The sequence below is a fragment of the Alligator mississippiensis genome, chromosome 1 (genome assembly GCF_030867095.1).
Source record: "Alligator mississippiensis isolate rAllMis1 chromosome 1, rAllMis1, whole genome shotgun sequence".
In the NCBI taxonomy this organism is placed as follows: Eukaryota; Metazoa; Chordata; order Crocodylia; family Alligatoridae; genus Alligator; species Alligator mississippiensis.
Window position 1 is genome coordinate 482,730,976 of NC_081824.1, and position 139,941 is coordinate 482,870,916.

General features: G+C 50.6%; 10 protein-coding genes and 3 pseudogenes across 11 annotated transcripts in view; 7 read left to right on the top strand and 6 right to left on the bottom strand.

The window, feature by feature from the left end:
• The window catches only part of LOC102558475 (olfactory receptor 51Q1), a 954-nt gene extending 712 nt beyond the window's left edge, over positions 1-242 (bottom strand). The window contains exon 1 of the mRNA XM_006262994.2: positions 1-242. This exon is cut by the window's left edge and continues 712 nt beyond it. Within this exon, the coding sequence (XP_006263056.2) occupies positions 1-242 (242 nt within the window).
• A 9,488-nt stretch (positions 243-9,730) lies between these two features.
• LOC102558700 (olfactory receptor 52D1-like) lies at positions 9,731-11,518 on the top strand (the record flags this gene model as incomplete). Its single annotated transcript, XM_006262995.2, has 2 exons — positions 9,731-10,647; positions 11,506-11,518. Coding segments are annotated over exons 1-2 (930 nt in total), but the record flags the coding sequence as incomplete, so codon positions are not given.
• Positions 11,519-16,794: 5,276 nt separating this feature from the next.
• LOC102577368 (folate receptor alpha) lies at positions 16,795-20,245 on the top strand. The gene is made up of 4 exons (XM_059725117.1): positions 16,795-16,932; positions 18,175-18,363; positions 19,124-19,259; positions 19,935-20,245. The coding sequence occupies exons 1-4, from the start codon at positions 16,795-16,797 to the stop codon at positions 20,243-20,245; spliced, it is 774 nt and encodes a 257-aa protein (XP_059581100.1).
• A 5,120-nt stretch (positions 20,246-25,365) lies between these two features.
• LOC132250348 (olfactory receptor 51Q1-like) lies at positions 25,366-26,310 on the top strand. Its single transcript, XM_059727038.1, has one exon. The coding sequence runs from the start codon at positions 25,366-25,368 to the stop codon at positions 26,308-26,310; it is 945 nt and encodes a 314-aa protein (XP_059583021.1).
• A 4,869-nt stretch (positions 26,311-31,179) lies between these two features.
• LOC132249608 (olfactory receptor 51Q1-like) lies at positions 31,180-32,394 on the bottom strand. The gene is made up of 2 exons (XM_059725119.1): positions 32,378-32,394; positions 31,180-32,152 (listed from the first exon to the last, which is right to left on the bottom strand). The coding sequence occupies exons 1-2, from the start codon at positions 32,392-32,394 to the stop codon at positions 31,180-31,182; spliced, it is 990 nt and encodes a 329-aa protein (XP_059581102.1).
• Positions 32,395-34,207: 1,813 nt separating this feature from the next.
• LOC102557786 (folate receptor alpha-like) lies at positions 34,208-40,022 on the top strand. 2 transcript variants are annotated; one of them, XM_006262991.3, is made up of 5 exons: positions 34,241-34,321; positions 36,038-36,179; positions 36,704-36,892; positions 37,616-37,751; positions 38,905-40,022. In XM_006262991.3, exons 2-5 carry the CDS (start codon positions 36,042-36,044, stop codon positions 39,213-39,215), a joined length of 774 nt encoding a protein of 257 aa, XP_006263053.1. In that variant the 5' UTR covers positions 34,241-34,321; positions 36,038-36,041; the 3' UTR covers positions 39,216-40,022. The 2 variants fall into 2 exon arrangements, with proteins under 2 accessions (XP_059579464.1, XP_006263053.1); XM_059723481.1 differs by lacking the exon at positions 36,038-36,179 and having other exon boundaries at positions 34,208-34,321.
• A 3,768-nt stretch (positions 40,023-43,790) lies between these two features.
• On the top strand, positions 43,791-44,795 carry LOC109283735 (olfactory receptor 51Q1-like; annotated as a pseudogene).
• A 7,685-nt stretch (positions 44,796-52,480) lies between these two features.
• On the top strand, positions 52,481-54,330 carry LOC132249101 (olfactory receptor 51Q1-like). The gene has a single exon (XM_059723483.1). It carries the CDS (start codon positions 52,491-52,493, stop codon positions 53,475-53,477), a length of 987 nt encoding a protein of 328 aa, XP_059579466.1. The 5' UTR covers positions 52,481-52,490; the 3' UTR covers positions 53,478-54,330.
• A 10,363-nt stretch (positions 54,331-64,693) lies between these two features.
• On the bottom strand, positions 64,694-77,288 carry LOC109281125 (zinc finger protein 11). The gene is made up of 7 exons (XM_059723482.1): positions 77,206-77,288; positions 76,064-76,681; positions 75,755-75,965; positions 74,730-74,902; positions 73,558-73,684; positions 72,291-72,410; positions 64,694-67,534 (listed from the first exon to the last, which is right to left on the bottom strand). Exons 2-7 carry the CDS (start codon positions 76,415-76,417, stop codon positions 64,797-64,799), a joined length of 3,723 nt encoding a protein of 1,240 aa, XP_059579465.1. The 5' UTR covers positions 76,418-76,681; positions 77,206-77,288; the 3' UTR covers positions 64,694-64,796.
• A 22,056-nt stretch (positions 77,289-99,344) lies between these two features.
• On the top strand, positions 99,345-100,264 carry LOC132249610 (olfactory receptor 51I1-like; annotated as a pseudogene).
• A 5,548-nt stretch (positions 100,265-105,812) lies between these two features.
• Positions 105,813-109,953, bottom strand: LOC102558929 (olfactory receptor 51G2). Its single transcript, XM_059727044.1, has 3 exons — positions 109,385-109,953; positions 108,594-108,617; positions 105,813-106,213 (listed from the first exon to the last, which is right to left on the bottom strand). Exons 1-3 carry the CDS (start codon positions 109,951-109,953, stop codon positions 105,862-105,864), a joined length of 945 nt encoding a protein of 314 aa, XP_059583027.1. The 3' UTR covers positions 105,813-105,861.
• A 6,120-nt stretch (positions 109,954-116,073) lies between these two features.
• On the bottom strand, positions 116,074-135,927 carry LOC102562241 (folate receptor alpha-like; annotated as a pseudogene).
• On the bottom strand, positions 126,387-127,331 carry LOC132243285 (olfactory receptor 51Q1-like). Its single transcript, XM_059727049.1, has one exon. The coding sequence runs from the start codon at positions 127,329-127,331 to the stop codon at positions 126,387-126,389; it is 945 nt and encodes a 314-aa protein (XP_059583032.1).
• Positions 135,928-139,941: the final 4,014 nt, after the last annotated feature.

Genomic DNA, 139,941 nt, shown 5'->3' on the forward strand with positions numbered 1-139,941 from the left:
GGCATTGTAGAGAGCGACAAGCCCATATCAGTGAGAGCCAGCATAGAGAGGAAATAGTACATGGGCTCATGGAGGCTGGGATCGGTCTTGATGATCAACAGGATCGTGCAGTTCCCTACCAGTGCGACAAGGTAAATGGAAGAGAAGGGGATGGAGAGCCAGATGTGTGCTGCTTCCAGCCCGGGGATGCCCGTTAAAATGAACATAATCTCTGTGGTATTGGAGCTGCAGAGAGATGACATGGTGTCCTGGGGACAGTCTGCATTAAAAGCCAGAAACAAAATCACAGCTTTAAATAGTGCCTAGTAAAGTACATACTTAAGCTGTCAGTGAGGCAAAGTCATGCATGACCCTCAACCAACTAAATAGATCTACTGGCATGGCCAACCTTACCCCCAAAATATTGCAATGCATGCCCTGCTCTGGGTGAAGTCAGAGTATGAAGATACATGGAGCATGCCACAAAAGATGCTTGCAATTCACGTTAAGCGAGCACTGATTTATACTGTTTCATACCCTAGATATGGTGAGTGCTTATCTCAATGTCTAACATTATCCTTGTCTTTTCTTCATAAGCGCCTGGAGCAAACCATCAAAACCATTAACTGTACCGGCCAAAAAAGGGGAAATGAGTGAAAACTTGGGGCGGGATGCAATGATTGTTCTGGGGGGATTTTTCCTATTCACGGGTCAGCACAGAGAGGCTTTCATAGGGAAGAATGAGATTCTTCTGTGCAAGGAAGACATGCCTTATCACAGGAGGGGAAAGAAATTGAGTCTGTTTGTTTGACTCAGGGGAGATTTAATAATTACCTACTGGGAGCTATACGTGGGGAAGAGCTATCTGATAATAGATGGCTCCTCATCATCACAGAGAAAGCATAACCAACTCCACTGAAGCTGGCAGGTGAAGCAAGGTGAATCCAGACTAAAAGACACACCAACTCAGCTTCCTCTTGGACCGCCATATAGCCAACACACATTGTTGACCAACAGAATCATACAGGCCGGATGCAATTTCCAGTCCTAATGTCAATGAAATTGCATCAGGATTAAGTTAAGAAAGTGCCTTACAAGGAGAAATTAATTCCAATTAATTCGCCCCTCCAACCCATCACCCTGATTTCCAGAAGCTCACCGCAAAGCTGCCAAAATGTGCAGCTTTTTCTCCTAGTTCAGAGCAGACAGCACAACCCAGTTGCTCTTTCCCAGGCTACCTGCATAAAGCTGCTTATATGGGCTGTGTGAAACCCTCAAGGGCAGCTAAAGATTGGTGTCACCTCCCTGGGGAGCAAAATGACCTATGTTGACCCTCAAATGTGTCCTGGGAACCACAGATGTTTCCAGAGTCTGCCCCATGAAAAAACAAATGCTCAAGAGAATGCATTTAAATCAACATGAATAGCAATTTTAATAGTAAAATGCAAAAGGGATATGGATGGCAAGATAATATAGGCAAAGTATATTAAACCAACTAATCAAATGTCTATTAATAACAGATTATGGTTAATAACAGCTAATGGCCTGAGGTCTCAAGGGAGGTAGACCAAACACTACAAGGACACCTTGAAGGCAGACGTCAAAAAAACAGATGCCAACATCAAGAGCTGGGAGGAAATGGCTGTGAATTGACGCCATAACCTCAACCAAGTGGCTGCCCATTTCAAGGTAAAATATATCACCCTTGAAACAGAGAAGAGAAAACATGAAAAGGAAAAGGAGATAAATGCTGGCCTTCAGCTACTTTCCTCTGTGGAAAAACCTGCGACCTCTGCAGATGTGTCTGTGACTCAAGGATTGGAGTCTTAAATCATTGCAAGACCCATCCATGAACCGTTGTCAAGATCATCCTTGAATCAAGGGATGGACGATGAATAAGAAAAAAATTAATATTTGAAATAGAGACTAATCTTAAAGTAACTAAGTCTGAAAATCTTAAAAGGCTCTACCAGGTGCCCAGTCTCTCAGGGAAGAGGATTTCTTGCTGAGGTTTAAAAAAAACAAAAAAAACAAGTTTCAAAGAACGGCTTATTTTGGTCCATTTGCAGATAGCTCATTAGGCAAGAACTGGCATTCGAGGCTGCTGTAGAGTAAAGGTGAAGGTGAACCTGGGCGTTTGAAGGTGAACCTGCGCATTTATACCCAACTGCTTACCGCAACTTCAAAAGCTCGTTAAACCTGGGTGGACAATATAAAACTGGGCTGAATAGGTTATTTCACCATAATAGTAACATGAACACTGTGCAACACGGCTATTGAGCATCACCTTGTTTGCTGTCAAGCAAAAAGGCCTGTTTTTTAAACTCAAATATGAGCTATGTTCACCCTGAACCAGCTCAAATGGGTATAAAAGCACTAGGTGACTTGACATGAGTCTGAACCAGCTTCTCTTTCCCTGTTTTTCCCTTCTCTTCTGAACTCTTTGCTCACCTGCTCATTCCCTGTGCCTTTTCTTCCCTTACTGAAACTCTGGTCCAGGAGATGCTATAAGATTACACCATGAAGCAGCTTTGGGCCTCAAGCAGTGTACACCCACGTGCACAGGCACAGACAGCTCAGGGTTAAATCTGCTCTCAGTTGCAGCCATGCAATAGCATTGCCCAGAGCCCCCGGTCACGGACTGAGCCCCTTTGTGCCTCCAGCTCCGCAAACACCGAACAATGATGGTCTCTGGCTGAGCGCGAGCAGAAGGAAGAGCCAGGTATGAAACAACAGCACCCTATCAGGTCCTGTTTGCATGGGAACATGGCATCCATCACATGCACATAGCAGCCCAAATCAGCTACATGTCTACACCAGGTTACACCCAGACTCTGCCTCTGAGACAGAAGCTGGGGCAGATCCAGGGGTTCTCCCCTTTGATTTCCCCAAATTTAAACCAACTGCCTGGCAGTCGCAGCAGCATTTCTATCCAGGCAGTGGCGAGGGAGTCACTTGACGTCATGGCTTATTGTCATCTACCCAATTCCTGCTGAACCCTTCCTTCCCCACGTGTCATGACCCTTTCCTTTTTTAATGGTCTTGATGCTCTTTAATTAAACTATTCTTTCGTCTGCAATCTGCTGTCTGCCTGTTGCTCTTTTAAATGTAGTTCCTATTTCACAGCCCTGCCGCCTGCTTTTAACTTTAGCTAAAAACGTGAACTGAGATGTACATCAATGCAAGTGTGGAAATAACTTTCAGAGAAGCACTGGATGCACTGTCCAGATGCTCAAGAACGCGGGATTTTGTTTTTATGAATCTGAAAAAGATGTGCCTTTAATTTTAATGACTAAAAAACCAGAATTCTTTATTATTTTTTGCCTAAGTGTGGTTTTAATACATATGATACAGCAAATTGATGCACATTCCAGTATAGTAGTAGCTGGTTTTGCTTCCATCTTGAACTAAATCATCTAGCCCGAGGCCCCTAACCTAGTAGCAAAGCTTTCAGTTTCTCTCACCTACTGTGTTGTGCTTTTATACATAATTTATGATCTAGCAAATGAATGCACATTCCTATCAAGTTGTGCCTGTTTCTGCTTCCATCTTGAACTGGATCATCTAGCCCGAGGCCCCTAGCATAGTAGTAAAGCTTCTAGTTTCTTCTAGGTCCAGAAAGTCCAGCTCACAGCAATCCCTTAACCCACCCACTGCTGCTGCAAGCTTCCCAGGGCTCAGAGAAGCTGCTCTAACTGCACGACATTTCCCCCAAAGTAGAAGCTGCAAGTGAAAGTCAGCACCAGAGGCAGAGCCGGTCTGGTCTCTCTCTCTGCTTTTGTCTCCCATCCTGTGCATTTGTCCTGCTTTCCCTTAAAGAAAATAGGATTGGAGTCTATGAGCACCAAGGCCCCCAGCCCCACAACCTCCCCTCCCAGCTTTTCTCATAAAGGACAATGGTGACATGGGAGGGGGTGACAGACAGAGTGCAGGTCACAGGAAAGTGAATGCTGCAGGAAGGAAAGCTTTGCTGGGCAGATGCTTTGACAGGTTCCTCTGTGGTTGTATATACCCAATAAAAAGGTTTTACAGGGATGAGGTGGTGATTACGTGCCAGGGGTACATGCCCCTACTTGATGCTGTGTAGTCAATAAGGACATTTGGGGTGCACCTACTAAAGTGCACATTAATGCACTTTAGTTAATGCACATTAAATCCAGTACCTCCAGTCACCTATACGTGAGCACAGAGGCTGCTCCGATACGCTGGAATTCCAGTGCATAGGCGCAGACTCAATTAATTAACTCAATTAATTGAGTCCCATGAAGCATGGCAATTGCCATGCTCCAGCAGCCTTCTGTATCTTGCACATCAGCGTTCCCACACTTAAAAATAGCAGAAGAAGCATTGAACTAAGGCTCATTCAGCAAACTTTAGTTCACGTGCCTTCACCATCATTTTTAAGTGTGGGGGTGCTGATACACAAGACTCAGCAGCACTTTAATTAGAGCTGCTCTGCCCCTGCCACACCTTGAAGCATGTGTAAAAGCTCCCTTGCAGTCCTGAGCAGGTTAGACAGAGCACCGCACTTGGGCAGCACTTGGGAAAGAAGCTAAAGCCACTAGAGACACCCAATGTTTGCAAGACAGGTAAGTAGCGCAGTTGAGAAGGTGCCCCTTTGCAGGATGCCAGGCACTCCAGTGCCCCGGAGCTGAGCACAATGTGAGCAGAGAGACAAGCAGGGACAGTTGGCAGGACTGAGAGGGTTAATTTGCTTTGCTCTTTAGACAAGTCTCAGGGGGCCAAATCTGTTTAGCTCTCACACCCAGGAGATTTCCAGGGATAGATAGATATATATCACGTCCCCATAAGCCCAGATCCAGAGAGCTGTGAAGAGCAGCTGTTTCCTTTAGCACCGTGCTGTTGCCCTCATTGAAAGACAGGAAGCCATTACTGGTGAGTCCTTAAAGTTATCAATGGTGTCAGGGTTTTTTTTCCCCCCTGTTTCCTGAGAGGCACCAGGTGTTGGTTGCAGCCAAGGCTGGGGACTTGGATTTAGGGGTAGGTGCGGGGTGCCAATGCCCTTGCTGAGATTAAAACACAGAGACTCCAGGTTGGAGGGTCTTCCTTCTCAGCTCAGTGCCACACTGATTGCTACATTTGGGACCAGAAAAGATTTTGACCCCACGGTCAGATTGGCAGGGACTGGGAGGGATTTTGCCTTTCTCTGGAGTCCTTTTCCATGGATCTCTTGAGTGCAGTTTAACAAACCCCTTCCTGTCCTTGCACCGGCAGGACATTGGCAGTGCCCTCATCATCCTGCTTTAACCAAAGCAAAGTTAAAGGGTTGTTTTTCTGAAGCAGGAAGTGTTAATGTTTCAGACATCCCCAGGTTTTTAAAATCAAGTGAGATAAACATTTCTCTGAAGTGGTTTAGACAAGCATGATCCAGCCTTGAGCAGGAGGTAGGACTAGATGGAAACTCCTGTGGTCCCTTCTATCCCTACTTTTCTATAATACTTTAATTCTACAAAGTAGGGGGTTCTCACATCAGAGACTTAGGAGAATAATGCAGTAGTGTTTGCTAAAATGTTTGAAGATCCTTTGGAAGGAAGATGATGTTTACACCCACCCACACATTCAAGGAAAAATCAAAATAGAAAAGAATGAAGGAAGGAGATGGATGCTATATGTGAAATGCTCTAGACTTTATAGACAAATAAAGCAGAACAAGATGAGGGTTTTTTATCCTTTTTTAGGGTCTCCTGATCCTACCCCAAGCCTCTTCTGACCGTGATGCAGGTGAGCAACTCTACAGACTTATCAGTGAACCCATGGAGATGGCTCACATATAATAAGCAGCTCAGATTGGGGACTGGTAGGATTGGGGCCTTAATTTTGATGTGCCTCAGGAAATAGAGCTATTAACCCAGAGTGAGGTATATATTCATTAATGCAAGAAGTATAGGGAAGAAACAGTGGGGGCGGGAGGTGTTTGTTCTTAACCGAACCTAGGATTTAACTGGCATAGAAGAAATTTGGTGGGGCAATTCACTGGGCTGGAATTGATGTAGAAGGACATGGCTCATTCAGGAAGCAGCAGGAGGATACCAAGACAGGGAGTGCTGTCTCGTATATGAAAGATGTATACCTTTGCTCTACGGTCTAAGACACCAGGATAGAGTCCTATTGAAAGTGCATGGGTAATTATAAAAGGAGAAAAACTGAATAAAAACATCAGCCCAAGGGTAGAGGGGTCTTTAATGATTTCATCATCTGTCAGCAAAGTAACACAGAGCCGACCAAAAAAGTTTTGGAACATGTCATGGGTTACTCTTTGATACAGAAGACTGAAAAAGCAAACAGATGTGAGGTGCTTCTAGATTGTGGTTTTGAATGGGGAGGAACTGTTTGGGAAGGTGTGATGGTGTCAGAGCTCACGATCATTCAGAAGGGTCCGAGGAGCACAAGGACAGCACACTTCAGCACACATCAGACTCCCGTAAACTCAGAGAACTGGCTACTGGGAACCCAGGGCCAGCAAATCTAAGCGGAAAAGGAATAGAAGAGAGCTGCTACTTTCTTCAAGAAGCAATACCAAAACCATAAGCACAAATTATCCCCATATAGAGGGAAGATAGGAAGCACGATAAAGAAATACCTGGGCTAAATCAGGAGCTCTTCAATGACCTGAAAGTCATGAAAGATCCATATATCAAGGTCAGATTACTAAGGCTGATTTTAAAGATGAAGCAGGAACAACTACAACATGAGAAGCAGCTATCAAGGAACATAACAGGTAATAAGAAAACGCTCTGTAAGTGCGATAGTGTTAAGAGGAAGCCTGCAGAAAGGCTATTACCATTCAACAGGGAGGATTAGCTAAGAAATGATGAAGCTAAAAAAGCCAAGGATTTTTCCGTAGCTTCTTTTTTTTATTCATTTTTTTTTAATTCAATCTACCCTGAAAGCTAAATTGCAATCAGCTGACTAACCACCACAGCACCAAAAACTAGAGGCAAGGATAGACAAAGGCAAGATTAGAGCCTACTGGGATAAGGCAGATATTTTCATGCCAAAGGGGCGTTTTCTGCAGAACTATAGACTAACTTGGCTAATGTGGGCAGCCAATCAAGTGGAGTGCCCCAGGGGCTAGTCCTTGGGCAGTTGTGTTCAGTATCTACAAAGATATTGGTTGGTGGGACTGGTTGGGTCCCACCAACCAATGCTCTGAATTTATGGAAGATGGGTTGAGTGCACCCTCAGCACGTTTGCGGATGACACCAAGCTGGGGGGAGTAGTAGATTCATAGATGATACGGCCAGGAGGGACCTTGGAAGATCATTGGGTCCAGCCCCCTGCACCAAGCAGGACAGATAACTGGGGGCCAGGTGACCCCAGCAAGGTAACTGCTAGTCTCCTCTTCAAGATTTCCAGGGAAGCTGATTGCTCCACCTCTGGAGTGAGCTTATCCCACAGTCTGCACACCCTGACTCTGAAGAAGTTTGTCCTAATGTTGACCCTGAATCGATCTTCCAGGAATTTGTGGCCATTACTCCTGGTTTTCCCCTTGTGTGCCCTAATGGACAGTTGCTCACCGAGCCTTTGATGTATCCCCTAGTGTAGTGGTAAGCTGCTACCACGTCCCCTCTCAGCCTCCTTTTCTTCAGGCTGAAGAGACCCAGGTCCCTCAGCCTTTCCTCGGATGGCTTGCCGTGCAAGTCTCTGATCATAGGGGTGGCTCTTCTCTGGACTCTCTCAAGCTTGTCCACATCCTTGTTGAAGTGCGGTGCCCAGAACTGGATGCGGTACTCCAGCTGTGGTCTCACCAGTGCTGAGTACAGCAGAAGAATCCCCTCCTTGGTTTTGCTGGAGATGCATCGATTGATGCATGCCAGAGTAGTATTTGCCCTGCTAGCTACAGCATCGCACTGCTGACTCATATTCATACTGTGGTCTATTATTACTCCCAAATTCCTTTCATTCATGGTACTGGTCGGTTTGGTGCTGCCAACCTATAGGTGTGTTGTGGGTTGCTCATCCCAAGGTGGAGCACTTTACATTTCTCATCTTTGAACTTCATCAGGTTTTGATCCACGCAGCTTGCCAGCCTGTCTAGGTCCGCCTGTATCTGTAGCCTGCCTTCAAGCATGACCACTCTTCCCCATAACTTGGTGTTGTCCACGAACTTGGCCAGTGAGCTCTTCACCCCCACATCCAAATTGTTAATAAAGATGTTGAGAAGTACTGGACTGAGCACCAACCCCCACAGGACACTGCTGCGCACTTCTTGCCAGGGTGACACCAATCCGTTCACTATGGCTCTCTGGATCCTATCCTGCAGCCAGTTTCTCACTGACCTGAAAGTCTCAGAGTTAAATGCACAATCCTTTAATTTTCTTATGAGAGCATTGTGAGATACTAGATCAAAGGCATTTTGGAAGTCAAGGTATACAATGTCAACCTGCTTTCTCAGGTCCAAGTGGCATGTTACTTGTTCTTAAAAGGAAATGAGGTCAGGGGTTGTTCAGCTGGGCACTGGCACCTGGTTCCAACACAGCAGGTTCCCTTATCTTTGTTATGTATCTTCAGGGAACACTGCAAATGTCCCAGCCTATTTGGCCATTGTCCTTAGACACAAGGGTCAGCCTTGGAGGATGTGAAACTTTGCCACAAACAGGCTTTTAGGAACCAATTAACCCTTGCCATTCCCCTGGACCATTGTCCTAATGCAATACCTATTCTACCTACAGGCTAAATCCTGAAAGCAAACCTCTAAATATCATTTTTAGCCATCAACATTGTGGTACAACCAGAGAGGACAACACCGTAATCTAGAGCAATCTCACTGTACAAAATATTCTTGGGCATACAGTCTCTTCCCAGTCTCTTAATATGGCAAATCCAACACAACCTCCATTTCTTGATAGTGGGTTCTCAGTGAGTCGCTCCTACATGCTCCAGCACCTCTGTGTTTGGTATTCTGTCTCCCAACTTTATTTCCTGGATCTTATGAAGACATCTTATGTGGAAACTATTCAGTCTCTTACTGTATCTAACAGAGTAATTAGCAGCAGCAATAAAAAGTAACAGGGAAGATTTAGGTTAAATATTAGGGGGAAAAAATCTAAATATACAGATACTTAAGAACTGGGATAAATTTAATAGGCAAGTCAGGAGAGATTCTCTCATTAGAGATTTTCAAGAAAGAAGCTGAGCAGAATTGTAAGGAAGGACTTAGGCAGGCAAGGTTCCTAGGGTAGATGTGATATATTTTATTAGACCAACTAAACAGTAGGCAAACTTGTTCTTTGTATGCCTGAAGGAGGGTGTTTGTGCCCAAAAGCTGACAGAGTCTGCTGGTGAATAGAAGTCAAAATGGAAAATGAAGAAGGGTGCTTATGCCCGAAAGCTTGCAAAAAACAAGCTTTGCAATGATTTAGCTGGCCTAATAAAAGATATCACATTTACCCAAAGAACCTTGTCTGCCTGTGTCCTTAGAGCAACACAACAGCCCTAGACGAAAGACTTACGCACAGGTAATCCTATCCAGGGCAGGGAGATGTGCTAGATGACCTCCTAGATGTGTTAGATGACCCACCCAACATGACCTGCTTCCTAGAGTGAGTTGTGTGGGTGACTCCACGAATATAAGAGATGACAAGCCAGCATGGAGAGAAGAGAGGCAGCTTAAAGGATGTGTTACAAGATGAGTCTCTGCTCCCAATTGTTCAACCTGACATTTCCGATCCCCTTGTTCTTCCAGGCAAGCAAGAGCACCAGCAGCTGTGCATGACACACAGCTTAAGTCATGGCAGCTGCCAACATCACAAGCTCAGAAGCATTTTTCCTGATGGGCATCCCGGGGCTGGAGGATGTCCATGTCTGGATCTCCATCCCCTTCTGCTGCACATATGCCATTGTGCTGTTGGGGAACTCTGCCATGCTGTTCGTGATCCTGTCAGAGAAAAGCCTGCATGAGCCCATGTACATTTTCCTTTCCCTACTGGCCATCTCAGACCTCATCCTCAGCTCCACAACCGCCCCTAAGATGTTGCTTATACTATGGTTCAATGCTGGGAAGATCACATTCGAGGCCTGTCTCACCCAAATGTTCTTTGTCCATTCGGTGTTTTCTTTTGAGTCTGGGGTCCTGCTGGCCATGGCATTCGATCGCTATGTCGCTATATGCACCCCCCTGAGATACACCACCATCCTCACCAACCAAGTCATCGGGAAAATAGGGGCGGCGGATCTCATGAGAAGTGTGTGCATTGTTCTCCCATTCATCTTCCTCCTGAAGAGGCTGCCATACTGTGGCCACACCGTCCTCCCGCACACATACTGCGAGCACATGGGCATTGCCCGGCTGGCTTGTGCCGACATCACCGTCAATGTTGTATATGGCCTCACTGTGGCTCTTCTTGCCATGGGCTTAGATATTATTCTTATTGCTGCATCCTACGCCCTGATCCTCCAAGCCATCTTCCGGCTCCCATCCAAGGATGCCCGTCTCAAGGCTCTCAGTACCTGTGGCTCCCACCTCTGTGTCATTGTGATATTTTACCTCCCTGCTTTCTTCTCTTTCCTCACTCACCGGTTTGGGCACAACATCCCCCGCCACATTCACATTATCCTGGCAAACCTCTATGTGCTGGTGCCTCCCATGCTGAACCCCATCATTTATGGGGTGAAAACCAAGCAGATCTGGGAGAAGGTGCTGAAGATATTCACCCCTCCAAAGAGCTACCCCTTGACAAATCTTCCTAAATGAACACCTGGTTAATACCAGCTACATTGATGTATCTAAGCCCTGAAATGTAGTCTATACAGGGTGGATAGCAGTGGTCCACAATCCTGTAAAATCACAGTTTCAGCTGTGAGTGTTAAGGTGCCTTGGAGAATACTAAATTTAAAGCCAGAAGGGACAATTAGAAGATCTAGTCTGAACTCCTTTATCACCCAAGCCACTGAGGTCATGTCTATCTACTCTTTTAGCTCTAAATATGCTGGTATGTCTATGCATCACAGCAGCATGCATCCCAGAGTAACTAACATGGGTCCCAGAAGCAGTATGGCATGGTATCATAAGCCCAAGGAGAGTACCATGAAAACACAGCTACGCTGCTTCCAGTTTGGCCCTCACACCATCAAGTCAGAGCCAGCCCTGCAGTGAGCTCTGTAGACACATCCTACCTTTCACCCCGGTGCTGTCCTGTATTCACCCCTAGACAGACACCCCTGTGTTGAACCAAGTGACTTCAGCTTGGCTATTCACATCTTCTATATCGGATCCAGGGTGGAATACAGTTTCCCAGGGTCCTTTGTGACCATGTTACCATGGCTAACCCTCCTCAAACCCAGTCACGTGTGTCTTCCAGTATGGCTTTAGGAAAATCATACAATCATAGAAAACAAGGTTTGGAAGGGACCTCAGGATGTCACATCTAGTCTAAACCCCTGCTCAAAGCAGGACCAGTCCCAACTGCATCATCCCAGCCAAGGCTTTGTCTAGCGGGTCTTAAACTCCTTCAAGGATGGAGACCCCACCACCTCTCTGGGGAGCCTGTTGCAGTGCTTCACCACCCTCCTTGTGAGAAAGTTTGTCCTAATATCCAACCTCGACTTTCCTTGCTGCAGCCTGAACCCATTGCTCCTTGTTGTGACATCTGCCCCCACTGAGAACAGCCCAGCTCCATCCTCTTTGCAACCCCCCTGCAGGGAGTTGAAGGCTGCTATTAGGAAGCTGGCAGCCAGGCTCACCCAGGTAACCTGGGCCAGGTGGAACTAGTTATCCTGCCTATTGTCCTGCCACCCAACAGTAGCTGCCTCATGTCCCATAACCACAAGGACTCTCCCATTCCCAAGTCTCACTCAGGCTCCTGAGATAGATCCCTCCTCATGGCCAGCAGGCAGTTTGCTACTTCCTCCCAGGGGTGGAGGTGCCCGGGGGCACAAGACCTCTCTGCATCACCCTAGATGCCATCTAGGACACAACCAGAGGTCTCTTGCTCCTCCAGGCCGGTTGCTTCGGGCTGTTGTGGCCTCCCTGGAGCTAAACTGAGCCCACAGCATCCTTTCTGCAGCAGTGGAAGGAAAGTCTATGGGTTCGCCTTTGCCTTGGGCATTGCTGTGCTTGCAGGATGGCACAGACCTAACCCCTCACACTGAAACTGGGCTAGGCCAGACAGCAACAGCAATACAGTCGTTGCATCCTGGGGCTCAGTTCTGGCCACAAACCCTGCTTGAGGGGCTGCACCAACTCTGAGGCATCCCCTCCCTGGTGAAGCGGTGTCCAGACCTGAGCAGGCCCATGCTCCGCAGAGGGGAAAGCAGCCCCCAGTGCAGGATAAAGCTGGGTGAAAGCAATCTGAGCAAGGGCAAAGAAGCCTTAGAGTGGCCACCATCTCAGCAGCTGTATGTGCCCCAAAGGGCCCTGTGCCAATGCACCCGCTGCCTGCAGCTCCCTGCCTTGCATCTCAACCTCTGAAGCTCCTACCGGGGACTTCACCATCCTCAAAGCTCCCATGTGGGGGCCAGTCCCCAGCATCTCTGCTTCTCTGACCCGGCAGCACAGGCCACCAGCTGCCTGGAGTGGGCAGGGGTGCGAGCCAGCTGGCTGCAGGGAGGACATGGAGCTTCTGGCTGCGGCCGGCTCTTCCTCCCACGCTGACCCTTGGCTTGGCTCTGCTGATCTGCAGTGACTCAAGTGAGTCTAGCCCCGTACATTTATGATCAAGCCCTGTAAGACAGACCATCAGTCCATCAAGCCTAAAATCCTGAGTCAACGTGGCAATTCTGACGGTCTTCTGTTCTTGATTTCAGTCAGGTGCTGCGATTCCCCCTCAAGAAAGCATAACACGACGCACTCTTTATTCCGCTCTTCTAGGCAAAACCTTTATTACTTCATACAAAACCACTCCCTCTCTTTCCCTCTGCTTATGTTCAGATGTGTAGAATATCCAATATTTAAACCATTCATTACTTAATATCTGTGTCTACCATGCTACAAGGTCAGCACGTCGCGCATGTATATAGCATCTTCCTTCCAAGCCTCTGCAGACACTATAGCACGTGCCAGCACGTCATCCTCCTATGCCTGTGGTGAGCTCCAGGTCTGAGCATGGTCTTAGGCAGGATAATTGTCAGGACTCACCAGCAGGTCACTGCTTCCCATCGCCCCATTATCAGAGTGCAGCAGCGTGTAAAGGGAGCCCAGGTGCCACTTGCACTCCAAAGGCTTCAATCCTACAGGGTGTTCGTATATTGTCCGGGCAAAGCTCGTGGGTGCCAGATCCATGTTGGCAGTCCGTCCCTCTGGATCTTGCCAACAGAGCAAGAACAACACAAAGGAACTCTCTTGGTCCTGCCACCGGTCCCATGCACCTGGCACACGTGCAAACATACACATGAACATGTTGATACGTGCAAGCACATGTATGCAAATGGGGCCGACAAGTGGACATGTGTGCATGCACCCCCCCACCACACACACACATACGTGTGTACACAGTGTGCATATGTAACCCTCCTGCTTAGCAATACCAAGCTCCAGGTTCAAATTCAGGGGGGTTACACAAATGTGCTGCCTTGGGTCAAGTCCCCACCCAGACACCTGGGAAAACAACTTCCCACCGGGTGTTGCAAAGTGAACACACGTGCCCACACACAAGCCATAGTGAGCTCTGGCCAGGTTTATTCAAGGGGAAGAAAGGACACACACACAGCCTTTGGGGAAACCTAACATGTATTAAATAGCTCGCTCTAACTCCACCCCAGGCCGTGCTATCAGAGGTCTCTCCCAGTTCCAGCCAAGGGGGGAGCAGCTAGGCAGGCTGCTGTAGCAGCTAACCCCAACCTCTTCCCTGCTCTCTTGGTGCAACAAACCCATGAGAGGTCTTGGCACAAGGGTCTCCATCTTGTAGACATCCTCCACTACAAACCAGCAAGGCCAGAGTCCAGGGTCTTGCTGTTTGACTGTACCCCCAAACCAAGTGGAGCCATTACCATAAGGACTAGCATGCGTTGTCCAGAGCCCAAACCTAGCTGCTAACCTCAGAGCCCATCCCAATCAAACAGCAGTAAAGTATTTAGCATTAATTTTTCACTTAGCTGAAGGAGGAAGGTCTTCATGATCACCCCTTCATTAACATAACTCCAAATGGGCTGTGCATAGATGTATTAATCATTGTACCTATAGCAGTGGTCACCAACCAGTGGATCTCGATCCACCGGTAGATCACAGAGACTCCTGGAGTCAATCGGAGGCTGGGGTGGGGGGCTGAGTGCCCGTGTTCATGCATGCGTGTGCCCCAGCCCAGCAGGTCAGTCCGTAAGGGGGGGGGCAGGGGTAAGTTGAGCAGAGCCCTGGCCGGGTGGGACTTACCCGCTGGAGAGGCATGCCCCCAAATAATGTTTTCTCCCTTGGATTTGATCTGCCCCCCGCCCACCACCGCAACTTCCCTCCCCACAGACCTACCTGCTGGGGGGCGGGGGTAGGAGTGGTGTCAGCACATGGGAGATCTTGGGTTGCTTTTCAATGCCAAAGGCTTCCTCAAGGGTTTCTTCTGAAGCTGCCCCCTCCCCGGGCAGCCCGGAGAGGGAGATGAGGGGGCAGGAGGAAGAGCGCAAGGCAGGGGCCATGTGGCTCCATGAGTTGGCTGCAGGTTCAACCCTGGACCCTTGCTCCCTGTGGGAGGGGGAAGCCTTTGCACAGCCCTGCACCCATTTTAGCCTGCGAACATCAAGCCCGAGGGCAGCGGCTCTAACAGTAGGTGGGTGCAGAGTGACCTGACGCTCTTCTTCCCTTGGGTGGACTCAGAGCAGACTGAATGGGGGGTGGAGGTCCCCTTTGGTAGGGCACCCTCCACCCAGGGCACCCTGTCTGCAAGTGGGCATGCAGGGGAGTCGGACTCGAGGTGAGTAGGTCAGCTATCTGCTGGGCCCTGGGGCGCCTGGGACGTCTCCTATGCTGAAGCATATGGGTGGGGGATGCTGAAGTAGACCGAGGGACAGCCTTGTAGTCCCTAACACCCTTGGGAATTTGGCCCCTGGAGTCCAGCTGCCTCCAGAGTTAGGAAGGAGCTGGGGGAGAGGCTTTTTGGATCATGGTTTTGGACGGAGGCATCATTTTAATTTAAAACTTGTGAAAGATGCTGAAATCCTTTGCTGGTCCCGCCACCTGTAGAGCAGTTCATCTGGCTGGTGGTAGCATTTAGATGCATCTTGGTGTAAGTTTGTCACTGGTTTGTGTGTGTGTGTGTGTGAGGTGTGAATGTGCAATGTACACCATGCCATTTCTATGGATTTGTAGAGAGGCTTCTTCATGGTTGGACGGGGATCTTCTATACCTGAGAAAGCAACACCTTGGGGAGTGAGGACCTGGCTTCCCCCGGGAAAAGAGGCAGCTGCTAACAGCAGCTGCATTAAAGGGGGTAGAAAAATAGGGGAAAGGAGGGGGAGGCTAAAACAGCGCTGCTGCCCCTTGCTGTTTTCCAAGTACAAAGTGTACAGTGCCTGCAGCTGACTCCCTGGGGCTCCAGGCCCAGAGATGCCTAGAAATGACTCTCACCTTTTTTTTCTTTCCTTTTTGGCCTGAAATGAGTTGTCCTAGGCATCCAAGGTCCTGCTCTTGGACACCCCTGCTAAGGTGTGGGGGCCTTCTCTGAAATAAGGACAAGAAGAAGCAGGCAGGGCTGTCTGGAAGGAGGTGATCAGGCTGCCCAGCACCTCTGTGGGAATACCTTGGAGGCTGGTGGTGGCCCTGTGGCCTGCTCCTCCGTGTGAACACAGCACTCAGTGGACCAGGCAGTTCTCTCCTCTTTGCAACAAGGGGAAGGTGCAGTGACTTCATTGCTGGCTCCCAGGGGCACCAGCAGCTCCCTCCCAGCTCGGGCAGCAAAGGCTGGTTTGCATGGTGGTGATGAAGGGCCTGCACTTGGACAGGCTTCTAGGACTCCTTGCTCTAGCTGGATCCCTCCCTGGGTGGTGGGAGCTGAGGCTGGGGGTGGTCATCTCTGCACGGTGCTGCTGGGAGCTCTGTTAGACTTGGTGATGTCTGAGCCATTGGCTTCCTGGCCAAGCCCAGCTCACCCTGGCTCCTCAGGCTAGAGTCTGCAGCAATAGACAGTTTTGTGTCCCTGGATAAGCCAGTGGGAGTGGTTGGGTGATGGTGGTGGAGGGATGGAGAGGAGCTCAGTGTGTGCTGGAGACAAGCCCATCCAGAGGGTGTGGGGAGCTACCGATGCATCCCAGAGAAGCAGGGCTGCAAGGGACCTCAGGAGGTGGCATCTAGTCCAACTCCTGAGACAAGATCAGCCCTGTCCAAACCATCCCAGACAAATTAATTGTCTGACCTTTTAGCAAAACTATACAATCAACCTCCAGACATAGCACCTGAATCTGTCTTAGGTGAAGTAGGAGGACTACTACAGCCCATGCCCTGCTGCTATACAAGGTTGTTAATAAATGCTCAAGAGATCCCAGGCAGAGGCCATGCCCCTGCTGAAGAAAGCAACCTGCCCAGTCCATACCAGTTTGACTGGGGTGGGACCCTTCCTAACCCCAATGCAGTGTCAATCTAAGCCTAAGAAGAGGGACAGGACCCTCTGGGTTCAAGTCCCAGCAACAGCATTGGCACAGCTTAGTCCCTATCCCCAGCCTATGTCCAATGCCCCTGAAGAGAGCAGGAAGCTCATATAGGGGGGTGTAAAGCACTGAGGGGTACTTTACAGTGCTGACATCCCCTGTGGGGTCCCCTCACCTGCTGAGAGCCCCTGGCATAACTGCACCCATCTGAATGCAGGTGGACCAGCCCCTTCTCTGAAGTTGCTCTTCTCTCTCCTATTTCTGCCTTTGTCCTGTTTTTGCAGAGAGATGGCAGCACAGTGGGTCCTGCTAGGCCTGTGGATTGCCTGCATTGCCAGCCTTGCTGGGGCATCATTGCTGAACGTCTGCATGGATGCCAAGTACCACAAAGCCAAGCTGGGCCCGGAGGGGGAGCTTCATGGCCAGGTGAGGGGGCTGTGGGCTCTGATGCTCGTTAGCCCAGCTCTCCCCTGGTATCGGCAGGGGAGGAACCACAAAGTCGCCCAGACCTGCAACACATGGCCTTGATGCTAGAGCCTGGTGCTTGGCAGGGATGTGGTCATGACAAAATTTAGCTTTTTGAAAGGGGGTGCAGATATTATATGTGGTGATGCACTGCACCCCAACACTTTCCTCCAGTTAAAGAGCATTTAGATGACTTACCAATATGCCAGGGGCACAGGGCTATATTATTCAGTTTAAGATCAAAGTAAAAACAAGTAACTTTGTCACCTACCAAATCAGTCCACATTCTAGTAGACAGAGATGCATAACAAATTGGGCAATGTAGTAAAAAGATTTGTTTTTATTAGTCCTATAGTTGTACTTAATTCAGATTTGTGACACAAACCTTGGCTGCCTTGAGCATATTGATAGTGCATCCAGCCTTTTGCTGTCAGCTACGGCCTCACTGGATTTGCTGTTTACTTGAGTTGAGGCTTGTAGCTAAAGCAAAAACCATCTTCGAAAAAAAGATGACCAGGGCTGCCTATTCGCCATTCAAAGTGGAGAAGAAAGGGTAACTAGATTAATGGAACTGCAAGACCCTTAAAAAGGGGAATCAAACCTGTGGAGTGAAGAGATTAGCAGTAGCCGAGGACATGAAAATGAGCCATGAAGTCAAATGACTCTTAGTACTGTCTCGATAGAAGGGCTGTGGCCTCTCCCAGGCACCTGGTTTTAAGGTCTGGGTAGCTCAGGGACATGGGGAAGGGGGGGGGGGTGATGGCACCACACCCTGCCCTTCCCGGATCCACCCCTGCCTGCAGATGCATGAGCAGGAAGGGGCTGACAGCACTAGTGAACCAGGTCTGCATTCAAGCAGTCCTAGCAGAGCAAAGTCCAAGGACTGCAGCTGCCACCACATCCCCTTCTGCCAAGGGTGGGTGGGTGGGCATCCTCCTTCCCAGACCCTGGCTGCCTTGGGCTCAGGGCAAGATGGCTCCTGTGACTCGATCTTACCCCAGTGCCCCTTTAGCCCTGGAAAGATTCCTGCCAGTGCATCCCTCCCTCACCCATTCATGGATCCTCCAGTCCCCGTGTCCAGCTCCCGGAGATCCTGAAACCACCCCTGCTGCGGAGTTGGGGGCTGTGTGGGAGACTGCCACAGCCCCCAGCAATAGCTGGTGTTGTCACTGTGATGATCTCCTGTCCTTGGCTTGGTTGTAGTGCACCCCCTGGAAGGTCAATGCCTGCTACACAGGCAACACCAGTACAGAGGCTCACCGGGACCAGTCCTACCTGTACCGCTTCAACTGGAACCACTGCAGGGTGATGCCGCACAAGTGCAAGCACCACTTCATCCAGGACACCTGCCTCTACAAGTGCCCCCCCAACCTGGGGCCCTGGATCGTCAAGGTGGGTGCAGCTCCCATGAGCATGGGATAATGCACATGTGGTAACACAACCCTGGTGTGTGTGTGTGCATGTGTGGAGCTCCACCTAGTAGCAGCCCCGTCAGTGACTCCCCCTGGTCTCAGCTGGAGGGGAGGCTTTTTGTCCTGAATAGGAGGGGCTTGTCACCAGTGCCAAAGGTGCTGGGTTTGATTCCTGCCACTTCCCACTTGATGCTGATGTCTGTTTATCCAGGGCGGGGTCTATTTGTGTCGGTGCCTTCCAGTGCACCTGGTTGCTGGAGCTTGCAGCAGAGATGGTCTCTTTCCCTCCCATTGCTCTTGGCTCATCCAGATCTTCTCTGGGTGGGAGGACTTCCACTCTCGCAACCACCATCTACGGCTCCCCAGATGCTCAGTCCTGCTGTCGACGCGTTCACTGGTCCAGCCTGGCTAGATCACTAGCCTGAATGGGGGCTGCTGAGCTGCCTCTGCCCTACTTTGCTGTATGCTGCAATCCCTGTGGGTCATGAAGTGTTTGCTGGTCATGCCAGCCAGCCACCTTGTGAGGCACGAATGCCCCCTGCCCCTGGCAGAGGAGTCTCTTGGACCTGGGAGACTGATCTCCCCTGCCCAAAGGGTCTGTCCAGCCAGTTGGTCACAGGCATTGCCTGGGGTGCAGCATGTTGGAGGTAGGAGAAAAGGGGGTGCCCCTGCTCCCCAGGGTGCAGCTTGCATCCAGGGATGCTTGGAGGTGGCTGGATCCCTTCTCTCTGCCCATGCAGACAGACAGTAGCTGGCGGCAGGAGAGGATCCTCCATGTGCCGCTGTGCAAGGAGGACTGCGAGGAGTGGGGGGAGGACTGCAAAGACTATGTCACCTGCAAAGAGAACTGGCACAAGGGCTGGAACTGGGCCACAGGTCGGTGAACCCCTGAAAAGGTGCCACAGCCTTGCCTCCCCATGCTCTTTTGTAATGGGCCTTGATGTCCGATGGCGGCTACTTTACTACTTTTCTTTTTTTTTTTTTCCTTACTGGCCTCTGTCATACCTTGGAGGTCTCCCAACCCCTCCCCTGGTCTGTGCTTCAGTCGCCGTGCCTAGCTTCCTATAACCAGGGCCCCAAGGAGGAATGCCTTGCATTCATGAACTTGTCTAACTTCATCCCAGCTTATGCAGTTGGTCCAATGCCCTAAGATACTCTTGACGTTGCTGGCCTTGCCTATGGGGTTGTGTGGGGTTTGGAAGCGGCTCTATTCCACAGAGTTGCTCATGACAATGTATGTGCAGTTGCCCGAGGTAGAGACGCGGGTAGCTGCGTGGTGAAGCCAGCACCAGGCCCTGGGTGCCCTCATTCCTACTGGTGCTGAGCTCTCCATCTCTTCTCATCCATAAGCCCCTCCATCCAGGCCCAGCCTTGCATCCCTTCTGCAGACCCAACCAGGGCATCCACCAGCCTTCGCACTGAGTCTCACTTTGACCAGGCCATGTGCACTTCAGTCGCTGGCCTGGGATGTTTGGGTCTCCGCTGACCAAGACAGCCGGTCCCTGCCAGCTGCTGCTTTCTCACTGCTGTCTTCTCCTCTGTCATCTCCAGGAATGAACCACTGTCCCTGGGGTACCGTGTGCCGGCCGTTCAAGCAGGTCTTCCTCCGTGCAGCTGACCTGCGCAAGAAGATCTGGTCAGACTCCTACAAGTACACCACAGCACCACGGGGCAGCGGGCGCTGCATGCAGATGTGGTTCGACCCTGCCCAGGGGAACCCCAACGTGGCCGTGGCCAAGTACTATTCCTGGGATGGGAGAGCTGCTGCAGATATGGCTAGGAAACCTGTTGTGGGAGCCTCCTCTTCTCTGCCAGCCTCTCTCCCCATCCTGCTGCCCCCTGCTCTGCTGGCCTTGATGTGAGGATATGGGTGCTGGTGCCCCTTGCTTGAGTAATGATGGCTAGGGGCCCTTGCTGAGGTCCTCCTTGCTGGACTCAGACTCTGTGCAAGCTTCCCTGGGTGCCCGGCTGCTCTGGATGCTGCAGCCTGTTCCCTTCTCAGGGCTGTGATCTGGGAAGTAAAAGGCTGCTTGGGAGATGAACAGGACCAGGAGAGCCAGACCAGTTCCCCTCCGTGAACCTGTTATCTGGATGCTCCCCCTCCCACCTTCCTGGCCTGTAGCAGACCCTCCAGTTCTGCAAATCTTTAATACGTAACCTAATAACTGAGGTGGACCAAGTGTCTAGGAGCACCAGGACAAGCATGAACCAGCCCTGCTTGAGGAAATGCATTTCCCAAGAAGACCCAAAGCGCATGGGAACCACCTCCTTTTGCCCCCGATCTCCATGCACTTGGAGAATAGATGTGATGGGGTGAGGGAATGGGTGTTGCACTGGAGGAAAGGGTGTTTTTAACTGTCCAGGCAAATGGAATAGAGACCCTGCAAGAAGAGCAAGGCTCTTGGCCCTCTCCCTCCAGTCTTACTCAGTTTCCAAGTGCACCCATTCTCCATGTTGCATTCAGGTCTCTAGGGACACTTGTTCTTCGAAACAGGGGTGTTGCCGGGCCTGGAGCCTATGCTTTAGCTATTGGGCTCTTTGCTTTGCTTTGGTGTGAAGGTGATGCCACGTGGATACCAGAAACTCACTCTTGTTGTGATTTGAGCCAAATCAGGGTGGGGGGGAGGGATCCTTGATTAACTTAATGGCACAGAGTAAATGGCACTACCCTTGGAGTGATCTTGCTGTTTCTTGTTTCATTCTCTTCTTTCCTTTCACAGAGACTTTGTCTGCTTTTTTGCTTTGGCTGGAATAAAGCTCCTGAAGTTATGGATGGTACAGATGCTAGTCTAACTCTCATTAAATACTGTAGCGAACTTGGACCGCACAAAGATGTAGTTGGGGTGGTTATCCATATCTGTAATGAAGAACCAAGTATTTAGTATCCCAGAATTGCATTATTTCGACTTCAGTTAGAAACTGAAGAGAATGTGATCAACTTCTGTTGTTTGTAGATGGGGGGGGAGGGATTCCCTGCATCTTGCCTAGCATGCTGTTTGTGGAAAGCATCATGGCCCATCTCTTCTACCCTTGTGTCATTAATTCCTAGAAAAAGGGTTAGGGTTAGAGGGGACCTCAAAGAGGCACTTTGCATTTTCTTAGCAGAAGAATACTGACAACTAAAAACAGTGCAACAGGCTACCCAGAGAGGTTGTAGAGTCTCCATCATTGGAGATTTCAGAGTCCTGGATAGACAGTCTTGGCAGGCATGACCTAGTTAGAGATGGCCCTGCTTTGAGCAAGGGGCTTGGACTAAGACCCACAAACTAAAAAGACAGAATTTTACTTTTTCCCTGGTCCTTTTATCACATACTTTTATACAGTGCCAAACATAGAGGCAGCTGATTGTCCTAGCCTGGGCTCTGTGTGTGCAGCACAGGACAGACCTGGCTCTCTCTTCCTGGGGTGGGTTTTGTGCAGCTCATGGCACTATGGGGCCTGGCCTGTGACTGCTGCACGACTGTGAGACCCAAGTCATGCTGAAGGTTGCAGGGTACTTGGGTGTCATGTAGGGCAGCTTTGACCCCTAGTTGCCTGCAGGGTCTGAGCTCTCTGCATGCACCTGCATCCCTTTGTCCCCGGGGAGCTAACACTGCTGCCGAGCTGCCTGGGGCGTGTTCACGGGGACGGTACAAGAAGGTATGGGCAGGCAGCCTGGGAGGAGAGCGACTGGCCCCGGCCCTCTGTTTCCAGGTGGAAGCTGCCCTCGGACAGGGTGGGTGAGTCTGGCATGTGGGAGGGGACCATGAGAGTGGGGATGAACTCCTTTCAGTGCAGCATCTTTTTCAGGGCTTGTTCCTCCTGGCAAGCATTTTGCCAGCCCAGTGATGTGGGGGTAGCCAATAAAGCAGAGTGGATATGCAATGTCTTTAGTTCAGTTTTCACTGCCTTAGTGTCTTCCCCACGACCTGCTTTGGCTGTAGACTTAAACTTTGAATTATAGGAACAAAGAAGCCGTGTGATGATCTCCTCCTGTAGCCTGGAGAAAGTCACTGAGGATTCCCGGTGTGCAGCTCAAACACCCTGGCAGGGACCAAAGAGAGTTGGCCGTCGAGGATCTGCCAGGTCCTTTGGTCAGTGCTGCTGGGGGTTGATTCCCCTCCCAGACAAAACCCTGGGACCTTATTTCTTCTCTGTGTTTGCTGAGGTTACCTAAAAATCTCCCAAACATCACTGAGGGGACTTCAAGATACCAGTTGCCAGACAACTACTGGAGCCTGCTGGAGTTTTCCTCCCTTGGCCAAGGCACTATTGAAATGTCTAAGGGATCATTTAGGACACCCAGCATAGACTTTGTTAGCACAGCCCCAACAGCTCAGCTGTTGAGCAGGAGTGTCTGTGTGTAAGAAAAATTAAGTTTCCCACCAAACCACCTGGGCTGACGGTGCTAGGTACTGTTGGATCCAAACCCTGCTCATACGGTGGGTCTTCCCAAACTGACTGAGTGCTTTTCTAGGAAAATGGTGATTTAGGAAAAAATGTCTCTTGCCTTCTCAACCTTTGAGTACTAGGTTATATTTGTTCCTTGGAGGTCCTTATTAGCAGTACGGTGTTTGTTGAGATGCTCCAAAAAATGTATGAGAAACTAGACTTGGTTGGTACCATTTTTCACTGGACCAATTAAATATTTGGGAAGCAAGCTAGACAAGCTTTTGGACACCAAATTTTCTTCCCAAAGTTTGGGAAAGAAGCACGTACAACCTGAGAGAAGCTCTTGCTTGGCAAATACCAGTTTCTCAAATTGTCACCTTATCATGGATGTTCTTCTACCCATTACCTGCTGCTTCCTACCATGAGTGCCCCTCTCCTCGCCTGCATGTCATTTATATCTCTCTGTTAATTACAGTCTAATACGGTTAGTCAGAACCATGGTAACAAGATTCAGTACCTTCATACAGAAACTGCATCATTCACAGAACAACATTAAAATGCCTAGTTTTAACCTGGCATATGCATGGGAGTGTGTGTAGTGTAGGTCAAATAGATATTTCTATGCTAGAAATCTCTTCCCATGCACGTATTGGGAGACATAATTATTCAGGAGAAAACGACAGTAAAGTTAACCAGTTCCGTCCCTTGCTCAGTTAAACCTCTTTTCCACAGCCAAAAGCAAAGGATCCCTCCTCCTTTGTGCTATTTCTGTAAGACTCACATCCTGGTCCCCATGCAATCTGGGTAGAGACACGCATTGACTGCTCTGAGCTTGAGGTCAGGCCTGAAATAACTTAGAGAATTTAAGGAACCAGCCCTGTTTCTCACAGATGCCCTAATTTCTCTTGAATGGAAAATGCCTGACTGAATCACCTAAGAAATGCATGGCAACAGGTTGGCACCTGCCTTCTTCCTATTTGAACACCATGAAGCAGTGCAATTCATGGCATGCACTGCCAAGGGAAGTGGTGGGCTGTCCTTGGAGGGGTTCAAGAAGAGGTTGCACAGCCACTGGTTGGGATGATGAAGGTGTAGTTATGTCTATGCTCTACCATGGGTATTTCCTAGGCTTCTGGGCTTTGCTGGTTACCACATCAGGTTGGGAGGGACTCATTTTTCCCTGGATAAACTCAATAGAATGAATCACTGTGAGCCCTGTACTCCATGGGTAAAAGCAAAATCTATCCATGAGACCCCATTGCAAGAATTTGCTTTAAGTAAAGCCCTGATTGTTAGAGAAGCATGTCTCATATTCCAGTCCACACCTGAAATGAAATCTCCATCACCTCTACAAGGAGATCAGGACATGTGGTAACTTGTACTAGCTTTCCCCTGCAAAGCCCTAGTCTAGACCTATCGTTCTCCAGGTTCTAGCCAAAAACCTTTCTTCCCCCCCCACCAGCACTTGCACCCATGGGGAATCAAATTGTAGAAATCATAAAAATTAAGGGCTGGAAAGGACTTCAAAGGATCCTCAAATCCAACCCCCTGCTCTGGGCAGGAACAGTGCTGAGATCAAATGATCCCAGCAACGTGTCCGTCCAGTCTCCTCTTGAAGACCTCCGAAGTTGGGGACTGCAGCACCTCCTTGGGAAGTCTACTTATTGTAAACAGGTTCTTTCTTAATTCCAACCTGAAACCATCCTCTAACAGTTTATGGCTATTGCTCCTTGTCTTCCCTGGGGTGCCCTAGTGAACAGTTTATCTCCCAGCTCCCAATAGTCACACATTACATACTGATAGATGGCCACCACATCCCCACTCAAACTTTTCTTCCTCCAGCTGAATAGTCCCAGATCATTTGCCTCATAAAGTTTGATGAAGAAAACTCTTGGATAAAATACTATGTATTATGGAGGGCATCGGTAGAATAAACTTGAGAACAATCTTAAAAAAATCCATTGTTTAAGTATGCTCCACTCTTTGCAAAGACCACAGTCAATCGGTTTTCCTACTTAGCCCAGAAATGATCCAGGGTTCCCTCCTCCTTTCTATTTACTGTATTTCATGTGGATGGGCCATGGTTGCACCATTGCCTGACTTAGATACGAGGAACGCAGCTATTTTGGATCTGAAACCTGTTCTCTTATTCTGTTTGGTGTACATCTGTGTACTAATTCAGGAGCAATATGGTAATACCACTAACATCTTGATAATACCATTTATTGGACAAGCTCTATAATAGGTGGAGGTGTTACATGCATTTTCAGGCACAAGATGTCATTCCTCCAGCATGGGAAAACAGCTGATCTATCCTTTAGTAAATACCAGATGTAGCTGCTGCTTTACCGGTGCCTGAGAAAATTATTTTATTGCCAAAGGGCTCATCTAAGCTGCATCCCAAATATTGAGTGACTCAAAGAAAAGGCATAACAAAGAAACGTATGCCTTACTGACTTGCTGGATCGTTAGGGCCAAAACAAGCCTTCCAGACGGCCTTAGGTCACAAGATGCTGAAAATTATCCATTATTGCTTCAATATATCTGTTTTCCTCTCCTCTATAGGTGCCTCCACCTTTTAACTTTCAGGGGAGGTCTTCTCCAGTGCATCATGTCATCTCTCAGCGGCACCAACTCCACCCTGTTCACGTTCATCCTGACGGGCATCCCCGGGCTAGAAGCAGAACACGCCTGGCTCTCCATCCCCTTCTCTTCCATTTACCTTGTCGCACTGGTAGGGAACTGCACGATCCTGTTTGTCATCAAGACGCACCCCAGCCTGCATGAGCCCATGTACTATTTCCTCTCTATGTTGGCCCTCACCGATCTGGGCTTGTCGCTCTCTACGATGCCAACGGTGCTCAAAATATTCTGGTTGAACTCCAGAGAAATTGGCTTTGAAGCCTGCTTTGCTCAGTTGTGTTTTGTTCACATATTCTCCTTCATAGAGTCCTCCGTGCTCCTGGCCATGGCCTTTGACCGCTACGTGGCCATCTGCAAGCCTCTGAGATATGCCTCCATCCTCACCAATGCCAGAATCGCCATGATAGGCCTGGCAATTCTGGGACGGAGCACACTTGTGCCACTGCCGCTAGCGCTCGTGCTGAGAAGGTTGCCGTTTTGTAAGTCCCGTGTGCTGTCCCATCCGTACTGTCTGCACCAGGATCTGATGCGGCTGGCGTGTGCAGACACCACATTCAACAGATTGTATGGGTTAGTTCTAGTTTCCCTTATAATGATATTAGACCCTTTGCTCATTGTGGTGTCCTATGCTTTGATTTTTAAGACAATCCTGGGCATTGCATCCTTGAAGGAACGTCTGAAGGCCCTCAACAACTGTCTGTCCCACATCTTTGCTGTGCTAGCACTCTACATCCCCATGATTGGCTTATCTCTGGTGTACCGGTTTGGCCACCACGCTTCTCCACTGGTTCACATCCTCATGGCAAACATCTACCTGCTTGTCCCCCCTGTGCTAAACCCCATCATATATAGTATTAAAACGAAGCAGATCCGCAAGGGGATTGCCAGAGTCTTTGTGCTAAGGAAGATGTGACTGAGAGATGTTCTCTGCTAAGGGACATCTCCCTGTGATATAATGACGATGAGGACACCCTTGCATGTCTTTGCTGCACTCTGGGAGGAGATATTCAAAATTCCTCTTCAGCTGGAAAACATGAATACTGCCAGGTTTGACTCTCCCCAAATCCACAAGCTATAAGTGGACTCATGGTGGTGAGTTGTGTGGTCCAGTCTCTTTAATGACAAGCTCTTCAACTGAGTTGAAGTCAGGCCCTGGTGAACCACTTCCATGGGTTCATGGATAGGACAGAAGGCAGCATGGGAAGCACCTGGGCTTAACTCCTATGTATCAGCACCCGTTCAAGTTCAGCACATCACTGGTGAATGAAGCCCAGCGCAGCACGTTGTGAGACCCCGCTTGATGTTCTTGGCTTCGTTTTTCAGTTCCTGCCTAATTAAGGAGTTCATCAAAGTGCAGGAGTGGAGGGTGTTTAGAAAAATGGAAAACAAATCATCATTCCCACTATTCTCACACTCCTCCTTTTTTCTGGTTGGTTTCCATTATAAATACATGCTTGCTCATTTGTGGTATTTATAGTGTGGGTATATCCCCTATATTACATATTCATTACTGTTGGTGTGATGAAAGCACTGACAATCCCCTGGGAAATATTATTCAGTTTCATACTCGTACTCCTCTCTCTCTCTCTCTCTCTCTCTCAGGTCCTTAGATTGTAAGCTCTCTGGGGCAGGAACCACATTTCTGTTCTGGCGTCCTCCCATGGCTACTACAATGGGTCTTGTGTTCTGCAATAACACACATGATAACGATCATAGTTTCTGCTGTCTAACTGGATATCTTAAATGCTCTTACAAGATGATAATACATTACACTGTGAACTTTCCTGACCATTTTAATCCATTCTGAACTTCCTCCATGCTTTTGCTTTTTTTTTTTTTTTTGTTATTTTATTTATGTATTTATTTGTTACACATAAGGGACCTAAAAGTACTGGATAAGATTTACTGATGTCTTTAAAATGACATCAGCACTTTCTCTTGCAAAACACACTAAAATGACTTGAGATGATAACCGTCATTGTGAAGCAGTCCGTGACCAGAGCAATTCAGTGTGCTGAAAGGAGCAGGGCAGTAAACAAAAGCAGGAGGTACATAGAGAACAGATAGGAAATCATTTTAAGAAAGCTGTAATGCAATTGCATCTATCACTGAGCTGTGCTTCCATGAATGATTGTGGTCAACCCAGGGAAAGAGGAGAGATTAAAACCAGGGAGAGGCAAGGTTTGCCGTCAGGAGTTCAGATGACTAGAGGTGTTTATGGGGATGAGCTGGAAGTATGAAGCCCATGAAAGAGAGAGAGGAAATTGAAAAGCTGTAAGATTGCTGAATGCGTTATGAATAGCCCTGGACGGTGTCAGCTGTATGTCATAAGAACATGGGGCTGGAAGGGTCTCCATGGTCATCAGATCCAGTCCTCTGCTGTTGCATTGGATAGTATGAACACAGGCTGATTGAAACTCTATCAAAAACCCGGTGAGGTGCTTTTCCTCCTACTGCTCCTATCCACAGGCTGTTTTATGACTTCCCTGCTCGCATGGTTGGAAGCCTCCCTTTAACTTCAATTTCCTTGAGATCAGTTTGGTCCTATTTTCTCTATTGCTAACACTGTCCTTTAGCTTCCCAGGCTTTATTCCCCCTTTTATGCTTCTACCCTTACTCCCCTGAGGTAGTTACAGGCATCAGACACACATCCTTGCTCCTGGAAGTCTCCTGGGTCGGATCCAGTTCTGGTTTAAGTGGCTACACAACCAAATGAGGTAGAAGTCAGGGGGTAACAGTCTAAAAAGTGATCCAGACTGCCTCTGCCCCAGCTGCTGTGAGATGTGCAGCTCAAGTTTGGTTGGGAGGGAGTATCACATGGGGTTCCCCAGGGATCTGACATAGGTTTGACACTATTTGACATCTTCATGGATGATGTGGGTGCTGGCATTGAGTGCACACTTAGCAGATCTTTAGATGACACCCAGGTGGGTGGAGTTGGAGGCACCATGGGGGGCAGGGCTAGGATCTAGAATGAGCTGAATAACCTGGAGAAATGGTTCAAAATCAACCAGAAGGAATTCTACAGGGAGAAATGCAAAGTCCCATCCTTGGGATGGGATAATGACATGCACACATACAGACTGGAGAGGAGCTGGCTAGGCTGCAGACAGGGACCTGGGAATATGAGTCAACAGTGTGCTCATGTTGCAAAAAATAAAAAATATTGGACTTTATCAGTACAAGGGATATTTGCAAGTCAGGAGATGTGATTCTTCTACTCTCTTTGGCAGCACTGAGGTCTTCCCTGGAGTCCTTTGTCCAGTTTTGGATAATGCACTTCAAGAAGGATATGGACATAAAAGTCCAGTGGAGAGCAACAAAAATGATTAGAGCCCTGGGAAAAGAAAAAAACTTATGAGGAAAATCTGAATGACCTAAGCTTATTTAGCTTTGATAAGAGAGGAGAGAGAAATGATGTGATACTTGTCTTTCCCAAAACCCGAAGGGTGCTTTATACACAGGATGAAGATGCGCTTTTATCTGTGATCATAGGGAACTGTTTCACTGCATTCCAGTCTACATAGCTGGGAAATGAATAACAACCCCTAAATCTTGATTTTTACATTAGTGACATGATACATTTTATTTCCGAAAGGGTAGATTGGCCCCTTATAGACCAGCTGGATCAGGAACACATGAAACCATCCATGCATGCAACTTTCAGGGCACCATTGCATACAGGTACCAATGTGTGCAATTCCCTCAACGGGCCAAAGAAATCCAAGTTCTGTATTTATTCAGCTTTAAATCTTTGGGGGAAAAGTAAAATCCATTATTTTTTTTCAGTGTGTGGGTCTTAGTTGTCCAGTCTAGCAGCAGAAGCTCTTTGAAGAATTAGAATAATAGATTCATGGACAATGTGGGTTGAAGGGACCTCATGAGGTCACATTTAGTCCAACCCCTGGTCAAAGCCGGAGCAGCCCCAACTACATCATCCCAGCCAAGGCTTTGTCTACCCAGGTCTTCAAAAACTCCAAGGATGGAGATGCCATGTCCCTAGCATGAATATATTCCATTGCAACTGCCAGAAAGCCCTCATGAAGTGAGAGGCCCCATCTGGGTGTTGCACTCTGCAGAAAAGGAAACAAAGGACACAGACCCGTGGCTCTCTGAGCACCTGCATGATAGGTTTCTGGCCATGGAGCTGGTGTTGGGGGCATAGATGGACAGACTGTAATTCTGTTACCCCTGCAGTTGAACACCAGAGTGCACACACGTAGACTGAGAACCCCCAGTAGGCTTCACCTGGCCAGGCCATGCACAGATATGCACGAGCGCACAAACCTAGGAGACCCCTGCCATGTTTAAGCCCCAGTATCTAAGTGAAGCAGGAGAGCTTGGTTCCTGGGACCTACATGGATATGGACTCAGAAGATGAATCCCTCCAACTTCTCCATTGCCAGGTCTTTAACCCCCCACCCCACTAGGTATTGGCAAGGCCACTTTCCAGCCCTCATGTTGAAGCTGATCCCCTGCCCTCTGTGTTTAATGGCTATTGGTCCAAGAGCATTACAAACAGGACACTGGGCAAGTCTCTGCTCCCTTCAGGGACAAGGTCCAGGCTAGAACCAAAACCTCTTTTGAAGTCAGGACAACAGCTATTTCACCAAGCCCACATTCTCCATCTTGGATCATTTCTTCCACTCCACATGTTTCCCTACTCTGGGCTGCCCTGTGGATGAGCTTCAAAAGGAGCACAGCAGAGTGGGGCTAGGGTAGGGTTGCAGCCTGGGGATTAAAGCACCAAACCTGGAAGCCAGACAGATTCAGATACAAGCCCCCTTTGTGTATGGGGGCAAGGAGAGTCCAGATCTCCTCCTTTCAGGGTGAGTGCCCTCGACAGTCAGCTATGGCACCAGATGTGAACACGGCCATCTCAGCAGGCGATGCATAACACAACAGAATCATTCTTAATAAGCAACATCAGCATTTTCGAGCAAAACCAGTTGGAAGGCAGGTTGGGAGTGAAAGATGAGACAAAATTCTGATTATGTTTCTTTCCTTTACTTTGATTTATTTCTCACTGGAAACCTCTCTCAACAGTTCCCTGTGCCCCCAGAATAAAGAGGTTGGTGAAAGGGTTGGGTGAATACTGAAATGTCAATACATGCAGTAACTGCAGCAATTTGCCAGCTCGGGGAACAAAAACCAGTGGGGATGTTCTTAGATGTAATGAGAAGCAAATCCCGAGCTTGTGTTGTCACCAGGCTTAAATGTAGAATTAACTGAATCAAATGTCATGGCCTGTGAAATGCAGGTGATATTAGATGATCTCAAGAGCTCTTCTGCACTCACTCTCCATGATTATTGAAGGGCAGTTCATGGAGCAAGGTCTCAGCTTATGGGTAAGTACTATTTATAAACAATATTGGTCAAAGCATTCACTGTATTTAAAGGGAGGGGCTATGTGGCAAATATGCAAATAGTGCTAATGAGCATAACCTTCATTGAAGCACTCAAAGCAAATCACATGGCGTGTCTACACATTCACTCTATTATGCATTAGCCTATTTTAATGCACCTTAAAGCATCACGAAAACGTGCTCTTTAGCTAACATGCATTAAAATATGTTAATGTACCTCTTTCTAGTACCTCACAAAGGAGGTACTAGATTTAATGCGCATTACCTAAAGCACATTAATGAACATGTAGATGCACCCACTGAGCATGAACTGTACCCACTAATCTAGTCATAACCACGATGTAAAACAGCAGGAACTCAGGAGCACATTCACATAGATGAACTGGTCTGGACTTGGTGTCCTGTGGACCCTTCTTTTATCTATGAGGTGTGACCAAACTTCTTTTAGGCCATGTACCATAGGTCCTCTGCAGAGAGAAAAGTCTGAGGATGCCTTGGCGGATCTGCTTTGTTTTGATGCTGTAAATGATAGGATTCAGCACCGGTGGGACAAGCAGGTAGACATTTGCCATCAGAACATGAACCACAGGGGATGTGTGTTGGCCAAACCTGTGAACAATAGATACACCAGCCATCGGGATATATAATATTAAGACTGCAATGATGTGGGACAAGCAGTTGTTCAGAGCTTTGAGACATTCTTCACGGGAGGCGATGCTCAGGATGGTCTTGAAGATCAAGATATAGGAGGCAAAAATTAGCAGTGAGTCTAACATGAAAATGAGGATGGCTAACGATAATCCATACACTATATTGAACATGATGTCTGCACACACCAGCTTCATCAGATCCTGGTGCAGACAGTGAGAAAGGGAGAGTGCATGGGACCTACAAAATGGTAACTTTCTGAGCACAAAGACACCAGGCATCACAACGAAGATGCATCTGCCCAGAATGGCCAAGCCTATCTTGGCTATTCTGCTGCTGGTCAGGATGGAGGCATATCGCAGAGGGTGGCAGATGGCCATGTAGCGGTCAAAGGCCATGGCCAGCAGCACCGAGGACTCCAAGAAGGAAAATGTATGAATAAAATAAAACTGAGTGAAGCAGGCACCAGCACTGATTTCTCTGGAGTTCAGCCAGAGGATGCTCAGCACCGTTGGCATCGTACATAGGGACAAGCCCAGGTCGGCGAGGGCCAGCATGGAGAGGAAGTAGTACATGGGCTCATGCAAGCCGGGGTCCATCTTGATGATGAAGAGAATTGTGCAGTTCCCTACAAGGGCCATGAGGTAAATGGAAGAGAAGGGCATGATCTGCCAGAGGTGCCCAGCGTCCAGCCCTGGGACGCCTGCCAGGATGAAGGTCAAACATGTGAAGTTGGTGTTGCTGTTTTGACATCCAAGGGTTATGCAGCCAGTCAACTGACCAGTCAAATATTGTCAAGAGAGCAAGAACAACACAAAGGAACTCTCTCGGTCCTGCCAGCGGTCCCGTGCACCTGGCACACATGCAAACATACATATGAACATGTTTATACATGCAAACACATGTATGCAAACAGGGCCGACTAGTGGACATGCATGCATGCACCCCCCCACCACACACACACACGTGTATACAGTGTGCATATGTAACCCTCCTGCTTAGCAATACCAAGCTCCAGGTTCAAATTCAGGGGGGTTGCACAAATGTGCTGCTTTGGGTCAAGTCCCCACGCAGACACCTGGGAAAACAACTTCCCACCGGGTGTTGCAAAGTGAACACACGTTCCCACACACAAGCCATAGTGAGCTCTGGCCAGGTTTATTCAAGGGGAAGACAGGACACACACACAGCCTTTGGGGAAACCTAACATGTATTAAATAGCTCGCTCTAACTCCACCCCAGGCCGTGCTATCAGAGGTCTCTCCCAGTTCCAGCCAAGGGGGGAGCAGCTAGGCAGGCTGCTGTAGCAGCTAACCCCAACCTCTTCCCTGCTCTCTTGGTGCAACAAGCCCATGAGAGGTCTTGGCACAAGGGTCTCCATCTTGTAGACATCCTCCACTACAAACCTTGTAGAGAGACAGGCCAGCAAGGCCAGAGTTCAGGGTCTTGCTGTTTGACTGCACCCCCAAACCAAGTGGAGCCATTGCTATAAGGAGTAGCATGCGTTGTCCAGAGCCCAAACCTAGCTGCTAACCTCAGAGCCCATCCCAAACAAACAGAAGTAAAGTATTTAGCATTAATTCTTCACTTAGCTGAAGGAGGAAGGTCTTCATGATCACCCCTTCATTAACATAACTCCAAATGGGTTGTGCATAGATGTATTAATCATTGTACCTATAGCAGTGGTCACCAACCAGTGGATCTCGATCCACCGGTAGATCACAGAGACTCCTGGAGTCAATCGGAGGCTGGGGTGGGCGGCTGAGTGCCCGTGTTCATGCATGTGTGTGCCCCAGGCCAGCAGATCAGTCCGTAAGGGAGGGGAGGGGCAGGGGCTAGATCGAGGCCCCCATGGCGAGGGACAGAGAGGAGGAGCAGGGGTAAGTTGAGTGGGGCCCTGGCTGGGTGGGACTTACCCGCTGGAGAGGCATGCCCCCAAATATTTTTTTTTCCCTTGCATTCGATCTGCCCCCCGCCCACCCCCGCAACTTCCCTCCCCACAGACCTATGTACTGGGGGTCGGGGGGAGGAGTGTTGTCAGCACATGGGAGATCTTGGGTTGCTTCTCAATGCCAAAGGCTTCCTCAAGGGTTTCTTCTGAAGCTGCCCCCTCCCTGGGCAGCCCGGAGAGGGAGATGAGGGGGCAGGAGGAAGAGCACAAGGCAGGAGCCATGTGGCTCCATGAGTTGGCTGCAGGTTCAACCCTGGACCCTTGCTGCCTGTGGGAGGGGGAAGCCTTTGCACAGCCCTGCACCCATTTTAGCCTGCGAACATCAAGCCCGAGGGCAGCGGCTCTAACAGTAGGTGGGTGCAGAGCGCCCTGACGCTCTTCTTCCCTTGGGTGGACTCAGAGCAGACTGAATGGGGGGGTCCGCCCAGGGCACCCCATCTGCAAATGGGCATGCAGGGGAGTGGGACTTGAGATGAGTAGGTCAGCTGTCTGCTGGGCCCTGCAGCACCTGGGATTTCTCCTGTGCTGAAGCATCTTGGTGGGGAATGCTGAAGTAGACCAAGGGACAGTCTCGTTGTCCCTAACACCCTTGGGAATCTGGCCTCTGGAGTCCAGCCACCTCCAGAGTTAGGAAGGAGCTGGGGAAGGGGCTTTTGGGATCATGGTTTTGGGCAGAGAGGTTTCAATTCAATCTAAAACCTATGGAAGATGCCCAAGTCCTTTGCTGGTCCTACCACCCCTAGAGCAGTTCCTCTGTCCCTGACACTGTCTCTTTAAGAGAAGAAAAGGCTGATTGCAATTAAGTCTCATTAATTTAATGAGCAACTGCCCCCAGTTGCTTAAAAGTGGTGACACCTGGGATGAGAGAGGCTGTCTCAGTAGAGCTGAGTTGGGCTTGCTGTGTGGGGTTGTCTCTTCTCTTGAAGCTTTCTCAACTTTGCAGGAAGCCTCTGGCCCAGGTAAATGCACCTTTCTGTGATCTGGGTTGGCCGGTGGTAGTGTTTAGATCATCTTGGTGTGAGTTTGTCACTGGTTTTTGTTCTGCATGGGGTGTGAATGTGCAATGTAAGCCATGCCATTTCCATGGATTTGTAGGGAGGCCTCTTCATGGGTAGGACCAGGAGTGTTGGGCTTTTCTGTACCTGAGAAAGCAGCACCTTGCGGTGTGAGGGCCTGGCTTCCCCCAGGAAAAGGGGCAGCTGCTAACAGCACCTGTTTTAAAGGGGGTAGAAAAATAGGGGGAAGGAAGGGGAGGTTAAAACAGCGCTGCTGCTCCTTGCTGTTTTCCAAGTACAAAGTGCGCAGGAACTGCAGCCCTGAGTGCCTGGGGGTCCAAGCCCAGAGATGTCTGGGACTCTTTTCCTCTCTTCCATCTTGGCCTGAAATGAATTGTCCTGGGTACCCAAGGTCCTGCTCTGGGACAACCTGGCAAAGGCATAGGGGCTTTCTCTGAAAAAAGGATGAGAATAAGCAGGTAAAGCTGGCTGGAAGGGGGTGATGGGGCTGCCCTGCACCTCTGCTGGGGCAGCCTGGAGGCTGTGGTGGGAGGATGCTGCTTGAGAGACCCTGCAGCCTGCTCCTCTGCACTGGGGGAGAAAGGCAGTTCTTCTCCTGCAAGAAGGGGAAGGTGCAGTGACTTCATTGCTGGCTCCCAGGGGCACTTGCAGCTCCCTCCCAGCTTGGGCAGCGAAGGCTGGTTTGCATGGTGGTGATGAAGGGCCTGGGCTTGGACAGGCTTCTAGGACTCCTTGCTCTAGCTGGATCCCTCCCTGGGTGGTGGGAGCTGAGGCTGGGGGTGGTCATCTCTGCACGGTGCTGCTGGAAGCTCTGTTAGACTTGGTGATGTCTGAGCCATTGGCTTCCTGGCCAAGCCCAGCTCAACCTGGCTCCTCAGGCTGGGTCTGAGGGTGCCCTGCAGCAATATTCAGCTTTGTGTCCCTGGCTAAGCCGGTGGGAGTAGTTGGGTGATGCTGGGGGGGGTAGAGAGGAGCTCAGTGTGTGCTGGAGACCAGCTCATCCAGAGGGTGTGTGGAGCTACCAATGCATCCTAAAGCAGGGCTGGAAGGGGCATCTAGTCCAACCCCTGCATGATGCAGGATCCAAACCGCCCCAGACAAACCCATTGTCCGACCTCCTTGGCAACTATACAATCAACCCCAATACAACCACAAGAAGCAACGCCCAATTCTGCCTCGGGTAAAGCAAGGGAACCAGCACAAATAATGTCCTGCTGCCATGCAAGGTTAACAGACACTCAAGAGATTGTAGGAAGAGGCTGTGACCTCTGGTCCCTACTAATCTGACCCAAGAGAAATACTCCTTCCTGACTCCAATGCAGCATCAGTCTGACCCTGAGTAATGGGGCAAGACCCTCTAGCCAGAATCCTGCAGACTTAAGTCCCAGCAGAAGCATTGGCATAGCCCAGTCCCCATCCCCAGCCTATGCCCAATGCCCCTGAAGTGAGCAGGAAACTTATGTTGTGGAGTTTAAAGCACTGAGGTGCCTTATGGATCTCTAAAGGACCAGACACATCAGCACTGATGTCCCCTATGGGGTCCCCCATGTGCTGGGAGCCCTTGGCATGACTGCACCCATCCAAATGCAGGCAGACCAGCCCCTTCTCTGCAGCTGCTCTCCTGTCCTCTCTCCCATCCCCACCTTGTCCTGTTTGCAGAGAGATGGCAGCGCAGTGGGTCCTGCTGGGGCTCTGGGCAGCCTGCGTCGCCAGCCCTGGTGAGGCATCATTGCTGAACATCTGCATGGATGCCAAGCACCACAAGGCCAAGCCGGGCCCGGAAGGGGAGCTACATGGTCAGGTAAGGGGGCAACCGTGACCTTGACCCTGACCCACTAGCCTGACTCTCCCATGGCAGCAGCAGGGGAAGAACCACAAAATCACCCAGACTTGAATGGGCTTGGCCCTGATGCTGGAGTCTGGTGCTTTGCACGGACGTGAATGTGGACAGACTTAGCACTTTGAAAGGGGGGTGCAGATCTCATATGTGGTGATGCAATGCACAGCAATATTTTTCTCTGGTTAAAGAGAATCTAGAAGCTTTACTAATATTCCAGGGGCCCCAGACCATATTTTTCAGTTCAAGATAAAAGCAAACACAAGTAACTTTTTATTGCACCCCTGTTCCCTGGGCAGCGTGCCTTGCCCCCAATCCATGGAGCCCCTGGTGCATGAGTCTAGCTCCTGGACATAATGAAACCACCACTGCTATGGAGTCCCACCACTGCTGTGTGGGAGACTGCCACAGCCCCAGCAATAGTGGGTGGTGAAGTCACTGGTGATCTTGCAGCTGCTTGAGGTCACCCATCCTTGGCTTGGTTGTAGTGCACCCCTTGGAAGGCCAATGCCTGCTGCACTGGCAACACCAGTACAGAGGCTCACCAGGACCAGTCCTACCTGTACCGCTTCAACTGGAACCACTGCGGGGTGATGCCGCGCAAGTGCAAGCGCCACTTCATCCAGGACACCTGCCTCTACGAGTGCTCCCCCAATCTGGGGCCCTGGATCGTCAAGGTGGGTGCTACTCCCTTGATCATGAGAGAGAACCCTGATGCTTGTGCTTGGGGCTTCCCCTAGTGACAGCCCTGTGACTGATTCCCTTGGTCCCAGCTACATGGGTGGCTTCTTGTCCTTGATAGGAGGAGCTAATGTTGCCAGTGCCAAAGGTGTTGGGTTCAATTCCTGCCTTTTCCCATCTGATGCCAATATCTGTTTTATCTAGGGAGGTCTGTGTGTGCCTTCCAGTCCTCCTGGCTGTTTGCAACTTGCAGCAGACGTGGTCTCTTTCCCTCCCATTGCTCTCTGCTCATCCAGCTGTTCCTTGTGGGGAGGAGTTCCACTCCCAGCCACTGTCCAGGGCTCCCCAGATGTTGAGCCCTGCTGTTGAGGCATTCGCTTGCCTGGCCTGGCTGGATCGCTAGCCTGAACGGAGGCTGCTGAGCTGCCTCTGCCCTACCATGCATGAGTGTGGTGTTTGTATTGGCCAGACCAGCCAGCTGCCTGCAGAGCATAAACAGCCACCCTGGCAGAAGATGCTCTTAGCTTCGGAGACTAATCTCCCCTGCACAAAGGGTCCAGCTAGTCGCTGCACCCCAGGGCAATGCCCATGACAATGGTAGAGCTAGGGGAAAAAGGGGGTGCCCATGCTCCACAAGGAGCAGCCTCCATGTAAGGGGTGCTGGGTGGTGGCTGAATCCATGGGTGCCCCCTGAGGTGCTGAGCTGTGTGCCCATGCAGACGGACAGTAGCTGGCGGCGGGAGAGGATCCTCCATGTGCCACTGTGCAAGGAGGACTGCGAAGAGTGGTGGGAGGACTGCAAGGACTATGTCACCTGCAAAGAGAACTGGCACAAGGGCTGGAACTGGGCCACAGGTCAGTGAACCCCTGAAAAGGTGTCACAGCCTTGCCCTGTTTGCTAGCCCGGCTGGGGGGAGGTGGTACCAGCCCAACATGGGCTCAGGGTGGGTTGGAGGCCCAGAGCAAGGATGCCTCTGGGCTGGAGGAGGGAATTACTCTTCATCCTTGTCTCTAAATGAAAGCAGCCCTCTTGCTGGCTATGGCCAGGGCTCGGGGATAGCGGGGGAAACTCTAGGATCTGTGCAGTCCCTACCATGGATGAGAGTGGGATGGATAGTGGGGACCTGGCTGGAGCACAACACCTGACCTGATTCTCATGACTAAATATCATAGTACCATTTATTATATAGTATAATCTTTAAATATATCATAAATTGTAACACTACGGTTACCCTATAATATTAATCATATTTGCATGTACATGGAAAGTCATTATTTCCATTATTATAAACATAATAACATACTCCATATTTTCTCTGTACATTATAATTATTATGAGCTATGACTTCTGAACTCTTTCTACATGAGGGAAGTGAAACTGTCCCCTGCCCCACTCCCCCATTGAAGCCTATTTATATTAAAAAAAAGTGTGTGGTGGGGGGGGACAATGTCCCAGGAATCTGCTTCTTTTCTTTACTAACCTGTTGTCTGCCATACCTTGGGTCTCCCAGCCCCTCCCCTGGGCTGTGCTTCACTTGCTGTGCTGGCTTCCTATAACAAGAGCCCCAAGGAGGAATGCCTCACACTTGAAAACTTGTCCAACTTCATCCCAATTGCATAGTTGTTCCAATAGCAGAGATTACCCTACAATACCCTGGATTTTGACTGGTGCCTGTGGAGGGAGGTGTTGGAGGCAGCTCTATTGCACAGAGTTGCTCATGATGTACATGCAGGTGCTTAAGGTAAAGGTGGGGTGGCTGCATGGGAGAGCCAGGCCCTGGGTGCCCTTATTCCTACTGGTGCCGAGCTCTCCATCTCTTCTCATCCATAAGCCCCTTCATCCAGGTCCAGCCTTGCAGCCTCTTTTCAGACCCAACCAGGGCATCCACTAGCCTTCGCATTGGGTCCTATTTTGGCCAGACCTTCTGCACTTTGGTACCCAGACAGCCTGTCCCTGTCAGCTTCTGCTTGCTCACTGCTGTCTTTTCTCCTTGTCCACTGTCTCCAGGAACAAACCACTGTCCCTGGGGCACCGTGTGCCGGCCGTTCAAGCAGGTCTTCCCCCGCGCGGCGGACCTGTGCGAGAAGATCTGGTCAGATTCCTACAAGTACACCACAGCACCGCGGGGCAGTGGGCGCTGCATCCAGATGTGGTTCAACCCTGCCCAGGGGAACCCCAACGTGGCCGTGGCCAAGTACTATTCCTGGGGTGGGAGAGCTGCTGCAGATATGGCTAAGAAACCTGTTGTGGGAGCCTCCTCTTCCCTGCCAGCCACTCTTCTCATCCTGCTGCCCCCTGCTCTGCTGGCCTTGATATGATGAAAGGGCACCAGCACCCATATCCTCAAGTGGTGATGGGTAGAGGCCCTTGCTGAGGTCCTCCTTGCTGGACTCAGACTCTGTGCAAGCTTCCCTGGGTGCCCAGCTGCTCTGGATGCTGCAGTCTTTTTCCCATCTCTGGGCAGTAAGAGTATACTTTTGAGATGAACAGGACCAGGAGAGCCAGACCAGTCCCTCTTCCTAAACCTATTGCCTGGGTGCTCCCCTCCCACCCCCCTGGGCTGTGTGCAGAACTGGCCTTGGGAAGAGAAGGGGTATCAAGCTCTGCAATAGCTATAACCTAATAGCTGAAGAAATGTATCTCCCACAAAGGCCTGAGTAGGGCTGGGCCATGCTTGTCCTGGTGCCCCCAGCCACTTGTGGCCAGCTCCAAAGGAAATGGGAACCTGCCTTTTTGTCCCTGATCAATGCACTAAGTGTGTGGAGATGAAATGGGTGTTGCATTGTGGGAAAGGGTATTTTTAATTGTCTAGGCAAATGGAATTGAGCCCCTGCAAGAGCAAGGCTCTTGGAGACCAAGCAAGGCTGGAGAAAATGGTCCAAGCAAACCCAGTCTCTGCCTTGCCTTCAGGTCTCTATGGACCCTTGTTCTTGGAAGCATGGGTGTTGCCTGGCCCAGAGCCTTTGCTTTAGCTATTGGGCTCTTTGCTTTAGTGACTCTGGCATGAATGTGATGACAAGTGGATGCCAAAAGCTCACTCTAGTTATTGTGGTGGGCCAGGTGGCTGGGAGGAAGGGATCCTTGATTTATCTTGACAGCACAGAATAAATGGTGTTACCCTGGGAGTGATCTTGTTGTCTCTGCTTTCACTTTCTTCTTCCATTTCAGGGACTTGTCCTCTTGCTTTGGCTGGAATAAAGCTACAGGAATTATAAATGGTGCATATGTCAGTCAAACTCATTAAATACTGTAGACAACTTGTCCAGTAAGTGCTTAGTAGACCTGTGAGGGGAGGGGTATCTAATAATGCAAAACCAGTTATCTGGTATCAAAGAAATGCATTATTTGGTCTTCCTTCTGGAACTTGGAAGATAATGTGATCAGTCTGTGCTTCTCTGGATATATGAGGATCCACTATATCATATTTTCCCTCATTTCTTCTCTCTTTCCCCCTCTCTCTCACAAAAAGTGTGTGTGTGTGTGGGGGGGGGGGGGGTTATCTCTTGTATTGTTGGATTGTGGAAGGGACCTTGAGTGGTCCCCTAGTCCAACCTCCTGCTCAAAGCAGGAGCATCCTTCATTTGGATCATCCCAGTCAAGGCTTCATCTAGCAGGGTCTCCAAAACCTCTAAGGATGGAGACTCCTCCACAACCTCTCTGGGGAGCCTGTTCCAGTGCAAACTACTCAAGGACTCTGGCTCCATAATGACTCAAGAAAATGCATGGGAGTAGAGTTTCCAGGTAAGCTTTCCCCCACTTCTCTGCCTTACTACCTGTGATATCAAACACTAAGCAAAGAAGGGGCTCAGGCTTCAGGCTGCCTGTTTTGCAGCCCCTACACAGATTGCAGCAAGTGACAAAGCTGGTGCTGAGTGCTTGATCCAGGCTGGGGCTTTTGGATCAACATGACAAGGTCTCAATCCATTCCTGCCAATTCTGGAGAACTGACCACATCCCATAGCTGGTGTCTAGTTAACCTGACAGTGAAACCTTGGCACCTTCTTATTTCTTGTGCCTAGTTATCCAGGATTTGCTCTTCACCCACTGAAAATCAGTGTGCCATGTCCCTTTTAAGCTCCTCCCTATACTGTAATTCCCTTCCTAAAGCAGGGGCTTGAAACTGTGTTGTTTTTCCTGGAGGAACTAAATCAACAGGGCTGGGTTAACCTCTTGCTTCAAGGCATAGGTGAAAGCTGACCCTCTCTCCCTCTTCAGTTGCATCTGTAAGTCTCTGATCTAAAAGTCCTTGCCTTGGAGTTAAAGACCCATATTGACTCCCCTGAGCTTTCAATCAAGACCCACCATACCTTAGAGTTAAGGTGCTGATCTGCTGCCTCTGTCACTCAGTTTAACAAGGTATAGTTAATGATTTTTGCCATGTTGAGGCAATGAGGGCAGTACTAAGACCCAGCAGTGCTTCTCCAGGTCCCCAGCTCACATCTGCGATTAAATATTTGCTACGTATTTAAAGTCATCAGGCATTGCTCAGTATGAAACGTTGCCCTAATCTTTATGCATGGATTTTTTCCTTCAATTGTCAAAGACATGCTATCTGTTCCTGTCTCAGAATTCAATATACATCAACAGATGTGTTGGAGGCAAGGCATAAGAGGCACTATCACCTCCCTACTGGGCACTGCTTAAACCTCACCTGGAGTACAATATGCAGTGCTGGGCTCCACATTTTAAAAAGTAGAGAAGTTAGAGAGGGTCTAAAGTCAGCAACAAAGATGATCAAAGGGCTTGGAAAGAAGCTGAAGAAGGAGCTGGGTAGCCTCACCTTGCCAAAGAGGCACCTAAGAGGGTACACGATAACAGTCTGCAAGTACTACCAAGAGGGAGAACACCTTTTCTTTCTCCTTGCTGAGAAAAGGACATGCACCAATGGCTTGAAGCTTCAGGAAAGCAGGTTTAGATTGGATCGCAGAGATCACTTCCTTGTTAGAGAGAGGAGCTAGTGCACCAGATGCCCCAGGGATGTTGTGGGCTCTGCATCTATGGAGGGGCTCAAGTAGAAGAGGTTGGCCAGCCACTGGTCAGAGATAGTCTAGGTGCAGTGATGCTTGCTTTTTCCCCCCCCCCCCAGCTATGGGAATTTCCCAGACTTATGCGCTCTGCTGCTTTTCCCCCACACACTTTTCCTGATCCATATATTGGGGGTTTTAAGCCTCCCTGGAGGCACTGTGTGCTGGCTGCACCCCAAGCTAGGGATGGGGAGTGGGCTGTGCCAATGCTCCTGCTGGGATTTAAAGCTGGAGAGTCTTTCCTCTCTGCTCAGACCAATGTTGTATTTGGGGCCAGGAAGGAATTTCCCCCCCTCATTAAATTGATACCAGCTGGAGGATGGGAGTTTGCCTTCTGCCATAGCAGGGGCTTGGCCTCTACCTGGGATCTCTTGAGCATCTCTTAGCAACATTTTATAGATGTCAGACATTGGCTGCTATGGTCCTCCTGCTTTACCTGTGGCAGTTCAGGGTCCTGTAGACAAGGCTGATCCTGCCTCAGGCAGGGGGTGAAGTACATGTGACCTATGGAGCTCCTTTCCATCCCTACATTTTTTTTATATTTTTATGACTGTGAGCTGCTAGCTGAGCAAAAAGCTTATCTAAAAAGGATAGAGGTGTCTTTAGTAGTCTTCAACTCCAAGGACTCCTAGATCACATAATTGCTTCTTTGTGGGGCAAAATGTACTTTTATTGACACCTGAGGATTTTGAAAATTAGAAGAAGAAAAAGCAGGGAACGGGGATCAGCCGTGGGCTACAAACTAGATGGCAGTGCCATAGATCAGTACTTCATACTCCTGTTTGGGACTCGCTGTCTGGCAAGGTAGAGTAAGATATAGGAGGTCTTGGGTCTGAATCTCATCATCTTGGTGCTAAGCTGCCTCTCTTCACCTGGGGGCTGTTTTCATGGAGCATGAACTGGTGATGATGAAGCAAGTGTTTTCACACTCGTATGTGGGAAGCATGAGAGGCAGAAAGCCTGGGGATGGGTAGACCGGTCAATGTCAATAAGACCCTGGTTGCCCAAAGGAGGGTTGTAAGGGCATTCTGATAAATCAAGGACCAATGGGCTCAAACTGCAGCAAGGGAAGTTGAGGTTAGATATAAGGAAAAACTTTCTCATGAGGAGGGTAGTGGAGTCCTGGAACAAGCTAACCTGAGAAGTTGGGGAATCTCCATCCTTGGAGGTTTTGGAGACCTGGCTACACAAAACCTTGGCTGGGATGATGTAGCTGGGGCTGGTCCTGCTTGGAGCAGGGGTTGGACTAGGTGTGACCTCCTGAGGTCCCTCCCAACCCTCATGTTTTATAATTTTCTGAGTTTGAGCACTACAGCTGCAGCCAGCATTGTTGGAGCGGCCCCGAGAGTGCATGCTTGCCTTAAACCAACCAATGCCCGTTGTGAATTGGTTAAGACCAGTCCAGGCCCTGTGGAGAACCTACCAGCCCAAGAGAAAGAAGCTGGTGTTAGGGATGAAGTGCTTTAGCCGGGGTTCTTGTGTAGCACACTGCTTGCTCCACTGATGGCAGACCCACACTGTGGGTGACAGGCTGTCTGCAGAGTCAATGACTTTATTGGCCTGAGTAGAGAATGAGTTCAAGACTTCAGGCGATAGTTGGTTTTCTGGCTTGCGATGACTAGGCTGAAGTGCAAGGAGTGGTCCAAGTCTTGGGACAGGGGTAGCAGCTTGTCTCCAGATGTCAGGGTGGGATGCCTGAGAGGACTGGTAGGCAGTCAGCTAGGGTTGGCCTTGGTAGTTTGTGGCAACTTTCTCGTGGTGCCCTATCAGTACCTCTTTGGGGGAAGCTATGCCGCACTTCTGTCACTGCCCCCACATTCAGAGCATGAACTATTCATACACGAGGGATCCATGCTCTTCTATTTGGTACTTCTACCTGCTCTGTTTCTTTTAGTGCAGATTGGCCCCGATGCATCTGTGATGTCTCTCAGCACTAGCAACTCCACAGGTGTAACCTTCATCCTGACGGGCATCCTGGGGCTGGCAGCTGGGCACCTCTGGTAAACCATCCTTTTCTCTTCCATTTATCTCATGGCCCTTATAGGGAATGCATGATTCTCTTCATCATAAGGACGGACCCCAGCTTGCATGACCCATGTACTACTTCCTCTGCATGCTGGCCCTCACCAACCTGGGCTTGTCCTTGTCCGCCATGCCCGTGGTGCTGAGCATCCTCTGGTTGAACTACAGAGAAATTGGTGCTGGCGCCTGCTTTGCTTAGTTTTATTTTATTCATATATTTTCCTTTTTGGAGTCCTCGGTGCTGCTGGCCATGGCCTTTGACCACTACATGGCCATCTGCCACCCTCTGTGATACGTCTCCATCCTGACCAGTGCCAGAATCGCCAAGATAGGCTTGGCCGTTCTAGGCAGATGCATCTTCCTAGCGTGGCCAGGCATCTTTGTGCGAAAGAGGTTGCCCTTCTTCAGGTCCCATCTGCTCTCCCATTTCTACTATCCACATCAGCATATGATCAAGCTGGTCTGCACAGACATATGGTTTAACATTTTTTATGGCTTGGTGTTAGCCAGTCTCATTCTGATGCTGGACCCCCTCATTGTCTTGTCGTATATTATGATCTTCAAAACCATCCTCAACATTACTTCCCAGCATGAATGTTTCAAGGCTTTAAACAACTGCTTATCCCAAATCTTTGCCATCCTGATATTATATATCCCCATGGCTGGTCTATCTATCGTTCACCAGTTTGGCAAACGCGCATCCCCTGTGGTTCACCTTGTCATGGCAAACATCAACCTGCTCACCCCCCCCCCCCCCCAATGCTGAACCCCATCATTTACAGCATCAAAACGAAGCAGGTTCACAGAGGGATCTTCAGGTTCTTCTCGCCAAGAAAGACCCTCTTGGCATGAGCATATAGCCTAAGACACATTCGGTCACAGCTCTTGGGTTAAGGAGTGTGGTCTAGAGGCCAGCTCAGTTTTTGGAACATGCATTTGCATTTCATAATATGCTTCATCTTCACTGTGCATATACCCATGCTGATAGTTCAGGCTCAGTACATTCCTCCTATCCAGTGCTGTAATGAGGTTGATGTTGTGTAACGTCTTGGAGAGGCTGCTATGATATCCCAGCCTTGAGACAGCCTCCAGGCTATGAATAACACTGCTCAAATTCTTCTCTTTTGCACCAGTATTCATCTCTGAGCTGCAACTTTGCTCCATAAAAAGCTCTCAAACAGTCAGACTGAGGGACTCTTAATTAATCGGTTCTTACCCCATGCACACCACAGACATTTGATTTCACATGGTTAATCCAACATTAATCCCAGAACATGTATAAAAAGAAGCTGGTTTTGAGAGCGGGATGTGAGTAGCCCATTTCCTTTGTTTCTCAGGATATTATTGCAGGGGCTGTCAAATAAAGAAAATAGATAGATGACAAATCTTTCATTACATGTGCAAGTACAGTTGATGGAAGAGGTTTGGGCAGGAAGAAGCTTCCAATAAAGCAATCGATGATCAATCAACAAATTAAAAAAGGGTGAAGATTTCTTTTCTCTTGCTGTTCTACTTTCCTACTGATATAAGCCAGGTTTGCCTTTTTGATCATTAGGTGATATTGTGATGGGTCACTTGCTGATGTGACTTTGCTGCTATTTCATTGAGGTTGAAAAAGTGTAGAGATGACCAATAATGTCTCGCTGTTCACTCTTATTCCACTGTCAGGGTTGAATCCTCTTCTGTGCATGTATGCTTTTCAGAGCAAGGCGAATCATCTGTTCTCTTGTCTGTACAGTGCCTAACATGAAAGTGCTTGACAGTGAATTGCTGTTTACGGCAATGATGCAACAGGCAAGGATTTCTCCGGGGGGAGGGTGGGGGTGTCCTTTATTGGATTAACTATTTAGTTGGGGGACAGTTAAACAGGCTTTCAAATGTAAATCTTTCTTCCTCAGGTCTCTGGTTATAGGAAGGCAGGTGCAGTAAGTGAAACACAGCATGGAGATGGAGCTGAGAGAAGTTCTCAGGTGCTTCACTTGCTGTGCCTAGCTTCCTATAAAGAAACACAAGGAAGAAAGTAGTACACTTGAAAGCCTGACTCGTTTTCTCCTAGTTAGAGTTGGTCCAATAAGTGATGTCACCCTAAAAGCACCCTCTGAGCGTCTCAAAGTTTTATGCCACTTCAGGCCAGGGTTAACTCTGGCCTGTGCTCCTTCACTCATGTATGTTAGGGTACCTTCACTCTGCTCCATACAGATGAAACAAGCAATTGGCAGTCCTCCAGCATCCCAGGATGCAGTACTTCCTGCCACCTGCCTGTACCCAGAACAGAGATGGAGCCCAGCTTCCCTGACTCCTAGCCATGCCCCTGCTTACCAGCTCTCCAGTGGCAAAGCAGAGCTGTGAAGGCTAGAAATGGTGTTAACAGCATGTCCTAACTACAACACCACTTTTCATTGCACAGATGTAGTGTGGTCTAAGTGTAATATGTAACAGTGAAGGAAAGGCACTATGTACCATGCATACACAGGGAGTTGGTCTGGATGTGACCTCTGGTGATCCCTTTTCATCTGACTCTATCATTTTCCAATACAAGAACCCTGGCAGATCTGGGTTGGATGTTACTGGACCCCAGGACCACAAAAAGGCTTTTGGCTTCTTTCTGTCCCTTTTGCTATTGATATTGCTGGTAGTCAGAGTGCATAGCTCTTCTTTCTCCCTGCTGGGTGTGAACCCTAATGCAGTTGGAGACAGCATCCTGTCCTTTCACAGCCCACATTTTATTTGCTCAGAAAGCCAAGCTCTCAGAGCCCCTCTTTGTACAACAGGCTCATCAGTCTGTCCCTCTGTGCAGCCCTCTTTGCACCCAATCACTTGAATGCCTTTTCCTGAACACAGGTGCATCTGTCCCCAGTAATCCAGGACCTGGCAAATGGGCAGTAACATTTCTCAATCCTTGCTGGAAACGCCCTTCCTGAGGCATCGAAGAATCACAGTTATTTCTTTCTGGCAGAAATTCAGCAAAATATTCCCCAAAGGCAAAATCCCACTGTACCGCTAAGACATGTACAGTCACTTTTCCTTGCCTATGAGGTCAGAATGTGCACATCTGAATGCACTTTCACCCTGGGTGATGAGGTGTGTGCTTACTATGTATGTTTAAGAGCAGTTAAATACCACCCTAGTCCCCTGCTCTATTTACACTCTCTTGCAATTCATCTTTGCTCATGGATGCACAGAAATGTTGAGCAAATACCTGGATTTATAGGCAATGAAAATCCAACAAAGTACCAGCTGCTGGGTGTATTCCAGCTCATCCTGCAGTGCACTAATCCAGACCATGAGAGATGCAGGCTCCTGAGGTCTTTACTCAGCACCCACAAGGTTACTAAACCCTGGTCTCCCACACCACAGGGCAGTAACTTAACATACAAGCCAAGGTTCAAGTAGATTTTTGTAACTTCCTGGGTGCGTCTACATGTGCCCCAATTGCTATGCAATAACTTAGGGTACTGTGCAGTAACCAAAAAGTACTGCACAATTCAGGCACACTGCTACACATGTCTGCCTATACTGTGCAGTAACGAGGGCAACTTACACCAACTCGGGAGTAAATCTACTGCCTGCATGATGCAGGTAGCAAATTTACTCCTGAGTAGTTACTGTGCCCTCAGGCACATGTGGACACCTTACTGAGCAGTAGCCCTTTTTGTGGACTGATTTTGGAGTAATTTTACTCCCAAGTTGATGCGCACACAGTGTTGCTGCACTGTAATGCCTACACATATAGACACCAGCCTAAAAACCTCACTGCATAGTAATTTACTGTTCAGTAAATACATCTGTAGACATGGCCCCTGTTTGGTTTGGGCCACAGCACAGTGAAGAGAAGTATCATGGGGGCACAAAAAGAAGGAGCAAGTAGGAGTCTGACTCTGTGACTTACAGAGCTGGGTATTGCCCTGGTAAACCTGTCTTTATGATTGTTTGTGCTTTTTACATGGCAGAGTCACTGGGAAAACTGCACAACAAGTTCAAGGAGGTCAGAGAGCAGGCTTCCCCCACTTGGTCTTCCAATTGCTGAATAGCCACATCCCCCCCTCCCCCTCCTTAAAGGGCTGTAAGAAATTCCCAGATGACTCTATTTGGAAAGGCTTTGAGTGGCAGTCCCCTACAGTCCTACTTCATGCTGGAAAGGCCTCTTGGAAAACAGGACCTCAGATCCTTAAGAGGAATAAGTGTGCCTGTGTGGAGAGGTAGTTGCAGTCCTTAAGGTCACGGAGTTTCCATTTAGAGCGTGCAAGCCTGGATGTGTACAGGCTCAGCCTGCTCCAGCCCTATGACACTTGGCCAACCCACCTGACAGCGCACCAGCTGACTCCCTCTGCTACACTACCTTGCATGTGTCTGCCTTGACCTTCATTCTGTTGTCTGTCTCAGCTTTCTAACCCATCTGGATGCTTTTGACTCCTCCTTCCATCCTCCAAAGTGTTTACTATCCTTCCCCATTTTATATCATCTGCAAACTTGAACAGAAAGCTGATTATGCTGGCATCCAACCCCCTAGTACATTCATTAAACACCAGATCCAGTGCAAATCCCTATAGAACTCCACTGAAAACCTCCTGTCATTATTTGTAGCGATCACCCAGTTGCATAAAGACAGTCAAGCATGAATGAGAAGAATTAAGGAACCATTTTTATTATGGAGCAGTAAGCAAGCCTCTGCAGGCCCTTTGTCTTTCTCTGGGGCAAAAATTACTACTCCTTAACTGAGGAATCATCTCCCAGTTCCCAACTCTTCTACATTAGGTAGCCTCTCTCAGTTTAAACTTTTATCACTGCAACACTAATCCATTTCTAAGCACCTGGTATTGCAGTTATTGACCCAATTATCTATCCACATTAGGGCATTTTTTCCTTGTCCGTGTGCCTACCATTTACTTATAAAAATTTCATGCAGGACTTTGGCAAAATAACTCCTTGGGTAGATGAAGGGGATGAAGGTGACACGGTGTATTTCATCTTCAGTGAGGCTTTTGTTAGAGTAGGATAATGGGTTTGGCAAGATTTATCCTTAGCAAGTCCATGCCAGTTGCTGGTGATGATCAGCCTTTCCCCTCTCCAGATGCCTGCAGAAAAGCTTCTTAATAATTATCTCCAATAACCTTCTGGGTACAGCAGTTGGGCTAAGCAGGCTGTAATCCCCTGGATCCTTCTCCAGTCCCCTGGAACCTCACTCGTCTCTCATGACTTTGCAAACGTTATTGCTAAGGGCTCTGAGATGCCTTGTGCTTGTTCCTTCAGGTGTCTGGGGATGAAGATCAGGTTCACCTGCCACCCTTCTTTGAAAGGCCAGCAAGCAACTCATGAAGCAACACACCCACTGGGATTGCTCCCTTTCTCCTGACCCTACATAACTCCCTCTCATAGCGCCACAGGGGAATGGCTCCAAAAGGAGCTCTGGAGAATGGATCGGGGAATGGTTTGCCTATGTGATGGTGGTAGGAGCACTATATGAGGAAGTCAGAAAGATCCTGTTTCTAATGCCCTCTGGGTGTTGGGGGAGCTAGAACTCAGAGCTTTAAGCTTTTTCAATGAGAGCCTTATCTGCACAGCCTGTGGCATGCAGAGCTACAAAGCCAAGGACACAATTCCTCTGTGTGTGTGTGTGGTGGGGGGGTACATTTAAATGACCATGTAGAGGACCAGGAAGCAAAAGAGTCCCACCCCTCCTGGGTGCAATGCCATTTAGCCCTAAAAAAATCCAACTGTTCTCTGTGGGTGCATTTACACATCCATTAAAGTGCTTTAATTACTGTACATTTAGTTTACTACTTCCTTAATGAAGTACTAACTGAACTAGAGTTACTGTGCAGTAGCACCGGCACACGGTTATTTAATGACACTTACTGAGCATTAGCCTAATGACACTGTGCAGTAGGCTATTGGCACGGTTTTTGCCCACCGCACTACTTCTCAGTGTTATTAGACTAATGCGCAGTAAGCGTCTCATGTAGACGAGCCCTGTAGAACTGAAATACAGATGGTCACATTGCTGCTGGAGGGAACCATTTCAGTTTTTAAAAAACACATGTCCCATTTCCATCCAAAATGATTGAGTTGCCCCTTCTATATTGCCAGGGCAGTGTCCAGGGCAGGAGGTCAGGCTGGATGGTCATAATCACTTCCCATGGCTATGATGTCTCAGGACAGGGGGATTCAGCGCTAGAGCCCTGGGGCAGCAGGCTCCATCACGGCTGGTACATTTTGAGCCACAGATTCCCTGTTCCTATGCATGAAGCCACCCACCAGGACCCAACGAGCACTTCTCATAGACCCTGGTCTGCTCTGCTGCAGGGGTACAACTCAGGCCTTGTTTGGCCAGGTGGGTTTGTGCAGCTCCTGGCACCATGGGGCCTGGACAGTTGACCAGAGGAGGATCCAGGGGTGGTGGTGCACCTCTCTTTGATTCCTGCTGCATCCAAAGTTTAAAACCAACTGCCTGGGAGCCACTTCATGGTTCATTACAATCTACCTGATGCCTCCTAAACTCTTAATTCCAGGCGTGTTAACGAACCTCTCTGCTTTTTAATGGCCTGTATGTTCCACCCATTAAGCGAGCTCCAGTGCTACAATCCTGCTGTCTATTTGCTGTTCTGGGCAACAAAGCTGCTGTTTCGCAGCCGTGCAGATTGCTTTTAACTCATTCCAATCAAGTCCTGTATCTTTATGATCCCATCTTAAACTGAATAATCCCGCCTGAAGCCCCTAGCGTATTAGTAAAGCTTCTAGTTTATTTTTACCTGGAGAAAAATGTGTTGTGTTGTATGCGACGATGCACCACCCTCTCTGCACCCCCCTTTGCAAAATCCTTGATAACCCCCATGCATGTCACTGCTGCCACTGGGCATGACCATCAGACCCGGGCACTGCTGTGTGCAGCTGTCTCCAAGGGCTGTTCCGTGTTACAGCTGTCGGTGTCTGTGCACCTGTGTCCCTTCCTCCCCCAGTGACGTAACGCTGGGCTAAGCTGCCCATGGGGGTTCACTGATGGGGTATAAGTAGTACTGCATAGGAAGCCACCGGGAGTGAGCAACCAGACCAGGCAGTCTCCTCTCAGGTGCACGTGAGTTTTTCTTGCGGGATCTGGTGTGTTTCTGGAGTTCACAGAGTGGAGGGAGGACAGGGAATAGGACAGGGTGATTTCCTCTTAGATTACTGTGCAGTTGAAAGCCTTTGCATCCAGATCAGGCCCAGGCAGTACTCTTCTAAGGCAAGATTTGAGAGAAGAGATCCCATGGGAAGTTTTACTTGGTTTTACGTAAGTGCCGCTCCACTGCCTCTACTTGAATCCATGACACATGCAGAGAAGAGCAGTTTCCAGGCAGAAGAGATGAGGGCATCTCAGGCAACCAGCAATGCTTCTTCAAATCCCCACCCCACATCCAGAGTGAAATCTCTGCCACCTATTGAAGAATGCCATAGGGTTGAGTATTTGAACAGTCTAATAAAGATCAGTCTATTGGTCAAATTTAAAAAAAAATGCAGTCAAATAATACACAGAAAAGGCACAATATTTCCATTAAGAAATATGTCAAAAACCAATAAAAATTAATATTTCTGTCAAGAAAACTGCAAATATATATATATATGTGTGTATATATATATATGTGTGTATATATATATATATATATATATATTCACTCCCCATAAAATTGCTTTCATCTTTGACGGGCCAAAAAATAAGCAGACAATTGACCTGTCAATTGAGAATGTTTGACTGTTCAATTGACTGGCTACACAACCCTTGGATGTCAAAACATTTACTAGACCATAAAGAGGACCCATAGTCCTTATGGGCAGATGCCCCATCATTGTAGAACACCTTACACTACACTTCCCTGTCTCTGAAAGGCCTCGGGTGCTGTTAATGGACATAAAACCGGAAATGAGCAGAAGTGGTGTTTAGTGCTGTTTTCAAACCATTACTGTGTATATATATGGCACATAACTGATTATTTGTGGCATGCTGACAGCTTTTACCAAGAGGTGAGAAGTGATCATTTTGTCGGGGGGGGTTGCCTCCCCCAGAGGTGCTGGGTGCTTTTGTAGTCCAGGGTGGGGATGGGGACTGGGCTGTGCCGATGCTCCCACTAGGACTGACCCTGGAGGGTCCTGGCAAGAGGGTCTTGCCCCTGCGCTCAGGGTCAGACTGACACTGCATTGGGGGCAGGAAGGGATTTCCCCCCTATGTCAGATTGGTACAGATTTGGGGGGATTGCCTTCCTCTGCGGTGGGGGCCAAGCAGGATGTTGGCTGTTGTAGTCCCCCTGCTTTACCTGTGACAGGTTCAGGTGTGATGCCTGGTGCTATGTCAGGGGTGACTGTAGTTTTGCTCAGAAGTTGGACAATGGATGTGTCTGGGCTGGTTTGCATAGGGCTGATCCTGCCTCAGGCAGAGGCTTGGACTGGATGTAACCTCTCGAGGTCCTTTCCAGCCCCAGTGCTCTAGAAGAAAAAGCAAGAAACCAGGCTGTTCCCTTTTCTTAGCTACTTGGACCTGTTTTGTTTCCTTTCATGCAGATTGGGCCCAAAACCTTCATGGCAGCTGTCAGCAACACCAACTTCACGTGTTTGACCTTCATCCTGGCAGGTGTCCCAGGGCTGGACGCTGGGCACCTGTGGCAGACCATCCCCTTCTCTTCCATTTACCTCGTGGCCCTTGTAGGGAACTGCACAATTCTCTTCATCATCAAGATGGACCCCAGCTTGCATGAGCCCATGTACTACTTCCTCTCCATGCTGGCCCTCGCCGACCTGGGCTTGTCCCTATGTACGATGCCAACGGTGCTGAGCATCCTCTGGCTGAACTCCAGAGAAATCAGTGCTGGTGCCTGCTTCACTCAGTTTTATTTTATTCATACATTTTCCTTCTTGGAGTCCTCGGTGCTGCTGGCCATGGCCTTTGACCGCTACGTGGCCATCTGCCACCCTCTGCGATATGCCTCCATCCTGACCAGCAGCAGAATAGCCAAGATAGGCTTGGCCATTCTGGGCAGATGCGTCTTCATTGTGATGCCTGGTGTCTTTGTGCTCAGAAAGTTACCATTTTGTAGGTCCCATGCACTCTCCCATTCTTACTGTCTGCACCAGGATCTGATGAAGCTGGTGTGTGCAGACATCACGTTCAATATAGTGTATGGATTATCGTTAGCCATCCTCATTTTCATGTTAGACTCACTGCTAATTTTTGCCTCCTATATCTTGATCTTCAAGACCATCCTGAGCATCGCCTCCCGTGAAGAATGTCTCAAAGCTCTGAACAACTGCTTGTCCCACATCATTGCAGTCTTAATATTATATATCCCGATGGCTGGTGTATCTATTGTTCACAGGTTTGGCCAACACACATCCCCTGTGGTTCATGTTCTGATGGCAAATGTCTACCTGCTTGTCCCACCGGTGCTGAATCCTATCATTTACAGCATCAAAACAAAGCAGATCCGCCAAGGCATCCTCAGACTTTTCTCTCTGCAGAGGACCTATGGTACATGGCCTGAAAGAAGTTTGGTAACACCTCATAGATAAAAGAAGGGTCCACAGGACACCAAGTCCAGACCAGTTCATCTATGTGAATGTGCTCCTGAGTTCCTGCTGTTTTACATCGTGGTTATGACTAGATTAGTGGGTACAATTCATGCTCAGTGGGTGCATCTACATGTTCATTAATGTGCTTTAGGTAATGCGCATTAAATCTAGTACCTCCTTTGTGAGGTACTAGAAAGAGGTACATTAACATATTTTAATGCATGTTAGCTAAAGAGCACATTTTTTGTGATGCTTTAAGGTGCATTAAAGTAAGCTAATGCATAATAGAGCGAATGTGTAGACACAACCAGTGATTTGTTTCAAGTGCTTTAATGAAGGTTATGCTCATTAGCACTATTTGCATATTTGCCACATAGCCCCTCCCTGTAAATACGGTGAATGCTTTGACCAATATTGTTTATAAATAGTACTTACCCATGAGCTGAGACCTTGCTCCATGAACTGCTCTTCAATAATCATGGAGAGTGAGTGCAGAAGAGCTCTTGAGATCATCTAATATCACCTGCATTTCACAGGCCATGACATTTGATTCAGTTAATTCTACATTTAAGCCTGGTGACAACACAAGCTCGGGATTTGCTTCTCATTACATCTAAGAACATCCCCACTGGTTTTTGTTCCCCAGCTTGCAAATTGCTGCAGTTACTGCATGTATTGACATTTCAGTATTCACCCAACCCTTTCACCAACCTCTTTATTCTGGGGGCACAGGGAACTGTTGAGACAGGTTTGGATAGAGAGAGGTTTTCAGTGAGAAATAAATCAAAGTAAAGGAAAGAAACATAATCAGAATGTTGTCTCGCCTTTCAGTCCCAACTGATTTTGCTCGAAAATGCTGATGTTGCTTATTAAGAATGATCCTGTTGTGTTATGCATTGCCTGCTGAGATGGCCGTGTTCACATCTGGTGCCATAGCTGACTGTCGAGGGCACTCACCCTGAAAGGAGGAGATCTGGACTCTCACTGCCCCCATACACAAAGGGGGCTTGTGTCTGAATCTGTCTGGCTTCCAGGTTTGATGCTTTAATCCCCAGGCTGCAACCCTACCCTAGCCCCACTCTGCTGTGCTCCTTTTGAAGCTCATCCACAGGGCAGCCCAGAGTAGGGAAACATGTGGAGTGGAAGAAATAATCCAAGATGGAGAATGTGGGCTTGGTGAAATAGCTGTTGTCCTGACTTCAAAAGAGGTTTTGGTTTTAGCCTGGACCTTGTCCCTGAAGGGAGCAGAGACTTGCCCAGTGTCCTGTTTGTAATGCTCTTGGACCAATAGCCATTAAACACAGAGGGCAGGGGATCAGCTTCAACATGAGGGCTGGAAAGTGGCCTTGCCAATACCTAGTGGGGTGGGGGGTTAAAGACCTGGCAATGGAAAAGTTGGAGGGATTCATCTTCTGAGTCCACATCCATGTAGGTCCCAGGAACCAAGCTCTCCTGCTTCACTTAGATACTGGGGCTTAAACATGGCAGGGGTCTCCTAGGTTTGTGCGCTCGTGTATATCTGTGCATGGCCTGGCCAGGTGAAGCATACTGGGCGCTCTCAGTCTACGTGTGTGCTCTCTGGTGTTCAACTGCAGGGGTAACAGAATTACAGTCTGTCCATCTATGCCCCCAACACCAGCTCCATGGCCAGAAACCTATCATGCAGGTGCTCAGAGAGCCACGGGTCTGTGTCCTTTGTTTCCTTTTCCACAGAGTGCAACACCCAACTGGGGCCTCTCACTTCATGAGGGCTTTCTGGAAGTTGCAATGGAATATATTCATGCTAAGGGCATGGCATCTCCATCCTTGGAGTTTTTGAAGACCTGGGTAGACAAAGCCTTGGCTGGGATGATGTAGTTGGGGCTGGTCCTGCTTTGAGCAGGACGCTGGACTAAATGTGACCTCATGAGGTCCCTTCCAACCCACATTGTCCATGAATCTATTATTCTAATTCTTCAAAGAGCTTCTGCTGCTAGACTGGACAACTAAGACCCACACACTGAAAACAATAATGGATTTTACTTTTTCCCCGAAGATTTAAAGCTGAATAAATACAGAACTTGGATTTCTTTTTCACGTTGAGGGAATTGCACACATTGGTACCTGTATGCAATGGTGCCCTGAAAGTTGCATGGATGGCTTCATGTGTTCCTGACTCAGCTGGTCTGTAAGGGGCCAATCTACCCTTTCAGAAATAAAACTTATCATGTCACTAATGTAAAAATCAAGATTTAGAGGTTGTTACTCATTTCCCAGCTATGTAGACTGGGATGCAGTGAAACAGGAGAAACTCATGAGGGAGCTAGCAAAGTGAGGCCACAAGGAACCCCGGGTACCAGTGGAAGTCGGGGTTGGCAAGTGCAACACTCATTAGCAGCAAAAAATGTGACTATTCACCCTGTTGAATACCTTCTCAATCAATGATCCCCTACCTTCTCACCCTGTAGCTGAATGAGTGGTACAGGGTCAGTTAGTGGGCTAGATCCCGACTTGATGGGTCTGGCAGAGTTGGCTTTTGGGCTGAATCCTGCACATGGTAAGCCCATGGGTTTGATCCTGTGCATGTGGCATTCTCCCCATAGCAACCCTGCAAACCAGATCCACCCCCCTTGCTAGGTCAGTGTGTGGGGTCTCACTTCCTCCAAATTTCTCCCTAAAGCGAGCTATACATTATGACTAGGAGTACTGGGTCTAGTTTTAGGAGTATTGCATCCAGTTTTGGGTGCCGTACTTCAAGAAGGATGTGGATAGAGTTGAGGGTCCAGGGGAGCCCACTTTTATGGTCAGGGGCCTGCAGGCAAGGCCCTACGAAGAGAGACTGAGGGATCCGGACCTCTTCAGCCTCCGCAAGAGAAGGCTGAGAGGGAAACTGGAACAATCTTGCTCTAGTTTAGTAAAAACAGGATACTAGTATAGGAAGAGTGTGGCTATTAATGATTGGTGTATCTGTTCTGTGATGTCATACTTCCTATTTAATCAAGTTGTGCGCAAAGTAGAACAACAGACACTTTCCTCTCGGGGCAGTTGTCTGCTCAGAATGCATTCCTTAATAAATCAAGTCTTTAAACTTATGTTGTCGTTCATCTAAGCCTTCACCTAATGAACCCGGGGACTAGTTTTCCCCAACAGCTTTCTCGGCATGGGCATATAGGCATACGCAAGCACACACTAGTGGATGCACACACAAACACATGCACGCACACAAGCATGCATGCAGCATGCATGCAGACACGCACACACGTGCATGCAGACACATGCACGCACATTACAGCACACAGATATGCATGCGCGCACATGCATGAACACAGACAAGCACGTGCAAGAGCACACTGTTGCATGGATGCAGACTTCTGCATGCATACACAAACACATGCATGCAGACATGCACGCACGCACGCTGATACATGCAGGCACACACATGCACATACACAGATGTCATACTAATGAGTATAAGTGTGTTGCCTATTAGCCATTGTTGAAAGGGCCTGAATAGAAATATATAGAAACGAGACATAACAAAGTAAGTGTCAGTGATTCATAGTAAAATGAAACTTAAGATAACAGAATGAAACTTAACGCAGCAATCAGGTGTGAGCATACAGGATTACTTTAGAGCAATTGGAAGGTCCCAAAAATGGCTCGGACCAAGAAAAATTGCTCAAAACTGGGTCGGGAGTGAAATGGGCATGCGCTAGATGCTGCAGCCGCACCCGAATATGGGACTTATGGTGAGGCGGAGTAGGAGGGGGCCATGGCGCCAACTCACTCCATATAAACGGAGCATAAGCAATCCCAATTCGGGGGAGAACTCACTTGCAGAGCATCAAAGGAAGAATCACAAGTAGTTCGCGTTGCAGCCTGATCGACTGCGCAGAGTCCCCTAGAAAAGATCTCACTCTAAGTGAACAAGTCGTCTCGTCTGAAAGCCACAGACCACCAAGCCAGCAATGTCTCGTCTGACTCGGTAACAGAATAGAATAACCACGTATGCTACACCTGTTGGCGTGGTAAGTATGAAATATGAATAATACAAATAATCCTGAAATCAGTAAAGTAATTGTAACCTGAAACTGTACTTGTAATCCTTTCTTTCTGTAGTATTATCATCAACAAGAACAGGAGCAGCAATTTCTCTCGTATTTTGTGTTTTGTGTGTTTGTGTATGTTGTATTTTGTATTGTTTATGAAAGCTAAGCAGTTGTACAAGCGATCTAAAGAGTGGTAAATTAGTTAATACATTGTGCGTAATAAAGAAAGCTTAATGGTTAATAACACCTGCCTCAGAAATCCCCTTAGTACTTACCCTTCACACACCTACATTCCAACTCCTAAGGAGCCGTACCCTTGGCCCTGTAACTTTACCGCCCCCACACAGTAAAAAGAGACACAAGCAAGCAGACAGACAAATGCAAGTGCACACTCGGGCATGCAAGCGCGGTCATGCATGCAAGTGCAAACAAGCATGCAGACGCATGCATGCAGTCCCGCACATGGACACACAAAATGGAGACACATGCACATACTTGTGCATGCATGTAAACACATTCATGCACACCAAGCAGGCACAAACACATGCATGCACACACCTGCATGCATGCAGACATGTACACGTGTGCACGCAGACACATGCATGCACATGCATGCAAACACGTGTACAGACTCATGCAAGCACACACTCACGTGTGCACGCAGACTTGTGCATGCATGCAGAAACACATGCATGGATACATAGGCACATGCAAGCATGCACTCGTGCATGCACACACACACACACACACACAAGCCGGTGGAGAGCCCAGAGCCCCCAGGGGTCCTGGGAAGAAACTGGCAGGTCGTGGGAGCCATGGGCGGGGCAGCGGCAGGGGCAGGGCAGCATAGGAGGTGGGGAGTGCACAGGATGGGATGGGATGGGGGAGCAGGGCTGCACCCCTCACTGGAGTGCCCAGGCCCAGACGGCGGTAAACAGCCCTCCCAGGAGCGCAGGTGGGGGGGAGCAGTGCCATGCTGGCTGTGTGAGTGGGTACAGGGTTTGCAGCCCCTGGGCTGGGCACTCTGGTGGGAGCAGGGGGGTTGCAAATTTTCCCCCACCCCCAGCTGCAACCCCTGGCTCCCGGCCTGCTGCACACACCCTCCCGCACCCTACCCTGCAGCTCCAGGACAGACAGGCACACCCGCGGTGTTGTTATGTTGGAGTAGACAGGGGTGCCTCTGTATACAAGGAACCAAGATCTAGATCTACATGTCACCCCCTCTGCCCATGTCCCTCCCGACTCCCTGTCCAGGTGCCCCCAGGCCAGGCCAGACAGGACGAGGTGAGCGCGGGCAGGCAGCCGTGGCGGGCCTGCACCACCCGCACCAGGCAGGTCCCCGCTGTCCTGCGCATCCCCAGGGCTGGGCCGGGGTCGGTGCAGGCAGCAGCTCTGGTCCCGCTGCAGCTCTTGGGTTGCGGCATCCCACCGAGATGTGCTCGGCTTCCCTCTCTGGTCTGGTGCATTCAGGGCTTTCCTTTTCTTTCTGCCTCCTGGTTCACTGTGTTGGTGTCAATTGAAATAGCAGGTCAGGTCCTGCCCATGGGCACGATCCGTTCTGCCCCGCGGTGGATTTTGTTGGGAGGGGAGGGGTAGGAGCAGCTCGGTTTTAAAACTTGGGGCATTTGGGGGGTTTCTTGGGAGCTGCTGGTAGGAGCAGGACTGACTAGTACCACTGAGATGAGTTTTCTTTGGCACAGGCACATGCAGAGCTAAGCAATGCAGTTCCTGTCTTGGCTGCCTGTAGCTTGCCTTTTCGTTTGTACTTTATTTTATTCTTTTAGAGCTGCTGAGATTTTCATGAGAGGTGGGAGCTGGGGGTGACTCTTCTCAGGCTTGGATGTGAGATTGCAGCAGTTCCTGCATCCCCTGGTGTGCCGGAGCTGGGAGGTGGAGGCTGTGATGGAGACAGAGCATCCTGTGCTCGGGGCGCTCCTCCAGCCCATCAACAGCCACGTGAAGGTATGACACTGGGGGGGTTCAGGTGCTAAGGCCCCTTCTCGTAGCCCTGCCTGCCTGGACTTTACAGCCACGACACGATCACACCATAAAACCCAGCTGCACTGAAGGGTCACTGCATCCCCTGCTCCCGACACCCGAAGCTCCCCTGGGCTGGGCTGGAGAGCAGATCCCTGCCTGCCTTCCTGGATGTGCAACGACGCCTGTAATTTGCCGTGTACTTATTCACTGTTCATCTGACAGCTCATAGTTCCTGAGTGGTTTGCAGGACAGCACCTCCTTTTTCCGCAGCCCCTTTCTGTGGATGTCCAAATGCCCCTGCCCTTCTCTTCCGCAACTGGATTTCTCTAAACCCGGTGTTTTCGTCTCCCCCTGTCTCCTTTTGGGCACTGAAGCCTGTCAGGTTCCCACCAGAATAAATGGGCTGAGGCAGATGGAGTGGAGGAGACCCACAATAGTGTACGGGGAGCCCGAGGTGGGCTGCGAGGATGCGTGCCCTTCATGTGCCAGGCTGACGGGCGCAGGTAAAGTCTCTGGATCAGCAGATAAAAAGTGGATCAGTTTTCTAGGATGAACCTGCACCGTACTCTGGTTGGCCCTTTGCAGATATGTTAGGCTGGTGTGAATGGCAATTGCCTCTTCCTGGATCCATATTGAAATGCAGTGTCCCTCCAGATCCTTCCTGGCAGAGATCCTTCAGGTGAGGAGTTGCTCAGTTGATCCCTGGCAGCCAAGAGTTTTTCTTTTCTTTTTTCTTTTCTTTTCTTTTCTTTTCCCAGGATGGGAGGTGTTTGGTTGCCTGGCTTGGAAAAACTCAACCAGAAGCTGTGCAGTATTTTTGCAGTGATGACTTGAAACCACGGGGGGAGGACAGGGAAGCTGAAACACCTCAGAGCCAGTCCCAGGACAGCCCTGCCTGAGCCTCAGCTCCCTCCAGCATAGAAAGGATGGTCCCCAGGCACCCGGCCTCATCTGCAGCAAAGCAGCACGCACAGGGAGCAGGGGCCTGCTTCCCCATGTCTGCTCCCACCCAAAAAACACACGTGCTTTCCCCCCACACACGGGCAATACTTGAGCCCGGCCTCATGCAGGTGGAGCCTGGGGTGGGGGCAGCAGGGAGCTCAGAGCCCTAGCAAGTGCAAACAAGGGGGTCCAGCCCAACAGGCCAGTACATGGCCCCCGCTCCTGCCCCACGGATCCAGTCCCAGGAGCCGCTCCTATTTCCACATGGCCTTGGACGTAGCCTGGACCAGAGCCACGTCCTGGGCCCTGGACAGGCACCGTGGTACCGGGCAGCAGTGCCAGGGCCCAAAGCACACCTTGTCTCCCCCAGGCCCGGACTACCCTACTCCTTGCACACTCAGATCACACAAATTCTCTCCCCCAGGCCCAGACTCCCCTGCCTCTTGCACACCCAGAGTGCACACCTTCTGTACCCCAGGCCCAAACCCCATTGACCCTTGCACACGCAGAGCACACCCCTCCACACGAGCACGGGGCTCTCCTCCTCCTCTCCAGCCTCAGCTTCCCCAGCAGCAGGCGGCAGTGCCGGCCTGATGGGGCTTGCACTGGGGCAGCAGGAGCAGACAGAGCGGATGGCCTGGCACCCGACCCCTGCCCCCTCCCCCAGCTCCCCTTCCCCTCCCTTGGCCCCGCTGTCCAGTCGCGCCCACCTGGGGGCAAGCTGCGGTGGAGGGGGTACGTGTGCACCTGTCTGCCCTCCTGCATGGGGTGTGTATGTGTGTGTGCATGCCCTCCTGCATGGTGGGGTGTGCCCATCCTCCTGCACAGGGGTCCACACGTCCGCCTTACCGTACAGGGTGTGTGTTCACACACACATGCATCCCTTTCTGCAGAGGGCTTGCATGTGTTTCTATGCCCACCCTCCTGCATGGGGTGTGTGTGTGTGTGTGTGTGTGTGTGTGTGCGCACGCGCACACGCTATCCTGCATCATGGGGTGGGCATGTGTGTACACCCTTCCTGGACTGCTGGAGGTGGTGAGCAGAGGTGGAGAGAGGGAGCAGGGCCAGTTTTCCCCTGTAGTGGAGGCACTTTCTGCCCGGCATCTCCTGAGTTCATTGAAGCCCCTTGCAGCTCCAGCGGGGCACTGCCAGCCCATTCCTCCTCCTCTCCAGCCTCAGTTTCCCCTGCTGCAGCTGCAGACCATTGCTCCTAGTCCTGTCCCTGACAGCCACGGAGAAATGCCCGTCTCCATCTTCTCTGGTGTTGCACCAAAACTGGGGTCAAACCCCACTCAGTCTTCTCTTCTCCAGACTCAAGCAACTGAGCTCTTCCAGCCTGTCCCCCCCACCCCTGCCTGCCAGGCCCTTCATCCTTTGGGTCCCTCTTTGCTGGCCTCTTTCCAACCTGTCCACCTCCTTCTGGAAGTGCAGGGTCCCGAACCGGAGCCAGGGGAGGTCTCCCCAGTGCTGGAGGATCCCTGCCTTTGGTTTGCAAGGGGCGCTCCTGCTCATGCTGCTCAGGAGGATGCTGATTTCTTTTACCACCAAAGCACAGGGCTGGCTCGGATCCAGATCATGGTCCCTGGCTCCCCCCACATCATCTCTGCAGGGTTACAACCCGGCTATACGTTCCTCAGGCTGGATTGGTGAGTGCAATTATTCCCTCCCAAGTGTGGGGCTTTGCACTGGTCACCAATGACTCAGTTTCCCTACTCTATTGGCCACGGGGTCATGATCTGAGTGGAATGGGCCAGGAATATATATGAATGTGAATTGTATAAATGGGACTGACACCACAACGGGCTCCACGTGAGCGGTTACCACACAGGAAAGAGACCTGGGAGTGATTGTGGAGAGTTCAATAAGAGCACCAGCTCCATGGCCAGCCACCATGAAGAAAGCAATGGAAAATGTGAGGGCTGATGAGGAAGGCAATGGTCTTACAAGGTCCCTTCCAGCCCTAATGTCTATGCAATTACATCTATGAAAGGTTCTGCTTTCGGTCGCGGTTTGCCAGTCCACAGTCTAAAAGGTTGGGAGCCACGGCTCTAGGGGACGTACTCATCATGGAAATGCTAGAAGAGAGGGGCTGAGAGGGCCTGCAGAGGTCACCTCCAGTCCAGCAGCCGCCCGAGTCAGAATCAGCCCTGTCCAAACCAGCCCAGACAAACCCATCATCGCACTTCTTAGCCAAACTCCCACACGCCTGACACAGAGCAGACATCGCACCTGGTCCTGCCCCAGGAAAAGCAGCGGGGCCACGGTGCTCATCCTCCTGCTGCTGCGACAGGTTGGCAATCCACACCCCAGGGATCCCAGGCAGAGGCCGGGATCACACTAGAAAGGCAGGCAAAGCACCCCAGTCTGTACTGGTCTGACCAGGGGGTCGGATCCATCCTGGTGCTGAGCAGCAATCCCTGGGATGGAGCAGAGCCCCCTGGAGATCCCCCGGGGCTGCAGGGACTGGGGTCACCAGTTGGCCTTGGACTTCTTTGGGCTCAGGGGTGGGGAGTGCAAGTAGGAGAGAGGAAAAGATGGGGGTTCACACACCCTGCTACCCCACGACAGCCCACCCCACAACTGCCCCACATGAGCACAGGCACCCCCACAGCACCCCCTGCTGCACAGTGGCGGTATAGCACCCCCTGCCCCATTACAGCCCCTATCACACCTGCCCCACGGAAGTGTGGACACCCGAGTCCCACCTTTAGGTGTGCCTCATACATACCCCAGGTGGAGTTATGCCTCCCCCATGATGATGCCCCCTGCAGGGCAATGAGGTATCACCTCTGCCTACCCTGCCTCCTTCACACCTGCCCAACTGAACACAGATGCCACATGGGACGGACACCAGCATCTGCGACAGGTCAATGTGCATCTCCCCCCGTGCCCCATCTGGTGCCCCCTGCCCTGCAGGGCACAGGCAGTAATGCCCCCACCTCCAGCCCTGTCCCTGAATCTGCAGGGGTTGCAGCTGCAACCCGCCGACCCCAAGAGGGGACAAACTCAGCCTGATTCCCCTATGTTTGTCTGGACAGCCTGTGCCCAATGCCCCACCCCAGGCCCAGCACACACCCCCTGTCCTGACCCTGATAGCTGCTCCAGCACCGCATGTTGGGGGATGCTGGCAGTGGTGTGGAGAACCTGCTCTCCCAAGGGGGGAGACACCACCCTGGAGCCGGCACCATGCACAGACTGCCCCCCATTCCCCCAGTCACCTCCGTGGTGCAGATGGGTGGCTGTGGTGGGTGAGGGCAGGAACAGGGCAGACGGGGCTAGCTTGGGGCACCTGTTGAGCCTGTGGCCAGTCGCTTGTCCAGGGTTGCTCACCATGTGGTCCTGGCTCACCCAACTCTGGGTCCTGCTGTGGGAAGAGGGCAGAAGTGGGTGGGAGAAGCCAGTCAGGCAGCAGCAGGGTGGGTGGATCAGACCACCTCCTGCTCCCAAGGCTTAGCAACAACCTCCGGATTGTGGTGAATCATTTGAAAAAAGAAGGGGCTGGAAGGCACAGAGAGATCTGCCCTGGAAAGGGTTGTGGTCCCTGGCCTGTTCACATCGCACAGCTCATGAGAAGGCAGAGATCAACCAGAGAGGTGGCATGTCCAAGTCTGGGGTTTTAGTAGCGGGGAATGCATGAGAGAGAATACAACAAAGAGGAGGTCAGAGGAGCAGCACACACCCCATGCTGCACACTTCTACAGAGGCTGAAAAGCAAAACAGGCCAAAAAGACTCCGGAGGTGGCAGCTCGTTGCAGACCCCACTGGGCATGGGCAGGTCTGAAAGAGGGGTGATGGGGAGGTGAGGAAAGGTGAGGTCAGGGAGGAGGGTAGGGAATGCTTGCCCAGCCATAAATGCACTCCTCCCTGCAACTCAGCGGCTCATATACCAGAAGCCCTGGACCAGGAGGAAGGAGAAAGCTGGGAGGCAGCCAAGGAAAGTCCCCGGGTGTCATCTGAAGTCAGCCGTCTGGAAGAGGGCACCCTAGCGTGAAGGCACTTCTTCCCCTGGGAGAATGATGAGGAATGCACAGGCTCCAAGGCTGATGCAAAGATCATCTCCTCCTCATCTCCTCCCCCCACATTGGGGCTGACCTCTGCCTGAGGTGTTTCCTCTTAGCTCATGCCCCCAACCATATGTTGTGGGCCAGCGTCTGGGCTCTAGACTCCCACAGTTTCCTACAAGGGGCAAAGCCTGGGGGAACTCTTTCTGCAGGCCACCACCATGAGGGAGCTTGTTTGAATGCACCACTGGTGGGTGCTGAGATGGGTGAAGCTTCTCCAATACTCAGAGCACTGATGTAGCTTCTCCCCTGTGTAGATGCACTGGTGTTCAGCACAGGCTGCAGGAGTAGGAGAACCTCTTCCTACACTAAGAGCAATGATGTGGCTTCTCCCCTTTGAACATGCGCCGGTGCCGGGCCAGGTTGAAGGGGATGCTGAAACTCTTCCCACAGTCAGAGTATTGATGTGGCTTCTCCCCTGTGTGGATGCGCTGGTGTTTGGCCAGGCTGGAGGATTGGGTGAAGCTCTTCCCACACTCAGAGCACTGATGTGGCTTCTCCCCTGTGTGGACATGCTGGTGTTTGGCCAGGTGGGAGGATTGGGTGAAGCTCTTCCCACATTCAGAGCACTGATATGGCTTCTCCCCTGTGTGGATGCGCTGGTGCCGGACCAGCTCGGAGGAATAAATGAAGCTCTTCCCACACTCAGAGCACTGATATGGCATCTCCCCTGTGTGGATGTGCTTATGCTTGGTCAGGGAGGAGGAACAACTGAAACTCTTCCCACACACAGAGCACAGATATGGCTTCTCCCCTGTGTGGATGCGGTGGTGCTTGGCCAGGTGGGAGGAACAACTGAAACTCTTCCCACACTCAGAGCACTGATATGGCTTCTCCCCTGTGTGGACACGCTGGTGCCGGGCCAGCTCGGAGGAACAACTGAAGCTCTTCCCACACTCAGAGCACTGATATGGCTTCTCCCCTGCGTGGATGCGCTGATGCCGGGCCAGCTCGGAGGAACAACTGAAACTCTTCCCACACTCAGAGCAACGATATGGCTTCTCTCCTGTGTGGATGTGCTTATGCTTGATCAGGGAAGTGGAACAACTGAAACTCTTCCCACACACAGAGCACAGATATGGCTTCTCCCCTGTGTGGACGCGCTGGTGCACGGCCAGGTGGCACGAATAACGGAAGCTCTTCCCACACTCAGAGCACTGATATGGCTTCTCCCCTGTGTGGACACGCTGGTGCCGGGCCAGCTCGGAGGAATAACTAAAGCTCTTCCCACACTCAGAGCACTGATATGGCTTCTCCCCTGTGTGGATGCGCTGGTGCTTGGCCAGGTCGGAGGAATAACTGAAGCTCTTCCCACACTCAGAGCACCTATGTGGCTTCTCCCCTGTGTGGATGCACTGGTGGTAGGCCAGGCCGGAGGAGCGAGTGAAGCTCTTCCCACACTCAGAGCACTGATGTCGCTTCTCCCCCGTGTGGACGCGCTTGTGCTGGGCCAGGTGGGAGGATTGGATGAAGCTCTTCCCACATTCAGAGCACTGATATGGCTTCTCCCCTGTGTGGACGCGCTGGTGCCGGGCCAGCTCGGAGGAATAACTGAAGCTCTTCCCACACTCAAAGCACTGATATGGCTTCTCCCCTGTGTGGATGTGCTGGTGCTTGGCCAGGTCAGAGGAATAACTAAAGCTCTTCCCACACTCAGAACACCTATGTGGCTTCTCCCTTGTGTGGATGTGCTGGTGGTAGGCCAGGCCAGAGGAGCGAGTGAAGCTCTTCCCACACTCAGAGCACTGATGTCGCTTCTCCCCCGTGTGGATGCGCTTGTGCTGGGCCAGGTGGGAGGATTGGATGAAGCTCTTCCCACACTCAGAGCACTGATATGGCTTCTCCCCTGTGTGGATGCGCTGGTGCTTGGCCAGGTGGGAGGAATAACTGAAGCGCTTCCCACACTCAGAGCACTGATGTGTCTTCTCCCCTGTGTGGCTGTGCTGGTGGTAGGCCAGGCTGAATGAGCGAGTGAAGTTCTTCGCACACTCAGAGCAATGATATGGCTTCTCCCCTGTGTGGATGCACTTGTGCCGGGCCAGGGTGGAAGAGTGGGTGAAGCTCTTCCCACATGCAGAGCACTGATGTGGCTCCTCCCCTGTGTGGATAACCTGGTGTTGGGGCAGCTTGGAAGAGAAGATGAAGCTCTTCCCACACACAGAGCAATTATGTGGCTTTTTCCGTGTGCGCATGCACCTGTGCCTGGCCAGGCTGGAGTGCTGCCTGAAGCTCTTCCCACACTTCGTGCAGCAGTTTGGCTGCTGCCTCCTCCGCACACACCGGTGCTGGGACAGGCCTTGCCAGCTGATGAAGTTCTTCCTGCACTCTTTGCATTGGTATGTCTTCCTTCCCAAGTGCATGCGCCGGTGCTGAACCAGGGAGAAGAAATGGGTGAAGGTCTTACCACATGTGACACAGCAGTACTGACACGTCTTCCTGTGCACATCCTGGGTTTTGAGCAGCACAAAGCTCTTCCCCCTTTTGGTGAAGCGGTGGGGGAGCTGTCCAGAATGGATCCGGTGGTGAGCAGCCAGGTTCGAGAGGCAGGTGCTCTTCCCACACGTGGCGCGTACATGGGTCATCTCCCCAGTGTGCCTTATCTTGTGTAGAGCTAGGCGTGAGGGGCAGCTAATGCTTTTCCTGCACTGAGGGCAGGGATGGGCTCTCCCCCTGGGCTTGGCAGTGAGCTCCTGCTTCCCTCTGAGACCCCCAACACTGCCTTGGTTTGCATGCAGTGTCTCTCTCCAATGCACCTTTGCTTTCTGCCTCTTCAGGTGTCTCAGCATGACATATTCATCCCTGCATCTTGGGCTTTTACTGGCTTCTTTCCCTTCTTCACTCCAAGGCCCAACTAGAGATGGGACCGCATTCACTGCTACATTCTCCTGCTTTGGGGGCATCCCCTCATTCTTGTGCCATTGGTCCTTCCCTGGGCTCAGGGAATCCACCTCACCAATACTCCCCAGGGAAGCCCATGGTGGCTCCAGCTTTCCAGGCCCTTCCTCAGCAGCCTGCTCCTCAGTTCTGCTCAGCAACCAGTCATGTCCTGCATGGGAGGAAGAAACACCAGATTAGTCCCTGCCCAGCTGCCAGGGGGCAAACACTGCTATTCCTTCTGCTGGGATGGGCCTCAGAGCAGGACAGGACTTGGTACTTGTGTTTTCTCAAGAAAACTAGGTCTTCTGGCCAGAGGCCCAAGTGCTGGGGGTGAGGCAGTGCCAGGTCCTTGTGCCAGTCTTATCTTCCCTACTCGGTGGGGTTAAGAGGCAGACTCTCAAGGTTTCTAGCCCAGCTCTCAGCCCCATCACCTCAGGCCCTGCTCCAACAAACACACGGGACATGTGCATTTGGACTGTACCTGAATAGGTTCATGTTTTAAGAAGTGGAGGATGAAACCAGAGGGATCTGCTAAAAGGAAAAATGAGGCTCTCAAAGGGCTGCTGTATCCCACAGCACTGGTGGGTCCAGGGGGAGCCCTCCACCTGACTGGGCTGACATGCTCCACAAGCCCCGGTGCTTTGGTGAGACCCATCTGCAATGCTTGCCCTTGATCTCTGGCAGTCCTGAAAGCAGCATCTGGGTACAATGGTGAACACCCTCGGGGTGCATTTCCAGGACTTGTCACCAGTCAGGAGTGTGTGGTGAGCAGTGCCTGACACTGCTTGGTAGCAAAACCCATCACGTGTCATGCATTATCCCTCCAAGAAATGTTCTGGGAGTGGAGGATTGACAGCAGTGATCTGCTTCCTACCTGTTTCAGGGGCAATGTCTGGTGCAGGGAATGAGCCCATAGAGTTTTCCTCTGCTAATGAATCCCAGGCAGCCTCCACATCACAGGAAGCTGCAGTGGTGCAAAGGCCTTGGCACGAACCCGCACACGGAGTCTGGGTTGAGCCTCGGGCTTCGTGACACTCGGGGCACCAGAGAGGAAATGGCAGAGGGGAGATTCTGGTGCAAGCACTGGGGGATTCACTTCCCCCCACAGCATGAAATCTTCTGAATCCCACCCACTCCACCCACCCACTTCATGCAGCCTGAGACCAGGATTACACACGTCCAGTGCTCCCGGTCAACTGGACAAGGAGACATCAGGGACAGCACCAGCCTCTGTCTTCATAGATTCATAGATGTTAGGGTCGGAAGGGATCATCAAGTCCGACACCCTGCATAGGCAGGAAAGAGTGCTGGGTCTAGATGACCCCAGCTAGATGCCTATCTAACCTCCTCTTGAAGACCCCCAGGGTAGGGGAGAGCACCACCTCCCTTGGGAGCCCGTTCCACACCTTGGCCACTCGAACTGTGAAGAAGTTCTTCCTAATGTCCAGTCTAAATCTGCTCTCTGCTAGCTTGTGGCCATTATTTCTTGTAACCCCCGGGGGCGCCTTGGTGAATAAAACCTCACCAATTCCCTTCTGTGCCCCCGTGATGAACTTATAGGCAGCCACAAGGTAGCCTCTCAGCCTTCTCTTGCGGAGGCTGAAGAGGTCCAGTTTCTCTAGTCTCTCCTCGTAGGGCCTGGCCTGCAGGCCCTTAACCATACGAGTGGCCCTTCTCTGGACCCTCTCCAGGTTACCCACATCCCTCTTGAAGTGCGGCGCCCAAAACTGCACGCAGTACTCCAACTGCGGTCTGACCAGCGCCCGATAGAGGGGAAGTATCACCTCCTTGGACCTATTCGTCATGCATCTGCTGATGCACGATAAAGTGCCATTGGCTTTTCTGATGGCTTCGTCACACTGCCGACTCATGTTCATCTTGGAGTCCACTAGGACTCCAAGATCCCTTTCTGCTTCCGTGCCACCCAGCAGGTCATTTCCTAGGCAGTAGGTGTGCTGGACATTTTTCCTCCCTAGGTGCAGCACTTTTCATTTCTCCTTGTTGAATTGCATTCTGTTGTTTTCTGCCCACTTATCCAACCTGTCCAGGTCTGCTTGCAGCTGTTCCCTGCCCTCCGGCGTGTCCACTTCTCCCCATAGCTTTGTGTCATCTGCAAACTTGGACAGAGTACATTTCACTCCCTCGTCCAAGTCACTGATGAAGACATTAAAGAGTATCGGTCCAAGGACCGAGCCCTGCGGGACCCCACTGCCCACACCCTTCCAGGTCGAGACCGACCCATCCACCACGACTGTCTGGGTGCGACCCTCTAGCCAATTCGCCACCCACCGGCCTGTGTAGTCATCCAAGTAACAACCTCTTAACTTGTTCACCAGTATGGGGTGGGATACCGTATCAAAGGCCTTCCTGAAGTCTAAGTATATGACATCCACCCCTTCTCCTGAGTCCAGGCGTTTCATAACCTGGTCATAAAAAGAGACTAGATTAGTCAGGATCAATCTGCCTCCTATGAACTCGTGCTGGTTTCCCCTCAGCATAATTTGTCCTGCTGGGCTCTTGCATATGTGAGCCTTGATAATCTTTTCAAAGATTTTGCCTAGGATGGAGGTGAGCCTGACTGGCCTATAGTTTCCTGGGTCCTCCTTCCTCCCCTTCTTGAAAATGGGGACCACGTTGGCCCTTTTCCAGTCCTCCGGGACTTGGCCCGTGCGCCACGAGCATTCAAATATTCCCGCCAGTGGCTGTGCAATGATGTCGGCCAGTGCCTTCAGCACCCTCGGATGGAGCTCATCCGGGCCTGCCGACTTAAAGGCATCCAGTTCTTCCAAGTGAGTCTGCACCATCTCAGGGTCTACGCATGGCAGTCTGGCGCCTTGCTGCTGCCTCTCTACAACCCTAGTGAGAGACTTGTCCTGCCCCTCACTTAGGAACATTGAAGCAAAGAACTCGTTGAGGAGTTCAGCCTTGTCCCCCCTGTCCATCACCAATTGCTTCTGCCCATTTAGCAGGGGTCCTATTCCTCCCTGGGCCTTCCTTTTACTCCCTATATATCTAAAAAACAATTTCTTGTTGTCCTTTACTTGGGATGTCATCCTCAGCTCCATGGTAGATTTGGCCCACCTAACTGCCTCCCTACAAGCGCGAGCAGGGGAGGTATACTCCTCCTTGGTGATCTCTCCCTGTTTCCACTTTTTATGTGCTCCCCTTTTGGCCCTTAGTCTGCCCTGGATTTCTCTGGTCAGCCAAGGAAGCCTCCTGGCCCCTTTCCTTCTTTTTCCTCGCATCGGGATCTTGTCCAACAAGAATGGCTGGGGCACAAAAAACCCAGAAGTGAGAGACTGTGCCCATGAGGGGTGAAGATAACCAGGGCAGGAGAGCCTAAAAATTAGATCTGGCTAAGACCTAAACACTACACCCTCCTGGGACTGGTTAGTGCGGTGGAGCTACTTGTGGCAGGGCAGTCTCTACGAAACGCCACATTGCCACTCCTCAGAAATGTGAATGCAGAGCACCTGAAAACCTTGGGTCCCACTGCCTTGTGGGCTACTTTTTCCTCTGAAAAGGATAGGGGGAGCCTACCCCAAAAGAAAACCCCGGGTGAAAGCCAAGGAGGGAAAGTGTGTGGCAGGGTATACCTTGCAGCAGCTGTCACTTGAAGTAGAAAAGATTGCTAAAAAAACAGCCTCTGAAGCTGCAAAGAGAGGAATCTGTGAAGGAGCTGCAGGAGGGCCAGGACTAAGCCACAGTGTCAAAAATGATCCAATGACAGGAACAAACTTAAAGGGGGCTAAGCCATTCCCTTTTATGTCTGTGTTTTCCAGGATGCGGATCAGCAGTGAATCATCAAGAAGTTCCCCTGGTACAAAGAAGTTTCAAGCTTCACTGCGTTCTGCAGTCATTGTCTTGCTTGCGCGGCCGTGTTTGTGTACCGTTATTGCTGCAAGTGGCTGTGGTGTTAACTATGCTACACAAGGAAATGTAAGCACAAGTTCTGGATGGGTTCTGGAATATCTGCAAAGTGGCTACAGAAAATGGTACATCCCTGCACTATGGCCTCCTGGGCCTCAAAAATATCAGTCACGCCAAAGACTGAGAAGGGCAGATTGACCGTTTGTTTGTACTCTCATCCTTTTGTTCATTTCCTTTTGACCCTTACCATCTCTCCAGCATCTTGCAGGGCAGAGGGGCGCTGGGAGTGCTCCCATGGCACCAAGCAATCCTTTTGAAACAACAAGGAAAGCGTTGCCCATTATATAGAAGGGGCACGATTCCCGAGAACACGTCTGGTCCCCAAAAACCCTGATCATGGGATGTTTGTCTGATCCAGAAAGCCATCTTAAATATTAAAGAATACCATCATTTGAGTACTGGAAGAGATTAAAAGACCTACCCATAATTATAGCTGGAGAAAAACTGTTCAGCTGGTAAGGAACTTGGGGATGAGGCAATTTGGCATGACAAAGTTACTGACGCAGCGGACAAACAAAGGAAGAGGGTGTTGTGTGCATGCTCTTACTCTGGGGAGTTGGGGGGCGGTTGTGCAATTTCTACTTGAACAGCAGGAAAACCAGAAAGAAACATCTCCCACACCCAGCGAAGGACACAAGGCCGGCACCACCAAAGGTCGCTGCTGTAATGCCTAATGGAGCCACTTGTCAGGTCATATTACAGGGATGAAACTTGGAATAATTACTATTAAGGTTTACTTGATATTAAATCAGCAAGGGGCCATGTCAAACATTGGGGGTCTTCGGCAAAAACAATCCTGTTGGTAACAGTTTCCACAGTTTGAATTTCAGGGGGTGGAACAACACCCATCTGCACACACGACACCATAAGCTATATGAGGTCAACACCCTGAAATGGCAGCACGGGGCAGGTCTGCAGTTTCCAGGCTCCCTTTCACCCTGGGCATGGAGCATTTGTGAGAGGGGAGTCGGGTGGAGGGGACAGCCACAACTCACCTGGCAGCACGTCCTCTGACTTCCGCATTTCCCCACGGTCCTCATCATCACAGACCCAGAGCTCCACCTGTCCTCGCTGGATGCGGCAGATCAAGTCAGGGGCAGGGCCTCGATATCCTGCTAGTGCAGTGGTTAAAGAGAGTTTAGCCTTAGTGAGGCCGCAGCTGGAGTACTGCGTCCAGTTTTGGGCTCCACAATTCAAAAAGGATGTGGAGAAGCTTGAGAGAGTCCAGAGAAGAGCCACGCGCATGATCACAGGTCAGGGAAGCAGACCCTACGACGACAGGCTGAGAGCCGTGGGGCTCTTTAGCCTGGAAAAGCGCAGGCTCAGGGGTGATCTGATGGCCACCTACAAGTTTATCAGGGGTGACCACCAGTATCTGGGGGAATGTTTGTTCACCAGAGCGCCCCAAGGGCTGACGAGGTCGAATGGTCACAAACTACTACAAGATCGTTTCAGGCTGGACATAAGGAAGAATTTCTTCACTGTCCGAGCCGCCAAGATCTGGAACAGCCTGCCGCCGGGGGTGGTTCAAGCACCTTCATTGAACACCTTCAAGATGAAACTGGATGCTTATCTTGCTGGGATCCTATGACCCCAGCTGACGTCCTGCCCTTTGGGCAGGAGGCTGGACTCGATGATCTTCCGAGGTCCCTTCCAGCCCTAATGTCTATGAAAATCTATGAAATCTAGTGGTACTGGATGCAGAATAAGCAACTGAAATTTGGGGAATAGAGCCAATGAACTCAGGGATTATACTAAGGACTTGAAGGACAAGGGAGGATGGACATTTAGGATGAAAGGGAAGGCATAGCAGGGGGAAGAGATGGTCCTTTTCATCCAGGTAGTGGATGTATGGTCATAGGAAGCAAACACCAGTGCAATTCCAGGCAAATGAGTGGAAGTGAGTTTGGACAGGACACACTAGGCAAGAGAGGGAGGAACTCAGAATAACTGCCCATGGAATGGCTGTTAGTGCATTTTAAGGCACAATGAATGGCAAATGATATAATCATGGTGAGAAGGCAAAGGGAAATCCTGTTATCAAGGCGGAAGACTCCAGGGAAGGTGGCTGGATCAAATGAAGGAGGAATATATACAAGTATGAGACAGGAGAAGTCTACTCATGGACAGAACAGAAGGAACCAAAGGGATTTAAGCCACCAGCCAAACGTTCATGAGGATGAGACAGTTAGAAGCAGAGAGAAGACAACAACACTGCAGAGCTCACATGGCTCCAGGGCAAAGCAAGAACCAGAGCTTTACCCAGGGAAACGAGGGCTTGGTAGTTCCTCAGCATCTGGTCCCGGTAAAGCCCCTTGTCCTCCTCTTCCAGCAGCTTCCACTCCTCCCGTGTGAAATACACTGCCACGTCCTCAAACACCTCCCGGAGCTGCAGGCACAAGCGTTACAGCATCAGTGTCTCCTGCCCCGCTGCCCCCAGCCCTGTCTGCACTCATTCTGCACTACAGCCCTTTGCACGCTTAGCCAGGACAGACAGGGGTACGCTACTCAACTGACACGGATATGCAGGGATTCTGGTTTTCTCGGTTTAAGAACTGCAAATTCTCTCATAAAAGAAAAAATTGCTCCCAACCCATAGCCTCCCTACCCCTGCTTGTGCCCCACAATCCCCCCCACTGCCCTGTGGCATCTGGTCCAGGAAGAGAGAAAGGCTTGCGGCAGGATGCCTTCACCTCCCTGGACTTCCCAGTGCTGACCTCACAGCAGCTGTCCTTACACCCAACACTGCAACACAAACCTGAACATGGAGTTGTGCAACCAGAAATCATCTGCAGGCTGGGTTGTGTTACGCACGGTCCACACAGGGACTGTGCAGTCTTCTCCGATTAACCGGATTAGCTGCCGTGTCCCCTTTGTGTGGGGGGGTCTTTACTTACATCCCCTCTCCCAGCACTGTCCCCCTTCCCACCACGCTGCCCCTCTGCACTTGGTATGCAAAAGACTCTCTCTATTTAATAGTCTGGTCTGTGCATATCCTTCAATTCAAACTTATCAAATGAGTGTGGAATTGAAAAAACCTGTGCTGCGCCTCTGATTCAGTTAATCTGTAAGCTGCAAATCCATCCCGGCTTCTGCCTCCCCTCACACTAACACAGATAATCAGCAGCCAGGTGTGCAGCTCACTCCTGCCAAACTGATGGGCTGGGGGGACCCTGCTGGCATCGGCTGCAGAGACCCTCTGTGCTCCCCAGTCCTAGGCAGGCTGTAGAGGACTTGCTGGACTGAGTTGTAGAGACCACTGCCCCGGGCTCCCTGGTGCTGGCTGGCTGGACTCTGACCAGGCCTTCCCATGCCAGCACCCCTGCTCACTCCTCTGGTCTCTGCTCCCCAAACTCTTGACAGCACCCCTGGCTCCTCCTGGGCTCTGCCCCAGCTGCACTTCCACCCCCACCTCCAGCTGGTGCCATGCTCACCTCCATGCTCTCCCCCTGCTTCGCTGGCCTGCCCTGCCCCTCCTGCAGCTGGCCCGGCCCAGGCGTCTGGGAGCCGCTCTGTCCCCGTCTCCCTAGGGAGGGTCTCTGCAGCTCCAGCTTTACAGACCCTTCCTTGGGAGGCTGCTGATCCGCTCTGTTCAGGGTCCCAGCGCCTGCGGGTGGGAAGAGAGTGCACAAGTGAGCCCCTGGGTAGTGGCACGGGGAAAGCCCTGCTTGTCTCCTGGACTGGCCTGGGAAGAAGGGAGCTGGAGGCTGCAGTGTGTGGAAGAGGGGAGACGGGAGATTCATTGTCCCACTGGCAAGAGGCTGGAAATGAACCCCTAGAACTGCCCCAGCGCTGGTGGTAATCACGGCAGCGTGACATCGGTCCCTGAGAAGGGACCTGGAGGGATGCTGGTGTTGGGTCATGTCCACATGTTTGGGTGGAGGGGGGGAAAATGCAGGGTCATTCTACACCAGGACATGTGAAATGTTCCCAGGGGCACCGGGAGAACAAGAAGCACCGACCTGCTGGAGCACGGACCCACCGAACTGTTCTGGCAGAGAGATTTCTGCACTGGGGGACAGGTCCTTCTGCCACTGGAAAGGGGAGACCCACCGCTCCTCACCTCGCCTGGGGAAGGGCCTGGTCCGGGGCACCTGCCTGGGGACCCTCCACGTGCTGACAGCTCCCAGGTCTCCCCTGTCCCAGGGAGCTACAGCAGGACCAGCTCCTAACTGCACGCCAAGACTTCATCCCGCACCTCACCTGCCCCTGGCTCCTTGGACTCATTCAAGAGCCACCAGCTACTGCCCGCTCTGCTCCGCTCGCTGTCCCCCCATGCAGCACTTGTTTGGAGCCTGTGACCCCACTCCCACCCTGTTTTCTACTTAGTTGTCCCCCAAACTCAACTGACCTAAAACCCGTTGCCAACACTAATAATGGCGGGGGGTGTGGGGTGGTAACTGCTACTCTTTGGGTGTTGAGCCCATGTTAAGCTTGTATCAAAAAGGCTGGTAAAGACCTGGCTCCGGGTTGGGCGGGGGCTCCTCTTTGTGGACATGGGGCAGCTCGCCCTCGGGCACTGAGGTTTCCCGCTCTCCTGCCTCCTCCAGAAGCCTGTCCTCACCATGGGCATTTGGCTGCTGCCCCCAGGAATCGCCAGGCTCCGGCAGGGCCCCCGGAGGCTGCATCTGGTCTGAGGACCCCTCCTCGCCCTTCACACGCATGGTGACCTGGGGACAAGACACGTGTGTCACTGGGGAGCCGGGATCTGGGGGGGGACATCCCCTGACACATGGAGGTGCAGATGGCAGCAAACAAACGCTCTCACCTGGAGCTTCTCGTCCTCCGCCTGTCCCAGCTGAAACCCCTCGGCCAGGGCCACGGCCTGGGCACACGTCTCCACGCGGCACCCGCACACCCAGCTCCGCATCTCCGGGGGCAGGATGGCCAGGAACTGCTCCAGCACCACCAGCTCCAGCATCTGCTCCTTGCTGCGGTGCTGGGGCTCCAGCCAGCGCCGGCACAGCTCCCGCAGGCGGCTGCAAATCTTCCCTGGGCCCTCGTCTTCCCGGTAGCGCAGGCCACGGAAGAGCTGGCGCCAGGGCTCTGGGGTGGGGAGCTCATCCCGCGCTGCCAGCTGTGGGGTCGCGGAGGGCAGCTCGGCCTCGCAAGGGGGCTGCATGGCCTGCGTTGCGTCCTGCCCCCACAGCTCTCGTGCTGGACCGGCTCCGGTCTGGACGACACGAGGCACTTCTGCACCCTCAGCCCCTGCTGGGTCCTGCTCATCCAGCTCCTGCCGGGAAGGGAAGGCCCACGGCTGCCACGGGCTCCAGCGCAGCAGCCACGTCTCCCCAGGAGGGGTTTCACCGGCCGGGGGCCTGGGCTCTCACTCTCTGTACACTCGTGCACGGCGCCTGTTGGCAGCGTCCAGTCTCCAGGAACACCTCTGGGAAAGGAGACAGCAGAAATCTGGCCATGGATCCAACACCAGGGACTGTAACCCTGCCCCAGCCCTGATGCTCCTGAGCACCCCACTCGTAGCCGTGCTGGAGCCGTGCTTCCTTCCCTCCGGCCCCAGCGCAGGATGCGGGCACCGGGCCGGCTGGAGAAATGGGGCAGCCGCAGCTCTCCACCCTTCCCAGCCCATCGGCCGCTCCCTCCTGTCCCCGCCCTGCAGTTAGGGTCACCCCCGCTCCCTGATTGGGTGGGACTGCGCCCAAATAGGAACGGCAAATCCTGTCCGGGGCTGCATGACCCAGGGACAGCGTTTGTCCCAAATTCATAGTGTCTAGAGGGACGGGAACCCGTGCAGGTGTGCAAGGGGCTGGTGGGAGCGGGACGCAGGGGCACCAGGGCACTCGCCCCCCCACAGCCCTGCGGGGCCCCCAACTCCCCCTTACCCCGCAGCGCTGCCCCCGAGGGCCGGCGGGGAGGGGGAGGAGGAGGAGGGACGGGTTGGGAGAAACTCACCTCCCCGCCGGGCACGTCCTGCTCGGGGCGGGGTGTGTGGGGTGTGTGTGGGGGGGGCTGCTGGCCCTTCCCAGCCTGCTTTGCAAGCCATGCGCGGCGCGATTGGAGGAGGTAGCAGCCTGTTGGAATCCGCCCGCCCCTAGAGGAGAGCTTCAGCACCGCCCATATCTGCATATGCAAATACTATGTAAATGAGACCCGCGGACGGCGTTGCCCCCTGCCCAGCGCAGCCCCCCCCCCCCCCCCCCCCACACACACACACAACGCGCTATCGGGGCGCGGGGCGCAGACACACGTGACAGCGCGGTGTGAACGCGGCCACAGCCCGGACCGAGCACACGTGCGGGCTGCAAACGGCTCCAGCCCCCCCCGCGCAGCCCATCGCCGGCTGACCGCTCCGGGAGGGAGAGATGGGGGAGACCCCGCCCACACCAAGCCCCTTGCAGGGCCCACGGCACATAGGGACAGGCTCCTCTTGCCCGGGGGCGCTGCCCAGGAGCCCGGGGTGACCTGCCTGCTCCTCAGCGCCTCTGGGGCCAAGCCCTGTGCTGTCCTGAGACTGTGCACATGCATCACTGTGGTGGGGACAAAAATCCCCAGGCAATTAGTTTGCACCGGTGGAGGGGGCCAGCTTTCCACCATGCAAGGGGCCAGGTAATGTGCATTGCAGCAGAGCAACCCCACCGGGGATGGGATGGGAGGGCCTGAGTCAGAGCCCAACACCCCTCCTTACCGTGTCCATGGAGGGGTAACACGGGAGTGAGCGTGCAGGCTGTCAGGCCCTGGCCTGGGAGAGCGGCTGTCCTGCCATACGTTCACTGCCCGGGCACAGCCGTGTCTAGCTGGCGTGGGAGACGTCTCCCCTGCGTCCCCTGGCACAGGCCGGCGAGGCCCCGTGACTGTATCAGCCGCTGGGCTGCTGGGTTTGGGATGGAGGAGGCGACTCGGGAGTGAAGTAAAGGCAAATTTACTGATAGCTCAGCATACAACTGTTAACAGAAAGGTTAACGTGACAAACAGACAGTACAGTAATAAAGAGCTAACGGTGAATGGTAACAACACATAGACAGATGACAAAGAGTTCCCACGTGGGGTCGGCAACTTATCGGCAGTCCCTCTGTGCCAGGTGTGCGGCAAGTTTCATAGATTTCATAGACATTCGGGCTGCAAGGGACCTCAGAAGATCATCGAGTCCAGCCCCCTGCCCAAAGGGAGGACGTCAGCTGGGGTCATAGGATCCCAGCAAGATAAGCATCCAGTTTGTTCTTGAAGGTGTTCAATGAAGGCGCTTGAACCACCCCCGGTGGCAGGCTGTTCCAGACCTTGGGGGCTCGGACAGTGAAGAAATTCTTCCTTATGTCCAGCCTGAAACGATCTTGTAGTAGTTTGTGACCATTTGTCCTCGTCATCCCTTGGGGCGCTCTGGTGAACAAACGTTCCCCCAGATACTGGTGATCACCCCTGATAAACTTGTAGGTGGCCATCAGATCACCCCTGAGCCTGCGCTTTTCCAGGCTAAAGTGCCCCAGGGCTCTCAGCCTGTCATCGTAGGGTCTGCTTCCCTGCCCTCTGATCATGCACGTGGCTCTTCTCTGGACTCCCTCAAGCTTCTCCACATCCTTTTTGAATTGTGGAGCCCAAAACTGGACGCAGTACTCCAGCTGCGGCCTCACTAAAGCCGAGTACAAGGGGAGAATGATGTCCCGGGGTTTGCTTGAGAAGCATCTATGGATGCAAGCCAGCGTTTTGTTGTTCCAGGAAGTTGTTCCAGGAAGTCAGGCATCCCCGATCAACGCTGTCCAAAGGGTCCCTGGGAAGATCCCTTGGTCAGGATCTGGTCCAGGCAGAGCTGCAGCGGCTACGGGAACGGGCAGGGCAACCAGCGCACACAGGAGCAGCCATGTCCCGGAGCAGCGAGCAAGAGTAAAGCTGGGACACCTGCAGCAGGGGGGACAGCGAGGTGGGGCGGGGTGGGGCCATCACAGCCAGCTTCCCACACCCCGGCCCTGCTGCCCCTGGCCCTGCCCCGCCCCGCCCCCGGGCTGCCCCCTCCGCCCCCGCACTCGTCTGTCCAGACCCGGACCTACACATGGGACAGCACTGCCAGCGACCACACTCCTCGCGCCGGCATCAGCCAATCGCCTCCTGCCATTTCCCGGGGAGTGGGCACACGCAGCGGGACGGCCAATGGCATCCAGGCGCCCAGCTCCCTGCCGACAGTGCCCGGCTTTCAGCCAAACAGCTGCTGACACCGATGTGTGGCCATGAGATCTTGTCCGGTCTCCCACAGCGCCGGTGCCCCGTATCCCCACGCGTGTGAGCCTGGCAGTGTGCACGTGCAGTTGTGTCACACCTGGGGGGCACCGAGGCCATTGCTGTGTTATGTGAGAAGTGTGTGTGTGTGTGTGTGTGTGTGTGTGTGTGTGTTGTTTGTCCTTCCTGGGGGAAGACGCACGCATCCAGCGGGGGAGGAGAAAGAAAAGATGTGGGAGAGAAAAAGGGAAGGAGACAAGAGAAAAGGGGAAAGAAGCAAATGACAAAAAACAGGAAAGGGAAGAGTACGAAGCGGATGGAGGCTCGGTCACATGGGTACGTAGATGACCTTACACCACCGATCTTTACCCCCCCCCCCCCCACACACACACTTCTTTGGGTAAATCCAGTATCTTATTAGATCAACTCAAGGAGTTGGAAAAATGCTTTTTAGCGAGCTTCTTTTGGTCTAAACACTAATTTGATTCCTAACCTAGACTCCAGACCCAGAAGCAACGACATACTGTTTTCACCCCCCAGCCCCCAAGGACTTAGGCATCCAAACCCCCAGGTCTCACCCCCAGTCCCTCCCTCAGAGATCCCAGGTGTCCAGGCCCTCAGCACCGCCCTGGCCCCGCAAGGACCCAGGCATCTGGACCCCTGCTCTCGCACCCCGGTCTCCTCTCCGCACCCCTGTCATGAACCCCGCAGGCACAGATCTTCAGTTTGTCTGTAAAAGTCACAAACTAACCCATTAATTTTTATTTTCACTTGCATTACAACAAATACCATTTTCAAATCACCCCAAACCTCAGTTCAAGTGTCAGTGATGCACCTGGGACTGCGCTGCCACCGCCCCGCCCCTTGGGCAGCCAGCAGCCAATCGCCTCCTCTCATTTCCCGGGGCTGGGGACATGCAGAGGGGGGGCCGATGGAAACTTGAGTCAGCCCCCCCGGTGCCCCCACTCCTGACCCGCCGCCCCTGCCCCCCTGCCTCCCCAGCCCTGCCAGTGCCCCCCCACTCGTGACCCACCACCCCTGCCCCCCCCAGCCCTGCCGGTGCCACCCACTCCCAACCCACCATCCGTGCCCCTCCCAGCCCTGCTGGTGCCCGCCACTCCTGACCTGTACCCCTGCCCCCCAGCCCTGCCAGTGCTCCCCACTCCCGACCCGCTGCCCCTTCCCTCCCAGCCCTGCCGGTGCCCCCCACTCCTGACCCACAGCCCCTGTCCCCCCAGCTCTGCCCATGCCTCTCCCAACCCTAAGGGACCCCCACTATGCCCTCCCCATGCACAAGCCCCACCCCTAGGGCTGCAGGCCCCATCCACCAAGTCCAGCTCCTCCAGTTCTCTGGGGGCGTCTGGGGCAGGGTGATCGCCTGGATGGAGCAATGCTGAGCTGTGCTGGCTGCACGCCCTCCAGATATCACTGCCCCAGGACAGGGCCAGGGGTGTCTGGGCTACACGGGGCTGATCCTGCTGCCTCAGGCAGTTTTCTTCTTCTTTCCTTTTCCTCTCCCTCTCCTTCTCCTTTCCTCCTCCTCCTTTTTTTTTTCTGCAGCACACACACTTAGATTTTTATACCCTCAGTTCAGCTGCTTTGACGCACCCTCAGTAGCGTAAATCATTGTCTTTTCTATTGACAACGGGTTATCTGGTTTGGACCATCTCAGGAAACTGATTGATAATCAGGAAACACTTAAGATTAGGGAGTAACCCAAATACTTGGGAGCCAGCTTGAGATTCCTATGGATGGCAGATATACTGATGGGATATCTCATGGTTTCTTCAGGAACAATAGATAGCTTGCAGCATCAGGATTTTGGATTTTTACTTGTTGTGCACAAGCCTCAGCTTAGCATGGCTTTTCCAGATCTTACTATAGTCTTTTAACAGACTTAAAGCAATTATTGGGGTGCTCATAACCTTTTGTGGAGAGGACTCCCACCAGTCGTCTCGGGGAAGATATGACAACACCTGGGATTAGGGCTCCATCAGGCTGGATGCTGCGATGAACCCTTAACCATTGTTCCAATGTTGCCCATACCCCCTCGGACTCGGTCTCTTGCCTCAGCATTCCCTAACCCGGCAACCGAGTTTTAGTCAATCAAGTTTAAATAGGCCTCCCATAGTGGGACCGGGGAATGTACGGCCCGAGATGCCTATTAAATTTAGAGCTGTGTGTGTGTGTCTGGGGGGGGAAAAGTCCTTAGCAAATCCAGATTAGAACTGGTCTGATAAATGCTGAGCTGGGTGTGTGTGAACATGGGTTGATTAACATTGGAAGCACAGATTCCCCATCATGCAGCACTCTCCTGCTTCTCTGGTCCCAGAATTCACTGCAGTCTCTGCTTCAGGCTTTCTGTTTTCCATCTCTCATGTAAATGAATGGTCATCTGGTTCCATCTCGGATGCAAATGAGACCTAGGGCAGTTGTTCACTCTTATCACCCTTATCTGGTGAGGGTCTTAGGTGCGTCTCTCGCTGCATCTTAATCAGTTTTGTTTAGGTAGAGGAGGGGAGGGAGCGGGGGGTGAGTCCTTGTGAGTCAGACAGACTGTATCCTGTGCCAGGGTTGCCCAAGAATACAGAGCTGAGGCGTAACAGCTGGGAGCTCCATATGGGGCTGGGGAGAGGGAGAGAGGCAAGGAGATTTGCTGGTGGGCAGACATCTGTCCCTCTCTGCCCAGGCCTTACGGAGCCAGGAGGCATGGTTTGGACACCGTGTGTGTGTGTGTGTGTGTGTGTGTGTGTGTGTGTGTGTGTGTGGGGATACCAGTGTGTTTTGGGGGGGAGGGGGGAGGAGGGGTGTTACGTGATTGCACCACCTCTCTGGGGAGCCTGTTCCAGTGCTTCACCACCCTCCTCGTGAGAAAGTTCTCCCTAATATCCAACCTCAGGTTCCCGTGCTGCAGCTTGGCGGTGGGTCTGGGAATTGGGGGTGCTTGGTGGCCGGGCCCCCTGTTTCCTCCCTTCTCCCCCAGGACACCGCTGTACCCGGGTGCTGCTGGCTGTGGCCTCCTGGGTAGAGACAGCGCTGGCCCCGCGCCAGGCCAGGTACCCTTGCCTCACCCGGTGCTTCGAGCCGCCTTCTTCTTTCCCTGCTCATGGCTCCTTCATCTGCCCCCACGGAGAACAGCCCAGCTCCATCCTCTTTGCAACCCCCTGCAGGGAGGTGAAGCTTGCTGTTCAATCCCCCTCGGTCGTCTTTTCTCCAGACTCAGTCAGCCCAGTTCCTTCAGCCTCTCTCCACAAGTCCTGTCCCCCAGCTCCCCAGCTATTTTCATTATTCTCCACTAGACTCTCTCCCATGTGTCCACATCCTTTGTGCAGTGGGGGTGCGGGGCCCACAACTGGACACAGGACTCCAGATGTGGCCTCCCCAGTGCTGAACACAGGGGAAGAATCACTGCCCTCCATCTGCCAGCAGCGCTCCTGCCAATGCAGCCCAGGATGCCGTTAGCCTTCTTGGCAACAAGGGCGCACTGCTGGCTCCTGTTCAGCTATTGTCCACTGTCACCCCCAGGTCCTGTTCAGCTGCCCAGCCAGTCACCCCCAGCCTGTCCCGGTACATGGGATTGTTCTGTCCTAATTGCAAGACTTTGCACTTGTCCTTGTTGAACCTCATGGGATTTCTTTTGGCCCAGTCCTCCAATTTGTCAAGGTCTCTCTCAATCCCAGTCCTACCTCCCCCCAGCTTGGTGTCATCTGGAAACTTGCTGAGGGTGCACTCATCCCATCTTCCAGGTCATTAATGAAGATATGGGACAAAACCAGCTCCAGGACCGACCCCTGGGCACTCCCCTTGATACCGGCTGCCAACTAGACATTGAGACATTGATTATCACTCTCTGAGCCCGATGCTCCAGCCAGTTTTGTCTCTAAGCATCCTGTTTGACCACTCAAGACCCGTCACCTGTGATTAATCTAGAATTGCAGCGGCTTTAGAGAAACACATCTTCACACCTAGACAAATCCAAAACGAGCCAGGCAGTTTAACAGCTGTAATGTCATGGTTCCCCATTTCTTCCCTGTTTTGTTTGGACTTTTTATCGGCCAACTATCAAGGGAAAATGCTTCGAAGCTGGACAATTAAACAGTATATGAACTAAGCAGATTTGCCAGCAAGGCGTGTGCAGTCCAGGGAAGACCAAGCAGCCGTCCTGCACCCAGCCAAAGGTGAAGCACCCAGGCTTTGAGGCAGTACAAGAACCGCCTCCTGCCTGCATGGGTCAGCTAAAATAATACCAACAGTAATAGCTCATTTGATACTGGGAAAGAGGCTTTTTCTGCCGCTTAGCTTTGTAGCGTGTTGGTAGTTGTTAAGACAAGCTGCTCTGCTATTCATCAACCCAGTGTTGTGTCAGTTCTCAGAGCACCAGGTTTAAAGCCCCGTGCGACAGGGTCCCCCACTTCCCTCAGCCTCGTCTGCCCAAACTGGCCCCTGGGCACCAGTGAGCGGCAGGTCCCGGCACCCCCAGATGTGCCTGTCATGGAGAGGGGGCTGGCACAGCTGAGACCCCCCCCCCCCGCAAAGACTACCTCTGTCTGTGCTGTGATTTTGAGGGGGCTCTGGTGCAGCGGGGACATCTCCTCTGGCAGGACCTGGGCTGCAAGGGGGTGCAAGTAGGGGGCTCGCCATGGGGAGGGGCTGGGGTGGTTCTCGGGTGTGGGGCAGGGGGCTGAGGGCTGAAAGCAGGGGCCCACCTGGGACGACTCAGTTCTCTGCGAGACGGGGGCGAGGAGAGCGGGGTGCAGCCTGGGTCTCCAGTATTGGGGGCTGTCCAGTGCGCGGTTTCTTTGTGACACCCGTGTCCCTGGGACAGAGCTGGGCCCCTGGGAGCTGCTGGCCGTGGCCCCAGTTCTCTCCCGACACCCGCCATCTCCCCAGTGGTGCGGGCCGGCCGCAGCGGGCTGTGCGGGGACTCCCCGAGGCGGCGGGGCAGGAGACGCAGCTCAGCTCATGCCAGGAAGTAGCGTAGAAAAATGGAAAATCCGGGGAAAGGTGGTGGCGGCTCAGAGAGAGTGCGTGGCCCAGGCCCACACCAGCACTGTCTCCACCCGGGTTTCTGACGCAACTTCGCTTCACAGCCACTCCGCCCTGCGCCCCCCGGGAGTGCGCGCGGTGCCATGCCAGCAGCGCCGGGGACAGCGGCATCCTGGGGGAGAAGGGAGGGACCAGGGCAATGGGGCACCCCCAATTCCCAGACCCCCGCCCCGTGCCCTCCAGTGTCTGGGCCCACAGCCCTGCTCTTGCCCCAGCAGGAGAGGGGCACACCGCGGGGTTTCAACCTTTTTCATGCAAGTGCCCCGGCGGCCGGTGCCCCAGGGCCCCAGGGCTGGCACAAGTCCCTGGGGCGCAGAGTCACCTTGCTGGTGCTGCTGGAAGAAGACGCACCAGCCCCTGCCCGGCCCTGCCACAGCACCCGCAGGGTGCCCGGGTCTACATGTGGGCAGGGCCAGCAGGTGCAGCGGGTCTGGGGGGCATCAGGGCTGAGTGCAGTGGGGCTGCGTGGAGCAGTGTTTCCCAGTATCCCCCACTGAGTCCCAGTACCCTCCCAGGATCTCCCATTACCCCCAGTGCCCCACACAGTGCCCCCAGTATCCTCCAGGGCTTTCCAGTATTCCCAGTATCTCCCATAACCCTCAGTACCTCACCCAGTGCCTGCCAGTGTCCCCCAGTGCCTTCCAGTACCCTTCCAGAATCCCCAATTATCCCAGTGCTCACCCCAGTGCCTTCCAGTGTCCCCCAATATCACCCAGAATTCCCCACTATCTCTTAGTACTCTCCCAGGATTCCCCATTATCCCCAGTGCCCCCCCCAGTGCCTCCCAGTACACCCCAGTACCCTCACAGGATCCCCTATTACCTCCAGTGCTGCCCACAGTGCCTCCCACTACCCTCCCAGGATTCCCCCAAACCCTCAGAATTCCCCTCAGTACTTCCCAACATTCCCCAGGATCTCCCAGTACACGTCTAGGATTTCCCATTACCCCCACCGCCTCCCAGTATCCCCCACTGCCTCCCACGAATGTCCCAGGATCCTCTATTACCTGCAGTATGCCCCCAGTGTCTCCCAATATCCCTCACTGCATTCCAGTACACTCCCAGGATTCCCCATTGCCACACTGAGCTACCCAGTATCCTCCAGTAACTGCAAGTATTCCCCAGTATCTGCCAGTAGCCTCCCAGGATCTCCTATTAACCACAGTGTCATCCCCTGCTCCACCGAGTGCCTCCCAGTATCCTCCCAGGCTACCCCATTACCCCCAGTGCCCCACCTCCCAGTACATCCAAGTATCCCCCAGTATCTCCCAGTATTCCCCCAAATCTCCCAATACCTTCTCAGGATCTCCCATTACTCACAGTGCTCCACACCCCACAGTGCCTCCCACTAGCCCTCAGTACATCCCAGTACCCTCATAGCATCCTGTATTACCCAAGTGCCTCCCCCAATACTTCCAGTATCCCCCAGTATATACCAGTACCCCAGGACCCCCCATTACCCCAATGCCTCCTAGTATCCCCCATTATGGCCCAGTACCCTCCTGGGAGTGGTATATTACCCCAGTTCCCCCCAGTATCCACCAGTACCTCCCAGGATCCCCCATTACCCCTAGTGTCCTTCCCCAATGCCTCCTGGTAACATCCCAGGGCCCCCATTACCCCCAGTATGCCCCCCAGTACCTCCCAGGATCCCCCAGTACATTTCAATACCCTCCCTGGTCCCTCATTACCTACAGTGCCACCCCAGTGCCCCAAACTATGCCCCACAGCCTCCCGGTATGTTCCCAGGACCACCTCATTACCACAGTACGTCCCCATCAGTGCCTTTCAGTATCCTCCAGTACCCACAGATATTGCCTAGTATCTCCCAGTAGCCTCCTGGGATCTCCCATTACCCCTACTCCCAGTACATCCCAGTATCCCCCAGTGCCTCCCAGTATCTCCCAAATACCCCAGGGCCCCTCCCTGGTGCCTCCCAGTATGCCCCAAAAGATTCTAGTCTTCCCCAGTATCTCCCAGTACCATCCCAAGATCTCCCATCACCCCCAGTGCCCCCCGCCAGTGCTTCCCAGTATCCCTCAGTGCTTCCCTGTACCCTCCCAGGATCCTGCATTATTGCCAGTGCTCCCTCACCAGTGCCTCCCAGGACACTCACAGGATTCCCCATTATGCCCAGTGCTGTTACCAAATTTGCCCATTACTTTGGGGTGTGCTCATTTATTAGGGATAGTTTCTAGGGTCTTGGTGATTCTGTCAATGTGCTGCTTGTGTTACTATACGGAGCTGTATCTCTCCCTTCTGCAAGCCCTCACCCCCAGTGGAGCGATCTTGCAGGACTCAATCTCAATGGGGCTGGGTTCCTCCAGTCACCAAATCAGTCATACACACAAACACACACAAATTAACGTGACACGCCTGACCTGGCCGGGCTGATCAGCATGGGCAGGCTGACACCCTCATATGCCAAGGATCAGTTCATAAGAGCAACAATACACTGCAGTCAGACACAAGCACACAGGTAAACAGAATCCCTCTGAATCCCGCTGGGTGTCCAGCTGACACCCTCATGGGCCAGCATTCAGTTCATAAGGGCACGTCTGAGTCAAACTGGGTCAATCAGCCTGTACAAGCTGATCCCCTTATGTGTTTCAAACTCAGCACGTCCCAATCTTTGGCCTCTTGATGAGCAGACCCCACAATAATTTGGGCTTCACAGGGATCTTTAGCATAGGTAAAAGAAGCGTTGCTGCAGAGCACAGGAGGAAAGAGAAGCAGAGAAGGAAAAATATACCCAATTACTACCAGTTTGACTATAAAAAGTTATTTATTGCTAAGCATATGAAATATATAATAGTACTAGTAGTAATAGACATGCAAAAAACAAACAAACAAAGACAAACAATGACAATACTACCCTGGTTTCACTAAGTATTTGGGGAAACTTAGCTCAAGCTTAACTGATACAGTTCAGGTTCAGAAGTTTATGCTTAGAAAGAAGAGAGAACATTGGGATCTCACCTAGTCCATGGTACGCAGGCTGCAAAGCTGACAGGCACAGTCCATAGCACAATCCTTGAAGAGAGAGATGATCTGTTCTTCCAGCGTCCCAAGAACGACAGGGGATGGTGTCAGCACAGGAGTTTTCTTCTTTCTTCTTCTCCTTCTTTCCCCCTTTCCTCTTCTTCTTCTTTCTTCTTCTTGAAGCACACACACTTACAGATTTTTATACCCTCAGTTCAGCTGCTTCGAAGCACCCTCAGTAGTGTAAATCATTGTCTTTTCTATTGACAAGGGGTTATCTGGTTTGGACCATCTCAGGAAACTGATTGATAATCAGGAAACACTTAAGATTAGGGAGTAACCCAAATACTTGGGAGCCAGCTTGAGATTCCTATGGATGGCAGATATCCTGATGGGATATCTCATGGTTTCTTCAGGAACAATAGATAGCTTACAGCATTAGGATTTTGGATTTTTACTTGTTGTGCACAAGCCTCAGCTTAGCATGACTTTTCCAGATTTAAAGCAATTATTGGGGTGCTCATAACCTTTTGTGGAGAGGACTCCCACCAGTCATCTCGGGAAAGATATGACAACACCTGGGATTAGGGCTCCAGCAGGCTGGATGTTGTGATGAACCCTTAACCATTGTTCCAATGTTGCCCATACCCCCTCGGACTCAGTCTCTTGCCTCAGCATTCCCTAACCCGGCAACTGAGTTTTAGTCAATCAAGTTTAAATAGGCCTCCCATAGTGGGACCGGGGAATGTACAGCCCGAGATGCCTATTAAACTTAGAGCTGTGTGTGTGTGTCTGGGGGGAGAAAAGTCCTTAGCAAATCCAGATTAGAACTGGTCTGATAAATGCTGAGCTGGGTGTGTGTGAACATGGGTTGATTAACATTGGAAGCACAGATTCCCCATCATCCAGCGCTCTCCTGCTTCTCTGGTCCCAGAATTCACTGCAGTCTCTGCTTCAGGCTTTCTGTTTTCCATCTCTCATGTAAATGAATGGTCATCTGGTTCCATCTCAGATGCAGATGAGACCGAGGGCAGTTGTTCACTCTTATCACCCTTATCTGGAGGGTCTTAGGTGCGTCTCTCGCTGCATCTTAATCAGTTTTGTTTAGGTAGAGGAGGGGAGGGAGCGGGGGGTGAGTCCTTGTGAGTCAGACAGACTGCATCCTGTGCCAGGGTTGCCCAAGAATACAGAGCTGAGGCGTAACAGTGCCTCCCAGTATCTTCCAAAGCCACAGAGTAGGCTTCCAGGATTGCACATTACGTCAGTGCCCCCCACCCCCAGTGCTTCCCAGTATTCCCCAATATGTCCCAATGTTGGCTACAAATGTCCAACTCAGATCCTTATAATTCTAGTTTATTAGAAGGATTGAAACACTGTAATGAGTTAAATCATAAACCTTGGGGCTGGTCCCCACACACACACATGCACACACACACACACAGTAGCAAGCTACAGAGTCAGGTATACCTATCCTACAAGCGCTTGAGTGTGCCGTCAATGGCCAGTCGAGGCTTCTTTCAGTGTGGTGTTATCCTCCAGAAGGGGGTCGCCGGCTGGTCCTTCTGGCTGGACAGGTCTGGTCGATTTGGAGAGGGCACCACTGAGGGTCACTTTTCACTGCCTTTTATCTGTCCTTGGCAGACTTTGGTGACTCCCCAGTTTTCAGGTTTGCCCAATCCAGGGGTCGTTGACCCTCATGGGACTTCCCCCCTCGGGGGCTACTGGATGACATCTGTCAGCCCCAGGGGTCGTCCGCATGTACATGCAGGTTTGGGAGTCCATTGATGAATTTTGAATAGGGCTCTGGGAGTGGTCGATCTGGAGATATTCAGCCCTAAAGTTGGTCCCTGGTGTTGATTAACTCAGGCCTGGGCTTCTAGCCCTTGATCAGTGACGTTTAGAGATTTCCCGGTTGTTACATTGTCTTCTATTGTTCTTCTCTTGGTTGAGCTGCAGCTTCCAGGTGATAATTTCTGTCTGCTACTATGTTACACATTCAATCACTGATTCACTCGCCCTTTCAGGGGCCAGCCTGATACAGGGAAGGGCAGTTTGATTCCTGCCCTTGTTAACATTGTTACAATGTATAATTTACTTATGAAACTAAACACATTCAGTTGAAAGTTGAAAGGTGAGGAGTATAAAATACAAGCTACAAATGCCATGGCACACAAATAGATAAAAATACCAAACTACAAGGGGAGATACAAAATGCACATATACAAATTTTAAAACACAATTCCTTATCTTAAAGTGAAAGAAAGAGGAAGGAAGAAAAGATAGAAAAAGAGAAACATATCCAAAGAGGGGAGAGCAAATGCAGGCAAGAGGAAAAGGGGGCTTTCTGCTACACCAATACCCTCCCAGTATCCCCCAGTGTGCCCAGTACCTTGCTATGACCCCCCTTGTCCGAGTTGCGGGGAGAAGAAGGGCCGCCCGGGGCTGGATCAGTCCAAGCCCCACGCGCACAGCAGACCTCAGCACAGCGCTGCCTGCTCCCAGGGCCGCCCCTCCGCGCAGCACCCCGGGCAGGGCACCCAGCACCTCCCCTCGTGCAGGGCACCCGGCGCGACGCGGGTGCACGACGGCTCCCTGCCCCGGAGCGGGGTGGGCCGAGTGCGGGGCCATGCCGGGGTCGGGGGTGCGGGGCAGCACGACTGGGCAGTGTGACACGGTGTGCGGCCCCTCCCGGCCAGGCCTGTGCCCTGTGGGGCGGGTCCCGTCCCTCCTCCCCGGCACTGCCCTGCCCCGCACCCAGCCGTCTCTGCCCCGTCCCGTCCCGTCCCGTCCCGTGCTGGCGGCCCCACCGCCCCCTCGCTCCGCGCCCCTGATCCAGCCTCGCGTGACCCGGACCCGGTTGAAGAGGCTGGGGTGACAGCAGGGCTGGAGGGAGAGAGCGGGGAGGGTGGAGGGGGCTGGGGCCAGACCCCTGGGTTTGCTGGGAAAAGACGGGCCGAGGGGGGAGAGCAGAGGTCCAGCGCAACCTGCCGGCACTCAGCACCCGCGGCTCCGGTCCCGCCTGCAGCACGAGCTGGGGGCAATGGGTGGGCTCTGCTGGGGCTGCCCGCCTTCCCCTCCCCGGGGGTTTATCCGTGCCAGGCAGGCACCCTGCACCCCTGCAATCCCCAGAGCCCAGTGCCCCTTCCCCCCGGGAGCCCAATAAACTGTTCTTGGCACTGTCTGCACCAGTGTCTGCACTCCCAGTGCTGGGAGCCTGGATGTCTGGGTTCCCTAGCTGTAGGAGTGGGGGCTCTCCTTACCCAGCAGGGGGGCAACAGATCCATGGGGCTGATGGTACCCCCTGCCCTGCTGGGGCTGCAGGTCGGGAGTGAGGGGCACTGGCAGGACTGAGCGAGTGAAGGACTGTCGGTGCCCCTCACTCCCAACACACAGCCCCCAGGCCTGTTAGTGTAAATCAGGGGTTGGCAATTATTTGGCCAGAGGACCACTCCGGGAGTGTTAGTGAGCTGTCATGCACCCCCCCCCCCCCAACCAACAGCTCACGCAAACTCTGTACGTGTCCCGTGTGCATGGCCAGGTGGCTGGGACAGGGCCACCATCAGCCAGGGAGCAGCATCTAGGAGTGGGACGGGCAGGCACAGCCGGGGTTGGGGCTAGGATCAGGATCCTGGGGCAGTGACAGCATGGGGCCAGGACCCACACGAGCAGGGTGTGTGGCTGGGTGGATGGGATGGAGCCACAGGTGGGCAGGGAGCCACAGCCAGAGCAGGCTGGCCTGGCTGGGCTGGGCATGGGGTTGGGATTGCTGAGCAGGGACAGCGCAGGACCAGGGCCTGGGGCAGAGCCACCATGTACTCCCTGCACATCCCTGCCCATGTCACCCCGTGCTCCTGATCCCATCCCCAGCCCTGCCTGTTGCCTGCAAAGGACTAAATCACAGGATCATAATGAATTCTAATTTATTGTACAGGATGTGAAGTTACCAATAAAATCATAAAGGCAAACTTTGATTTATGAAGGGTACTGGCCACCTTAACACACTGACACACACACACAATTGCTGCAGCGTAGCACTGATGGTGTTCATACTTCTCCAGGGCGCTGGAGTCTGCTGTTGATGGTCAGCTTCCTCCAGGGCGATGTCATCTCCAGAAGGGGGTCGCCTGCTCGTCCTTCTGTCTCGGGGGGTCGGGTGCTGGATGAGGGCGCCCCTGAGGGTTACGCTTCACTGCCCTTTCACAGCCGATCCCCCAGCATCGTCTTGGCTGCCCAACCTGGAGGTCACTGTCCCACACGGGTCTTAAGTAGTGCATGACAGCAGTTAGTCAGTCACAGGGGTTTCGCCCAATGGTGCAGTTTTGGGAATCCACTGTTGACCCGACTGATTCAATGGCTGGAGGCTTCAGGCAGCTTGATTAGCTTAAAATGGCTTGTAGAGTAGAGTTTCATGATGGTAAGTTCCTCCGGTTAGGTTATTGTCAATTAACAGCTGGAGGCTCTTGCTTTCTCATGCAATTATCTATTGACTCCTACTCACATTCACTCAAGGGACCAGCCCAATATAGCAGCTTTTATCACTTTACAATGACAATTTCAAAGCAGTTTTTAACAATGGTCCAGGGTACGACTTCATTCTACAGGGTGTACTTTCCTTAAGGGTTTAAAAGCATCAAATATAAAAGACAAAATGCCATGGCAAAGATGAAATATAAAAATGCACTGTGAGAAATATATAAAAGTGCAATGTGAGGTCATGAGGATCAAAGGCTGCTGGGGACAGCAAGTGAGTTCGGTTAGCACCAGGGTATATATATTTGAAGTGCATATTTTAGTTCTTTTCTTTTGTCACACTTGCTCAATCCATATGTAGATGTAGTTTCTAGGTTTCTCCAACAGAAAGCCACTTCAGCTTTCTGGCTTGCTCGCACACCCATGCAACGAGTGTGCTAGGTCTCTGCTGATACACAGAAGAAAAAAGAAATGCACAAAATGAGGGGTGTAGGCAAGAAGGGGCTTCTTGTTACATGTCCTCCTCTCCTAGTCCTGGATGCAGCTCCCAGCCTGTGCTTGGCCCCATCCCATGCACCCAACCATTCGTCCTGCCCAGGAGGGTCCCAACCCTGGTGGTGGGTGCGCAGTTGACAACCTGGGTCCAGCAGTCTGAAGGAGCCACCATCGCTGCAGCTGCTGGGAAGCAGAGTCTGGCTGCTGGGCAGCCCCAACCCCGCTGCATGCCTGGGACCAGCCATAAGTGCCACAGCCTGGCCTTCCCCCTGCTCCTCGGCTGAGTGGGGCCACCGTGGGCTGCACAAAATCCCCTGGCAGGCGGGTGTCTATACATGTGCTCCAGGGTGGGGTGGGAGTTTGAATTAGAGTGGCTTCTGGACAGGCACTCTAATTAAAACATTACAGCATCATTTATTAAGTGTCTTGCATTTCAAAATGACAGTGGAGGCACTTTATGCATGTGTTTGTTTGGTTTTTGCTTTGAAAAATATATTTCTCTCTTTCTATATATATGTAGTGATATATATATATATATATATATATATATATATATATATATATATATATATATAGACACACACATCCTTTATCATAAACTTCCCATCGCACCCTTAAACCGCATTAACAAAACCCAGGATCCTGTTTCAATGAACGCCCCTCTCCCCCACCCTACCCCAATCATGGTCCCTTAGTCCGAGCCCCAACTTGGGGTTCTCATTCTCAGTTCATTCATGGTCCTTGTCTTTGTCCTTGTCACTGTCACTTCTGCTGCTTTGATGCTTTTGATGGGTTTGATGTTGTCGTCCTCACTGTCTCCGGGTCCAGTTGTGTTGCTGTCCCCTTCCTTCTCCCTGTCCACTTCCCCTCCCGGGGGGGTCTTTGAACAGCCGGTGCCACGTGTCCCTTCTCCAGGTGGAGTTGGCTGCATCCTCTCCATCCTCTCCTACCACTTTCCTGGACTTGGATTGGAGTTTGCTCAGAGACATTTTGACACAGTCTGTTTCCTCAAGCTCTATGTGTCTGAACACCAGCAGGCTCCTGCATTGCCACAGGGTGCTCCTGTTGCAGGACACAGACTGGTTGAAGTGGGTTGTCTGGGACGCCTGAGGTTCATTCATAGGTTCATAGATGTCAGAGCCTGGAAGGGACCTCAGAAGATCATCGGGTCCAGCCCCCTGCACTAGGCAGGAAAGACAACCTGCCTGCCCTCCATGCCCTTGGCCATGCGGGTGGCCCTTCTTTGTACGCTCTTGAGCTTATCCACGTCCTTCTGGAAGGCGGTGCCAGAACTGGACGCGGGACTCCAGCGGGCCGGCTCCGAAGGGCTCCAAGTGACTGGAGGGGCGTTCCCACCAACCAGGTGCTGGCAGGGGAGAGCGTCTCAGCCATGTGTCCAAAGATGGCTGATGGGCAGGGATCCTGGCTTTCTCTGATAACAAATCCAAATGAAACACTATGATAAAAAGGAAAGGTGTTATCTGCTTGTGAAGGAACGAAGGCCCCAAGTGGGGAAGAGCTGTGAGCATGTGCGGACAAGCAAGCTTGAGCTGGCTCTAACCCAGTGGTTCCCAACCCATTCACCACAGTGGGCCACACTTGCAGCTCTCAGTGTGTTAGGTGGGTTGCACACACGCAACCGACTTCCAGTGTATCCATGTAACTGGGTGTCACTGGGCCGGAGCAGTGTGCTGGCTGGGCCGCGTGTGGCTGTGGGGTGAGGACTACGGCCCTGACCCAGTACTTGTGGTACACTGCAAATACATTAAAACAGGGTGACTGAGAGGAAAGGGAGTGACAGGCAGATAACAGAAAACTGGAAGCAAGTTCTTTAAACACAGGCAACTACAACATCTGATGGAAAGGAGGTTCCTTTTTTCTCCTCCTTTTCTAAGATATGACATGCCCTCAGAGGACACCCACCGGGATGAGAGCGCATGGGAAAGGATAGCAAACATGCAAACACCAGGCACATCCAGGTGTTGTGTTTTACTTCTTCCCCAAGACCAATGGACATTCCCATCATTTAAGAAACATGGTTCGGCTTTTACTTGCTTCGAGAGGGGGAAAACCAGGACTGCGTGCAAGTAAAAATACAGACCAACTCGCTCAATTCTACCAGTAACAGAACTGCAGCAGGATGCCGTAAAATGACATGAGAGCATCTATTAATGGCAGCCATCAAGAGTTTAGAAACCCACTCCTAAAGTGAAGCCTAACAGCATACAGTTTAATAACTTCTCCAGAATGATTCAGGACTGGGACTGCCGTGGCAGAAAATTCTTTTCTCTTCATTTTTAAGTGACCGCAAGTGTTACCCAGGATGTTTGAGTACACCATAATTTGAATGTCCGGTGCCCATGAGAATGCTGCTGTGGCTGCGTGGTTCCCGTGCTCTACCTGTGGCAGGTGAGGGTGTTAGGTCTGTGTTGTGTCAGGGTTGATGGTAGGCTTTGTGCCCGCCGCTGTTCCAAAAGGCGTTCTCGGGCTGCTTTGGCTTGGGTGGCTGACCGGGTCTGCCCCGGTCCTGCGGGCGGCCCCCAGAGGGTGCCCCGGGCGACGGTGGCAGACCCCCGAAACTCGCCAGCCACAGCCTTATCAGGACCCTCAGTGATGGGGTTCCCCCTCGCCGCAGCCTCCAGTGACATCGTGCCTTCGACGGGCACTCACGGGGCTCCAACCTCCCCTACACCCCGGCCAATGCCACCTTCGATCATGGGTCTCTCAGTCTCTTCTAACCGACCACGCCTGGTCTCTTCCCTCGTCCCCGACCAGCTTTACGCGATGTCTTAAACTGGACTCCAGTCTGAGGACTGCGAGACCCGAGGTCCTGTTGCCCCTGCGGGCTTCCTCCCCGGCTTCCCTGCTGGCTCTCTCACCAGTTCCTTCACCAGCTTCCCTGCCGGCTCTTGCACCGGCGTCCCAGCCGGCTCTCCCACCGGTTCCTTCACCGGCTCTCCCACCGGTTCCTTCACTGGCATCCCTGCTGCCTTTTCCACTGGCTCCGTGACCGGTTCCCTCCCCCGCTCTCCTACCAGCTCTCTCATCCGCTCCGCAGCTGGTGTTCTCGTAAATGCGGCTGTCGCCGCTCCCAGCACTGCTGCAGCTTTCAAATGTCATTTAACCAGCAGGACTGCTCAAGAGTTAGGACAAGGCCTCACAGGATGGATTTGGCCCACTTTCAGGGATCCCAATCAGGCAGGCCAGCCTGGGTCAAGTGCCCCAGCAGCCACACCTGTAGTGAACCTCCGCCAATGAACCCTGCCCCAGTCTAAGAACAGTGAGTAGCTTGGCTGGCTGCTGGGAGTACTGCCTGCCCATGTAGCACCAGCTGAGACCTGGTTCTGACCTGGGTTTGCTGTAGCAAGTGTCCTGGCTCCTGTACTCTGGTTGTCCTGCTTCCTTACCCCGGTCTTGACTTAGATCCAGGAGAAATCCAGAGCCAATTGTTAGGGTGACAATATTTGGATCTTGGGGAGCACTGAATTTGCAGCTGAAAAAAGGCATGACCTGTGGCTCTAACCCACAGGTTAGAGCTGCTAACCACAAGGCAGAATATTAAAAGAAATATTGCAAGATGCTTAGGCTAAACAGATTTTGCTTATGAATGCCTATGCTAAGCCATCCATTTGCTTATGCTAAGTAACCAACTTAATTGTGTTGACCATTTTCTAAAAAAGCAGCAAGTGAGTCTGTCTGAGTTTGTGTGCTGTAAATGAGGTGAGGCTTTAGGAATGTGGAACAGGGTACAACCTGGGACAGAAAAACAGACCCAAATGTCAAAAGCAACATGTAACTGGTAACAGAGTCAAAGATGAATATATGCAAAAATGTAAACTGTGATTGGTAAAGAAGCCTCCAGAAGCTTCCAGGTTTCAGTCAAAGTGCACCCATTGACCAAAGAAGTGGGGTGAAGGCCTTGGACATGCACTTATAGCAAAAAGGCATGTAAATGAATGAAATGCATAGCTAATGTTAATGAAGCAGACACTAAACAGAGGTGGAGCTTGAGCTAGGAGGAAATATGGGTGGAACAAAGGAGGAATGGAGGTGGAATAAATGTTAATGAGTATAAACCAAAGTGGATAAATGTGGAAAAAAAACTATTACTCGGTGCAGGTCCCTGGTTTGTTGTTTTTTTGGGACCCTTCTCCAAAGCTGTCTCCATTTTGAATAAAGCTGTTGTGAGCAATGTGTGCTGGTGTTTGATCCCTGTCTGCTCTGGCTAATGACTAACAGGACCCATGAGCAATTGGATCATCATCTCCCTAGTCATTGGGTCTAGTTCTGCTCTTCCGTTTTGCCCTGTGGATTAGCCCTTGGACTGGTGCTCAGTATCTGCTCCCCCAATCCTGACCCTAGACTCTGCCCCTGGATTTCCCTCTGGATTGGGGACAATTGCTGCTGTCCTCTGACCCAGCCACATGCCCCTGCTTTCCCTCAGTGGTCTAAACATTAGGTGAGACCACCTAGGCCCTGGCCTCTTCCCCACACAGGCAAGGTGTTGAGAACTGCCTGCTTTAAAGCAGAATCCTAAGAAAGTAGGTTTGGAAGGGACTTTAGTCCAACCCCCTGCTCAAGGCAGGGTCAGTTCCCACTAAACCTCCCTGGCCAATGCTATGTCCACCCTGCTTTTGAAACTTTCCAGGGATGAAGACTCTACTATGAGGGTGGCCAGGCAGTGCAAGACGTGCCTAGAGACAGAGACAGCAAGTTCCTCCTAATCTCCACCCTTAATTTCCCTGACTGCAATTAAAATCCATTGCACTTTGTTGCATACCCCACAGCCATAGGGAATAGTCTGCCTCCATCCTCCATATAACTGCTCTTCAGGCAGTGGAGGGTTGTTACCAATGTACTTTTAAAACAAGAGTTGTTTACTTTAACTCACATCAGATAAATCTGGGTGATGAGGAGAGTGCCCATGTCCTTCTGCTGCAAGGACAGCAACTATTTTGTTAAAGGTGCTTTTGATATTTCAGCAGCAATGTGCCCGGTAGCTGTGTGCGATGTTTTTTTTTTTTTTTTCTGACCCTTTTAAAAATAGGTTAGAGAAACACTGGTGTAGAAGGGTACAAACGGGCATAATCCTGTCTGATGTAGGAGTTGGCCTAGAAGATGATCTATGGACAACTGTATTTTTGACCGAGGGCCTAATCAAAAGCCGCAAGAGGGAACATGTTTGACCTAAAACAACACATTTCATTTTGTTTCCATGGTTGTTTTTAACTTTTGCTTTAATTTCTAATTTTAGGCCAGTGTTGGAAAAGAATGCCATTGCAACCTGAAGAAATGACGTCCACCTTCATGGGGAGGATGTCTGATAAAATCTAGCTTTCGGCTTTTTCTGGTCACCCATAAGAACAAGGAAGGAATGCTTCTTGCCTTGTGAAGACTACTGGGAAATGGAAGGGTTTGTTTTCCTCTGAAGCACTGGGACTTTGCTTTCCAGTAAGAACAGATGTTCTACACTGGAAGATCTTTCTCCTCCACTCAGGGTCCCAACTAGAACCAAATCTGGGGGCAGGAAAGCATTCTTCCCCTAAGTGAGATTGGCAGAGACTGTGAAGAATTTTGTCGTCTTCTAGCTTCTTCCTCCCTGTCTTTTTATCTATTGCATTTTGTACTTGTGTGTGAGAGAATTTAAAGTGGCAATTTTGGGGAAGTGGCTGCCTCGACATGCAAGGAACCATACTCTATAGCTCAGTCCTATACTTCTATGTACATGTCAGTCCCAAATATTTGACTATTCCTCCTTTTTTAAAAATGGTGGAAGTTATACCCCAAACTCTGAAGACACTTGCAGAGTGTTTTGGTTGTTCTGCCTCTTTGTGTTTCAGTAAATACAGCTATTTACCTGGGGGGGGGGGGGGGGGAATCACTTTTTTTTTCTCAAAACAGTTCCTATCTCTCTGTTCTTTCACAGGACTGAAATATAAAAAGGAGGCAGGCATTCCTGAGTGCTGATAATCCACTGCAGGGCAGTGACAGCTCCTCTCTTGGGGTATGAAAGCTTGAAAGAACTAGAGGGGACTCTCGAGAGCCTGGCTTATTGGCAAGTGACATCTTGACCCTACATGGACATTAGGACTTGGGTACTCTCCTTAGCTTTTGGAAACATTTTATTTTAGCTCATAATTGGAACCTGGGTGCAACATGGGAACAGCCTGGAGGATGGGACTTTGTCATGTGGGGCATGGGAGTGAAAATCAGAGATCCATAAGGGATATCAGGGAAGCCTTGTTTAGTCATGAAGCTGGAATAGCCCTGCACAGTGGGGGAGCTTTCTAGATAACAGTGTCTTTCCGTATGCCAAGGCCTCAGCCATACAGATGAGGAGCCCCTCTCCACGTGCATTGCCTCCAACTGGTCATATCTGATTGGTACCAGCTCCCCCACATCACCTTTTAGCGTGTCCCAGAGCAGTCACTTCTCTTCCTTATGCTGCCCACTAAAGGCATGTGATGGAGGCAATGCATTCACTTGTGCCAACAACTCCAGATGGGTTCAGGACTTCTTATGCTTCTTGCACACACAGAGCCATGCATGCAGGTATTACACCAAATGCATGCAGGTATTACTTCCAAAGAACTGTGCCAGTTCCAGACCATTCCTACATATACCATATATCATGAGACCCCTCTGGTGGGTAAGCCAGAAATAGGCCTTGTTGGGATGCTTGGAAAGGGGTAACTGCTAAAATCCCCCCAAACTTGGAAGATCTGGAAGGCTCAGAAATTACCCAGTGGGACTGAGTGAAGAGACAAGGGCCTTATGCTTAGTAAAAAACAATTCTTGGTACTCAGAAATGGGCTTATTTCAAAATAAAAGATTTGCTTTTAGGGCAGAACAAGATGGCATTGGGATTTGTTTGTGCGAAATGTGGGTACATGCATGACCATTAACCAGCTACCCATTGGTCTCAAGGTGCAGCAAGTAAAGCTCAGGTTAGATGTTAGGGGAAAAAACCTCTCACTAGGAGGGTAGGAAAGCACTGGAACCGGCTATCCAGAGAGGTGGTGACAACTCCATCCTTAGAGATTTTTAAGATGCAGGTAGGCAGTCTTGAATGGGATGATCTAGTTGGGGCTGGTCCTGCTTTGAGCAGGGGTTTGGACTAGATGTGACCTCCTGAGGTCCTCTCCACCCTCATTGTCTATGATTCTATAATCTGGGCCCTCCAGCCTGAAAGCATCTCACCCCTGGATTGCTGTCTGCTCCTGCATGCTCTATGTCATCTCCATTATTAGGAACTGCACTTTTCTCTTCATCATAAGACTAGTCTCTCCATCACTCTATGTATTTCTTCCTGTCCATGCTGTCTCAGTGACCTTGGGGTCTCTTTCTCCGCCCTGCCCACAATGCTCAGCACCTTCTGCTTCAGATGTACAGAAATCAGTTTTGATACCTGCTTGGCCTAGATGTTTTTCATTCATTCCTTCTCCTTTATGGAATCTGGGATCTTACTGGCTATGTCCTTCAACTGCTGTGTTGCTGTCTGCAACCCGCCCAGCTATGAGGCCACCTTAACCCACCCCCGGATTGTGAGAATAAGGTTGGCCATTCTAATTCGAGGCATCAGCATGGTGTTGACCTTGCATTTTCTGATTCAACACTTGCCTTTTTGTACCCCAAATTCTCCTGCTCATTATGGCTTGTTTGCCATTCTCTCTGTCTTTGGGAATTAACTCCTTGCTTATTGTCATCTCCTACATTATGAGTCCGACAACCGTGTTCAGCATTGCATCTCAGGGGAAAATCACAAAGCTTTGAACACCTGCATCTCGCATGTCTGTACTGGCTTGATGTTCTGAGGCCTTTGTACACACCACATTTTTTGTTCTGTCTTGCGATGCAATGGCACGACTGAAAGCAATCAGAAAATCCGCTCATGCAAACAAAGTCTTTCTTGTGCATTAAAGTAAAACTCCTTGGACGTAGTTTAGTTTAGCTCACTGCAAATTAAAATGTTGCATGCATGGATTTGTTGTGTGCAAACACAAAGGCACTAAAAGATGTGTAATGAGCCTCCTTGTGCACCAGATGGCACTGACAATTTTTTGTAGTTCAACCCTTTGAATTGCTTCCGCTTTTTTTTTTTTTTTCTTATGCCATTTGCTGGCTCCGTGGTCCCACAGCTGCATGGGAGGGTACTGGGTGGAAGGCCTCAGGCTGGGGGAGCAGAACTGGACTGTCCAGCTCCTCTGTGACGCTGGCTGGGGACTAGGCTTAATTCATTCAAAAACCAAGTGCATGCAAACACAGATGCGATGCTTCAAAGCTTAATTTGTTAAAAAAATCTAACACGTGTAAACTCTTAGACACAACTGGAAGATATGTAAACAGAGTTTGCACTGACCCCGTCTAGGAGCAGAGGAGGATTACTGGGACAAAAGAGCGATTGCACGAATGGCAGTGTCAGGCCCCATTTAAAGCCATCATATTTTCAAAATAATTATAAGTGTAACCTAAAGAGTGAGTGTCTATGGCTGGATGAAGTGTTTGTGGAGTGCACTGGGAAGTAAGGAGGTGAGGGGCGAGGAAAGAGTTGACCTGAGAACTGTATGACCTGCATTGGCCAAGGTCATAAGTCACACCAGAATGCAGTGAAGGAAGTAGCTTAGAGAGGTTACCCAAAGAGAAATATCTAATATCTGTAGTAGGGTTGGAGTGTTGCTGTAGTCTTGAAGGTTCAGGAGATATGCAAGAAGCAAGGGTTTGGTGGGGGGTGGGTTGGTGATGTTATCTTTTCTTGAACGAGCTGTATAGTTGGGAGAGGTGTTGGGCAAGCCTTTGGGCCCAAAGTGGTCACCTAAAGAACGGCACTTACAAGATTAGCTTTTAGGCAAAATGTTGAAGATCCCAGGCTTCCCTTACTTCCTAACTTCAGTGAAGCGGTGAGTGGGATACAAGTAGGGGAATGCACAGCTCACCTCCCCGGTTCCTTAGGTCTGCTTCAGCCAGCACTGGACAGCCTGCTGTCTGCTGAGGTACCCGAGGGCACCCTATAAGCCTCAAGCAGGCAGCATCTCGGCAGGATGATGGAGTCCTAGAACAGCAGGATTGAAAGGGATCTCAGACGGTTACATCTAATCCAGCCATCTGATCAAGGCAGGAGCATCTCTGTTTGAACCACCCACCCCTCCTGGGACAGGGGGCTGGACTCGATGATCTTCTGAGGTCCCTTCTAGACCTAATGTCTATAAAATCCTATGGTCATGTTTGTTGAATTTGTTCTTAAAAACTTCTGAGTATGGAGAGTCCAAAAGCTCTCATATTCACCTTTTCTAACACTTGACCATCCACCTAGAGAGAACGTAGCAACCTAAATTTCCCTCATGGTAATTTAAGGCCGTTGCTTCTAGCCATGTTCCCTATAACCACAGATAAAAGCCCATTTTCATCCTGTGTAAAAGCACCCTTCAGGTTTTGGGAAAGACTAGTATCACATCATTTCTCTGTCTTCTCTTATCAAGGCTAAATAAGCTTAGGTCATTCAGACTTTCCTCATAAGTTTTTTTTTCTTTTCCCAGAGCTCTAATCATTTTTGTTGCTCTCCACTGGACTCTTATGTCCATATCCTTCTTGAAGTGCATTATCCAAAAATGGACAAAGGACTCCAGGGAAGACCTCATTGCTGCCAAAGAGAGTAGAAGAATCACATCCCCTGACTTACAAATATCCCTTGTACTGATAAAGTCCAATATGAAATAGGCTTTTTATTTTTTGCAACACTAGCACACTGTTGACTCCATATTTTCAGGTCCCTCTCTTCAGTCCTGCAGCCTAGCCAGCTCCTCTCCAGTATGTATGTGTGCATGCAATTATCCCATGCCAAGGATGGGACTTTGCATTTCTCCCTGTAGAATTCCTTCCGGTTGATTTTGAACCATTTCTTCAGGTTATTCAGCTCATTTTGGATCCTAGCCCTGCCCCCTAAAGTGTCTGCACATCTAAAAATCTGCTAAGTGTGCAGGCAATGCCAGCACCCACATCATCCATGAAGATGTCAAATAGTGTCAGACCTAGGTCAGAACCCTGGGGAACCCCATGTGATACTTCCTCCCAACCAAACTTGAGTCGCACGTCTCACAGCAGCTGGGGCAGAGGCAGTCTGGATCGATTTTCAGACTGTCACCCCCTCAATTCTACCTCATTTGGTTGTGTAGCCACTTAAACAAGAACTGGATCTGACCCAGGAGACTTCCAGGAGCAAGGATGTGTGTCTTATGCCTGTAAATACCTCATGGGATTAGGGGTAGAAGCATACAAGGGGAAATAAAGTCTGGGAAGCTAAAGGACTGTGTTGGCAAAAGAGAAAATGGGGCCAAACTGATCTCAAGGAAATCAAAGTTAAAAAGAGACTTCGAACCATGGGAGCAAGGAAGTCATGGGGCATCCTGTGGATAGGAGCAGTGGGAGGAAAAGCACCTCACTGGGTTTTTGATAGAGTTTCAATCAGCCTGTGTTCATACTGTCCAATGCAACAGCAGAGGACTGGATGTGATGACCATGGAGACCCTTCCAGCCCCATGTTCTTATGACATACAGCTGACACCGTCCAGGGCTATTCATAATGCATTCAGCAATCTTACAGCTTTTCAATTTCCTCTCTCTCTTTCATGGGCTTCGTACTTCCAGCCCATCCCGATAAACACACTGCATGACTCTAGTCATCTGAATTCCTGACGGTAAACCTTCCCTCTCCCTGGTTTTAATCTCGCCTCTCTCCCTGGGTTGACCACAATAATTCATGGAAGCACAGCCCAGTGATAGATGCAATTGCATTACAGCTTTCTTACAATTATTTCCTATCTGTTCTCTATGCATCTCCTGCTTTTGTTTACTGCCTTACACCTTTCAGCACACTGAATTGCTCTGGTCATGGACAGTTTCACAATGACAGTTGTTGTCTCAAGTCATTTTAGTGTGTTTAGCAAGAGAAAGTGCTGACGTCATTTTAAAGACATCAATAAATCTTATCCACTTTTTTTAGGATCCTTATGTGTAACAAATAAAAAAATAAAAAATAAAAATAATTTAAAAAAAAGAGCACGGAGGAGGTTCAGAATGGATTAAAATGGTCAGGAAAGTTCACAGTGGAATGAATTATCATCTTGTAAGAGCATTTAAGAGCATCCAGTAAAACAGCAACTATAGGCCAGTCAGTCTCACCTCCATTCTAGGCAAAGTCTTCGAAAAAATTATCAAGACTCACATTTGCGAGAGCCCAGCAGGACAAATTATGTTGAGGGGAAACTAGCACAGGTTTGTAGCAGGCAGATCGTGCCTGACTAATCTAGTCTCTTGTTATGACCAGGTTACAAAACGCCTGGATGCAGGAGGAGGGGTGGATGTTGTATACTTAGACTTCAGGAAGGACTTCGATACAGTATCCCACCCAATACTGGTAAACAAGTTAAGAGGCTGTGACTGGGATGACTACACAGGTCGGTGGATGGTGAATTGGCTAGAGGGTCGCACCCAGAGAGTCATAGTGGATGGGTCAGTATCGACCTGGAGGGGTGTGGGCAGTGGAGTCTTGAAGGGCTCGGTCCAAGGACCTATAATCTTCAATGTCTTCATCAGCGACTTGGACAAGGGAGTGAAGTATACTCTGTCCAAGTTTGCAGATGACACAAAACTGTGGGGAGAAGTGGACTCGCCAGAGGGCAAGGAACAGCTGCAAGAAGACCTCGACAGGTTGGACAAGTGGACAGAGAACAGCAGAATACAATTCAACAAGGAGTAATGCAAAGTGCTGCACCTAGGGAGGAAAAAAATATCCAGCATACCTACTGCCTAGGAAATGACCTGCTTGGTGGAACAGAAGTGGAAAGGGATGTTGGAGTCCTAGTGGACTCCAAGATGAACATGAGTCGGCAGTGTGACAAAACCAACAGAAAAGCTAATGGCACTTTATATTGCATGAGCAGATGCATGACGAACAGATCCAAGGAGGTGATACTTCCCCTCTATCGGGCGCTGGTCAGACCGCAGTTGGAGTACTGCGTGCAATTCTGGGCACCGCACTTCAAGAGGGAGCGGATAACCTGGAGAGGGTCCAGAGAAGGGCCACTCGTATGGTTAAGGGCTTGCAGGCCAAGCCCTACGAGGAGAGACTGGGGCACCTGGACCTCTTCAGCCTCCGCAAGAGAAGGTTGAGAGGCAACCTTGTGGATGACTATAAGTTCATCACGGGGGCACAGAAGGGAATTGGTGAGGTTTTATTCACCAAGGCGCCCCTGGGGGTTACAAGAAATAATGGCCACAAGCTAGCAGAGAGCAGATTTAGACTGGACATTAGGAAGAACTTCTTCCCAGTTCGAGTGGCCAGGGTCTGGAACGGGCTCCCAAGGGAGGTGGTGCTCTCCCCTACCCTGGGGGTCTTCAAGAGGAGGTTAGATAAGCATCTAGCTGGGGTCATCTAGACCCAGCACTCTTTCCAGCCTATGCAGGGGGTCGGACTCGATGATCTATTGAGGTCCCTTCCAACCCCAGCATCTATGAAACTATGAACCTATGAGCAGAAGCTATGATCGTTATCATGTGTGTTATTGCAGAACACATGACCCATTGTAGTAGCCACGGAAGAACGCCAGAACGAAAATGTGGTTCCTTCCCCAGAGAGCTTACAATCTAAGGAACTGAGAGAGAGAGAGGAGTACAAGTACAAAAGTGAACAAGATTTCTCAGGGGATTGTCAGTGCTTTCATCACACCAACAGTAATAATATGCAATATAGGGGATATACCCACACTATAAATACCACAAATGAACAAGCATGTATTTATGATCGAAACCAACCAGAAAAAAATGAGGACTATGAGAATAGTGGGAATGATGATTTGTTTTCCATTTTCCTTTGGAGCCTTTTTTTTTTTTTTTTTTTTTTAAAGAAAGTTCCTCACTGGCTTAACTCACAAATGGAAGAAAATAACTAGCATAATATTTGCTAAACACTCGCTACTCCTGCACTTTGATGAGCTCCTTAATTAAGCAGGGACTGAAAAATGAAGCCAAGGACATCAAGCGGTGTCTCAGAAAGTGATACGCTGGGCTTCATTCACCACTGATGTGCTGAACTTGAACGGGTGCTGATACATAGGAGTTAAGCCGAGGTGATTCCCATGCTGCCTTCTGTCCTGACCATGAACCCATGGAAGTGGTTGACCAGTAGATGACTTCAGTTGAAAAGTCTGTCATTAAAGAGACTGGACCACACAACTCACTGCCATGAGTCCCCTTATATTTTGTGGATTTGGGGAGAGTCAAACCTGGCAGTATTCATGTTTTCCAGCTGAAGAGCGATCTTTAATATCTTCTCCCAGAGTGCAGCAAAGACATGCAAGGGTGTCCTCATTGTCATTATATCACAGGGAGATGTCCCTTAGCAGTGAACATCTCTCAGTCACATCTTCCTTAGCACAAAGACTCTGGCAATCCCCTTGCGGATCTGCTTTGTTTTAATACTATATACGATGGGGTTTAGCACAGGGGGGACAAGCAGGTAGATGTTTGCCATGAGGATGTGAACCATTGGAGAAGCGTGGTGGCCAAACCGGTAAACCACAGATAAGCCAATCATGGGGATGTAGAGTGCTAGCACAGCAAAGATGTGGGACAGACAGTTGTTGAGGGCCTTCAGATGTTCCTTCAAGGATGCAATGCCCAGGATTGTCTTAAAAATCAAAGCATAGGACACAAGAATGAGCAAAGGGTCTAATATCATTATAAGGGAAACTAGAACTAACCCATACGGTCTGGGATGGGCTTCACCTGTCCCCCAAATTTAAGCGTGTGTTTTCTACTAGGTTGGCGGATCTCCTCCGGCGGGCTTTAAACTAGGCTCGTCGGGGGGAGGGGAGTACGAGGGCAGGGGAAGCTGTGGACCACCAAACCATGTGGCACCCACAAGGACAGCCCAGCCTGAAGAAGGGGAACATTGGGAACCTGCAAGCCATGGGGAGACCAGCACTACAGAACAGGTAAGAAACAAGAAGGTAAGAAACAATGGGCCCCTAGGGACTCGGAGCGGGGGGGCAGCAAAGGCACCAGTCGCAGGGCTCAAGTGCCTATATACTAATGCTAGGAGCATGGGGAACAAGCAGGATGAACTAGCGCTCCTGCTTGCACTAAACACCTATGACTTAGTGGGGCTAACAGAGACCTGGTGGGATTCATCCCATGACTGGGCGGTACATATGGAGGGCTATAGATTGTACAGAAAGGACAGGTCAGGGAAGAAAGGGGGGGGGTTCCACTTTATGTCAGTGAGCAATATACATCAACCCTCATCAAGACAGAATCCGAGGTTGAGGAAGTAGAAGGATGGCGGGTTAGGCTACATGGGGGGCAAGGAGAAAGGGATTTGGTGGTAGGGGTCTGCTACAGACCCCCACACCAAGGGGAAGAAATAGATGCGGGGCTCCTGAGGCAACTCTCGGAGACCATAAAAGCTAAAGAGGCGGTAGTCATGGGGGACCTAAACTACCAAGACATCTGCTGGAAGACGCAGACAGCAAGGTCCCATCGTTCACGTAGGTTTCTAACCTGTGTACAGGACCTCCACCTGACACAGGAGGTGCATGGTCCCACTAGGGGGAATGCCTTACTGGATCTGGTATTGGCAACAGGGGATGACATGATAGGGGACCTCCAGATCGGTAGCCATTTGGGAGACAGTGATCACCTAATAATAGAATTCAACATAAGACGTCGAGTGGGTAAGGTAACTAGTAGGGTGAAAGTGCTAGACTTTAGGAAAGCTGATCTCAATGCACTCAGGTGATTAGTCAAGGACGCACTGCAGAGTAGGAGTTTTGAAGGGATGGGAGCCCAAGAAGGGTGGCTGTGCCTTAAGGAAACGATCCTTCGGGCACAAAGCAAGACGATCCCCGAGTGAGGCAAAAAAGGGAAAGGGGCCAGGAGGCTTCCCTGGCTGACCAGAGAAATCCAGGGCAGCCTAAGGGCCAAAAGGGGAGCACATAAAAAGTGGAAACAGGGAGAGATCACTAAAGATGAATATACCTCCTCTGCTCGTGCTTGTAGGGAGGCAGTTAGGCGGGCCAAAGCTACCATGGAGCTGAGGATGGCATCCCAAGTAAAAGACAACAAGAAATTGTTTTTTAGATATATTGGGAGTAAAAGAAAGGACCAGGGAGGAATAGGACCGCTGCTAAATGGGCAGCAACAATTGGTGATGGACGGGGGGACAAGGCTGAACTCCTCAACGAGTTCTTTGCCTCAGTGTTCCTAAGCGAGGGGCAGGACAAGTCTCTCACTGGGGTTGTAGAGAGGCAGCAGCAAGGCACCAGACTGCCATGCGTAGACCCTGAGATGGTGCAGAGTCACTTGGAAGAACTGGATGCCTTTAAGTCGGCGGGCCCGGATGAGCTCCATCCGAGGGTGCTGAAGGCACTGGCCGACATCATTGCAGAGCCACTGGCGGGAATATTCGAATGCTCGTGGCACACGGGCCAAGTCCCGGAGGACTGGAAAAGGGCTAACGTGGTCCCAATTTTCAAGAAGGGGAGGAAGGAGGACCCGGGCAACTATAGGCCAGTCAGTCTCACCTCCATCCTTGGTAAAGTCTTTGAAAAAATTATCAAGGCTCACATTTGCGAGAGCCCGGCAGGGCAGATTATGCTGAGGGGAAACCAGCACGGGTTTCTGGCAGGCAGATCGTGCCTGACCAATCTAGTCTCCTTCTACGACCAGGTTACGAAACGCCTGGACACAGGAGGAGGGGTGGATGTCGTATACTTAGACTTCAGGAAGGCCTTCGATATGGTATCCCACCCCATACTGGTGAACAAGTTAAGAGGCTGTGATGTGGATGACTACACAGTCCGGTGGGTGGCGAATTGGCTAGAGGGTCGCACCCAGAGAGTCGTAGTGGATGGGTCGGTCTCGACCTGGAAGGGTGTGGGCAGTGGGGTCCCACAGGGCTCGGTCCCTGGACCGATACTCTTTAATGTCTTCATCAGTGACTTGGACGAGGGAGTCATATGTACTCTGTCCAAGTTTGCAGATGACACAAAGCTATGGGGAGAAGTGGACACGCCGGAGGGCAGGGAACAGCTGCAGGCAGACCTGGATAGGTTGCACAAGTGGGCAGAAAACAACAGGATGCAGTTCAACAAGGAGAAATGCAAAGTGCTGCACCTAGGGAGGAAAAATGTCCAGCACACCTACAGCCTAGGGAATGACGTGCTGGGTGGCACAGAGGTGGAAAGGGATGTTGGAGTCCTAGCGGACTCCAAGAGGAACATGAGCCGGCAGTGTGACAAAGCCATCAGAAAAGCCAATGGCACTTTGTCGTGCATCAGCAGATGCATGATGAATAGGTCCAGGGAGGTGATACTTCCCCTCTATCGGGCGCTGGTCAGACCGCAGTTGGAGTACTGCGTGCAATTCTGGGCGCCGCACTTCAAGAAGGATGGGGATAACCTGGAGAGGGTCCAGAGAAGGGCCACTCGTATGGTTAAGGGCCTGCAGACCAAGCCCTACGAGGAGAGACTAGAGAAACTGGACCTTTTCAGCCTCCGCAAGAGAAGGTTGAGAGGCGACCTTGTGGCTGCCTATAAGTTCATCACGGGGGCACAGAAGGGAATTGGTGAGTATTATTCACCAAGCCGCCCCCGGGCGTTACAAGAAACAATGGCCACAAGCTAGCAGAGAGCAGATTTAGATTGGACATTAGGAAGAACTTCTTCACAGTTCGAGTGGCCAGGGTCTGGAACGGGCTCCCAAGGGAGGTGGTGCTCTCCCCTACCCTGGGGGTCTTCAAGAGGAGGTTAGATGAGTATCTAGCTGGGGTCATCTAGACCCAGCACTCTTTCCTGCTTATGCAGGGGGTCGGACTCAATGATCTATTGAGGTCCCTTCCGACCCTAACATCTATGAATTTATGAATCTATGTGTTTGCACGCGCCAGCCGCATCAGATCCTGGTGCAGGCAGTATGGATGGGACAGCACATGGGACTTACAAAACGGCAACCTTCTCAGCATAAGCACTAGCGGCAGTGGCAGAAATGTGCTCCTGCCCAGAATAGCCAGGCCTATCATGGCGATTCTGGCATTGGTGAGGATGGAGGCATATCTCAGAGGCTTGCAGATGGCCACGTAGCGGTCAAAGGCCATGGCCAGGAGCACGGAAGACTCTATGAAGGAGAATGTGTGAACAAACCACAGCTGAACAAAGCAGGCTTCAAAGCCAATTTCTCTGGAGTTCAACCAGAATATTTTGAGCACCGTTGGCATCGTAGAGAGCGACAAGCCCAGATCGGTAATGGCCAACATAGGGAGGAAATAGTACATGGGCTCATGCAGGCTGGAGTCTGTTTTGATGTCAAACAGGATCGTGCAGTTCCCTACCAGTGAGACAAGATAAATGGAAGAGAAGGGGATGGAGAGCCAGCTGTGTTCTGCTTCCAGCCTGGGGATGCCCATCAGGATGAACGTGAACAGGGTGGAGTTGTTGCCGCTGAGAGATGACATGATGCAGTGGAGAAGACCTGCCCTGAAAGTTACAAGGTGGAGGCACCTATAGAGGAGAGGAAAACAGATATATTGAAGCAATAATGGATCATTTTCAACATCTTGTGACCTAAGCTGGTCTGGAAGGCTTGTTTTGGCCCTAACGATCCAGCAAGTCAGTAAGCCATACCTTTGTTATGCCTTTTCTTTGACTCACTCAATAGTTGGGATGCAGCTTAGATGAACCTTTGGGCAGAAAAATCATTTTCTCAGGCACTGGGGAAGCAGCAGCTACATCTGGTATTTACTGAAGGACATATATGCTGTTTTCCCATGCTGGAGGAATGACATCTTGTGCCTGGAAATGCATGTAACATCTCCCCTATTATAGAGCTTGTCCAATAAAAGATATTATGAAGATGTTAGCAGTATTATCATATTGCTCCTGAATTAGTACACAGATGTACAGCAAGCAGAATAGGAGAACAGGTTTCAGATCCAAAATAGCTGAGTTCCTCGTGTCTAAGTCAGGCAATGTTGAAACCATGGCACATCCATATGAAATACAGTAAATAGAAAGGATGAGGAAAGCCTGGAACATTTCTGGGCTAAGTAAGAAAACAAATTGACTGTGGTCTTTGCAAAGAGTGGAGCGTACTTAAACAATGGATTTTTTTAAGATTATTCTCAAGTTTATTCTACCGATGCACTCCATAATACATAGTATTTTATCCCACAGTTTTCTTCATCAACCCTTATGAGGCAAGTGATCTGGGACTATTCAGCTGGAGAAAGAAAAGACTGAGTGGGGACGTGGTGGCCATCTATCAGTATGTAATGTGTGACTATCGGGAGCTGGGAGATAAACTGTTCACTAGGGCACCCCAGGGAAGACAAGGAACAATAGCCATAAACTGTTAGAGGATGGTTTAAGGTTCGATTTAAGAAAGAACCTGTTTACAATAAGTAGACTTCCCAAGGAGGTGCTGCAGTCCCCAACTTTGGAGGTCTTCAAGAGGAGACTGGACGGACACGTTGCTGGGATCATTTGATCTCAGCACTGTTCCTGCCCAGAGCAAAGGTTTGGATTTGGTGATCCTTTGAAGTCCTTTCCAGCCCTTAATTTTTATGATTTATACAATTTGATTCCCCATGGGTGCAAGTGCTTGTTGGGGGGGAAGAAAGGTTTTTGTTTAGAACGTGGAGAACGATAAGTCTAGACTAGGGCTTTGTAGTGGGAAGCTAGTACAAGTTACTACAAGTCCTGATGTCCTTGTAGAGGTGATGGAGATTTCATTTCAGGTGTGGACTGGAGAATGAGAGATGCAGCTCTGACAATCAGGGCTTTACTTAAAGCAAACACTTGGAAAAGGGGCTCTTGGGTAGATTTTGCTTTTACCCATGGAGTACAGGGCTCGCAGTGATTCAAGCTATTGAGTTTATTCAGGGAAAAAGGAGTCCCGCCCAACCATATGTGGTAACCAGCAAAGCCCAGAAGCCTAGGAAATACCCATGGTAGATCATAGACATAACTACTCCTACATCTTCCCAACCAGTGGCTGTGCAACTTCTTCTTGAACCCCTCCAAGTAGAGCCCACCACTTCCCTTGGCAGTGCATGCCATGAATTGCACTGCTTCGCAGTGTTCAAATAGGAAGAAGGCAGGTGCCAACCTGTTGCCATTCATTTTTTAGGTGATTCAGTCAGGTATTTTCCATTCAAGAGAATTTAGGGCATCTGTGAGAAACAGGGCTGGTTCCTTAAATTCTCTAAATTATTTCAGGCCTGACCTCAAGCTCAGAGCAGTCATTGTGTGTCTCTACCCAGATTGCATGGGGACCAGGATGTGAGTCTTACAAAAATAGCACAAAGGAGCAGGGATCCTTTGCTTTTGGCTGTGGAAAAGAGGTTTAACTGAGCAAGGGACTGAACTGGTTAAATTTACTGTCATTTTCTCCTGAATAGTGAAGTTTCCCAGTACCTGCATGGGAAGAGATTTCCAGCATAGAAATATCTTTTTGACCTACACTGCACACACTCCAATGCATATGCCATTTTAAAACTAGGCATTTTAATGTTATTCTATGAATGATACAGTTTCTGTTTGAAGGTACTGAATCTTGTTACCATGGTTCTGACTAACCGTATTAGACTGTAATTAACAGAGATATATAAATGACATGCAGGCGAGCAGAGGGGCACTCATTTCAGGAAGCAGCAGGTGATAGGAAGAAGCACATCCATGATAAGGTGCCAATTTGAGAAACTGGTATTTGCCAAGCAAGAGGCTCTCTCAGGCTGTACCCTACTTCTTTCCCAAACTTTGGGAAAGAAATCTGGTGCCCAAAAGCTTGTCTAACTTGCTTCCCAAATATTTAATTGGTCCAGTGAAAGATTGTACCAAGCAAGTCTAGTTTCTCATGCATGTACTGGGGCATCTCAACACAACACCATACTGCTAATAAGGACCTCCAAGGAACAAGTATAGCCTAGTACTCAAAGGTTCAGAAGGCAAGAGACATTTTTTCCTAAATCACCATTTTCCTGGAAAAGCAGTCAGTCAGTTTGGGAAGACCCACCGTCTGAGCAGGGTTTGGATCCAGCGGTGCCCAGCACCGTCAGCCCAGGAGGATTGGTAGGAAAATTAATCTTTCTTATACTCCATGTGGCGGGCCAGTAGGGGGCGCTCCTGCATTGAGCCGCCCACCTTCCTGCGCCCGCCCACCTTCCAGGCTCTGAGTGCCTCCCTGGGGTGCCTCACGTCCGGCCAACCCCTTCCCTGGAGCACACCCGCTAGCCTGGGGGTCCCGCTGCCACCATCCAAGGCTCTGGACTCACTTCTGGCTCTGCGCATTTTGGAGAACACAGGCCTGATCATCTAATGGGTGCTAGACCCAATACAAGCACTTGGGGCACTTCTCCAAGTCAGGGGCTGATTAGGGACGTCTCCCTTAGTCCACAGACCTAAGGGGTCTCCTCAGCATAATTTAGACCCACCCCTCAGTAAGTCTCCCACACCGGTCACAAAGGAAAACTTTATTGATTACAGGGGGTAGGGCAGAAACAGGGTAAAAGGTAGAGCAGTATCATAGAAATCTTACAGGAATATCAAAGGAATCCCATAGAGCAAACCAGGGTGGCTGAGGTAGCCGTTTAGACACGCATCTGAGTTACTGAAGCTAAATATCTAATCGGATCTCGAGTATCTTACTGAGTCGCATCGTCCAGAGGTGGTTGGAGTTTCCTCTGGAGGCAGGGCACTCTTGGAGCATGCGGTGATGAGGAGAGAGCCAGGTTCAGATTCACCCGGATGACCGCATGGCTAATCGCTCCCTTCTTCCTGGACCGGGCCCTTAAATAACCTCTCTGACCTCAGCAGCCCGGTCCAATCGAAGCTGCCAATACTGGCCTCAAACCGACCAATCTGCCAAGCATCCCTGGCTACCTGGGCCCGCGCACAGGGCTGGGCCTTTCCCCCCCCTGCTCAGGTGACCAGAGCCTTGCCTCCCAGGCACCAGGCTTTTGTCATGCAGACAAGGTGGGAGATCCCCGCCCTGAGGGATTCAACACCAGCCTCTCAGGCTGGTGGAGACAGATCTCTGGAGAGGGGCGCCGACGGTGGCATCACAGGGTTTGGATCCAGCGGTGCCCAGCACCGTCAGCCCAGGAGGATTTGTAGGAAACGCTCCTGCTCAACAGCTGAACTGTTGGGGCTGTGCTAACAAAGTCTATGCTGGGTGTCCTAAATGATCCCTTAGACATTTAAATAGTGTCTTGGCCAAGGGTGGAAAACTCCAGCAGGCTCCAGGAGTTGTCTGGCAACTGATATCTTGAAGTCCCCTCAGTAACGTATGGGAGATTTTATTTCTTCTCCGTGTTTGCTGAGGTCCCAGGGTTTTGACTGGGAGGGAAATCGCCCCCCAGCAGGACTGATCGAAGGACCTGGCAGATCCTCGACGGCCAACTCTCTTTGGGCCCTGCCAGGGTGTTTGAGCTGCACACCGGGAATCCTCAGTGACTTTCTCCAAGCTACAGGAGGAGATCATCACACGGCTTCTATGTTCCTATAATTCAAAGTTTAAGTCTACAGCCAAAGCAGGTCGTGGGGAAGACACTAAGGCAGTGAAAACTGAACTAAAGATATTGCATATCCACTCTGCTTTATTGGCTACCCCCACATCACTGGGCTGGCAAAATGCTTGCCAGGAGGAACAAGCCCTGAAAAAAAATGATGCACTGAAAGGAGTTCATCCCCACTCTCATGGTCCCCTCCCACATGCCAGACTCACCCACCCTGTCCGATGGCAGCTTCCACCTGGAAACAGAGGGCCGGGGCCAGTCGCTCTCCTCCCAGGCTGCCTGCCCATACCTTCTTGTACCATCCCTGTGAACACGCCCCAGGCAGCTCGGCAGCAGTGTTAGCTCCCCGGGGACAAAGGGATGCAGGTGCATGCAGAGAGCTCAGACCCTGCAGGCAACTAGGGGTCAAAGCTGCCCTACATGACACCCAAGTACCCTGCAACCTTCAGCATAACCTGGGTCTGACAGTCGTGCAGCAGTCACAGGCCAGGCCCCATAGTGCCATGAGTTGCACAAAACCCACCCCAGGAAGAGACAGCCAGGTCTGTCCTGTGCTGCACACACAGAGCCCCGGCTGGGACAATCAGCTGCCTCTATGTTTAGTACTGTATAAAAGTATGTGATAAAAGGACCAGGGAAAAAGTAAAATTCTCTCTTTTTAGTTTGTGGGTCTTAGTCCAAGCTCCTTGCTCAAAGCAGGGCCATCTCTAACTAGGTCATGCCTGCCAAGACTGTCTATCCAGGTCTCCAAAATCTCCAATGGTGGATACTCTACAACCTCTCTGGGTAGCCTGTTGCACTGTTTTTAGTTGTCAGTATTCTTCCGCTAAGAAAATGCAAAGTGCCTCTTTAAGGCCCCCTCTAACCCTCTCTTTCTAGGAATTGATGACCCAAGGCTAGAAGAGATGGACCAAGTTGCTTTCCACAGAAGGCATGCTAGGCAAGATGCAGGGAATCCCCCCCCACATCTACAAACAAAAGAAGTTGATCACACTCCCTTCAGTTTCTGGCTGAAGTCAAAATAATGCATTTCTGGGATACTAGATACCTGGTTCTTTTTTACAGATATGGATAACCTCCCCGATCCCATCTATGTCTTTGTGCGGTCCAAGTTCTCTACAGTATTTAATGAGAGTTAGACTAGCATCTGTACCATCCACAACTTCAGTAGCTTTATTCCAGCTAAAGCAAAAAAGCAGACAAAGTCTCTGTGAAAAGGAAGAAGAGAATGAAACAAGAAACAGCAAGATCACCCCAAGGGCAGTGCCATTTATTCTGTGCCATTAAGTTAATCAAGGATCCCTCCCCCCCCCACCCAGAGTTGGCTCAAATCACAACAAGAGTGAGTTATTGGCATCCAATTGTCATCACCTTCACACCAAAGCAAAGAGCCCAATAGCTAAAGCATAGGCTCTGGACCAGGCAACACCCCTGTTTCAAAGAACAAGTGTCCCTAGAGACCTGAAGGCAACATGGAGAATGGATGCACTTGGAAACTGAGTAAGGCTGGAGGGAAAGGCCAAGAGCTGTGCTCTTCTTGCAGGGTCTCTATTCCATTTGCCTGGACAGTTAAAACACCCTTTCCTCCAGTGCACCACCCATTCCCTCACCCCATCATGGCTATTCTCTGAGTGCATGGAGATTGGGGGCAAAAGGAGGTGGTTCCCATACCTTTTGGGCCTTCTTGGGAAATGCATTTCCTTAAGCAGGGCTGGTTCATGCTTGTCCTGGTGCTCCTAGGCACTTGGCCCACCTCAGTTATTAGGTTATGTATTGCAGAGTTGCAGAACTGGAGGGTCTGCTACAGGCCAGGAAGGTGGGAGGGGGAGCATTCAGGTAACAGGTTCACAGAGGGGAACTGGTCTGGCTCTCCTGGTCCTGTTAGTCTCCCACGCAGCGGTTTACTTCCCAGGTCAGACCCTGGAGAAGGGAACAGGTTGCAGCATCCAGAGCAGCTGGGCACCCAGGGAAGCTTGCACAGAGTCCGAGTCCAGCAAGGAGGACCTCAGCAAGGGCCCCTAGCCATCATTACTCAAGCAAGGGGCACCAGCACCCATATCCTCACATCAAGGCCAGCAGAGCAGGGGGTAGCAGAATGAGGACAGCGGCTGGCAGGGAAGAGGAGGCTCCCACAACGGGTTTCCTAGCCATATCTGCAACAGCTCTCCCACCCCAGGAATAGTACTTGACCACGGCCACATTGGGGTTCCCCTGGGCAGGGTCGAACCACTTCTGAATGCAGCGCCCACTGCCCCATGGTGCTGTGATGTACTTGTAGGAGTCCGACCAGATCATCTCGCACAGGTCAGCTTCACGGGGGAAGACCTGCTTGAACGGCTGGTACACAGTGCCCCAGGGACAGTGGTTCGTTCCTGGAGACTATAGAGGAGAAGACAGCCGTAAGCAAGCAGCAGCTGGCAGGGATGGGCTGTCTGGGTCAGCAGGGACCCAAATATCCCAGGCCAGTGACTGAAGTGTACATGGCCTGGTCAAAGTGAGACTCAGTGCAAAGGCTGGTGGATGCCCTGGTTGGGTCTGAAAAGGAGATGCAAGGTTGAGCCTGGATGGAGGGGCTTATGAATGAGAAGAGATGGAGAACTGAGCACCCATAGGAATGAGGGCACCCAGGGCCTGGGGCTGGCTCCACCATGCAGCCACCTCTGTCTCTACCTCGGGCAACTGCACATACATTGTCATGAGCAACCCTGTGGAATAGACCTGCTTCCAACCCCCACACAACCCCATAGGCAAGGCCAGCAAAGTCAAGGGTATCTTAGGGCATTGGACCAATTGCATAAGCTGGGATGAAGTTAGACAAGTTCATGAATGCAAGGCATTCCTCCTTGAGGCCCTGGTTATAGGAAGCTGGGCACGGCGACTGAAGCACAGCCCAGGGGAGGGGTTGGGAGACCTTCAAGGTATGACAGAGGCCAGTTAGGAAAAAAAAAAAAAAAAAAGAACAGTAGTAAAAGAAGTAGGTATGGGACATCAAGGCCCATTACAAAAGAGCAGGGGAGTCAAGGCTGCAGGCACCTTTTTGGAGTAAAGTGACCTGTGGCCCAGTTCCAGCCCTTGTGCCAGTTCTCTTTTCAGGTGACGTAGTCCTTGCAGTCCTCCCACCGCTCCTCGCAGTCCTCCTTGCACAGTGGCACGTGGAGGATCCTCTCCCGCTGCCAGCTGCTATCCATCTGCATGGTCATAGACCTCAGCACCTCAGGGATCCAGCCACCTCCGAGCATCCCCAGATGCAGGCTGCACCCTGGGAAGCAGGGGTACCCCCCTTTCTCCTAGCTCCAACATGGTCACAGGTATTGCCTGGGGTGCAACAACTGGCTGGACAGACCCTTTGGGCAGGGGAGATCAGTCTCCCAGGCCCAAGAGCCTCCTCTGCCAGGGGCAGGGGGCATTCGTGCCTCGCAAGGTGGCTGGCTGGCATGACCAGCAAACACCACATGCCCCACAGGGATTGCGGCATACAGCATAGTAGGGCAGAGGCAGCTCAGCAGCCTCCGTTCAGGCTAGTGATCTAGCAAGGCCAGGCCAGTGAATGCCTCGACAGCAGGACTGAGCATCTGGGCAGCCAGAGACAGTGGTTGTGAGAGTGGAAGTCCTCCCACCCAGAGAAGAGCTGGATGAGCCGAGAGCAATGGGAGGGAAAGAGACCATCTCTGCTGCAAGCTCCAGTAACCAGGTGCACTGGAAGGCAACAACACATATAAACTCCTCTGGATAAACAGACATCAGCATCAGGTGGGAAGTGGCAGGAATAAAACCCAGCACCTTTGGCACTGGTGACATAATCCCCTCCTATTCAGGTCAAAAAGCCTCCTCTCCAGCTGGGACCAGGGAGAGTCACTCACAGGGCTGCTACTAGGGGAAGCTCCAGATACACACACACACACATGAGGATTGTGTTACCACATGTGCGTTAGCCCATGCTCACAGGAGCTGCACCAACCTTGACAATCCAGGGCCCCAGGGTGGGAGAGCACTCATAGAGACAGGTGTCCTGGATGAAGTGGCACTTGCACTTGCGTGACATCCCCCCGCAGTGGTTCCAGTTGAAGCGGTACAGGTAGGACTGGTCCCAGTGAGCCTCTGTACTGGTGTTGCCAGTGCAGCAGGCATTGGCCTTCCAGGGGGTGCACTACAACCAAGCCAAGGACAGGAGATCATCACAGCGAAAACACCAACTATTGCTGGGCGCTGTGGCAGTCTCCCCACACAGCCCCCGACTCCGCAGAAGGGGTGGTTTCAGGATCTCCGGGAGCTGGACATGGGGGCTGGAGGATCCATGGATGGGTGAGAGGGGGGAAGCTACCCAGGCAGTGGGGTGCAGAAGTGGTATTTGCTCTAGGGGCAGAGCCCAGGACTTTCTGCCTCAGTTGCACTGGCAGGCGGCTTTCCAGGGCTGAAGGGACACTGCGGTAAGATCGAGTCACAGAGCCATCTTGCCCCAAGCCCAAAGCAGCCAGGGTCTGGGGAAGGAGGATGCCCACCCACCCACCCTTGGGAGAAGGGGATGTGGTGGCAGCTGCAGTCCCAGGACTTTGCTCTGCTAGGATTGCTTGAATTAAGACCTGCTTCACCAGTGCTGTCAGCCCCTTCCTGCTCATGCATCTGCAGGCACAGGTGGGTCTGGAGAGGGCAGGGTGTGGTGCCATCACACCCCCCTGAGGTCCCCGAACTACCTAGACCTTAAAACCAGGTGCCTGGGAGAGGCCACAGCCTTTCTATCGAGACAGTATTAAGAGTCACTTGACTTCATGGCTCATTTTTATGTCCTCAGCTACTGCTAATGTCTTCACTCCACAGGTGTGATTCCCCTTTTTAAGGGTCTTGCAGTTCCATTAATCAAATTACCCTTTCTCCTCCACTTTGAATGGCAAATAGGCAGCCCTGGTCATCTTTTTTTCAAAGTTGGTTTTTGCTTTAGCTACAAGCCTCAACTCGAGTAAACAGCAAATCCAGTGAGGCCATAGCTGACAGCAAAAGGCTGGATGCACTATCAATATGCTCAAGAAGGCCAAGGTTTGCATCACTAATCTGAATTAAGTACAACTATAGGACTAATAAAAACAAATCTTTTACTACATTGGCCGACTTGTTGAGCATGTCTGTGTGGCAGAAATGCCACCGTATGTGTCCCTCTCCAGAAATCTGTCTCTGCCAGTGTGAGAGGCTGGTGCTGAATCCCTCAGGGAGGGGGATCTTCCTCCCTGATGAAATGACAAAAGCCTGGTGCATCGGAGATGGATGTTCTGGTCACCTGGGGAGGAAAAGCCCCGCTCACCAGCCTAGGTAGCCAGTGATGCATTTTTAAATTGGTTGGCTAGTGGCCACCACTGGCAGCTTCGATTGGACTGGGCTGATGAGGTCAGAGAGGTTATTTAAAGGCCTGGTCCAGGAAGAAGGGTAGCCATTAGCCATGCGGTCACCCAGGTGAAACTGAAACTGGCTCTCTCCTCAATACCGCATGCTCCAAGAGTGACCTGCCTCCTCTTGAAGACCTCCAGGGTCGGGGAGAGCCCCACCTACCTTGGGAGCCCGTTCCAGACCTTGGCCACTCTAACTGGGAAGAAGTTCTTCCTAATGTCCAGTCTAAATCTGCTCTCTGCTAGCTTGTGGCCATTATTTCTTGTAACCCCCAGGGGTGCCTTGGTGAATAAAACCTCACCATTTTCCTTCTGTGCCCCTGTGATGAACTTATACACGGTCACAAGGTCGCCTCTCACCCTTCTCTTGTGGAGGCTGAAGAGGTCCAGGTTCTCTAGTCTCTTCTCGTAGGGCTTGGCCTGCAAGCCCTTAACCATACGAGTGGACCTTCTCTGGACCCTCTCCAGGTTATCCGCATCCCTCTTGAAGTGTGATGCCCAAAATTCAATGCAGTACTCCAACTGCGGTCTGACCAGCGCCCAATAGAGTGGAAGTATCACCGCCTTGGTTCTGTTCGTCATGCATCTGCTGATGCACGATAAAGTGCCATTAGCTTTTCTGAGGGCTTTGTCACACTGATGACTCCTGTTCATCTTGGAGTCCACTAGGACTCCAAGATCCCTCTCTGCTTCCGTACCACAAAGAAGGTCATTTCCTAGGCAGTAGGTATGCTGGACATTTTTCCTCCCTAGGTGCAGCACTTTGCATTTTTCCTTCTTGAATTACATTCTGTTGTTCTCTGCCCATATGCCCAACTTGTCCAGGTCTGCTTGTAGTTGTTCCCTGCCCTTTGGCGTGTCCCCTTCTCCCCACTCTTCAATGTCTTCATCAGCAACTTGGACGAGGGAGTGAAGCGTATTCTGTCCAAGTCTGTGGATGACACAAAACTGTGGGAAGAAGTGGACACACCGGAGGGCAGGGAACAACTACAAACAGACCTGGACAGTTTGGACATATGGGCAGAAAACAACAAAATGCAATTCAACAAGGAGAAATGCAAAGTGCTGCACCTAGGGAGGAAAAATGTCCAGCACACCTACAGCCTAGGGAATGACCTGCTGGGTGGCACGGAAGCGGAAAGGGATCTTGGAGTCCTAGTGGACTCCAAGATGAACATGAGTCGGCAGTGTGACGAAGCCATCAGAAAAGCCAATGGCACTTTATCGTGCATCAGCAGATGCATGACGAATAGGTCCAAGGAGGTGATACTTCCCCTCTATCGGGCGCTGGTCAGACCGCAGTTGGAGTACTGCGTGCAATTCTGGGCTCCGCACTTCAAGAGGGATGCGGATAACCTGCATAGAGTCCAGAGAAGGTCCACTCATATGGTTAAGGGCCTGCAGACCAAGCCCTACGAGGAGAGACTAGAGAAACTGGACCTTTTCAGCCTCTGCAAGAGAAGGTTGAGAGGTGACCTTGTGGCTGCCTATAAGTTCATCACGGGGGCACAGAAGGGAATTGGTGAGGATTTATTCACCAAGGCGCCCCTGGGGGTTACAAGAAACAATGGCCACAAGCTAGCAGAGAGCAGATTTAGATTGGACATTAGGAAGAACTTCTTCCCAGTTCGAGCGGCCAAGCTCTGGAACGGGCTCCCAAGGGAGGTGGTGCTCTCCCCTATCCTGGGGGTCTTCAAGAGGAGGTAAGATAGGCATTTAGCTGGGGTCATCTAGACCCAGCACTCTTTCCTGACTATGCAGGGGGTCGGACTCGATGATCTATTGAGGTCCCTTCCGACCCAGCATCTATGAAGCTATGAATCTATTTGTTCAACCTGTCCAGGTCTGCTTGCAGCCGTTCTCTGCCCTCCGGCGTGTCCACTTCTCCCCACAGCTTTGTGTCATCCGCAAATTTAGACAGAGTACACTTCACTCCCTCATCCAAATCACTGATGAAGAAAATGAAGAGTATCGGTCCCAGGACCGAGCCCTACGGGACCCCACTGCCCACACCCTTCCAGGACGAAACCGACCCATCCACCACGACTCTCTGGGTGTGACCCTCTAGCAAATTCGCCACCCACCAGACTGTGTAGTCATCCAAGTCACAGCCTCTTAACTTGTTCACCAGTATGGGGTGGGATACTGTATCGAAGGCCTTCCTGAAGTCTAAGTATACGACATCAACCCCTACTCCTGCATCCAGGCGTTTTGTAACCTGGTCATAAAAGGAGACTAGATTGGTCAGGCACGATCTGCCTGCTACGAACCCGTGCTGGTTTCCCCTCAGCATAATTTGTCCTGCCAGGCTCTCGCAAATTTGAGCCTTGATAATTTTTTCAAAGATTTTGCCACAGATGGAGGTGAGACTGACTGGCCTTTAGTTGCCCGGGTCCTCCTTCCTCCCCTTCTTGAAAATGGGGACAACATTGGCCCTTTTCCAGTCCTCCAGGACCTGGCCCGTGTGCCATGAGTGTTCAAATATTCCCGCCACTGGCTGTGCAATGACGTCAGCCAGTGCCTTCAGTATCCTCAGATGGAGCTCATCCGGTCCTGCTGACTTAAAGGCATCCAGTTCCTCCAAGTGACTCTGCACCATCTCAGGGTCTACGCATGGCAGTCTGGCGCCTTGCTGCTGCCTCTCTACAACCCCAGTGAGAGCCTTGTCTTGCCCATCACTTAGGAACACTGAGGCAAAGAACTCATTGAAGAGTTCAGCCTTGTCCCCCCTGTCCGTCAACAATTGCTTCTGCCCATTTAGTAGGGGTCCTATTCCTCCCTGGGCCTTCCTTTTACTCCCTATATATCTAAAAACCAAATTTTTGTTGTCCTTTACTTGGGATGCCATCCTCAGCTCCATGGTAGCTTTGGCCCGTCTAACTGCCTCCCTACAAGCACGAGCAGAGGAGGTATACTCCTCTTTATTTATCTCTCCCCATTTCCACTTTTTATGTGCCCCGCTTTTGGCCCGCAGGCTGCCCTGGATTTCTCTGGTCAGCCAAGGAAGCCTCCTGGCCCCTTCCCCCCTATTTTCCTGCATCGGGATCGCCTCCCTCTGTGCCCGAAGGATCATTTCCTTATCGCACAGCCACCCTTCCTGGGCTCCCATCTCTTCAAAACTCCTACTCTGCAGTGCATCCTTGACTAAATGCCTGAGTTCATTGAGATCAGCTTTCCTAAAGTCTAGCACTTTCACCCTACTAGTTACCTTACCCACTCGCCGTCTTATGAAGAATTCTATTATTTGGTGATCACTGTCTCCCATAGACCACCGATCTGTAGGTCTCCTACCATGTTATTCCCCGTTGCCAATACCAGGTCCAGTAAGGCATTCCCCCTGGTGGGATCATGTACCTACTGCATCAGATGGAGGTCCTGTACACAGGATAGGAACCTGTTGGAATGGTGAGACTTTTCTGTCTGTATCTCCCAGCAGATGTCTGGGTAGTTTAGGTCCGCCATGGCTACTGCCTCCCTAGTTTTTATGGTCTCCAAGAGATGCCTCAGGAGCCCCAAATCTAGTTCTTCCCCTTGGTGTGGGGGTCTGTAGCAGACCCCTACCATCAAATCCCTTTCTCTTTGACCTCCATGTAACCTAATCCACAACCCTTCTACTTTCTCCTCCTCAGATTGTGTTTTGATAAGGGTCGATGTATATCGCTCTTTGACATAGAGCACAACCCCTACCCCTCTCTTCCCCACCCTGTCCTTTCTGTACAGCTTATAACCCTCAATATGTAACGCCCAGTCGTGGGAAGAATCCTACCAGGTTTCTGTTAGCCCTACTAAGTCGTAGGTGTTTTCTGCATGCAGGAGCGCTAGTTCATCCTGCTTGCTCCCCGTGCTCCTAGCATTAGTTTACAGGCACCTGAGCCCTGTGACTGGCACCTTTGTTGCCAGTCACAACAGTTTCTAGCCAGTACTGGACGCCTGCTGTCTGCTGAGCTACCCAAGGGCACCCAAAACTCCGGCTGCAGGCAGCATCTGGGCAGAATTATGGAGTCCTAGAACAGCAGGATTGAAAGGCATCTCAGACGGTTATGTCTAGTCCAGTCCTCTTATCAAGGCAGGAGCATCTCTGTTTGAACCATGCACCCCTCCTGGGGCAGGGGGCTGCACTCTATGATCTTCTGAGGTCCCTTCTAGCCCTAATGTCTATGAAATCCTATGGTCATGTTTGTTGAATTTGTTCTTACAAACTTCTAAGCGTGGAGATTCCACAACCTCTCATATTCACCTCTTCTAACACTTGACCACCAACCTAGTGAGAAGGTTCTTCTTCACATTCAACCTAAAATTTCCCTCATGGTAATTTAAGGCCGTTGCTTCTAGTCATGTTCCCTATGACCACAGATAAAAGCTCATCTTCATCCTGTGTAAAAGCAACCTTCAGGTTTTGAGAAAGACTAGTATCACATCATTTCTCTGTCTTCTCTTATCAAGGCTAAATAAGCTTAGGTCATTCAGACTTTCCTCATAAGTGTTTTCTTTTCCCAGGGCTCTAATCATTTTTGTTGCTGTCCACTGGACTCTTATGTCCATATCCTTCTTGAAGTGCGTTATCCAAAAATGGACAAAGGACTCCAGGGAAGACCTCAGTGCTGCCAAAGAGAGTAGAAGAATCACATCCCCTGACTTGCAAATATCCCTTGTACTGATAAAGTCCAATATGAAATAGGCTTTTTATTTTTTGCAACATGAGCACACTGTTGACTCATATTCCCAGGTCCCTCTCTGCAGCCTAGCCAGCTCCTCTCCAGTCTGTATGTGTGCATGTCATTATCCCATCCCAAGGATGAGACTTTGCATTTCTCCCTGTAGAATTCCTCCTGGTTGATTTTGAACCATTTCTTCAGGTTATTCAGCTCATTCTGGATCCTAACCCTGCCCCCCATGGTGCCTCCAACTCCACCCTCCTGGGTGTCATCTAAAGATCTGCTAAGTGTGTACTCAATACCAGCACCCACATCCATGAAGATGTCAAATAGTATCAGACCTATGTCAGATCCCTGTGGAACCCCATGTGATACTCCCTCCCAACCAAACTTGAGTTGCACATCTCACAGTAGCTGGGGCAGAGGCAGTCTGGATTGCTTTTCAGACTGTCACCCCATCACTTCTACCTCATTTGGTTGTGTAGCCACTTAAACCAGAACTGGATCCAACCCAGGAGACTTCCAGGAGCAAGGATGTTTGTCTGATGCCTGTAACTACCTCAGGGGAGTAAGAGTAGAAGCATAAAAGGGGGAATAAAGCCTGGGAAGCTAAAGGACAGTGTTGGCAAAAGAGAAACTGATCTCAAGGAAATTGAAGTTAAAAGGAGGCTTCGAACCATGGGAGCAGGGAAGCCATAAAACAGCCTGTGGATAGGAGCAGTGGGAGGAAAACACCTCACCTGGTTTTTGATAGAGTTTCAATCAGCCTGTGTTCATACTGTCCAATGCAACAGCAGGGGACTGGATCTGATGACCATGGAGACCATTCCAGCCCCATGTTCTTATGACATACAGCTGACACCGTCCAGGGCTATTCATAACGCATTCAGCAATCTTACAGCTTTTCAATTTCCTGTCTCTCTTTCATGGGCTTCGTACTTCCAGCCCATCCCCATAAACACACTGCATGACTCTAGTCATCTGAATTCCTGACGGCAAACCTTGCCTCTCCCTGGTTTTAATCTCTCCTGTCTCCCTGGGTTAACCACAATAATTCATGGAAGCACAGCCCAGTGATAGATGCAAATGCATTACAGCTTTCTTAAAACAATTTCCTATCTGTTCTCTATGCATCTCCTGCTTTTGTTTACTGCCCTGCTCCTTTCTGTACACTGAATTGCTCTGGTCATGGACCGCTTCACAATGCCGGTTGTTGTCTCAAGTCATTTTAGTGTGTTTTGCAAGAGAAAGTGCTAACGTCATTTTAAAGACATCAGTAAATATTATCCAGTACTTTTAGGTCACTTATGTGTAAAAAAATTTAAAAAAATTAATAAATAATGATTTTTTAAAAAGAGCAGGGAGGAGGTTCAGAATGGATTAAAATGGTCAGGAAAGTTCACAGTGGAATGAATTATCATCTTGTAAGAGCATTTAAGATATCCAGTAAGACAGCAGAAGCTATGATCGTTATTATGTGTGTTATTGCAGAACACATGACCCATTGTAGTAGCCATGGAAAGACGCCTGAATGAAAATGTGGTTCCTGCCCCAGAGAGCATACTATCTAAGGAACTGAGAGAGAGAGAGAGAGAGGAGTACAAGTACAAAACTGAACAAAATTTCTCAGGGGATTGTCAGTGCTTTCATCACACCAACAGTAATGAATATGTAATATAGGAGATATACCCACACTATAAATACCACAAATGAAGAAGCATGTATTTATGATGGAAACCAACCAAAAAAGGAGGAGTGTGAGAATAGTGGGAATGATGATTTGTTTTCCATTTTTCTTTGGAGTCTTGTTTTGTTTTGTTTTTAAAGAAAGTTCCTCACTGGCTTAACTCACAAATGGAAGAAAATAACTAGCATAATATTTGCTAAACACTCGCCACTCCTGCACTTTGATGAGCTCCTTAATTAGGCAAGGACTAAAAAATGAAGCCAAGAACATCATGCGGGGTCTCACAACATGCTACGCTGGGCTTCATTCACCAGTGATGTGCTGAACTTGAACGGGTGCTGATACATAGGAGTTAAGCCCAGGTGCTTCCCATGCTGCCTTCTGTCCTATCCATGAACCCATGGAAGTGGTTCATCAGGGCCTGACTTCAACTCAGTTGAAGAGCTTGTCATTAAAGAGACTGGATCACACAATTCACCACCATGAGTCCCCTTATAGCTTGTGGATTTGGGGAGATTTAAACCTGATAATATTCATGTTTTCCAGCTGAAGAGCGATCTTGAATATCTTCTCCCAGAGTGCAACAAAGACATGCAAGGGTGTCATCATCATGATTATATCACAGGGAGATGTCCCTTGGCAGTGAACATCTCTCAGTCACATCTTCCTTTGCATGAAGACTCTGGAAATCCCCTTGCGGATCTGCTTCGTTTTAATACTGTATATGATGGGGTTTAGCACAGGGGGGACAAGAAGGTAGATGTTTGCCATGAGGACATGAACCAGTGGAGAAGCGTGGTGGCCAAACCGGTAAACCACAGATAAGCCAATCATGGGGATGTAGAGTGCTAGCACAGCAAAGATGTGGGACAGACAGTTGTTGAGGGCCTTCAGACGTTCCTTCCAGGATGCAATGCCCAGGATTGTCTTAAAAATCAAAGCATAGGACACAACAATGAGCAAAGGGTCTAATATCATTATAAGGGAAACTAGAACTAACCCATACAGTCTGTTGAATGTGGTGTCTGCACACGCCAGCCGCATCAGATCCTGGTGCAGACAGTACGGATGGGACAGCACACGGGACTTACAAAACGGTAACCTTCTCAGCATGAGCGCTAGTGGCAGTGGCAGAAATGTGCTCCTGCCCAGAATAGCCAGGCCTATCATGGCGATTCTGGCATTGGTGAGGATGGAGCCATATCTCAGAGGCTTGCAGATGGCCACGTAGCGGTCAAAGGCCATGGCCAGGAGCACGGAGGACTCTATGAAAGAGAATAAGTGAACAAAACAAAACTGAGCAAAGCAGGATTCAAAGCCAATTTCTCTGGAGTTCAACCAGAATAGTTTGAGCACCGTTGGCATCGTAGAGAGCGACAAGCCCAGATCGGTGAGGGCCAGCATAGAGAGGAAATAGTACATGGGCTCATGCAGGCTGGGGTGCGTCTTGATGACAAACAGGATCGTGCAGTTCCCTACCAGTGCAACAAGGTAAATGGAAGAGAAGGGGATGGAGAGCCAGGAGTGTTCTGCTTCTAGCCCGGGGATGCCCGTCAGGATGAACGTGAACAGGGTGGAGTTGTTGCCGCTGAGAGATGACATGATGCACTGGAGAAGACCTGCCCTGAAAGTTAAAAGGTGGAGGCACCTATAGAGGAGAGGAAAACAGATATATTGAAGCAATAATAGATAATTTTCAACATCTTGTGACCCAAGGTTGTCTGGAAGGCTTGTTTTGGCCCTAACGATCCAGCAAGTCAGTAAGGCATACATAAGTTTCTTTTTCTTTGACTCACTCAATAGTAGGGATGCAGCTTAGATGAGCCCTTGGGCAGAAAAATCATTTTCTCAAGCACCGGTAAAGCAGCAGCTACATCTGGTATTTACTGAAGGATAGATCTGCTGTTTTCCCATGCTGGAGGAATGACATCTTGTGCCTGGAAATGCATGTAACATCTCCCCCTATTATAGAGCTTGTCCAAAAAAAGATACTATCAAGATGTTAGCAGTATTATCATATTGCTCCTGAATTAGTACACAGAAGTACAGCAAACAGAATAAGAGAACAGGTTTCAGATCCAAAATAGCTGAGTTCCTTGTGTCTAAGTCAGGCAATGCTGCAACCATGGCACATCCATACGAAATACAGTAAATAGAAAGGAGGAGGGAACCCTGGATCATTTCTGGGCTGAGTAGGAAAACTTGATTGGCTGTCGTCTTTGCAAAGAGTGGAGCGTACTTAAACAATGGATTTTTTTAAGATTGTTCTCAAGTTTATTCTACCGATGCCCTCCATAATACATAGTATTTTATCCAAGAGTTTTCTTCATCAAACTTTATGAGGCAAATGATCTGGGACTATTCAGCTGGAGGAAGAAAAGTTTGAGTGGGAATGTGGTGACCATCTATCAGTATGTAATGTGTGACTATTGGGAGGTGGGAAATAAACTGTTCATTAGGGCACCCCAGGGAAGACAAGGAGCAATAGCCATAAACTGTTAGAGGATGGTTTAAGGTTGGATTTAAGAAAGAACCTGTTTACAATAAGTAGACTTCCCAAGGAGGTGCTGCAGTACCCAACTTCGGAGGTCTTCAAGAGGAGGCTGGACGGACACGTTGTTGGGATCATTTGATCTCAGCACTATTCCTGCCCAGAGCAGGGGGTTGGATTTGATGATCCTTTGAAGTCCCTTCCAGCCCTTAATTTTTATGATTTCTACAATTTGATTCCCCATGGGTGCAAGTGCTTGTGGGGGGAGGAGGGGGGAAGAAAGGTTTTTGGCTAGGACCTGGAGAATGATAGGTCTAGACTAGGGCTTTGCAGGGGAAAGCTAGTACAAGTTACCACATGTCCTGATCTCCTTGTAGAAGTGATGGAGATTTCATTTCAGGTGTGGACTGGAGAATGAGAGATGCAGTTCTAACAATCAGGGCTTTACTTAAAGCAAATTCTTGCAAAAGGGGCTCATGGATAGATTTTGCTTTTACCCATGGAGGCAGGGCTCACAGTGATTCATTCTATTGAGTTTATCCAGGGATAAAGGAGTCCCTCCCAACCAGATGTGGTAACCAGCAAAGCCCAGAAGCCTAGGAAGTACCCTTGGTAGAGCATAGACATAACTACACCTACATCATCCCAACCAGTGTCTGTGCAACCTCTTCTTGAACCCCTCCAAGGACAGCCCACCACTTCCCTTGGCAGTGCAGGCCATGAATTGCACTGCTTCGCGGTGTTCAAATAGGAAGAAGGCAGGTGCCAACCTGTTGCCATTCATTTCTTAGGTGATTCAGTCAGGCATTTTCCATTCAAGAGAAATTAGGGCATCTGTGAGAAACAGGGCTGGTTCCTTAAATTCTCTAAGTTATTTCAGGCCTGATCTCAAGCTCAGAGCAGTCAATGCGTGTCTCTACCCAGATTGCATGGGGACCAGGATGTGAGTCTTACAGAAATAGCACAAAGGAGGAGGGATCCTTTGCTTTTGGCTGTGGAAAAGAGGTTTAACTGAGCAAGGGACTGAACTGGTTAACTTTACTGTCGTTTTCTCCTGAATAATGAAGTTTCCCAGTACCTGCATGGGAAGAGATTTCTAGCATAGAAAAATCTATTTCACCTACACTGCACACACTCCCATGCATATGCCAGGTTAAAACTAGGCATTTTAATGTTGTTCTGTGAATGGTGCAGTTTCTATATGAAGGTACTGAATCTTGTTACCATGGTTCTGACTAACCATATTAGACTGTAATTAACAGAGATATATAAATGACATGCAGGTGAGCAAGGAGGCACTCATGTTAGGAAGCAGTAGGCGATAGGCAGAAGTACATCCATGATAAGGTGCCTATTTGAGAAACTAGTATTTGCCAAGCAAGAGCTTCTCTCAGGTTGTACGTGCTTCTTTCCCAAACTTCGGGAAAGAAATTTGGTGTCCAAAAGCTTGTCTAGCTTGCTTTGCAAATATTTAATTGGTCCAGTGAAAGTTGATACCAAGCAAGTCTAGTTTCTCATGCATTTTCTGGAGCATCCCAACACAACACTGCACTGCTAATAAGGACCACCAAGGAACAAATATAGCCTAGTACTCAAAGGTTGAGAAGGCAAGAGACATTTTTTCCTAAATCACCATTTTCCTGGAAAAGCAGCAGTCAGTTTGGGAAGGCCCACCGTTTGAGCATGGTTTGGATCCAGCGGTGCCCAGCATCGTCAGCCCAGGAGGTTTGGTGGGAGACTTAATCTTTCTTACACACCGATGCTCCTGCTCAACAGCTGAACTGTTGGGGCTGTGCTAACAAAGTCTATGCTGGATGTCCTAAATGATCCCTTAGACATTTCAATAGTGCCTTGGCCAAGGGAGGAAAACTCCAGCAGGCTCCTGGAGTTGTCTGGCAAATGGTATCTTGAAGTCCCCTCAGTGATGTTTGGGAGATTTTTAGGTAACCTCAGCAAACACAGAGAAGAAATAAGGTCCCAGGGTTTTGTCTGGGAGGGGAATCAACCCCCAGCAGCACTGACCAAAGGACCTGGCAGATCCTCGACGGCCAACTCTCTTTGGTCCCTGCCAGGGTGTTTGAGCTGCACACCGGGAATCCTCAGTGACTTTCTCCAGGCTACAGGAGGAGATCATCACACGGCTTCTTTGTTCCTATAATTCAAAGTTTAAGTCTACAGCCAAAGCAGGTCGTGGGGAAGAAGCTAAGGCAGTGAAAACTGAACTAAAGACGTTGCATATCCACTCTGCTTTATTGGCTACCCCCACATCACTGGGCTGGCAAAATGCTTGCCAGGAGGAACAAGCCCTGAAAAAAAGTGATGTACTGAAAGGAGTTCATCCCCACTCTCATGGTCCCCTCCCACATGCCAGACTCACCCACCCTGTCCAAGGGCAGCTTCCACCTGGAAACAGAGGGCCGGGGCCAGTCGCTCTCCTCCCAGGCTGCCTGCCCATACCTTCTTGTACCGTCCCCGTGAACACGCCCCAGGCAGCTCGGCAGCAGTGTTAGCTCCCCGGGGACAAAGGGATGCAGGTGCATGCAGAGAGCTCAGACCCTGCAGGCAACTAGGGGTCAAAGCTGCCCTACATGACACCCAAGTACCCTGCAACCTTCAGCATGACTTGGGTCTGACAGTCGTGCAGCAGTCACAGGCCAGGCCCCATAGTGCCACGAGCTGCACAAAACCCACCCCAGGAAGAAAGAGCCAGGTCTGTCCTGTGCTGCACACACAGAGCCCCAGCTGGAACAATCACCTGCCTCTATGTTTAGCACTGTATAGAAGTATGTGATAAAAGGACCAGGGAAAAAGTAAAATTCTCTCTTTTTATTTTGTGGGTCTTAGAGATGGTCCTGCTTTGAGCAAGGGGTTTGGACTAACTAGGTCATGTCAACCAAGACTTTCTATCCAGGTCTCTGAAATCTCCAATGATAGAGACTCTACAACCTCTCTGGGTAGCCTGTTGCACTGTTTTTAGTTGTCAGTATTCTTCTGCTAAGAAAATTGAGAGTGCCTCCTTGAGGTCCCCTCTACCCCTCTCTTTCTAGGAATTTATGACCCAAGCCTAGAAGAGATGGACCACATTGCTTTCCACAAAAAGCATGCTAGGCAAGATGCAGGGAATCCCCCCCCCACATCTACAAACAAAAGAAGTTGATCACATCCTCTTCAGTTTCTGGCTGAAGTCAAAATAATGCATTTCTGGGATACTAGATACCTGGTTCTTTTTTACAGATATGGATAACCTCCCTGATCCCATCTATGTCTTTGTGCGGTCCAAGTTCGCTACAGTATTTAATGAGAGTAAGACTAGCATCTGTACCATCCACAACTTCAGGAGCTTTATTCCAGCCAAAGCAAAAAAGCAGACAAAGTCTCTGTGAAAAGGAAGAAGAGAATGAAACAAGAAACAGCAAGATCACCCCAAGGGTAGTGCCATTTATTCTGTGCCATTAAGTTAATCAAGGATCCCTCCCCCCCACCCAGATTTGGCTCAAATCACAACAAGAGTGAGTTTCTGGTATCCACGTGTCATCACCTTCACACCAAAGCAAAGCAAAGAGCCCAATAGCTAAAGCATAGGCTCTGGGCCAGGCAACACCCCTGTTTCAAAGAACAAGGGTCCCTGGAGACCTGAATGCAACATGGAGAATGGGTGCACTTGGAAACTGAGTAAGGCTGGAGGGAAAGGCCAAGAGCTGTGCTCTTCTTGCAGGGTCTCTATTCCATTTGCCTGGACAGTTAAAACTCCCTTTCCTCCAGTGCAACACCCATTCCCTCACCCCATCATGGCTATTCTCTGAGTGCATGGAGATCGTTGGCAAAAGGCGGTGGTTTCCATACCCTTTGGGCCTTCTTAGAAAAATGCATTTACTCAAGCAAGGCTGGTTCATGATTGTCCTGGTGCTCCTAGACACCTGGCCCCCCTCAGTTATTAGGGTATGTATTGCAGAGTTGCAGAACTGGAGGGTCTGCTACAGGCCAGGAAGGTGGGAGAGAGAGCGTCCAGGTAACAGGTTCACGGAGGGGGACTGGTCTGGTTCTCCTAGTCCTGTTCATCTCCCACGCAGCTTTTACTTCCCAGATCAGAGCCTAGAGAAGGGAACAGGTTGCAGCATCCAGAGCAGCTGGGCACCCAGGGAAGCTTGTACAGAATTTGAGTGTAGCGAGGAGGACCTCAGCAAGGGCCCCTAGCCATCATTACTCAAGCAAGGGGCACCAGCACCCATATCCTCACATCAAGGCAAGTGGAGCAGGGGGCAGCAGGATAAGGAGAGCAGGTGGCAAAGAGGGGGCTCCCCCTGCAAGTTTCCTAGCCAAATCTACAGCAGCTCTGCCATGCCAGGAATAGTACTTGGCCACAGCCATGTTGGGGTTCCCCTGGGCAGGGTTGAACCACATCTGGATGCAGCACCCGCTTCCCCGTGGTGCTGTGGTGTACTTGTAGGAGTCCGACCAGATCTTCTCGCACGGGTCAGCTGTGCGGAGGAAGACCTGCTTGAATGGCTGGCACACAGTGTCCCAGGGACAGTGGTTCATTCCTGGAGATGACAGAGGAGAAGACAGGAGTGAGAATGCAGCAGCTGGCAGGGACTGCCTGTCTGGGTCAGCGGAGACACAAACATCCCAGGCCAGTGACTGAAGTGCACATGGCCTGGTCAAAGTGAGACTCAGTGCAAAGGCTGGTGGATGCCCTGGTTGGGTCTGAAGTGGGGATGCAAGGTTGGGCCTGGATGGAGGGGCTTATGGATGAGAAGAGATGGAGAGCTGAGCACCCATAGGTATGAGGGCACCCAGGGCCTGGAGCTGGCTCCAGCATGTAGCCACCCCTAAATCTACCTTGGGCAACTGCACATACATTGTCATGAGCAACTCTGTGGAATAGAGCCGCTTCCAACCCCCACACAACCCCATAGGCAAGGCCAGCATTAAGTCAAGGGTATCTTAGGGCATTGGACCAATTGCATAAGCTGGAATGAAGCTAGACAAGTTCATGACTGCAAGGCATTCCTCCTTGGTGCCCTGGTTATAGGAAGCTGGGCACGGCGACTGAAGCACAGACCAGGGGAGGGGTTGGGAGACCTCCAACGTATGACAGAGGCCAGTTAGGAAAAAAAAAAGAAAAGTAGTAAAGAAGTAGCCACGGGACATCAAGACCCATTACAGAAGAGCAGGGGAGGCAAGGCTGTGGCAGCTTTTCGGGAGTTCAGTGACCTGTGGCCCAGTTCCAGCCCTTGTGCCAGTTCTCTTTTCAGGTGACATAGTCCTTGCAGTCCTCCCACCACTCCTCGCAATCCTCCTTGCACAGCGGCACGTGGAGTATCCTCTCCCGCCGCCTGCTGCTTTCCATCTGCATGGGCACAGACCTCGGCACCTTAGGGATCAAGCCAGTGCTGTCAACCCCTTCCTGCTCATGCATCTGCAGGCAGGGGTGGATCCGGGGAGGGCAGGGTGTGGTGCCATCACCCCCCTTCCCTCCACCCCCGAGGTCCCCGAGCTACAGAGACTTTAAAACCAGGTGCCTAGGAGAGGCCACAGCCCTTCTATTGAGAAGGTACTAGGAGTCACTTGACTTCATGGCGCATTTTCATGTCCTCGGCTACTGCTAATCTCTTTACTCCACAGGTGTGATTCCCTTTTTTAAGGGTCTTGCATTTCCATTAATCAAGTTACCCTTTCTTCTCCACTTTGAATGGTAAATAGGCAGTCCTGGTCATCTTTTTCAAAGATGGTTTTTGCTTTAGCTACAATCCTCAACTCGAGTAAACAGCAAATCCAGTGAGGCCATAGCAGACAGAAAAAGGCTGGATGCACTATCAATATGCTCAAGAAGGCCAAGGTTTGCATCACAAATCTGAATTAATTACAACTATAGGACTAATAAAAACAAAACTTTTTACTACATTGGCCGACTTGTTGTGCATGTCTGTCTACTGGAATGTGGACCGATTTGGCAAGTGACAAAAAGTTACTTGTTTTTGCTTTGATCTTAAACTGAATAATATAGCCCCAGGCCCCCGGCATATTGGTAAATCATTTAAATACTCTTTAACTGGAGAAAAGTGTTGGGGTGCAGTGCATCACCACATATAATATCTGCACCCCCTTTCAAAAAGCTAAATTTATCCATGACCACATCCCTGCCAAGCACCAGACTCTAGCATCAGGGCCAAGCCTTGCAGGCCTGGGGGACTTTGTGGTTCCTCCCTTGCCCGTACCAGGTGAGAGCTGGGATAATGAGTGTCAGAGCCCACAGCCCCTTCACCTGGCCATGAAGCTCTCCCACCAGGCCCAGGTTGGCCTTGTGGTGCTTGGCATCCATGCAGACGTTCAGCAATGACGCCCCAGCAGGGCTGGCAATGCAGGCAATCCACAGGCCTAGCAGGACCCACTGTGCTGCCATCTCTCTGCAAAAACAGGACAACGTAGAAATAGGAGAGAGAAGAGCAACTTCAGAGAAGGGGCTGGTCCACCTGCATTCAGATGGGTGCAGTTATGCCAGGGGCTCTCAGCAGGTGAGGGGACCCCACAGGGGATGTCAGCACTGTAAAGTACCCCTCAGTGCTTTACACCCCCCTATATGAGCTTCCTGCTCTCTTCAGGGCCATTGCACATAGGCTGGGGATAGGGGCTGAGCTGTGCCAATGCTCTTGCTGGGACTTAAACCCAGAGGGTCCTGCCCCTCTTCTCAAGCTCAGATTGACACTGCATTGGGGTTAGGAAGTGTGTCCACCCCAGTCAAACTGGTATGGACTGGGCAGGTTGCCTTCTTCTGCAGAGCGAGCCTGGCCTCATCCTGGGATCTCTTGAGCATCTATTAACAACCTTCTGTGATGGCCATATTCACATCTGGTGCCATAGCTGACTGTTGAGGGCACTTACCCTGAAAGGAGGAGATCTGGACTCTCCTTACCCCCATACACAAAGGGGGCTTGTATCTGAATCTGTCTGGCTTCCAGGTTTGGTACTGTAATCCCCAGGCTGCAACCCTACCCTAGTCTCACTCTGCTGTGCTACTTTTGAAGCTCATCCACTGGGCAGCCCAGAGTGGGGAAACATGTGGAGTAGAAGAAATAATCCAAGATGGAGAATGTGGGCTTGGTGAAATAGCTGTTGTCCTGACTTCAAAAGAGGTTTTGGTTTTAGCCTGGAAATTGTCCCTGAAGGGAGCAGAGACTTGCCCAATGTCCTGTTTGTAATGCGCTTGAAACAATAGCCATTAAATACAGGGGGCAGGGGATCAGCTTCAACATGCGGGGTGGAAGGTGGCCTTGCCAATACCTAGTGGGGTGGGGGGTTAAAGACCTGGCAATGGAGAAGTTGGAGGGATTCATCTTCCGAGTCCACATGCACGTAGGTCCCATGAACCAAGCTCTCCTGCTTCACTTAGATACTGGGGTTTAAACATGGCAGGGGTCTCCTAGGTTTGTGCGCTCGTGTATATCTGTGCATGGCCTAGCCAGGTGAAGCATACTGGGAGTTCTCAGTTTACACGTGTACACTCTGGTGTTCAACTGCAGGGGTAACAATATTGCAGTCTGTCCATCTACGCCCCCAACACCAGCTCCATGGCTAGAAACCTATCATGCAGGTGCTCAGAGAGCCACAGGTCTGTGTCCTTTGTTTCCTTTTCCGCAGAGTGCAACACCCAACTGGGGCCTCTCACTTCATGAGGGCTTTCTGGAAGTTGCAATGGAATATATTCATGCTAGGGACATGGCATCTCCATCCTTGGAGTTTTTGAAGACCTGGCTAGACAAAGCCTTGTCTGGGATCATGTAGTTGGGGCTGCTCCTGCTTTGAGCTGGGGGCTGGACTAAATGTGACCTCATGAGGTCCCTTCCAACCCACATTGTCCATGAATCTATTATTCTAATTCTTCAAAGAGCTTCTGCTGCTAGACTGGACAACTAAGACACACACACTGAAAAAAAATAATGGATTTTACTTTTTCCCCAAAGATTTAAAGTTGAATAAATACAGAACTTGGATTTCTTTGGCCCGTTGAGGGAATTGCACACATTGGTACCTGTATGCAATGGTGCCCTGAAAGTTGCATGCATGGATGGTTTCATGTGTTCCTGACTCAGCTGGTCTATAAGGGGCCAATCTACCCTTTCAGAAATAAAACTTATCATGTCACTAATGTAAAAATCAAGATTTAAGGACTGTTACTCATTTCCCAGCTGTGTAGATTGGGATGCAATAAAACAGGAGAAATTCATGAGGGAGCTAGCAAAGTGAGGCCACAAAGAAGCCCGGGTACCAATGGAAGTCAGGGTTGGCAAGTGCAACACTCATTAGCAGCAAAAAAATGTGATATTCACCCTTTTGAATACCTTCTCAATCAATGATCCCCTACCTTCTCACCCTGTAGCTGAATGAGTGGTACAGGGTCAGTTAGTGGGCTAGATCCCAACCTAATGGGTCTGGTAGAGTTGGCTTTTGGGCTGAATCCTGACCAGCGTAAGCCCACGGGCTTGATCCTGTGCATGTGGCATTCTCCCCATATCAACCCTGCACACCTAATCCACCCCCCTTGCTAGGTCAGTGTGTAGGGTCTCACTTCCTCCTTTTCCAAATGTCATTTAACCAGCAGGGCTGCTCAAGAGTTAGGACAAGGCCTCACAGGCTGGATCTGGCCCACTGTCAGGGACCCCAATCAGGCAGGCCGGCCTGGGCCAAGTGCCCCAACAGCCACACCTGTGGTGAACCTCAGCCAATGAACCCTGCCCCAATCTAAAACCAGTGAGTAGCTTGGCTGGCTGCTGGGAGTACTGCTTGCCCATGTAGCACCAGCTGAGACCTGGTTCTGACCTGGGTTTGCTGTAGCAAGTGTCCTGGCTCCTGTACTCTAGTTGTCCTGCTTCCTTCCTGCCCCAGTCTTGACTTAGATCCAGGAGAAATCCAGAGCCAATTGTTAGGGTGACAATATTTGGATCTTGGGGAGCACTGAATTGGCAGCTGAATAAAGGCATGACCTGTGGCCTAGCAAAAGCTGCTAACCACAAGGCAGAATGATATATTAAAAGTAATATTGCAAGATGCTTAGGCTAAACAGATTTTGCTTATGAATGCCTATGCTAAGCCATCCATTTGCTTATGCTAAGTAACTATCTTAATTGTGTTGACCATTTTCTAAAAAAGCAGCAAGTGAGTCTGTCTGAGTTTGTGTGCTGTGAATGAGGTGAACCTTTAGGAATGTGGAACATGGTACAACGTGGGACAGAAAAACAGACCCGAATGTGAAAAACAACATGTAACTGGTAACAGAATCCAAGATGAATATATGCAAAAAGGGAAATTGTGATTGGTGAAGAAGCCTCCAGAAGCTTCCAGGTTTCAGTCAAAGTGCACCCATTGACCAAAGAAGTGGGGTGAAGGCCTTGGACATGCACTTATAGCAAAAAGGCATGTAAATGAATGAAATGCATAGGTAATTCCATGTTAATGAAGCAGACACTAAACAGAGGTGGGGCTTGAGATAGGAGGAAATATGGGTGGAACAAAGGAGGAATGGAGGTGGAATAAATGTTAATGAGTATCAACCAAAGTGTATAAACGTTTAAAAAACAAACAAACTATTGTTCGGGTCAGGACCTTGGTTTGTTGTTTTTTTGGGACCCTTCTCCGAAGCTGTCTCCATTTTGAATAAAGCTCTTGCGAGCAATGTGTGCTGGTGTTTGATCCCTGTTTGCTCTGGCTAATGAGTAACAGGACCCATGAGCAATTGGATCATCATCTCCCTAGTCATCGGGTCTAGTTCTGCTCTTCCACTTTGCCCTGTGGATTAGCCCTTGGACTGGTGCTCAGTATCTGCTCCCCCAATCCTGACCCTAGACTCTGCCCCTGGATTTCCCTCTGGATTGGGGAAAATTGCTGCTGTCCTCTGACCCAGCCACATGCCCCTACTTTCCCTCAGTAGTCTAACCATTAGGTAAGACCACCTAGGCCCTAGGCCCCCACAGGCAAGGTGTTGAGAACCCCCTGCTTTAAAGCAGAATCCTAAGAAAATAGGTTTGGAAGGGACCTCATGAGGTCCCTTTTAGTCCAACCCCCTCCTCATGGCAGGATCAGCCCCCACTAAACCTCCCTGGCCAAGGCTATGTCCACCCTGCTCTTGAAACTTTCCAGGGATGAAGACTCTACTATGAGGGTGGCCAGGCAGTGCGAGAGGTGCCTAGAGACAGAGGCAGCAAGTTTCTCCTAATCTCCACCCTTAATTTCCCTGACTGCAGTTAAAATATGTTGCTCTTTGTTGCATACCCCACAGCCATAGGGAATAGTCTGCCTCCATCCTCCATATAACTGCTCTTCAGGCAGTGGAGGGTTGTTACCAATGTACTTTTAAAACAAGAGTTGTTTACTTTAACTCACATCAGATAAATCTGGGTAACGAGGAGAGTTCCCATGTCCTTCTGCTGCAAGGACAGCAAGTATTTTGTAAAAGTTGCTTTTGATATTTCAGCAGCAATGTGCTCAGTAGCTGTGTGCGATGGGTTTTTTCTGACCCTTTTAAAAATAGGTTAGAGAAACACGGGTGTAGAAGGGTTCAAACAGGCATAATCCTGTCTGATGCAGGAGTTGGCCTAGAAGATGATCTCCTGAGGACAACTGTATTTTTGACCGAGGGCCTAATCAAAAGCCGCAAGAGGGAACATGTTGTTTGACCTAAAATGACACACTTCATTTTGTTTCTATGGTTGTTTTCAACTTTTGCTTTAATTTCTCATTTTAGGCCAATGTTGGAAAAGAATGTCATTTCAACCTGAAGAAATGACGTCCACCTTCATGGGGAAGATGTCTGATAAACTCTAGCTTTCGGCTTTTTCTGGTCACCCATAGGAACAAGGAAGGAATGCTTCTTGCCTTGTGAAGACTACTGGGAAATGGAAGGGTTTGTCTTCCAATAAAGCACTAGGACTGTCTCTTTCTCCACCCTGCCCACAATGCTCAGCACCTTCTGCTTCAGATGTACAGAAATTGGTTTTGATACCTGCTTGGCCTGGATGTTTTTCATTCAGTCCTTCTCCTTTATGGAATCTGGGATCTTACTGGCTATGTCCTTCAACTGCTGTGTTGCTGTCTGCAACCCACCCAGCTATGAGGCCACTTTAACCCACCCCCCGGATTGTGAGAATAAGGTTGGCCATTCTAATTCAAGGCCTCAGCATGGTGTTGCCCTTGCATTTTCTGATTCAACACTTGCCTTTTTGTACCCCAAATACCCCTGCTCATTATTTCTTGTTTGCCATTCTCTCTGTCTTTGGGAATTAACTCCTTGCTTATTGTCATCTCCTACATTATGACTCCGACAACCGTGTTCAGCATTGCATCTCAGGGGAGAATCACAAAGCTTTGAACACCTGCATCTCCCATGTCTGTACGGGCTTGATGTTCTGAGGCCTTTGTACAAACCACGTTTTTGTCCTGTCTTGTGCTGCAATGGCATGACTTAAAGCAATCAGAAAACCCACTCATACAAACAAAGTCTTTCTTGTGGATTAAAGTAAAACTCCTTGGACGTAGTTTAGTTTAGCTCACTGCAAATTAAAATGTTGCATGCATGGATTTGTTGCGTGCAAACACAAAGCACTAAAAGATGTGTAATGAGGCTCTTTGTGCACCACATGGCACTGCCACTTTTTTGTAGTTCACCCCTTTGAATTGCTTCTGCTTTTGTGTGTGTGTGCGCGCACGTGCCATTTGCTGGCTCCGTGC

Excerpts from the sequence above, each read along its gene's own strand:
- LOC109281125 (XM_059723482.1), bottom strand. The coding sequence starts at position 76,417 with ATGCAGCCCCCTTGCGAGGCCGAGCTGCCCTCCGCGACCCCACAGCTG. Across the intron at positions 73,685-74,729 it reads AGCAGGGGGAGAGCATGGAG|CTCCGGGAGGTGTTTGAGGA; the intron begins GTGAGCATGGCA and ends TTGTGCCTGCAG. Across the intron at positions 72,411-73,557 it reads CCAAGCCCTCGTTTCCCTGG|CAGGATATCGAGGCCCTGCC; the intron begins GTAAAGCTCTGG and ends CCACTGCACTAG.
- LOC132243285 (XM_059727049.1), bottom strand. The coding sequence starts at position 127,331 with ATGTCATCTCTCAGCGGCAACAACTCCACCCTGTTCACGTTCATCCTG.
- LOC132249101 (XM_059723483.1), top strand. The coding sequence starts at position 52,491 with ATGGCAGCTGTCAGCAACACCAACTTCACGTGTTTGACCTTCATCCTG.
- LOC132250348 (XM_059727038.1), top strand. The coding sequence starts at position 25,366 with ATGTCATCTCTCAGCGGCACCAACTCCACCCTGTTCACGTTCATCCTG.
- LOC102558929 (XM_059727044.1), bottom strand. The coding sequence starts at position 109,953 with ATGTCATCTCTCAGCGGCAACAACTCCACCCTGTTCACGTTCATCCTG. Across the intron at positions 108,618-109,384 it reads CAGGATCTGATGCGGCTGGC|GTGCAGCACTTTGCATTTCT; the intron begins GCGTGCAAACAC and ends TTTCCTCCCTAG. Across the intron at positions 106,214-108,593 it reads AGCACTTTGCATTTCTCCTT|ACCGTATGGGTTAGTTCTAG; the intron begins GTTGAACTGCAT and ends AGCCCATCCCAG.
- LOC102557786 (XM_006262991.3), top strand. The coding sequence starts at position 36,042 with ATGGCAGCGCAGTGGGTCCTGCTGGGGCTCTGGGCAGCCTGCGTCGCC. Across the intron at positions 36,180-36,703 it reads AAGGGGAGCTACATGGTCAG|TGCACCCCTTGGAAGGCCAA; the intron begins GTAAGGGGGCAA and ends GCTTGGTTGTAG. Across the intron at positions 37,752-38,904 it reads GGGCTGGAACTGGGCCACAG|GAACAAACCACTGTCCCTGG; the intron begins GTCAGTGAACCC and ends CACTGTCTCCAG.
- LOC102577368 (XM_059725117.1), top strand. The coding sequence starts at position 16,795 with ATGGCAGCACAGTGGGTCCTGCTAGGCCTGTGGATTGCCTGCATTGCC. Across the intron at positions 16,933-18,174 it reads AGGGGGAGCTTCATGGCCAG|TGCACCCCCTGGAAGGTCAA; the intron begins GTGAGGGGGCTG and ends GCTTGGTTGTAG. Across the intron at positions 18,364-19,123 it reads TGGGGCCCTGGATCGTCAAG|ACAGACAGTAGCTGGCGGCA; the intron begins GTGGGTGCAGCT and ends CTGCCCATGCAG.